Source organism: Staurois parvus, unplaced genomic scaffold (genome assembly GCF_062004578.1).
Source record: "Staurois parvus isolate SC_StPar_1 unplaced genomic scaffold, SC_StPar_1.0 ptg000230l, whole genome shotgun sequence".
Taxonomy (NCBI): Eukaryota; Metazoa; Chordata; class Amphibia; order Anura; family Ranidae; genus Staurois; species Staurois parvus.
In genome coordinates, this window is record NW_028318026.1 from 6,705,419 (window position 1) to 6,849,597 (window position 144,179).

The 144,179-nt window shown below is 42.8% G+C and overlaps 1 protein-coding gene across 2 annotated transcripts; it reads right to left on the minus strand.

The window, feature by feature from the left end:
- Positions 1–29,314: 29,314 nt before the first annotated feature.
- On the minus strand, positions 29,315–111,062 carry LRRCC1 (leucine rich repeat and coiled-coil centrosomal protein 1). 2 transcript variants are annotated; one of them, XM_089679721.1, is made up of 20 exons: positions 110,961–111,061; positions 96,778–96,861; positions 95,415–95,620; positions 92,753–92,818; positions 84,885–85,052; positions 80,185–80,360; positions 79,443–79,658; positions 78,655–78,848; positions 73,453–73,654; positions 71,816–71,964; positions 67,531–67,735; positions 62,889–63,028; positions 60,605–60,806; positions 53,274–53,459; positions 50,912–51,086; positions 47,913–48,076; positions 45,054–45,262; positions 44,814–44,951; positions 37,653–37,788; positions 29,315–30,629 (listed from the first exon to the last, which is right to left on the minus strand). In XM_089679721.1, exons 2-20 carry the CDS (start codon positions 96,834–96,836, stop codon positions 30,507–30,509), a joined length of 3,114 nt encoding a protein of 1,037 aa, XP_089535847.1. In that variant the 5' UTR covers positions 96,837–96,861; positions 110,961–111,061; the 3' UTR covers positions 29,315–30,506. The 2 variants fall into 2 exon arrangements, with proteins under 2 accessions (XP_089535847.1, XP_089535848.1); XM_089679722.1 differs by lacking the exon at positions 37,653–37,788 and having other exon boundaries at positions 110,961–111,062.
- Between the last annotated feature and the right edge of the window lie 33,117 nt (positions 111,063–144,179).

Consider the following 144,179-nt stretch of genomic DNA (forward strand, 5'->3'; position numbering starts at 1 on the left):
GAGAGAACATTAGTGCTTTTATGTAATTCTGATTGAAATTTGGCGGCCAGTTTGGTGTACATGGTTTCCAAGCAAGATTCCAGGTTGCCCTTTGTAAGTTGTTGTGCATCTTCACTGACCAGAGTTAATGAGGGAGCTGTGAGATCCTGCATGGGTGCGGATGGGGATGCTCGTTCCGCGTCACCTGGAGACATGCTACAAATCTCGAATGTGTCTTAAGTAGATATGTCGTGAGGGACTTTTGAGCTTGTCCCTTCTTTTTCTTTGTGGACGGCATACAGGGAGTCTCCTGGGGGTGATCAACTGAAAAATGAATAACAAAAGGAGATATTGACCCCAGGGGACCTATAACGCCCGAATCAGGTCTAGGGTTGTATTTACATAAACGCTATCAAGCTTATCCGAGAAAACTTTATATTGTAAATACAGTTAGCAAGCTGTGAGGATGTAGAGTAGACATAGGCCGTGGTGCACCCCATTAATAGCTCCAGGATCTGGAAGGAACGGGGGAACAAGCACAGATCAGAGGATCCCTCATGATGGCCCAAGAGTCCTCCAGGGTAAATCCAGTCAGCCCATGCACCCCTCCAGGGCAGTATATAGGCCTCAGTGGGCTTCTGGGCCCAGCAAAGGCCGCAAACACAGAGGAAGGGGGTCCCTGGAGTGGTGGGCAGGAGTCCCGTCTCCCGAGTCACCGAAGGGGGACAGGATGGTCAGTATCCACCAGCTTCCTGCACTCACCGTGGCTCGGATGTGAGGGGGAGGAGGTCCGGACCGGGTGCAGTAGGCCGCAGCCACAGGGAACGGCAATATGCTGCGCCGCCTCTCCCCCAGGCCCAGGGGATGCAGAGGGTGTCACCGATGTCCCAGGGAAATCCGCCGCCACCCGGATGGCAGCGGATGCAGACACTAACCTCCGGAGTCCCGAACCATGCGGCCGCACCAGGCCGCGCGCATCCGCCGCCACAGATGTCAGAGATATCCTCCGGGGCCCCCCTCCCAGGCACAGGGGAAGCACCCAAGGCTCCAGCCGCTCCGCCGTAGTCCTCAGCAGCACGGATGGCGGCGGATTGTATAGGTCGGCGGCGGAGCTCCGGATTATGCGGCCGCTCCGGTCGCCATCTTGGACACGCCCCCAGCTAAAGAAGTTTAAAGCCAAACTGGGGTGATTGTTTCCTGTGACACAATACTGTGTACACTGCAGAGGAATGGCATCCATGGGTGTCGTCTACAAAGGAAGCATCTCCTAAAGCCCTTGCACAAAAAAGCCTGCCTAGAATTCTTCAGGGCCCATGCTGAAAAAGAAGACTACTGGGACTCTCTGTGCTCTGGAGTGATGAGAAAAAGAAAAAATGTTTTTTGGAACTAATAGCTTCAAAACTGTATGGTGCTGCAAAGGTGAAGAGTACAAAGAAAAATGTGTGGTGCCTACAGTAAAACATGGTGGTGGCAGTGTCCTTGTGTGGGGCTGCATGGGTTTTGCTGGTGTTGGGGAGCTGTATTTCATTGATGGTATCATGAATTCACAGATGTACTGCTCTATATTGAAAGAGAAGATGCTACAATCACTCCGTGCCCTTGGTCGTCGTGCACTTTTCCAACATGACAATGATCCAAAACACACATCTAAGGCCACTTTTGCATTTCTGAAGAAAAACCGGATGAAAGTGATTCAGTGGCCAAGTATGTCTCCTGATCTGAACCCAATCGAACACCTATGGGGAATTCTGAAGAGATAAGTTGAGTATCACTCTCCATCCAGCATCCAGGCTGTAAAAGAGGTCGTTCTTGAAGAATGAAAAAAGATAGATGTTGCAATGTCGCCAACTAGTTCATTCCATGCCTAGAAGACTTGGTGCTGTCCTTACAAATCATGGAGATCATACAAAATACCTGATGTAGTAGTTTTTGCTGTGGGGTGTATTCATTTTTGCATCAACTAATTTGAGTAAAACCGAAGATTTTGTAATCTAAGTTATAATATTAGCCTTACTTTCATGTAATGAGCTAAACAAATGTGCGGCCTCCCGGCGTCTGGGCCTAGACACCGAGCGGCCGCACATTTGCGTTCTATTAAAAAAAGACATATGTGCAGAGAGCGCGTGCCCTGCACGCTCCCAGCATACATGTCTGGTACTCACGGAAAGGTCCCGATCTCCTCTTTCGATCTTTCCTGGCATTGTGACTGCCGTGACGTCGTGTCATGGCGGTCACATGACCCTAAACCCCGCCCTGCCTCCCAGCGTCAGAAACCCCTTAAAGGGCCAGGAGGCACCGGCGTGAAGGGGTTAAAACTCAGTTTTGTCAAAATTTTGGAAATAGTTTTGTGTTCATTGACATATTGATTAAAATCTTACTTTTCAAATGGGGTGTACTCATTTATGCTGAGCATTGTACAATCTTGTGGTGTATGGGGCAGGAATTATTTCACTGTCTATGATGTTAGAGAAAGATGGATTGAAGATTTTATATGATTTTATTACCTCTGCTGAATAGCATGGTATCACATCATTCTGACTTGTACAATATTTTCAAAGACTGGAAAAACCATTTTTTGGTCTATATCTTGATAATTCATGAACCTGTACAGAGGTAGACACCCCTGTATATTTTTATATGCAACATTGGAACTCAACTTGGCCACTTCTGTCCAATCTAACCTCATGTATTCGATGATATAAATTTTAAAATGAAAGCTGAAGTTTAACCACTTGACCTAACCGCTTGACCTCTGGATGGAAATTGCACGGTCATACAACACTGTACCAAAATTAAATTTATATAATTGTTTCACACAAATAGAGCTTTCTTTTGGTGGTATTTAATCATCATTGTGTTTTTTATTTTTTTGCTATATATATGAGAAAATACTAAATGTTTTTCTTAGTTTCTGTTATAACATTTTTCAAACAAAATAATCCTTCTTCATAAATTTAATACAAAATATAGTCCGGTAAATTTTTTTGGTAGAAATAACCCAAATCAGTGCTTATTATTTAGTCTGTGTGAAAGCTATAGAGTCTACAAACTATAGTATACATAGAGTATTTGAAAATTCATCAGTCCTGATGTACTGATGGCCTATCTAATTTCTTGAGGCCCTAAAATGCCAGAACAGTACAAATAACCCCCCAAATGACCACTTTTTGGAAAGTAGACAGTCCAATGTATTTAGTAAGAGGCATTGCAAGTTTTTTGAAGTTGTAATTTTTTGTAACAATTTTTTTAAAAATGAAGAAATTTAATAACATTTGTTTATTTTAATTTTTTTATATACTGTCACAAGTGTAGTACAGCGTGACTGGTGTGGCAGTGATCAAAGATGATTAAAAAAAATATATATATTTTTTAAACTTTTATTTTAACATTTTTTTGCTTTTTTTTCTACATACTGTCATCAGAGTAGTTCAGTATCACTATAGTGATCCAGTACTATTCTGGATGGTGATCAGGGTTTTTTGTACACTGTTATTGCTTATAACAGTGATGATCACTGTTGTAAGCAATAGTTTTTACTGTCATGAATGGCTTTCCATTCATGACAGCTTGCTTACTATTGTCATGTTGCGATTGGCTACAACTAATCACATGGTACAGGGTGCCAAGTACCATGTGATTAGCTGTGGGCCAATCAAAGCATCACAACAAAAAGCAAGCTGTTCATGAATGAAAGCCATTTATTACAGTTTGCTTACATAATATCATGTGATTGCTATGATTGGTCGTAGCGAACATGATACTCCCAGCTAGGTACTGAGCGACCATGATCTGCTGCATGCCCCAGGGGGCACGCTAGTGCGCATGTGCTAGGCAACATATGGGTATGTTGCCTAGCCTGTAGCTACCTCCTGTCTGCAGTGGCTATACTGTGGGCAGGAGGCAAGCATTTATTCTGCCTATATTTTTCCTTCCCTGGTATATCAATTTTCCCTCAACAACACACCAATACCATTTAAAGGAAAAACCTTTCATTACATACCTTACTTTAGATCCAGTGATATCATCACTGGGTCTCTGTGCTTTTCTAGGCTGGTTGGAGGGGCTGGCAGGGTGATGTACATAGCTGCCTGAAAACACCACAGCACCTTGTCTCAGTACGACTTTGAAGGGCCCATAGCCCTGATGCAAGCAGCTGGCTGGCCCTTACGCGGACTTCTGCAAATATGAAAATGCCCTATTGGGTGGGAGTCATTTTGAAAGAGTGGGTATTCCTAGGCAGGCTGCAATTGTATGCAGACCGCCATAGGCAGCACCCACATGTGATACTGAGCCTACATGATTAAAAGAACTAAAATCCAATAATGAAAAAGGCAGGCCAGGGACAGGATGGGGAGGAAAGTGCTAGGCCATGATGGACATCCTCTCCCCAGGAAATGAGGCCAACATTATGTGACTTCCTGGAGCTTCTAATGCACACTCTGAGAAGTTCTCTGAGGCACCAATATTCAGCACTGCAACTTTTTTTTTTTTTTTAACATACTTTTTGGACTATGAATGAAATTCACAATGCTGAGGAGCGCCTTGTTAGTTCTCCTCCTATAGTAAGCTGCCTAAAGCTCACTGTTCAGTAGTACCACTCTATGTAGGTAGCCATGGGTACCACGGCTGCTGAATACCCTAACGGCCAGTGGGGATTCCTCTGTTTATTTTGGATGGGGGAATTGATTGATTTTCTCTCACTCTGGCCCATGGGCTGATTAATAGAAGGTAAGTTGGGTATGGCCAGCTTAACAACCAGCTTAGTTCACCGCTCCTAACCTGTGAAGGGATGATTACAGTAAGATAACATACAGGCAGTTTGTGCTTATAATAGCTGGTTTTAAATTAAATTCATTCAATAATATATAATTGAACTAAAGTTTTATTTTGCATTTGCCTGCAGTTCACGTTAAATAAATGTAAAAAATTAACATGCCAAACAATAGTCTTGCTTAACTAAAGTGGACGATTGGTAGGAAACAAAACTGCTCCTTCATTAGTGGCTCAGCGGGCTGCGGGAGCCTTTGAAATGAAATCTCTGCAGGTAATAGCAGGCTCTTGTATCATGAAGAACAGGAAATATAGAAAACGCTGGGCTCTGTATATCAGCAGCATGATGTCCACGGGCAGCTTAATCTATTGTGCCACATGAATGGAAAGTTGGCTCTGCGGCTTTAGTACACTTCTTTAGCTACAATGTGGGATCAAGAAGAAAGTTTGACTTTATGGTAATTCTGGATGTCTTTCAGTTCAAACTATGGTATAATTAAGATGTCCACGTTGAGGTTTTGTAACTCCCATATTAGTTATACCGTATTAATATTTGCATTACTACAGCAAATAATACTGTATATATGGAAAGTCTTTTACTTGTACTATATCTTTAAAGGGATCATTATTTGCTATGACATGTATATTCTTGTTTGGAGAGTCTCAGAAAATGGAGCCTAATCTAAGGGTAATTCCATAGAATGTTCTTCTATGGACTTTGCAAATGTATATGATCATTGTTTTTGGCATTCTTATGAGAGGATGCCTGTTATAAGCGACTTGTTTGTTGTTTCTGCAGAGCATAAAAGGTGATACATTCCCAATTATACTAAACTGCCTTAAAGAGATTCTAAAGGATAGTTTTTTTTTGTTTATTTACCTGCTCTGTTTTGCATAGAGCAACCCTGATCCTCCTCTTCTGGGGTTCCCCTGCTGATGCTTCTGGCTCCTCCCCATGCCGAGTACCCCCATAGCAAGCTGTATGCTATGGGGGCACTCGAGCAGGCTCAGTCCCGAGCTGTGCTCTGTTTGCCCATTGACACACAGAGCATAGCTCCGACCCGCCCGGCCCTTCCTCTCTGGCTGTGATTGATAGCAGCAAGAGCCAATGGCCAGTAAGGTTAGAGCCGAAAGCTGCTGCTCTCATGTACATTGCTGGACTGAGATCAGGCTCAGGCAAGAATAAGGGTGGCCTGGGGGGAGGGGAACTGCACAGAGGTTTTATTTTTACCTTATGCATAAAAACAGTTTACCTTTAGACCCACTTTAAAGCCGTAATAAGTCCAAAAACAAAAATGTAATATATTGCTGCTTTACAATCCTTGAAGATCTATCATATATATTTTTTTACTTTTCTGTCCCCTATAGGTCAAAGTACATGTTGTATTTTGTCCTATGTTGCTAGGGGCACCCTAATCCAAACTGCACCCCTCATGCAGCTGCCGATCCATCAACAGCTAGAAAACAGACAGTTGCTTCATAACTGTACCTTGTCTTGGCTCTAAGCACTTTCCCAAGAGGAATGCAGAGGGATGGATGCATCAGCCTCTTTCTTTGTATTGCCATTACTTATCACTGGAAAGTGCTGAGAGCCAAGACAAGCTGCAGTTATGAAGTAGCTGTCTCCTTTCTAGATGTTGTCCGATCGGCTACTGCAGGAGGGGAGGGGGTGAAGTTTGAATCTTGCAAGGGCAGCCCAGTTCACATGTCGGCACAAATCTGGTCGCCATCCAACGCATTCCTATTAAGATGGCCACAGCTCGGGATCCGGAAGAAACCAAGTAGAAGATGGAAGCATTAGCAAGGGATGTCTGACCGTTAAAGGAAGAGTAAGCAACGCAAAGTTTAATTCCACTTTAAGCAGTTACGGCAACAGTTTTTTCTTTTTGGGATAAAGGTTTTACATAAATGAATAAAAGCTGATCATTGTAATTAGAGATGAGCGAAGTATTCAAAAATTCGATTCGACTGATTCGGCGAATTCGTGGAAAAATTTCGATTCGAGTCGAATATATTCGCTGCGAATTTAACTTATAAAAGGGTGTTTCTAGGCTTCAGAGAGCCTTTATATTAGTGCAGAACACTGTACCTTTAATTTAAATGCCCTTGGAGTCTGCAGGGGAAGAGAAATAATACTGACAGTCAGTATGACATGCAGATGAGTGCCGTCGATCTTAGAATCACCGCACACTTCACTCATTTGGGCAGTCACGGGGCCAAAACCAGAGTGTGGAGCCACAGTGTGGCGGTGGAGGCAGCAGCAATGGGAGGCCATACAGCACCCTATGACAAAAATGGAAACCACCAGCAGTGTGAGGAGACCTGAAAGTGGCACATGGCAGAGTGTGGCGATGGAGACAGCAGCAATGGGAGGCCGTACAGGGACCCATGACAAACTCTGGACCTGGCAGCAGCATGAGGAGGCGGTACAGGGGCCCATGACAGATTACGGACCTGGCAGCAGCATGAGGAGTCGGTACGGGGGCCCATGACACACTCTAGACCTGGCAGCAGCATGAGGAGGCGGTACAGGGGCGCATGACAGATTACGAGCCTGGCAGCAGCAACTTGGACAGGGGGACGTTCAGCTTCTGCACCGTCGGGTGCGTGCTCGCAAACTGTTGTCTCTTGGAAACGGATTCCAAGAAAGACTGCTGACGGAATCCGTGAAGAGGAGTAGCAGGAGAAGGAGCATCTGAACGAGCGGAATATGCCAACAAGCGACAACAGGGGCCCATGACAGATTACGGGCCTGGCAGCAGCATGAGGAGTCGGTACGGGGGCCCATGGCAGATTAGGGGCCTGGCAGCAGCTATGGGAGGCCCGTAATCTGCCAGCACCCTATGACAAAAAATGGAACACACCAGCAGTGTGAGGAGACCTGAAAGTGGCACATGGCAGAGTGTGGCGATGGAGACAGCAGCAATGGGAGGCCGTACAGGGACCCATGAGAGACTCTGGACCTGGCAGCAGCATGAGGAGGCGGTATAGGGGCCCATGGCAGATTAGGGGCCTGGCAGCAGCTATAGGAGGCCCGTAATCTGCCAGCACCCTATGACAAAAAATGGAACACACCAGCAGTGTGAGGAGACCTGAAAGTGGCACATGGCATGAGAAACTGTGCACCTGGCAGCAGCATGAGGAGGCGGTACAGGGGCCCATGGCAGATTAAGGGCCTGGCAGCAGCTATGGGAGGCCCGTAATCTGCCAGCACCCTATGTCAAAAAATTGAACACACCAGCAGTGTGTGAGGAGACCTGAAAGTGGCACATGGCAGAGTGTGGCGATGGAGACAGCAGCAATGGGAGGCCGTACAGGGACCCATGAGAGACTCTGGACTTCGCAGCAGCATGAGGAGGCGGTATAGGGGCCCATGGCAGATTAGGGGCCTGGCAGCAGCTATAGGAGGCCCGTAATCTGCCAGCACCCTATGACAAAAAATGGAACACACCAGCAGTGTGAGGAGACCTGAAAGTGGCACATGGCATGAGACACTGTGGACCTGGCAGCAGCATGAGGAGGCGGTACAGGGGCCCATGGCAGATTAGGGGCCTGGCAGCAGCTATGGGAGGCCCGTAATCTGCCAGCACCCTATGTCAAAAAATTGAACACACCAGCAGTGTGTGAGGAGACCTGAAAGTGGCACATGGCAGAGTGTGGCGATGGAGACAGCAGCAATGGGACGCCGTAAAGGGACCCATGAGAGACTCTGGACTTGGCAGCAGCATGAGGAGGCGGTATAGGGGCCCATGGCAGATTAGGGGCCTGGCAGCAGCTATGGGAGGCCCGTAATCTGCCAGCACCCTATGTCAAAAAATTGAACACACCAGCAGTGTGAGGAGACCTGAAAGTGGCACATGGCATGAGACACTGTGGACCTGGCAGCAGCATGAGGAGGCGGTACAGGGGCCCATGGCAGATTAGGGGCCTGGCAGCAGCTATGGGAGGCCCGTAATCTGCCAGCACCCTATGTCAAAAAATTGAACACACCAGCAGTGTGTGAGGAGACCTGAAAGTGGCACATGGCAGAGTGTGGCGATGGAGACAGCAGCAATGGGAGGCCGTACAGGGACCCATGAGAGACTCTGGACTTCGCAGCAGCATGAGGAGGTGGTACAGGGGCCCATGGCAGATTAGGGGCCTGGCAGCAGCTATGGGAGGCCCGTAATCTGCCAGCACCCTATGACAAAAAATTGAACACACCAGCAGTGTGAGGAGACCTGAAAGTGGCACATGGCAGAGTGTGGCGATGGAGACAGCAGCAATGGGACGCCGTACAGGGACCCAAGAGAGACTCTGGACTTGGCAGCAGCATGAGGAGGCGGTATAGGGGCCCATGGCAGATTAGGGGCCTGGCAGCAGCTATGGGAGGTCCGTAATCTGCCAGCACCCTATGTCAAAAAATTGAACACACCAGCAGTGTGAGGAGACCTGAAAGTGGCACATGGCATGAGACACTGTGGACCTGGCAGCAGCATGAGGAGGCGGTACAGGGGCCCATGGCAGATTAGGGGCCTGGCAGCAGCTATGGGAGGTCCGTAATCTGCCAGCACCCTATGTCAAAAAATTGAACACACCAGCAGTGTGAGGAGACCTGAAAGTGGCACATGGCATGAGACACTGTGGACCTGGCAGCAGCATGAGGAGGCGGTACAGGGGCCCATGGCAGATTAGGGGCCTGGCAGCAGCTATGGGAGGCCCGTAATCTGCCAGCACCCTATGTCAAAAAATTGAACACACCAGCAGTGTGTGAGGAGACCTGAAAGTGGCACATGGCAGAGTGTGGCGATGGAGACAGCAGCAATGGGAGGCCGTACAGGGACCCATGAGAGACTCTGGACTTCGCAGCAGCATGAGGAGGTGGTACAGGGGCCCATGGCAGATTAGGGGCCTGGCAGCAGCTATGGGAGGCCCGTAATCTGCCAGCACCCTATGACAAAAAATTGAACACACCAGCAGTGTGAGGAGACCTGAAAGTGGCACATGGCAGAGTGTGGCGATGGAGACAGCAGTATTGGGACGCCGTACAGGGACCCATGAGAGACTCTGGACTTGGCAGCAGCATGAGGAGGCGGTATAGGGGCCCATGGCAGATTAGGGGCCTGGCAGCAGCTATGGGAGGTCCGTAATCTGCCAGCACCCTATGTCAAAAAATTTAACACACCAGCAGTGTGAGGAGACCTGAAAGTGGCACATGGCATGAGACACTGTGGACCTGGCAGCAGCATGAGGAGGGGGTACAGGGGCCCATGGCAGATTAGGGGCCTGGCAGCAGCTATGGGAGGCCCGTAATCTGCCAGCATCCTATGACAAAAAATTGAACACACCAGCAGTGTGTGAGGAGACCTGAAAGTGGCACATGGCAGAGTGTGGCGATGGAGACAGCAGCAATGGGAGGCCGTACAGGGACCCATGAGAGACTCTGGACCTGGCAGCAGCATGAGGAGGCGGTATAGGGGCCCATGGCAGATTATGGTCCTGGCAGCAGCTATGGGAGGCCCGTAATCTGCCAGCACCCTATGACAAAAAATGGAACACACCAGCAGTGTGAGGAGACCTGAAAGTGGCACATGGCAGAGTGTGGCGGTGGAGACAGCAGCAATGGGACGCCGTACAGGGACCCATGAGAGACTCTGGACTTGACAGCAGCATGAGGAGGCGGTATAGGGGCCCATGGCAGATTAGGGGCCTGGCAACAGCTATGGGAGGTCCGTAATCTGCCAGCACCCTATGTCAAAAAATTGAACACACCAGCAGTGTGAGGAGACCTGAAAGTGGCACATGGCATGAGACACTGTGGACCTGGCAGCAGCATGAGGAGGCGGTACAGGGGCCCATGGCAGATTAGGGGCCTGGCAGCAGCTATGGGAGGCCCGTAATCTGCCAGCACCCTATGTCAAAAAATTGAACACACCAGCAGTATGTGAGGAGACCTGAAAGTGGCACATGGCAGAGTGTGGCGATGGAGACAGCAGCAATGGGAGGCCGTACAGGGACCCATGAGAGACTCTGGACCTGGCAGCAGCATGAGGAGACGGTATAGGGGCCCATGGCAGATTATGGTCCTGGCAGCAGCTATGGGAGGCCCGTAATCTGCCAGCACCCTATGACAAAAAATTGAACACACCAGCAGTGTGAGGAGACCTGAAAGTGGCACATGGCAGAGTGTGGCGATGGAGACAGCAGCAATGGGACGCCGTACAGGGACCCATGAGAGACTCTGGACTTGGCAGCAGCATGAGGAGGCGGTATAGGGGCCCATGGCAGATTAGGGGCCTGGCAACAGCTATGAGAGGTCCGTAATCTGCCAGCACCCTATGTCAAAAAATTGAACACACCAGCAGTGTGAGGAGACCTGAAAGTGGCACATGGCATGAGACACTGTGGACCTGGCAGCAGCATGAGGAGGCGGTACAGGGGCCCATGGCAGATTAGGGGCCTGGCAGCAGCTATGGGAGGCCCGTAATCTGCCAGCACCCTATGACAAAAAATTGAACACACCAGCAGTGTGTGAGGAGACCTGAAAGTGGCACATGGCAGAGTGTGGCGATGGAGACAGCAGCAATGGGAGGCCGTACAGGGACCCATGAGAGACTCTGGACCTGGCAGCAGCATGAGGAGGCGGTATAGGGGCCCATGGCAGATTATGGTCCTGGCAGCAGCTATGGGAGGTCCGTAATCTGCCAGCACCCTATGACAAAAAATTGAACACACCAGCAGTGTGTGAGGAGACCTGAAAGTGGCACATGGCAGAGTGTGGCGATGGAGACAGCAGCAATGGCACGCCGTACAGGGACCCATGAGAGACTCTGGACTTGGCAGCAGCATGAGGAGGCGGTATAGGGGCCCATGGCAGATTAGGGGCCTGGCAGCAGCTATGGGAGGCCCGTAATCTGCCAGCACCCTATGACAAAAAATGGAACACACCAGCAGTGTGAGGAGACGTGAAAGTGGCACATGGCAGGGGCATGATTCATGGTGGATTTAGTCAGTTGTGTCAGGAACTGGTGGTTTGAAATCTAGACTAATCCACGCCTGATTCATTTTCACAAACGTGAGTCTCTCCACACTTTGGGTGCACAGTCGTGTCCTCCGCGGAGTTACAATACCTCCTGCCGCACTAAACACGTGCTCCGATGCCACGCTACTGGCCGGGCATGACAGCCTTTCAAGGGCAAATTCAGCTAGTTGGGGCCAAAGGTCAAGTTTCGTTGCCCAGTAGTCAAGGGGATTGTCTACCTCGGTTGGCAGGGTACTGTCCAAGTAGGCCCAAGCCTGTTGTTTGAGGTCCTGCTCCAGGTCCACCTGATGCTGCTGCTGCTGCGGCTGGTTAGTAGTTTCCTCACTGCGCTGGTGAAGAAAGCTACTCATCATCGACTGCAGACTGAGGCAGCCGCTGCTGGTGGAGCTACCACTGCTCCTACCACCCCACCCCTCCCCTGCTGCCATGGCAGCGGAACGCGAGCGCACAGGGCCCACAGTGTCTGAGGATGGACGTTGGCGCACAAAGGCAGAGACCAACTGACTACATAGGTGGTTTTTATAGTACGTTATTTTGGCCTCCCTCTCAGCAGGTGTGAAAAAGGCCACCATTTTTGAACGGTAGCGAGGGTCCAACAAGGTGGACAGCCAAAAGTCATCCCTCTGTCTGATGGTTATTATTCGGCTGTCGCTACGCAAGCAACCGAGCATGCTATGGGCCATTTGTGCCAAGGAATGCGAGGGACTCCCTGCCTCCATCTCCACAGCATACTGCCACGGTGCGTCTGGGTCCTCTGTCTCCTCCTCCCCCTCCTCTACCAGATGCACCTGCTCCTCCACTCCTGTCCGCTGAGTGGAAAAACCACCCATTTCACTCAATAATTCCTGAGCACAAATGTCCTCCTCTACCTCCTCCTCTTCTTCCTGTCCTGCCCCCACAGGGGTCATGTGGCGTTGAGATCTGTGCGCCACGTCTACCGCACCCTGACTAGCCATTGTTAACAGCATTTGTTCCAGGACGTGCAACAGAGGAATGACGTCGTTCATCCCATAGTCCTGCCGACTCACGAATAGCGTGGCCTCCTCAAAGGGCCTGAGCAAGCGGCAGGTGTCACGCATGAGCTGCCAATGGCTGACATCGAAGTTACACAGGGGAGTACCTTTATCCGCTTGTAACATCAGGAAATCGGTGATGGCCTTTCGCTGTTCGTAAAGGCGGTCTAACATCTGTAGGGTTGAATTCCACCTTGTTGCAACGTCGCAGATCAGGCGATGCTGTGGAATTCCGTTCTGCCGCTGCAGCTCAAGGAGGGTGTGCTTTGCGGTGTAGGAATGGCTGAAATGCATGCAAAGTTTACGTGACATTTTAAGGATGTCTTGCAGTAGGATGGTGGATTTTAGGAACCGCTTGACAACCAGATTGAACACGTGAGCCATGCATGGCGCATGGCACAACCTTCCTTGATGCAGAGCAGACACCATGTTCTTTCCGTTGTCGGTCAACATGGTTCCGATTTTCAGTTTGCGCGGAGACAGCCATCTGTCGATTTCTCTGTTCATTACACTGAGAAGTTCCTCCCCTGTGTGACTACGTTCGCCAAGGCATACCAGGTGCAGCACAGCGTGACACCGTTGCGCCCTGCACATGTGATATGCCGGTCGGGTAATGGGACTTGGCACGGGGGTGGCGGCTGAGGACGCGGCGGAAGAAGAGGTGGTAGAGGCGGACATCTTTTGTGGACCAAGGACGTGCAAACGTGGAGGCAAAAGCGGCGTGACCTGTCCAAGTTGCTGGTGCGGCTGTGACGGCACCACGTTCACCCAGTGGGCCGTAAATGACATGTACTGTCCCTGACCGTAGTTACAGCTCCACACGTCGGCGCTGCCGTGCACTTTGGCAGAGACCGACATGCTCAAAGACTGGCCCACCATCTCTTCTACATGTGAATGCAGGGCTGGCACTGCCTAAAATGACGGCTTGGCACTCTCCACCGCGGCGCGGCACAAGCCATCATTTCTCGGAAAGGTGCTGAGTCCACCACTTGGAAAGGGAGGGACTGCAGCACCAGCAACTTGGACAGGAGGACGTTCAGCTTTTGCACCGTCGGGTGCGTGCTCGCAAACTGTTGTCTCTTGGAAACGGATTCCAAGAAAGACTGCTGACGGAATCCGTGAAGAGGAGTAGCAGGAGAAGGAGCATCTGAACGAGCGGAAGATGCCAACGAGCGACAACTCCCCTCAGCAGAGGTGTTGGAGGCTTGACTGGCTGATAGAGGGCGATTGACATCAGGTGACGGAGCAAGTAATGGAGCGGGTGATGGAGCGGGGGCTGGGGCGGGCAGAACCGCCGTATCTTTATCACGGTTTTCACAGGCCACCAAATGGCGACGCTGCATATGCTGCCGCAACGCTGTAGTCCCAACATGGGCCCCCTGGCCACGCTTGACTTTCTGGCCACATAGTCGACATACGGCTACGTCTACTTCCTCGGGCGGCTTGACAAAAAATTGCCACACCGCCGAGTAGGAAACTTTGCCCCCGATACTCCTCACTGGCTGACTGCTGCTTCCTCCGTGCACACCGGCACCACTACTGGCCGTGGTGGTAGGCTGCAGTGGAGCTGGTGCTGTACTCCGTGGCCGTTTGCCTCCACTGACACTGCTGCGACCCTGCTGCCTCCTGGGCAACCCACCGACTGTTTTGCTCGCTGCCAAGCTGCCACCCTCTTCTCCTGATGATGCGGAAGCAATAGCCTGATGACGACGAGGCTGCCAAGTGCGATCAGCCTCATCATCATCAATTAGGGTCTCTGCCTCACTACTAGCCCCCTCGGCTGCGTGTGGGTCAGGAGACAGACCTGTCTCTAGACCGGCTACCGAGCCACTCTCCTCGCCACTACTTCTTCGCCTGGCTGCTGAAGAGGCGGATGTCTCCCCCCGTTCCTGACCGCCCTCTGTTAGCTCTTCCTCACTGTACAGTGGGGCTGAGCCCACAGCATGCGATACTTCGCTTGGTGAGGGAACACCAAAGGACAGGGGCAGGTAGAGGACACGTGATTTCAGTGGGCTTGCTCCCGGGCCATGCCAACTAACGGTTGTGTCTGACGTACCCACCGACCGTTGGCTGTAGGTGTCAGAGGTGACCTGGGAAGAGGAAGACGACCGAGCCAACCAATCGATGACGGCAGGGTTGTCGGTGGAGACACGACCGCTGGATGACACCGGGAGCACTGGCCTCTGGCTGCGAATAGTGCTGCCTCGACCCCTTCCTCTGCTGCCACGTCTGCTCGCTCCTAAAACATTGCCTCCTCTGCCACTCCTCTGCATGTTGTCTGACATACTCTTTAATTAAACGATTCTGTGTCCCTGAGTAACAATTCTGTGTCTGTCCCTGAGTAACAATTCTGTGTCCCTGAGTAACGTTTCTGTGGCCCTAAGTAACAGTTCTGTGGCCCTCAGTAACAATTCTGTGTCCCTCAGTAACAATTCTGTGTCTGTCCCTGAGTAACAATTCTGTGTCCCTGAGTAACAATTCTGTGTCCCTCAGTAACAATTCTGTGTCCCTCAGTAACAATTCTGTGTCCCTCAGTAACAATTCTGTGTCTGTCCCTGAGTAACAATTCTGTGTCTGTCCCTGAGTAACAATTCTGTGTCCCTGAGTAACGTTTCTCTGGCCCTAAGTAACAGTTCTGTGGCCCTCAGTAACAATTCTGTGTCCCTCAGTAACAATTCTGTGTCTGTCCCTGAGTAACAATTCTGTGTCCCTCAGTAACAATTCTGTGTCCCTCAGTAACAATTCTGTGTCCCTGAGTAACAATTCTGTGTCCCTGAGTAACAATTCTGTGTCTGTCCCTGAGTAACAATTCTGTGTCTGTCCCTGAGTAACAATTCTGTGTCCCTAAGTAACATTTCTGTGGCCCTAAGTAACGGTTCTGTGGCCCTCAGTAACAAATCTGTGTCCCTCAGTAACAATTCTGTGTCTGTCCCTGAGTAACAATTCTGTGTCCCTAAGTAACGTTTCTGTGGCCCTAAGTAACGTTTCTGTGGCCCTAAGTAACGATTCTGTGGCCCTAAGTAACGTTTCTGTAGCCCTAAGTAACGTTTCTGTGGCCCTAAGTAACGTTTCTGTGGCCCTAAGTAACAGTTCTGTGGCCCTCAGTTACAATTCTGTGTCCCTCAGTAACAATTCTGTGTCTGTCCCTGAGTAACAATTCTGTGTCCCTAAGTAACGTTTCTGTGTCCCTAAGTAACGTTTCTGTGGCCCTAAGTAACGATTCTGTGGCCCTAAGTAACGATTCTGTGGCCCTAAGTAACGTTTCTGTAGCCCTAAGTAACGTTTCTGTGGCCCTAAGTAACGTTTCTGTAGCCCTAAGTAACGTTTCTGTGGCCCTAAGTAACGTTTCTGTGGCCCTAAGTAACGGTTCTGTGTACCTCAGTAACAATTCTGTATCCCTCAGTAACAATTCTGTGTCTGTCCCTGAGTAACAATTCTGTGTCCCTAAGTAACGTTTCTGTGGCCCTAAGTAACGGTTCTGTGGCCCTCAGTAACAATTCTGTGTCCCTCAGTAACAATTCTGTGTCTGTCCCTAAGTAACAATTCTGTGGCCCTAAGTAACGTTTCTGTGGCCCTAAGTAACGTTTCTGTGGCCCTCAGTAACAATTCTGTATCCCTCAGTAACAATTCTTTGTCTGTCCCTGAGTAACAATTCTGTGTCCCTAAGTAACAATTCTGTGGCCCTAAGTAAAGTTTCTGTGGCCCTAAGTAACGTTTCTGTGGCCCTAAGTAACGATTCTGTGGCCCTAAGTAACGTTTCTGTGTCCCTAAGTAGCGTTTCTGTGGCCCTAAGTAACGGTTCTGTGGCCCTCAGTAACAATTCTGTGTCCCTCAGTAACAATTCTGTGTCTGTCCCTAAGTAACAATTCTGTGGCCCTAAGTAACGTTTCTGTGGCCCTAAGTAACGTTTCTGTGTCCCTCAGTAACAATTCTGTATCCTTCAGTAACAATTCTGTGTCTGTCCCTGAGTAACAATTCTGTGTCCCTAAGTAACGTTTCTGTGGCCCTAAGTAACGGTTCTGTGGCCCTCAGTAACAATTCTGTGTCCCTCAGTAACAATTCTGTGTCTGTCCCTAAGTAACAATTCTGTGGCCCTAAGTAAAGTTTCTGTGGCCCTAAGTAATGTTTCTGTGGCCCTAAGTAACGATTCTGTGGCCCTAAGTAACGTTTCTGTGGCCCTAAGTAACGTTTCTGTGGCCCTCAGTAACAAATCTGTGTCCCTCAGTAACAATTCTGTGTCTGTCCCTGAGTAACAATTCTGTGTCCCTAAGTAACGTTTCTGTGGCCCTAAGTAACGGTTCTGTGGCCCTCAGTAACAATTCTGTGTCCCTCAGTAACAATTCTGTGGCCCTAAGTAACGTTTCTGTGGCCCTAAGTAACGTTTCTGTGGCCCTCAGTAACAAATCTGTGTCCTTCAGTAACAATTCTGTGTCTGTCCCTAAGTAACAATTCTGTGGCCCTAAGTAACGTTTCTGTGGCCCTAAGTAACGGTTCTGTGGCCCTCAGTAACAATTCTGTGTCCCTCAATAACAATTCTGTGTCTGTCCCTAAGTAACGTTTCTGTGGCCCTAAGTAACGTTTCTGTGGCCCTAAGTAACGTTTCTGTGGCCCTAAGTAACGATTCTGTGGCCCTCAGTAACAATTCTGTATCCCTCAGTAACAATTCTGTGTCTGTCCCTGAGTAACAATTCTGTGTCCCTAAGTAACGTTTCTCTGGCCCTAACTAACGATTCTGTGGCCCTAAGTAACGTTTCTGTGGCCCTCAGTAACAATTCTGTGTCTGTCCCTAAGTAACAATTCTGTGGCCCTAAGTAACGTTTCTGTGGCCCTAAGTAACGGTTCTGTGGCCCTCAGTAACAATTCTGTGTCCCTCAATAACAATTCTGTGTCTGTCCCTAAGTAACAATTCTGTGGCTCTAAGTAACGTTTCTGTGGCCCTAAGTAACGTTTCTGTGGCCCTAAGTAACGATTCTGTGGCCCTCAGTAACAAATCTGTGTCCCTCAGTAACAATTCTGTGTCTGTCCCCAAGTAACAATTCTGTGGCCCTAAGTAACGTTTCTGTGGCCCTAAGTAACGATTCTGTGGCCCTCAGTAACAATTCTGTATCCCTCAGTAACAATTCTGTCTGTCCCTGAGTAACAATTCTGTGTCCCTAAGTAACGTTTCTCTGGCCCTAACTAACGATTCTGTGGCCCTAAGTAACGTTTCTGTGGCCCTCAGTAACGTTTCTGTGGCCCTAAGTAACGATTCTGTGGCCCTAACTAACGTTTCTGTGTCCCTAAGTAACGTTTCTCTGTCCCTAACTCTCTCCCTGAATACAGCCAGGTCTGCCTCTGTTGAATGACTGGAGGCAAATGGAGAATTCTAAAATGGCCGCCATTTATAGCTTGACCATTACACTGTGCTGGCTGGCTGGCTGCTGATTGGCTAATGCGATCACATGTCATGAATGAATGCATTATGGGTCAGCGCGCCTTGTCTGCGCGCCTTCCCAGACATCCCCGCTCCGTCGCCGCACATGTCGACGCCATATTAGGAAAAATTTCGATTCGCGCATCCGAAGTCTGCTTATTTTCGGATTCGAAATTTTCCTAATATTTGAAACGAATTCCACTTCGCCTACTTCGATTCGCTCATCTCTAATTGTAATACCACTTTAAACACTATAACTATAACAGGTTCCCGCCCAGCCTACAGCCAGATGGTGGCCTGCAAAACCCCTCGTCCCTCCGGGTGGACGCCATATGGCGTCCTTTCAGGCATGAGCAGTTTGCATGCCCGCAGAGCCACGCAGCGGCGCGACCTGTCACCGGCCGTGTACCTCGGACATGGCCGATGACAGATGTGAGTATTGAACCCGTTGCCGGTACCATGTGACCTGGTGTGACCAATCACAGCAGTTCACATGACAGTTGTATACAATGGATGGCTTCCTTTCATGCCATCCATTGTATACTAGTGTGTCTAGCTGTGAAGGGTCACAGCGATCACAAGCACAAGCTGGGCCAATCACAGCACAGCTGTGTCATGTGATTATCCATGGCCAAATCACAGTTAAACACAAAAAAAACCCTGAATGAATCAATGTCATTCAGGTAAATGCTTGCTTATAGCAAAGTAATACTTTGCTATAAGCAAATTGTGTACAAAAAAAAAAAAATACTGATCACTTCCCCAAAGTAGTACAATGTTACTAACAATGTGGTAACATTGTACTACTTTGGTCATTATGAAATATGAAAAAATAATCTTAAAAAAAGAAAAAAAATTTAATAAAAAATTAAAACTAATAAAAAAATTTAAAATTTTTTTTCATACTGTCACCAGTCAGTGTCCCTGATCACCGCCATGCCAGTTATATGATGACGCTGTACTGCACTGGTGACTATGTAAAAAAAAAAAATAGTGAAAATAATTATTTTCATTTTCCAAAAAATTATGACAAAAAAATTACAACTTCTAAAACCTTGCCATGCCTCTTATGAAGTACGTCAGACTGTCTACTTTGCAAAAAGGGGTCATTTGTGGATATCTGTACTGTTCTGACATTCTTGGACCTCAAGAAATTAGATTGGCTGTCAGTACTTCAGGATTGATCAATATTCAGATCTATACCATAGTTTGTGAACTCTATAACTTTCCTACAAACTAAATAATAAATACTAATTTGGGTTATTTTCACCAAAGACGTAGTAGAATACATTTTGACCTAAATTTATGAAGAACAATTATTTATTTGCAAACTTTTATAACAGAAACAAAGAAAAATGCAGTTTTTTTTCAAAATTTTTGGTCTTTTTTTGTTAATTTAGCAAAAAATAAAAACCCCAGTGTTGATTAAATACCACCAAAATAAAGCTCTAGTTGTGTGAAGAAAATGATAACATTTTAGTTTGGGTACAGTGTTGTATGACCGCGCAATTGTCATTCAAAGTGTGAGATCGCTGAAACCTGAAAAATGGCCTGGGCAGGAAGGGGGTAAAAGTGCCCGGTATGGAAGCGGATAACCACGATACTACTATATCATGATGTATAGTATATAATATTACATAAATAATCCTCTCATAAGATACAAGATTAATTACAGGAGAGGTGGTCAGCTTTAAAGTGTTACTAAACCCACAGCAGTAAAATCAGTCTGTATATGCAGTAAAGCATGCTTATTATACTCACTGTGGAACCTAAGGGGTAAATCCTCTGCATTGTGTGAAAAGGATGTTTGATCCTGACTTCTCTAATCCTCCCCTTCTTCCAGTGTTCCCTTCTCATCTCCTGATAAGACATTTTATGTGGACTCACTCTGCACATGCTCATTTTGGTGTGTATTACTAGGAGGTGTTTTTTTTTTTCTTGGGAGAGTGCATGTGATCAGCACAGGGCCAATCAGCACTGTCCAGACAGTGGTCAGGGGTTCTGCATTCTGCTAGAGCAAAGTTGAAAATACTTTTTCAAGCTTTAACATGTGCTCTGCGGGACACTGATAGAAGTCACAAGACTGCCATATACTGCAGATGAGAAAAGATATTTTACTAAAATAAATGCATTTCCATGTTGTGTGTACTGTGGGAAACCAGATATAGTGGATGCAGGGTCATGGGAGACCAGATATGGTAGATGCAGGGTCCTGGGTTTAGTAACACTTTAAGATTAGTGTCCACAAGCTTGAATGGGCAAAATGCAGCTTGTTTTTATGTTCAAATAATTTTTATCAAACATTTTGCGGTTTTACATAGCATAGATTTGCGGTTCAATCAACATGACAAGTTAACAAGCAAGATAAATACCCCACCATCAGGCCGGGGTATGGTTTCCAATATTGCATTCAAAGCAAACATAATAACACTTTAAGAGCCGCAAACATTAGTGCGTTAGGTTATAAGAGGAAATAGGATATGAGGAAGGGGGGGGGGGAGGGGGGGAATTGGAACCAACCTATCGCTTGGGTGTTACAGGATACAGTTACAATAGTGTAAGTAATCAGCATATTACAGAACATTTCGGGTTTCGTAGCCATCTATCCCATTGAAATAGAAACTTATGGTAGGTGGAGGTATTTAGAGATGATCTCCTCTCCATGTCACATTGGAAGTTTAGGTCTGATATGAGTGAGGTGAGAGAAGGAGGATTAGTGGAGTTCCACAATCTAGTGATATTAGTTTTTGCCGCAGCTAGTATGTGAACAATGATCGTGCGGGTCTCTTTAGGGAACTGGTCAATGTCAATATGTAGAATAGCGAGGGCGTGATTAGGAACGATTGGAGCATCAGTTAATGTTGAAATGAAATTAAAAACATTGTTCCAATATGATCTAATGGATTTGCATGACCAGAGTATATGGAGAATTGATCCTATGTCTTCGCATTGTCTCCAACAAAGAGGAGAATGTAGAGGGTAGTACATGGAGAGTTTAACTGGAGTCAGGTACCATTGGTGTAGTATTTTTAAAAAAGATTCCCAGTGGGAGCTACATCGAGAGGCTTTATAGGTAATATTAAAGGTTTTCTCCCATGAATGGAGTGGGATTCGTTGATCTAAGAGTTTCTCCCAATTGCTAAGGGAAGTCGTTTGTGGAGAGAATTGCGAGTTAATACTGAGTGTGTAAAAAGTAGAGATCCCTTTTCGCGGATATTTTGGTTTGTTTAGGAAATTATATGCTGTAGTAGGGATGTTAATGAGAGTTTGAGTCGATGTGTTGTGCAAAGCATGTGCAATTCTTAAATCCGTAAAATGTTCTGAGTCAGGGAGATGAAAATTACTTTGCAAAGTGGAGAAGGAATCAATGGTATTTCTTGTATACAGCTGTTGTAAGTGTGTAATGCCATGTCGGTGCCATTGTGTTAGAGTCAAGAAAGGTATTATAAGGTGTAGGGTGGTAATTGGGGTGGGTAGCGATATCTTGTCTATCGAGGGGTAATTAATGAGATCATACCATGCCTGTATAGTAGCTTGAATGCAGGGGTGACGAAATATATTATTGGTTAGCTGCGTACGTGGAGTAAATAGGATATCTCTAGGTGAGTTCAAATGCAGTGGAATCGTTTCCATAGTAGACCAAATCTTTTCTTGGGTTGGGTGCCACCAGAAATAAATCTGGTCTAGGAGGATTGCAATGTAATACGATTTGAGGTGTGGAAGACCTGCACCACCTCTGGATACTGGGCGTATTAGGAGATTGGTTGTATATCTCGGTCGTTTTGAGTTCCACATGAATTTGGCGAAAATTGTTTGTAACTTAATTAAGAAGTTGTTTGGGATTGGAACAGGAAGTGTGCGGAATATATATAAAATTTTGGGAAGTATACACATTTTCAGGGTCGCTATTCTCCCGAGTTTGGATAGTGTAGACGTGCGTAAATTGTTAAGTTCCAGTGGGATAGAATCTAGGAGAAGTTTATGATTAGCCCCATAGAGTTTCTCTAACGAGGAGGTGAGGTTAATTCCTAGGTAGGGTATGCTGTGTTGTTCCCATATAAAGGGAAATTGTTTACTTAATGATTGCTGGATTTTAGTAGGTACATGGAGATTTAAGATCAAGGATTTGGTTTCATTAAGTTTATAGTATGAGACTTGCGAGTATGACTGAAGATGGATCCGTATTGCGTGAAGAGATTTTTGTGGGTTTGTGATCATTAATATGATATCGTCTGCAAAAAGGCTGATTTTATGTTCTCTGTCTAGATGGGTGATCCCTGTGAAGGAAGGGTCAGCTCTGAGACGCGCCGCTAAAGGTTCAATGAGTAATGTAAATATTATGGGGGACAAGGGGCATCCTTGTCTCGTACCATTAGATATGTTAAAGGGTGTGGAAAGTGTGCCGTCGGTCAATACTCTGGCCGATGGGTGGGAATAGAGCGAGAGGATTGCGGAGAGCATCCAACCGTCAATTCCAAATTTTTGTAGTGTTGACTTCATAAATTGCCAGTGTATACGATCGAATGCTTTTTCTGCATCCAAGGAAAGGAATATAGAGGGTTGTTTGGTGGAGTCAAGTTTGTGGAGGAGAGATAATAGTCTTCTGGTGGCATCGGGTGCCTGGCGGCCGGGGGTGAATCCTACTTGGTCCGGGTGAATTAATAGGGGGAGAAAAGGTAATAGTCTTTGAGCTATTATTTTGGCGTACAATTTGATGTCTGTGTTTAGCAATGAAATCGGTCTATAGTTATGGGTCAGTTGGGGGTCTTTGCCTGGCTTTGGGATTGTAGTTATTATGGACATTAGCATTTCTTTCGGAAAGGTGCTAGATTCAGCTACATGGTTATAGAGTGTGGAGAGATAGGGAGTTAAATGCGGGGCGAATGTTTTATAAAATTCATTAGTGAAGCCATCCATACCTGGGGATTTGTTGAGAGGCAACGAACGAATGGTTTTTTCTATTTCCATTGGGATTATAGGGGAAGATACGGATTCAAGTTGTGAGGATGTAAGGTGAGGAAGATGTATATTGTTGAGGAATTTTTGTATTAGAGTGGGTGTTGGTTGAGGTGTATTTGGGTCATCTACAAGATTGTATAGTGTCTTGTAGTAATCAGCAAAGGCCTCCGCTATATTTTGTGGGTTCGTAAAACACTCGTGTGTTGTAGGGTGTCGGATAGAGGTAATTTTAGCTTTAAGGCGTTTCTGTTTAATCGTTTTAATTAGGAGTGAGTTTGCCTTATTAGCCAGGGAATAAAATCGTGTTTTTGTTTTCTGTAAGTTTATATCATATTTGTGTAGTAGGAGTATACAGAGTTTGTTTCTATCAGCGGAGAGAGATGTAGATATGGAGGGGGTAGGGTTTTTCTTATTTGCGTCTTCCTTAAGTTTTATGGATGTTAGTAATTGGTCAATTTGTTTAGCTCGGGTCTTATTTATGCATGAGTTAAGTTGAATGAGTATACCTCTCATATATGCTTTGTAAGTAGGCCATAGTGTGGAAATGGATATATCAGGAGTATCATTACATTCAAAAAATACCTTATGTGCATCTAATAAGTATTTCTGGTTTTCAGGCTGTTTCAAGATCATAGAGTTCAGTCTCCATATTCGGGGGATTGAAGAGTGGTGAGTGTCGTCTAGAGTTATGGTGACTGGAGCATGGTCCGACCAGGTTATATTACCGATACTGGATGACGTTGCATGTTGAAGAGTCCATTTGTCCGTAATGAGAAAGTCTATTCTGGAATATGATAGGTGAGCTGGGGAAAAATATGTGTAGTCTCTTTCCGATCCGTGTTGGCAACGCCAGATATCATATAGGTCATGAGTGTGTAGAAAGTTGTTGAAACTCAAATTGGGGGTTCGTTTAGTAGAAGATGAGTCCAGAAGTGTATCTCCAATGATATTGAAGTCCCCTCCAATAATAAGCCTACCCTGTGATATAGGAGAGACTGTAGAGTAGAGTTTTTTGTAGAATTTCATCTGTTGGTGGTTAGGGCCGTATACATTGACCAGAGTGTATGGGATATTGTTGATTTTGCCGATTAGAATATGAAAGCGACCTTGGGGGTCTGCCAACTCAGAAATAAATTGAAATCGTATAGAATCCTTAATGGCTGTGATGACACCATTTTTTTTCTTCTGGTTATTAGCCATGTAGATGTGGGAGAAGCCGTGCATATTTAGCTTTGGGAGTTTAGAAGACATTAAGTGTGTTTCCTGTAGGAACAAGACATCAGCATGGAGTTTGCGGGTTTCTTTGTACAGCATAGATCTTTTAAAGGGAGAGTTCAAGCCTCGTACATTCAGAGATGTGAGGTTAATCATTTGTAGTGTTGGTGGACTGTTTGGTAAAGTATGTTAGTTGTTTTCAAAATATTGATATAGTGACTGCTGAAAAAAGGTTGCAGAGGATATGTTCCATCATGTGTTTGGTTATGAGGAGGAACAGACGAGCTGGTGGTTCCGGGGATTGGATAGGTAGGAAGGGGTAAAAAAATCTTGCAAAAACGCAAGAAACATGAGTAGCAATAATCGCTACTGTCAAACAAGGGGGTGCAGGTTGGCGTTGACCATAGCAAAGGTCATGCCAGACTTTCAAACGAGTCATTAGTGAACTTATTAAGGCCGTAAGTCAGTGTTTCAGATAATAGTTTTCATTCGGCTGAGGGGTCACAATAGGACCTGATAAAGGTACCCAGAGATTTGGTTATTCTGCTTCCATTTGTTGGTGGTTGTAGTGGGCAGAGCGTGGCGGATCCACTGGTATTATGTTCCAAGATTGCAGTAAGTCAATGCCGGTTTCCAGTTTAATGGTGAAAATTCTACAGTGGTGTTTAACCACTAGCTTAGTAGGGAATCCCCACTGATAGCTGATGCCGTGGTTACGGAGCGCCTTGGTAACAGACACTAATTTTTTACGGTTGAGTAGTGTATCCTTTGACAGATCAGCATACAATTTGATGTTCGTGTGGGATGGCGAGAGAGGTGGCGGGTTTCTGGCAGCGGCCATCATACGTTCTTTCACATGATAGAAATGAATGCGGGCTAGAACATCTCTCGGAATAGAGGCTGAGAGGAAAGATGGTTTGGGTATCCGGTGTGCCCGATCTATGGCCATCTCTTGCTCCGAGATGGATGGGAGCAGGTGCTTCATAAATTGTTGAATGTACGGGAGCAGAGCATCAGTAGTAATGGTTTCTGGTATGCCTCTGAGTTTGACATTATTCCGTCTCGAGCGATCTTCAAGATCTGCTATTTTTAACTTAATTTGCTCAAGATCTTTCGAGTGATCTGTGTGTGCGTCAATCATATCATTATGAGCTGTTATCATATCTTCCATTTTTGTTTCAATATGGCGTATTCTCGAGTCTTGTCGTTGCATTGTATGCGAAATTTGGGTTAAGGAAGCCGTGATATCATTATGTAGTGTCTGACGCAAGGAAAGTAGCATATTTTTCATACTAATCTCCGTGATCGGTTGATCAGATACAGGGAATGATTCTATCAGTGAGGGTGTACTATTTTCCTGTAATGTAGGTAATACACTTGGTAGAATTACAATGTTAGGATCCATATCCAGCCTTGGCTTAGATTTCACAGGGCTGCAGGCAGTAGGGGATAGTGGAGGTGATAGAGGTGGAGATGACTCACCCGGGTCCCCGGGGTATAGAGGAGCTCTCAGGCGTGGATCTGTGTGCAGGGCTGCATTATCTCCCCTCGTGCTGCTGCGCCTGTCTGACGAGCCGGCGCCATCTTGGATTTCAGAGGAGACGGCCGGGAAGAAACTCGTCAGTTTCCCTGGTGATCCAGGGGTTTTGCGGCGGCGAGGCATGGCTGTGAAGGGTTGCACACCCTTCATGAGTGATCCGGTGATGCTCAGTATCCTCAGCTTTGGTGAGTGCCGCTATTTCACTGACGGCGGGATGGAGCGGGTCTCAGACCTTGACCATCCGCTTCGCCGGCCGCGCATGCGCCTCCGCAGCTTGTTTTTTTACATCAGTTTGAGATCATTCACTGAGAGGTGCTCATATGTCCTACAGATGACCTCCTCCTGACCAGCATTTGACCATCTTTAAGCTGCTGCTGTTGAATTCAATGACTTGTAAGAGGAGATAAGCCGTTCTTAAGCAAGCAAAAGCCCTTCCATACTGACCCTTAGGTTGGGTAAACCTTGATGCTGGCAACAAATTGCTGGTGATAAGATCGCTATAAGACTCCCTGCAATTCTCTATGGAATCCCCCCCCCCCCCCCTCTCTAGCAAAACCAGCGAGATGATGCTTCCTTGCTGCCCAGTCACTTGCGAGTGAAATTCAGCAACGTTAGAGGCTAGTGAGGGAGCGATTCCACAGGGGTATGTGATGTATTGATAGCAGCAGGAATTGTCCATGTGACCTCAGCATTACTAATAACTAGAGACTGAAAATGCTCATAGTTATGGATTACATTTTTTTTGGATAAGAAAATGATTTATAGCTGCACTCCAGGAGCTCATTAAAAAAAAAAATGATTTCTTTTGCAATGGGTCCCTCTCCCTACTACAAGGGTCAACTACTTGTTTCAACTAGGGCCGGATGCTTAAGGTGATATACTTTGTTCTTCGCTCCCACATCAGGCAGCGCTCTCCTCCACTGTCCAGTCTGATGGATTGCAGGCAGGCCCTCGGCAAACTCCCATACAATGCAGGACTGCTGTTCCTGCATTTTATGAGATGATGCCAGAGAGCTGTGACCAATCTGGCTTTAGTGGACCAATTGCATGAAGAGGAAGAAGCCTCCTGTTGCATGAATTAAGGAAAGTATATCACTTTCTTCATCATTCCCTCCAGGCAAAATTTGCAGTTAACCCTTGCAGTGGGGAGCAGGACCTACAGCAAGGGTAAAGATTTGTTTGTCCCCAAAGCTGAGCTTTAATATTTACAAAAATGTCAAGAAGTGGCGAGTGACAGGATATATAAATCACACCACATCCCTGGAATTTAAAAATGTTGAACTACACAGTGTGGGATTTTCGGGGTGCAAAATTACAATGATTAAATAAAATTTATTGTGGTTTTTAAATCTGTTTATCATTGTAATTTTGCACCCTGAAAATCCCACACTATCTAGTTCAACACTTGAAATGAGCATTCTCAGGGCATTAAAAAAAGCCAAGGAGATTAGGAAACCTCGTCATATCTCTATTGTTTTCCTCAGTTCCAGAGCTGTCTGCTTTCCCTCTTTCCTACCCCATTGCCCTCATCAGGAACACTTTTATTTAGGTGAGAAGTTGATCAAGAGGCATCATGAGATACTCATATTATGAATGCCCATCCAACTGTTCACCAACTTCTGTGGCCTTCTTTAGAACCATCCTTAGCTGTTAGCATCTAGAATCTCTAGATCATACGTGTCAAACACAAGGCCCACGGGCCGACTTCGGCCCGCCTGGCCATTTCATGTGGCCCTTGCGCTTCTTCAGCAGCTGTGGTACCCTCCCTTATCTCAACAGTCAGCAGCAGAGAGGACAGGACTCCTACACATCTTGCGCCTCTCCGTGCAGCCTCAGTACCCCCTCATCTCTCCTTCCCCTTGTCCCAGCATTTAGCAGACAACAGCAGCTGACTCCAGTCCTCCTCTAGACCCTGCACTTTCTTGGTCCCAGTTCCACCCCTAGCTTCTTTCCAGCAGCAGCATAAGGCAAAGGGAGACACTGTGATGTAAGGGAGGGAGGGTGGGAAGCCTCTTGACATCTGATGTAAGGGGGGATGTAGGGTGCTCTGGGCATCTAGTCTTACAGATACATCTGGCCCTTTGAGGTCAACCATAATACTGATGTGGACTGCAATGAAATTGAGATTGACACCCCTGCTCATATGGCAGCATAAGATGTTCTGAAATTGATGGTCCCATGGGTATGGTCATTTTGATAAATTTGTATTTTCTGATTCAACACACAAAGCAGCAATAATAGTATTAAAGCTATGCCTTCTAGAAGCTCTAATAAAGCAGGAAATGGAGATCTCTGAACAAGCACCAACGGCAGGGAGAACAAAAATGTGCTAGGCATTTGACTAGTCAGATTTGCTAGCCACTTCAGAGGCATGTCACAAGTTAAGAAATTGGTAATGGAAAGGAACAAATCGCTGCAAATAAAAATTTAAAATGCTTGTTTTTTTTCTGTTCTCTACCTGAAATTTTTTTTCTGTTGGTCTCTTTAAAGTGTCAGCATAGTTTTGTATTAAAAACCCAAATATAGGTGAGCAGAAGAGAAGGATCAGGGTTGCTCTGTGCAAAACCATTGCACAGAGCAGACAAGTATAACATGTTTATTATTTAAAAAGAAAACACAAAGATTTAAAATCACTTTAATACTTGTTGATTAGAGGATTTCAAACAACTAAAATTTCAGTAGTTTAGGGCCCATTCATACTAATGTGATTTCTTCTGTGTCTTCTGTCAAGCTGCAATGCACAGTATGAAAATGCAATTATACTCTATGGCGCCTGTTCACATAAATGACACATGGTGCAGCGTGATTTTGGAAAAGGTGCAGGTGCTTCTTTTGGTGCTGTGATGTAGTTAGTTTTCAGCCTCATAGACTGCAATGAAAACACATAAAATACACATGTACATGCATTTTTGGTAAGGTTGTGTGTTTAACAACCAGTCATCTCTTCCTACAAAAAAACATAAAGCATGAAAACACATCAAAAACACACTGAGACATGCATGATTATGTAGCAGCATTAGTGTGAACCCAGACTAAGGGTCAGCTTGTCTGTTTTCCTAAACATTTAAGACACAAGTAATTTTCATGCATTCACCCAATCACATGCAGCCCTAACTGTAACTGGAGGTACAGTTAACATATAGTAGTGAAAATAAAAGACTTTAGACAGGAAATATGAATATCTTTAATTTAAACAATGGATGTTTTGAGGACAGATTTTTCGTTCTAGAGGCAGTGTGCAATATTGTGCGTGCAATATTGTGTGTGACCCTGTGTGTGCAATATTGTGCTTAAGTGTAATATGTTTTGCATTATTGGCATTTTTTTACATGTTGTGATGTTCTTGGGTTGTTTCTTTCTCTTATTTTCTTTAAAAACATGGCAAATTAAAAAGCTTCAAACCCTTTTAGTGAAAAATATTTATTAAAACAAATACATATTACAACTGTATGTATACACAAAATAGGATTTTTTTTACTCATCAAAAAATATTTTCTTGGAGTCCACTGAGGGTGTTTGACAAAATCCCCCCAAAAAACAAAACTGAAGCCCAGCCTAGGACAACCCTTCCCTCCTCATGCCTCAATTCTGTAGCAAAGCAGTACAGACAGCATGCTCATAAGAGGTGGGGCCTGTGTCCCCCAAAGAACTGCAAGATGAAGATTTTAATGTGAGTATGAAAATCCTCTTATTTGCAATATTTGTACTTCAAGGAAGTCCAAAAGCAATCCAACTGAGGGTGGGCAACACAGCAAACAAATGCTAATAGGCCCAGAAAAACAGAGAACTGCCTGTAGTTCAAAGAGTCTCCTAGAGGAATTTATGTCTGAGGTTGGCATCAGATGAGGCTGCAAAGTCCACCTGGTAGAACTTAGAGAACACATGAGCAGCAGACCTAGTAGAGTGAGCCTTGACAGGAAAGTGTGGAACCCAATCCTTGAGGCAATAAGCTTAGAAGATGGTCTGAGCCCAGCGATGGTGGAATGAGAAGCTGGTATCCCTTTTCAGGGACCATCCAGGATGACTTAGGACACTGAGGCATACGGGGGGTGGGGTCATCCTGGGCTGGCCAACAGTTTGCCAGAGCCCAATCCTCCTGTAGGCTGCAGTATAATTTGAGGTGAAAGACTTGACTTACTAAAACTGGAGAGTGCAAAATCTGGTGCAGCTGTGCATGGTAGCCAACCAGCTTCTAACTTTAGCTTGTTCAATTAAGCTTTGACAAGAAAAACATGGAAGCTGATTGGTTTCCAATAAGAGCTGCATCAGGTTTTTCACACTACAGTTCCATTTTAGTATGAGATTTAAAAAAATACAAAACAAAAAAACCCCACATGCACAGGTATAACTATGTATACTGTCATTGCTGACCGAATAAAAAAGCTAATTGTATGGCTGAGGTCTGAGGTTGAAGGACTTTGTCATGCTAACTGGCTTTCAGACAGGCAAATAACATTTTCAGAAGGAAATCACAGCAACGTAAGCCTGCATATTTCCCTTAATACAGATTCCCTTTAAACTACTGACACACCTATAAAACAGATGCAACTTTAGCCTGTTTAACAACATAACATCTCCTGTCACTCTATTGAAATGTTAAAAATGTTGCTGAATGTCACTCAGTGCACTAGTGAGCCGCTTTATCTTTTCCTCCATGGCTTTCTTACTGTTAACTGTTTCCTGCAAGAGCTGCCGCATTTCCTCTTCTACTTGGTAAACCTGCAAAAAAAAAAAGTGGGCACCAGTGAGGCTTTTTTGGCTTCTGGCCATATTATAGCAACACTTTTGTTTTGTAGTTACCTGTATTTACAGCATATAATGTAGCAAATTATAGAACGTTTTGAAGAGAACACAGAATCATTCATCTCAGTCCCTTCCACAAAGGGTTTTACGATCTAATATGTTTACCATGCTCTTGTTTATGGGTGACATGTCATGGGATGACATACAGCATGGGGGTTATTTACTAAAGCTGGAGAGAGCAAAATCTGGTGCAACTCTGCACAGAAACCAATCAGCTTCCAGGTTTTATTGCCAAAGCTTAATTGAACAAGCTTAAATTAGAATCTGATGAAGCTGTGCATGGTAGCCAATCAGCGTCTAAGTGCACCAGCTTTAGTAAATCTCCCCCTACAGTGGATATAAAAAGTCTACACACTCCCATTAAAACGTTAGGTTTCTGTGATGTAAAAAAATGAGACAAAGATAAATCATTTCAGAACTTTTTCCACCTTTAATGTGACCTATAAACTGTACAATTGAAAAACAAACTCAAATCTTTGGGGGGGTTGGAGTAAACGTAAGGGATCAGAGAAAAACACCAATACGACTGGTACAAGACTTTGTGACCAAGGACCGTTGTTCTTTGCCTCTCATAAACCTTTTTGTTATTTACTTCCAAAACAAATGAAATTCAGCCATACAACAGTTACGTATAACAGTAATTCAGTGAATTTTTTGGTGATTTATTTAAGCAGGTTATACTGAAAGAGAAATGCAGAACTGAAAGTCCGTAGTTTGGGCAAAAGGTGAGAACTATATGAGAGGGGACTCCTCTGTGCTAGAGAATGGTGTGGTCATACAAAAACCCACAATTTTACATTTGTGAAAGAAGCAGGAGGGTGATGACAAATGTTTGAGAGGGGTTTCCCCTCATTTGGGGGAAATTTCCAGTTCCCATTATGACTGTTTTAACTACTAAACTAAAAGTTTTGGACAGAAATACTTTAAAGTGTATGTTACCCCAAAATTATGCTTTTTTATCTATTAGTCTAATTCAAGTTATACAGGAGAATTACCTGGTTGATCCTGCCACTCCTTTTCCCCTTGTTTTAAAATGACCACATAAAGCACAGAAGCAGATTTGTGCTCGCCTGGTCAGTATGCACCCCTAGACTTGCAATCAATTACCCATATCTTCCATAGTCTATTTACTGGGCAGGCCCCTCACCCTGCCCTGGCTAGTTGTCTGAGTGTTTGCTGTCCCTAGCCTCCATTCTGGATCACACAGACCTAATTCAAGTGATATCGCACTTAACTGAAGTCAGGCTGTAAAGCATTAGCAAATCACAGCCTGCAGTATAGAGGTACAGTCCGTGGAGTATAAAGAGCAGAAAGCACAGACAGCCACATACACAGATGGGGAACACAGTGATGTAATGAAATGCCTGCCCCCTGCTAGACAGAAGAGGATGGGATAAGATGCTATGCAGTCATGTAACTGAAAAATAAAACCTGCAAAAAAAAAAAAAGTAAACCAAAAGAAGTCTGCTTTTTAAAAGGTAATTGAATATGGTCACAATATATTATCTTTAAAGTGACATTAAAAGTTCATTTTTTTTTTCTTTTAAAATAACATTATTATCATTATACAGGATTTATATAGCACCAATAGTTTGCTCAGCACTTTACAATATAAATGGAGACAATACAGCAACAATACAGTTCAATAAAAGAGGGATAGGAGGGCCCTGCTCCTTGGAGCTTACAATCTAGGAGACATGTCATACTTACCTGCTCTGTGCAGTGATTTTACATGGAGCAGCCTCAATCCTCCTCTTCTTAGGTCTCCCGCCGGCATTCTTGGTTCCTCTTCAACCAGTGCCCCCTTAGCAAGCCACTTGCTCTGGGGGCACTGGTGCGTGCTCGCTCCTGAGCCACTGTGCTCTATGCGTCCATAAGACACAGAGCCACGACTCGCCTCATTGGCTCATTGGTGTGATGGACAGCGACAGGAGCCAAAAGAATGCATGAAGGTAAAAAAAAATTGAGCCTTTACAACCATTTTAACTATGTGTCAGTATGGGTGTGTATTCACATATACTGTAAAGAGAACTTGGTCCGAGAGGCTTCCATTGCTGATCTTTAGTGTGACATTCTTTTCCAGTAAAATTTTAAAAAGACTGTTTTTCCTATTACTTTATGTCTCAATGATCAGGGTGGACAGGGTGAATGTCCCCAGCAGAGACACCAATAAAATCCTGGCAGAGGTTTTAACACTTCCCTACTCTTATAAAAGGTTTTGGCTAATCAGGACTATAATATAATATAATATAACCTTCAGAGGCTTATAAACAGTATTTATATCTGTTACATATTCCAGTCTATCTTCCTCTAGACCAGGGGGTTTCCAAACTTTCCATACAAAGGGTTAGTTTACTGTCATTTATGCTTTAGGGGGGCTGGACTGTGGTCACTGGAAGTAGAAAATGCGCCATAGTTTGTGGGAGTAAACAATGCCTCAGACTTGTTAATCAGTGGGAGTAAAAAAAATGGGCAGTAGCAGGAGGAATGGTGACCCACTGTTGGAATTAATGGGAAGAATGGTGTCCCGTCATTGGTGTCAGTGGGAGGAATAGAGTTCCATCATTTATATCAGTGGGAAGAACAGTGCCTCATTATTGAGGTCAGTGGGAGAAATAGTGCCTCAAGGGCCAGATAAAGGCAAGCAAAAAACCTCAGTTTGGAGCCAACTGATCTAGACCATTCAGTGGTAAACTGAGGGAGCCGGAATAATGAAATTTGCATGGGAAAGAGCTCTCTACTTGTTACTCCTGTGACAAACCATCAGGCTGCATTATACGGCATTCACTGCTTGCTATTCTTGTGAAATAAATATGAAGAAAAACTAGTCAGGGATGTATTAAAGAGCAGAAAATCTGTCTCATAGGACCTTCAAACAAGGCAATTAACTAAATTATACTCACCTTGGGAACTTTACTCTATAGATCCAGGGTCACAAACCACGCCATCACTAAAGTCAATCAGGTTAACATCCAATGCTGACCAGCAAGTATGAGTAATCATGTACAACTTACTTCAAGCTATAAGGATATTAGGATTCACTCAGTAGTTCTGTAAACAATTTATAAAAAGGTCTTTATTCCAAGGTGAATCATTATATCTTATAATTCACTGCAAGGTATATGGTTTCTATATTTTGATGAGTCACCGGACAAGATAAAGCAATGGCACAAGCACACGCCTTACTCAAAGGAATACATTTGATATATTTGTGCTGGGTTAAAGTTGTCCTTTAATTATTCATTCCAACATGATTTCATATCATTTTAATGTTCAAACTTTGCAAGTCCAAATACAGTATCTAACAGTGTGAATCTTCTTTTGAAATCATGAGTCCAAGTTAGTGATTTTAACAAGCTTACTTTTGAAGCAAAAGATTCATGTCCATTAAACAGTTTTAATCTGCTTTCAGAGTCCTCCCTTTGAAACACGAGGACGATCTGCTCTCAGCGGGGGAGAAGTGGTGCAATTACAGAAGATATTTGTGTACAAAATAAATAACGGCAGTATGAGGGGCTAAGCAGCTTGCTACATCTGTAGAAATATATATCAAAATCAGCTGAAATAAAAACTCGGGGACAGAAAAATAATGTAAAGGATGCTATATATTATTATTATTTCAAAAAACAAAACAAAAAAAAAAGGAAATCTACAACGTCTTGCTAAAACTCAGTAAAGAATATCCATGGCAGGGCCACACATTATCAGCACATCTTTTAACAAGTCCTATTCACACAGTAAAGTTATAAAATAGTCCATTTACAACAGAGTACAGCAAGAGTGGTTCTTTGAAGATGTGACAGAACACGTGAATTCTACCATTACAGAACACGTGAATTCTACCATTACCATCACATTATTTTACTTTTGACAAAATGTAAAACTCTTTTCTTTGGTTCACACGTGCTCTTTCTGATGAGAACTGAGAGTCTGAATTTGCAAGGCAAATGAAAATGAAGGTCTTCCTTTGAGTATGTTCACACAGATACGTTGGAGTCGTAGTGCATTTTTTGAAAAATGCGACTGTGAAAGTGTAATTTGAAATCTCACTTCATACAGTTGAATGTGAAGTTTCATAAATTTTTTTCTGTAATCTGCTGTAAACCATATTAAAAATGCATTGCTGTTCAAAGCAAACCGCATCTGATTTGCACTCAAAAACCTAAGGAATTATGTGAACCTGAGGAAGTATGAAAGCTGTAGGATGAAAACTAAAAAACTGACAATTTATACAGTTTTTTATAAATTTATACATATTTATAAAGACAGATCAATGTACAAATTTCAGCAAACAATCCATCACAATGAACCTTTTGTTGATTTAAAACAGAAATCTGATTTTTCAATAAGCATGATAAAGTTTTTAGTGATTTAGGTCTTTCCCAAATCCGATCTTTAGTCCCCAGGTGATCATTTCCTAAAATTCAAACTGAGCATTGTGACAGATCGTATGGCGCTTAGTTTTAACTGGCTGACATCACTACAATGTAAACAGCTGTACATATTACAAAGCACCTCTTTGAGATGCAAGCTTCTCCAGGCATGGTGTCATGGTTCACTTCTATACCCATCAGTACAATGGAAATCAAAGAATATAAGTTAATGAAACCACAGCAAACAAGGGTAAATTAAATGGGAAAACAAAATCATGGATTTGTAGGGCAAGGACATTTTTTTTGCAAAATGAGTCCAGGCAAGAAATACATCTTTGCTTAATTTCTGGACTCATTTACATAAAAACTTCCTTGCCCAACTGATCTGTAATTTTGTCTGCATTTAGCATACCCTGTTTGCTGTTGGTTTAATTGACTTGTTTTCTTTGATATCCACTGTCGTATTTGTTTTTAGTTATTTATAATATTTGAAGAGGGGAAAAATGTTTTTTAAAAGCTTGCTCTTCAACTTATTTACATTTCATCCTTAGAAATGCAATTTTGCTACTCATTCAGGGATCATTTACATTTATTTCACAGATACATTTTAACATGCATTAACACATGTGAAGGTTTGCCATTGTTTTTTATTGGTACTACTTTAAATACAGTCAAAGTATTCAGGCCCTCTTCACTTTTTCATGTTTGTTATGTTGCAGCCTGATACTACAGTTTTTTTTTCTCATTCATCTACTTGGTACCTCATAATGACAAAGTGAAAACAGAATTTTAAAAATCTTTGCAAATGTATAAAAAAGGAAAAACTGAAATATCACATTGGCATAAGACAACACTTTGCAACAACACTTAGAATTTAGCTCAGGCGTCTTCCATTTCTTTTGATCGTTGCCAAGGTGTTTCTGCACCTTAATTGGAGTACACCTATGGTAAATTCAATTGAGTGGACATGTCTTTGAAAGGAGTGCCAATATTTAATTTAATTGACACTTTCCTAAATAAGGCTTAGGAGTAGTCAGTGCTGAAGCAACATCCAGTTGGAACTGAAGACATCACAGATCATATGTACAGTACATATTCGCCAGCACACCACAGATCATCAAATAGCACCCAAAATTGTTATTGAAGAATGATCAATAAAGATTGTGAAAATTTTTTTTTATTTAAACAGCTGTAATATCAATATAACAAAATTGAAAAAAGCAAAGAGGGTATGAATACTTTATGAATGCACTATATATGGGGTGAGTTGACATGAACATGCAAACATTAAAAAAAAAAAAAGTATATTTTTTCATCTACTGATGTTTCTTCTAAGTGTTTCGATAGAAATGGCAATGTATATCAATGCATTATAAAACATGTTTAAAAAAAAAATGCACAAGCGCTGCCACTCATTTCAAATAATTGTGAATCCAGCCATAAAGCTGAACATCAGGAATTCAGCCGCTCTGGAAAATGTTCTGGATTAATCATAGTTAAAGTGGTTCTAAAGCCAAAACGATACCTTGATTAAGGGTAAAAACAGTTTTCCAGCTTTCTGTCCTCCCCCACCTCTCTAATTACTTACCTGAACCCTCAATCAATCTAGTGCTGTGCATGGCTGCATCACTTCTCATCCCTCTCTTCCTCTTCACACAGGAACAAAGGCAGTAGCAAGAACTATTGGCTCCTGCTGCTGTCAATCAAATGCTGTAAGGAGGAAGCGGGCTGAGCCATGCTGTGTGTATCTATGAAGTGCGAGGAGGAGCAAAGATTGCTGGCAGGGAACCCCAGAAGAGGAGGTTTGGGGCTATTCTGTGCAAAACAATAGCACAGAGCAGATGAGTATAACATGTTTATCATTTGTCCGATCGGGTGCATCATGGACGTATCTCTTTTTTTAGTTTTCATTTTTGCAGAGCACCAGTAGAATAACTCTGGCTATACTTCCGGTGCTCTGATGTTGGACTTTCTGGTCTCACCGCCAGCAGCTGGAGAGTAGCATGCAGCCCCTGTGCCTGCCCCTCCCCTCCTTCTGCCCAACCTCAGAGTTCTTTGTGTTATGTAAACTCATTCACAAAATACAAAGGCTCCTTTGAATAGGCAGTAGAGGGAAGGGGGTAGGCAGAGATGCTGTGAGTGAGAAGACAGTGTTTCTCCAGTCAGAATTTCAGGGGTGTAGTGATGACTGTATTCCTGGAGCTCTGTAAAACCATCAGATGTAAATGACATGCACCTCATTTCACTTATCTGAGAGTGCACTAGCATATTTTACAGACTGGATGAATTTCTAGAGCTCAGCTTTAAAGGTTGTAGGTAGAACAACAAGGGTTAATCTTTTATTTACCAGTAAACACATGTGCATCCAGAAACACAGCTTTATAAAAGAATAGGGTAAAACAGTTCATCTGCATAAAACTATTTTAAGCAGGTTAGCTTTAATCAGTAAAAACAATCCACTGAAGTGACGTGGCAATCAATGATTCTGAATATATTTATTTACTTCTGTATGGAGTGGGTTTAAGAACCGTAATTTACTATCAAACAAAGGTGTTTAGATGCTTACTCTTTCATTTGCTGTTTCGACTTCCTTTTGCTTATCACTGGCTACTTTAATAATTTCAGCTTGATGAGCGGCTAGAATGGACTCCAGTTGCCTTCGAAATGAATCATCCACAGAATGAAGTTTTTCCATCACAGCCCTATGCAGACAAAAATTTACTACATAGATGAATTCAGGAAACACAAAAGTTCTTTCAGCACTTACAGATAGGACATGCTCTTATATACCTGAAGTATTGTTTTACTGAACCTATGTATTCATGTTGATGAATAACAAAAATGGTGCTGTGCTATCCAATAACTAAAGAACAAGCAATACAATTATTAATATTGAGTGAAAAAAAATATAAAGTAAAATAGATGAAATATAAATGCGATCATATATATCAAACATAAAAGAATAAATCACATAACATAGACATATAATCATGACACAATAGGTGATCAATAAATTTGGTGATCAATAAAAATACATGACCAAAAAATGGATAATGACAACCAAATAGATCTCATACACGTGCTTAAAATATGTGAAAACAAAATGAGCAAAAACAATGTTGCCGTGCACAGTCCCAATAATGTGTATCTTCAAAACGTTGTGACACATCCAGTGGCCACTGCAACAAGTACTCCACCACCAGCTAGCCTGCGTGTCACCTCCAAGCTGCGACCCACAAGGGGTCATATGGCATCAACATACACTCAAAAACAATGCTATTCCTGTATATCCCTTTGGCTTAGATCAGGGCAATCCTCTTGGCGAAAAAACTCATGAGCGTACCAGCAGTGGTGATGTCCCCTCACGGAGATGGCCAAAACAATCGTCTCACAAGTGGCCCCCACATGGAAAATTAAATCAGAGAACTTCCTATTGTGTAGTAAAATAAAGGCATTTATTGGATAAGAAACAGCAAAGTGCCTACTCACATAAAAAACACAGGGTCCACAGAGCCAAAGGCATAAAAACCGCAATAGCAAACAGGTGTATACACGGAGGTGTACCAAGATGGTGGCTGCTGTCTGCGCTGTAAATGACGTCACCATGCTTCTGTCCACGCATGAGTTTTTCCGGCAAGAGGATTGCCCTTATCTAAGCCAAAAGGGATATACAGGAATAGCATTGTTTTTGAGTGTATGTTGCAGTCATATGACCCCTTGTGGGTCGCAGCTTGGAGGTGAGTGTGCACGCTAGCTGCTGGTGGATTACTTGTTGCAGTGGTCACTGGATGTGTCACAACGTTTTGAAGATACACAGATTATTAGGACTGTGCATGGTAACATTGTTTTTGCTCACTTTGTTTTCACATAGTTTATGCACATGTTATGAGATCTATTTGATTGTCATTATCCATTTTTTGGCCACGTATTTTTATTGATCACCAAATTTATTCATCACTTATTGTGTCACAATTATATATCTATGTTATGTGATTTATTCTTTTATGTTTGATATATATGATCGCATTTATATTTCATCGATTTTATATATATATACAGTCAGGTCCATAAATTTTGGGACATCGACACAATTCTAAAATTTTTGGCTCTATACACCACCACAATGGATTTGAAATGAAACAAACCAGATGTGCTTTAACTGCAGACTGTCAGCTTTAATTTGAGGGTATTTACATCCAAATCAGGTGAACGGTGTAGGAATTACAACAGTTTGCATATGTGCCTCCCACTTGTTAAGGGACCAAAAGTAATGGGACAATTGGCTTCTCAGCTGTTCCATGGCCAGGTGTGTGTTATTCCCTCATTATCCCAATTACAAGCAGATAAAAGGTCCAGAGTTCATTTCAAGTGTGCTATTTGCATTTGGAATCTGTTGCTGTCAACTCTCCAATCCAAGAATCCAATCCAAAAATGACCCTGAATCCTCCCTCCCCTCCTGAAGACTCCTGGGATATATTACATCATTTGCCTTGGTATGGAAACCAGGAAGTAACTGAAGACATGCAAAAACAATTTAAAACATATCATATACTTTTCTATCCATTTACTAACGCTATCAGCATAGGGATTAAAAATAGTCCATGTTGATTGAGAGAGTGAAGTTCCGCTTTAATAATGGCAAAATAAAAGCTTGAATACTTCAAATGTTTCAGTCATACAATGTAACACAGGCAAGGATAACAAATTGGAATCTTTAAAGCAGATATTCATACAGTGGGGAAAATAATTATTTGATCCCCTGCAGATTTTCTAAGTTTTTGAAGGATTTATAATTTTTTATTATAGGTGTAAGTTAAATGATATAGACAGAATATCAACCAAAAATCCAGAAAAAACACGATACAAATCTTAAAAGTTGAGTTGCAGTTCAGTGAGTAAAATAATTATTTGATCCCAAAGCAAAACCTGACTTAGTACTTGGTGGAGAAAACCTTGTTGGCAAGCTCAAAGGTAAAAGAGGTTTCTTGTAGTTGATTACCAGGTTTGCACACATCTCAGGAGGGATTTTGGTCCATTCTACTTTACAGATCTTCACAGCACATTTAAAGCACTGCAAGACTGGATACAAGGATCATTGTTGAGTGGTTGTCAGTTATCTCTACCTGTGACTCGATCCTGCATTTACTCCTGTGTTCTGACTTGGCTTCTTTGACTCTATATACTCCTCAAACTGTGTTGCTGGCTCCAGCTTGTGACTCCACCTTGCCTCCTGCCTGCTGCTACCTTCTCTGCTCACCTGACACTGACTTTGGCCTGGCTCTGACTCTGCTCCCATTTCCTGATTCTGCACCTCTGCCGCCCAGCTTCTGCCCATCTAACCACACATCTGATATCCTTCATTTGCCAGCTTGCCTTCTTCAGTTTTGCATCAACTACATGATCTCCCGGGCCCAGATCTCCTACAGGCACCTATGCCACCCTGTGCCCTGTTATATCCTGCCATCAACCCCAGGGGCACAGGAAAAGAGATGTAAGGGAAACCCTCTTGTTAACGCGACTAGGTATGTGACAGTACATCCAAAGGACTTGACCTGTTTACCTGGAAATTGGTTCTTCTGTGGTTGATCCAAAGCCCTTTTATGGAGGTATCCTCCAGTTGCCTTCTTTGTTATCCCCTTAATTGGGTGAATATTCTTAGTGATTCTGCTAAGATGCCTATTTCTTGCTCCACAGCTGTTGACATTGCGTTGGGGAGACCAGGAGTTTTTTAGACCATGGCTTGAAAGTTGTCTGTGTAGAGTATGGCTGGTAAATTTTGCATGCTCCTGCCAATTTTTTTCCCTCACTTGGTACTTCCAAGTTCAGGGTTACAGAAGAGATTTTCAGTTAGGACGTGGCAGATGTACCTGTAAATAACATACCAAGTAGGGTCCTGCACAACATGAGATCTCCATCCCATCCCGCATGAGGACAAAATGGGTCTAAACAGTTGCATAAAAGCTTTTTGCACTCCACTCCAACTTGCATACTCCAAAACCTGGTTCAATACTGTGGATCCAAAGATGTCTGCCATATGTAGATACTAGAACATGACTCCAAACACAAGTTCATAACACTTCTTGAGCATAATCACTGCATATATTCAGATTACATAAAGAGACGCCATGCATGCCTAAACATCCATCACTGTTTCCTTTGAACAATAATAGTTATCGTGTCCTGGGAGTCGATTCAAGCTGATGTATGCTAGTTTGGGGAGTATAGTTTTGGCACTGCTTTACCCTAAAACTGAGGCATGCTCAGTAGAGGAGGGTTATGTGAGGACTGGCTCATTTTTCTGTTTGCTGGTGTCAAATCCTCCTGTAGGTGGCAGTATAACCATGACTGTAACTGAATCATGGCCCACAATAGACTACAAGAAACAGATATTACAGTAAGTACAAAAGTTCTATTTTTATTTTTGTCCACATACATTTTAGTTTCTACCAAATAAACTCATACACTATAAAATATATGTAAAGTGCACATTATTAAAAACAACATGCATAAATAATGAGAGAAACCTCCTGCGCTGCCAATACCCTCAAGAAACCTGAGTGGCTGCTAGCACCTCTCTCTACTATCAGTAGTGTCAAAAAGATGAATAACAAAAATGTGCCGCACTACCCAATAACTAAAGAACAAGCAGTACCATTATTAATATTGAGTGAAAAAAATACCGCAGACTCTCAACTCAGCCAATGCCTGAGCTAAGGGTAGATGGATTCCAGGAAGAAAATGCTACATGAATCATCTACCCTTATTCAAGATGACCACTGCCATAAATGCCAGGGGGTGTTTTTCAAAATGATTTTTCAGCAAAATAAATGGAGACACGGATGGATGGATGGGTTTTGAATATTAAAAATGAATTAAATAGCTTTTTTGGTATGTTGTGCTCAGATGCAGTGCAGTTGCACTATAAGCAATCTGTTAACTAGAGTGGACTGGGGCTTCATGATGGACAACTTACAAGTGTTGGGGATTGGAGAGAGAATGCTTGAGTGGATAGGTAAATTATATAGGGAGCCCACCACAATTATCACGGTAAATGGGGAGAGGTCGGAATCCATTGGAATGTCCAATGGAACAAGACAGGGCTGCCCACTGTCCCCCTTGCTGTTTGTTCTGTCATTGGAACCCCTGTTGTCTACGATAAGGAATAGTGGAGCGGTAAAGGGAATCCAGATAGAAAATACAGAGCATAAAGTAGCAGCCTTTGCGGACGACTTATTGTTTTATGTAGACAACCCTCGAATAACATTACCAAATATAATGAAGATCTTGAAGGAATATGGCGATCTATCAAATTTAAAAATTAATCCAACAAAAACAGAGATCTTGAACATCAACATACCAAAGAGTGAAAAGGAAAAGCTACAAAAAGAGTTCCCCTTTACATGGAGAGAAAAAGATTTAAAATATCTAGGAATAAAACTTGCTATCTCATATAAACAACTGTATAGATTAAACTATATTTCTTTGATAAATGAGATTAAGGAAGAATTAAAAATATTAGAAGGTGGAAACCCATCATGGATAGGACGTATAAACCTAGTTAAAATGGTAATCATACCTAAAATACTGTATAGATTCCAAATGGTCCCAATTAAACTGCCAGAGGTGTTTAAGATAATGAAAAAAATGTTAATAAGATATATCTGGAGGAACAAAAAATCAAGAATATCTTATGAAATATTGAGTAGAACTAAAGAGAAAGGGGGAATGGGACTACCTGATGTCAAGAGATACTATAAAGCAGTAATTTTAGCAAGAATTTATGATTGGACATTCAACCACAAGGGGAAGAGTTGGGTAAAAATTGAAAACGAATTTAGTGGGATTAGTTTGAGTAAGATGATATGGGTTCCAGCACATCTTAGAAGAGTTAAAGAAAGCACAAGTATTTACACTTTAAATGTTTTAAGGATATGGGATAATTTACACAAAAGTAGGAAATGGGAATTCAATTCTATATTAATGCCTCTTGTAAATTCTGATTATTTCCCCCCAGGAAAGGATGAGATATCTGGTAGATGGTTTAAAAGGGAAGATATCCAACTGAGAGATGTACTGGTAGAGGGGGAATTGAGACCATTTAAAGAATTAAAAGAGAAGGGAGAAAGTTTTATTGGAATAGACGAGTGGAAATATCATCAGTTAAAATGCTTTATTGGAAAACTACCAAAACCCCTGAGATTAAAAAAGGATTGGAATATGTTTGAAAGGTTGTTGGAAACACGTAGAGATGGGAAACACGGAATTGCCAAAGTTTATAGAATACTCACAGAATTAGACACAGACACAAAGTTAATTTTTATAACGAAATGGGAAAGAGATATGGAGGTGGTGTTAGACGAGGACCAACAGAACAAGATATATAGATTGATACACGAGAATGTTAGTATGAGAGATGTGAAGATTAACTATAAATGTTTGACACGATGGCATATCACACCGAGTATTGAGCACAAGATGAGGGGGGAGAATTCTAAAATGTGTTGGAGAGGCTGTGGGGAGGAGGGCACGGTGTTTCACATTTGGTGGCAATGTCCGAAAATTCAGGCTTTCTGGAAGATAATAGTTAACTCAATAGAAATGACATAGGATTAGACCCAACGATATGTCTCCTACATAGTGTTGGGATCACAGTAAATAAATATAAAGAATCAGGCGTATGGTACTATTTAAATGCTGCAAAGGGGTTGATACCCAAGTTCTGGCAAAAATCAGAGGTGCCGAAGGAGGAAGACTGGATCAACAGAGTAAATCAGATAAGTAGAATGGAAAAATCTTACTATATGCAGGAAGATAGGATGGAAATATACTATACAAGATGGGAAAAATGGGAAAAATCAGGACTGAAAGAAGTATAGAAAACTATAAATTAAGAAACTATTGGGCCTCGAGAGAGTATAGAACGTGCAAAGGGGAGGGAGGGGGAAGGGGGGTGGGAAAGGGTTGGGAGGGGAGGGAAAGAAAAGATTTATTAGAAGGGGCAAGGTAGAAATGTATGGAATATTTATATGTATTGTTATCTCTTCTTATGGAATTTTTTTTGTAAAAAATGAAAAACTAATAAATATTTAAATTAAAAAAAAAAAAAAAAAAAAAAAAAAGCAATCTGTTAACAGTTTCATCTTCTGTCTGCAACACAGCTTTTATTACACTAATTTACATAATGTGCTATATATAAGTGCCCCAACCAGGACTGATACTCAAATGATCCCAGTTTCTTGAACCTGGTACATACAGGTGCATCAAAGCAAGTTGTCCAGTGCTCTTCCTGCGACATAGAGGGCCCACTGCATTCTGCACTTTTAAGTGTTTGTTTAGACTGAACAATATTGCTTTCTTCCTGGGACTCAGAAAGTACTCACAAGTGTCAAGAATGTGCACAAAACACCCTATTGGAATGCCTGTGTGCACACGGCCTGCGTGAACTGTCCTCAGTCAATAATTCATATATAAGAGGCTAAGTGTGTGTTAACTGAAAAACACACATTATGCCAATAGTATTGAGCTTGACTAGGGAATGTACAACGCCTCAGGACACTCTACAAAAGTATTAAGCAGTGACAGTTTGTTGAAGTAATTGTACGGGGAAGCAGAGAGGAGTACATAATAGACAGAAATTACACATAAAACAGGCTACTAACCATTTCGATATAAAGTGGGATTCACCAAACCTTTACAAAGTTTAAATCCAGCATAGCTTTATACTCACTTCTGGTTTTGAAGGCTTTTGTCTCTCTCTTCAATCAGCCGCTTCTCCTTGGCATCAAAATTCTCTTTCATCTGCCTGACTTGTGTTTCAAGCTGGCTTAATAATTCTGCTTTATTCTGCCACTTCTTATTCATTGCACTATGAATAGAAAGAGCAAATGCCTCAAATGAGCACAGATTTCACATCAAACAGCACATGCTACATTTACTAAAACCTCTGCTCCAGAGGCTGCTTAATCACCTATAAGCTTTCTTCACATCTTCCAGCTCAGCCTCCTTCTCTTCTAGCTGCAGCTTTATTTCCTCCTTTCTTTCTGTTTGCCTTTCCAGCTTTTCTTTCAGTTCATGTAATTGTATTGCTCTTTCATCATTCTGTTCTCTTAATGCTTTCTCCATCTCAAGATTTTCGGCATGCAGCTTTCTGATGCGTTCATCCCTCTCTTGCAGCCCCTGACAATCAGAGTACAAATGATACTCCACATACCAAAGTTACTGGTTAATAATATTATATACTAATATGAGTAGGGAAAGCATACACCCCCTTATAAACTGTATATTCAATATACAGTTACAATTAACCAGGCTAGCAAGCTTACGGACTGTATGGAGAGCTCCTGCCCTCTGTGGGAAATCTCACTAAAGTAACATTGATGGGTTGCCACGCCCCAAGAAAATAATATACAAATCCTTGCATAGTGTAATAGCAGCACACTAAAATGTCAGAATACTAAACAAATACACATACACAAAAAAAGTGCCGTTATCACTTTAAATAAGTATAAACAAAATGTACCTCACTACTAACAAAAATGCATCTACATATAATATCGTTAAAAAGTCAGGTGATTATATTGACGATTCACATGCTTTATCCACCGTCAAAGTATAAGCATCAACAGTGTGCAACTGCATCCCTGACGATGCCATTTGAGGAGAAACGCATTGGGCGGAACTTCGGATTCGTGACGTCATCACGCACGCCACCCAGTCCCATGTGCTTTTGATCAATGCTGTGTTTGTTTTCCAATCTACTGATCATATTAACACAAGTTTCTTTTTGTTTATTAAATTCTGATTATTTTTATACGACATCATGAGTTTTGCCCTGTGTTCTTCTGCTTTATTTATATCAGATGAGCGCTGCTGAGCTGAAGCATGGGAAATGAAATGTAGCTGTATGACAACTAAGTGCATGTAGATCTCATTACATCGATATCATCTCATCTGGTAAGGAGCTGTGTAGCGCAGGGATCTGCACTTAAGCACTGATTTGAGGTTGCAGTGGCACACCATTGCTGCTTCATACTCTCATGGTGGATAACGCATGTGAATTGTTGATATAATCACCTGACTTGATTTTTTATGGACACTTTAGTTACACATGCAGATACGTTTTTTTTCACTGAACTTCCTCAATAATCCCTTTAACCAGTTCCCAACCGCACTATAGCCGAAGGACGGCTACAGTGCGGTTGTCTGGTACTGAAACGACCTCCATGGAAGTCATTTCAGAACACGCCCCGTGCGCTCCCCGCACCTGGCTCCGCCGGTGATTGCTATGTCCTACGGACACAGCTGATCACGTGATATGTAAACGGCCAATCACAGCGGCCTTTTACCACGTGATCAGCTGTGTCCAATGACACAGCAGATCACTGGTAAATGCAGTTGCCGGTTATCGGCTGCACTTTCCACACGCTGTCACAGCATGAGGAAAGTACTGAGGAGAATCGGCAATTGTAAGCGAAGGGATCGGCACTGATCATCAGGGCATTGACGATCAGTTCCCAGCAGTGCCGCAGACCTGTGCCACCCTATTGTACCCATCAGTGCCGCCCACCTGTACCCATCAGTGCCGTCCATCAGTGCCGCCTATCAATGCAGCATCATTAGTGCCAGCTCATCAGTGCCGCCTAGCAATGCCACCTATCAGTACCCATCAGTGCTGCCTATCCGTGCCACCTCATCAGTGCTGCCTATCAGTGCCCATCAGTGTTGCCTATCAGTGCCCATCAGTGCTGCCTATCAGTGCCCATCAGTGCTGCCTATCAATGCAGCCTCATCAACTCACATTAGTGAAGGAGAAAAATTACCTTTTTGCAAAATTTTATAATAGAAACAAAAGGAAAACTTTTTGTTTTCAAATTTTTTGCTCTTTTTTTGTTTATAGCGCAAAAAATAAAAAACACCCAGTGGCAATTAAATACCACCAAAAGAAAGCTCTATTTGTGTGAAAAAAATTATACAAATTTCATATGGGTACAGTGTTGCATGACCGCGCAATTGTCATTCAAAGTGTGACAGCGCTGAAAGCTAAAAATTGGCCTGGGCAGGAAGGGGGTATAAGTGCCCTGTAGGCAAGTGGTTAAACAACAAGGTCACCCCGATTACTGTTTTCCTAGTGTTTGGCAGACTTAATTCCAGCCCTTCAGCTACAATAGCTCTAAGAAAAGGATAGCTTGAGCAAGACTAGTTTACACCTATAGGTGGCAACTCCTCAAAAATTGGATTTATAAAGTCGACCATAGCCGGTTCAAATCTCGACTGGTACAGCATGGACCGGCTGAGATTCGAACCATGTATAGGCAATCTACGGGAGGGATTCCCCTAGCCCGTGGTTCAGGAAAGTATATCGCTCTGTCAATGGCCTGCTTTGCTCATCATCCTGATAAGACGCACATGCTGTGTGAGATGCAGGGCCCTCCATGATATTTCACTAAAGGGTCCCAGTTTTCTGTGTTAAAAATCTTCTGCTGTAGAAGGTCTTGCAATGCAGATTGAAATGGAGAAGCCTAGACATCATTCGTTACATAACAGAACCACAACAAATGGCAGGGGTGACAACTCTTGCTCCTGCTATCTTGCTACCACTGTCCACAAGGTCCATCAGCAAGGGGCATGGGGGTCCCATTTACAATAAATGTCAATGCATGGCACAAACACCGGTAACGTGCGTTGCTGAGAGTTACTGCAATGCAATAGGAGGGAATAGGCTCTAAAAGTTTTACCTTTCCTATATAGCTGCATTAGCTGCTGTGGAATGTTTATTTCTGATTTAAAGGTTTACTGTACAGAAGCAGGCTTTGGAAACATTACTCACTTCTTTTAACTTCCTAATGGTCTCCGTTTGATCCTCAACCATTTTCATTTTAATCCTTAATGCGTCATTGTCACGCTCATTTTGCTTTTTCAGGGCTTCCATCTCTGTTGAAAGAACTTCAATTTTAGCTTCAAGCCTTCCTCTATCCTGAGCCAGTGAGACACCTATATCACAGCACAAATGGCAGAGGGGATACACAATCAGATTAATTAATAAAAGCAATAAGTTACAATATTTACAATATGAGCCATGAAAAGATCATGTTATATCAATTCTTTAGGGCCCTTTCACACGGGCATTCTGTTTTTTTTTCATCAGTTCAGTTACATTTGTTTTCAAAGAAAAAAAAAAAAACGGATCATTTTACATCAGTTTTAACAGTCCCAGAGCTATTTTTTCAAATTTTTAACATTTTTGGTTTACATGATTAAAAAATAATTTTAGGCCTGATTACTTAAACCCCCAAACATTATAAAATTTCAGAAAGCAGACACCGTAGAGAACAAATCTTTGGCAGTTCCAATTTTTTATGTTACATGATGTTAGCACAACGGTTTAGAAAATGCAAAATTTTTGTAAAAAATACATTAAATTTACCTTTAGGGCATACAAACACAATTATTTACACATTTTGTTTTTAAATATAAAAGATAAAGTTGCACTGAATAAACAGATACCCAACAAGTCAAGCATTAAAATTGCGTGCACCCCTTAAAACAGCAAAATAATTCAATACCCTATATTTTCCATAGGTGACGCTTTAAAAGTCCCTACAGGTCATCAGTTTAGTATTACCCATGAGCTCTGGTGCTAGAATTATTGATCTCACACTGGCGTGCACGGTGCTATGCAACATGTTTAGCAGAAATTGTCATTTTTTTTACATGCTCATCTGATGATTGTATGTCTGTGTATGTGGGGGTGGGGAGGCTGAAATCTTTTTTACTTTTGTAAAATGTGTTGTGTGTCTTTTTAAGTATTTATTTTCTTACTTATGATTTTATTGCTATCACATAGGGGACCATAGGGAGGGGGTAAGGGGGGGGCTGTCAGTGTGTGCAAGAAGGGGTTAGGAGAGGAGAAGAACAATGTATACAGTGAGGAAGCATATACAGACAAGCTTCCTCACTTGCTGGCACTACCCGTCATTACATTAAATGTAACTGCTGCCTTTTTTTTTTCTTTACTCTATACTGCAGGGAAGGAGCTGTCATTCACCCCACCGCTAAATAAACAAAGGGGTGGGTTCACCCAGTGACATCAATGGCGGGGCTGAATGACAGATCCTTCTTGGAGATATGCAGAAAAAAAATCCGGCAATTACGGTTAGTGCCAGAAAGCGAGGGAGCCTGTCTTTTTGTATACACTGTTCCCTCACTGTACATACTGCGCCTGTCCTCTTCTGTCTTTCTTCCCCACCTTGCTCTATCTGCAGTACACACATCCACCCAACCCCCCCGCCCCCCACGCATTCTTTTTTTTTTCTTTTGCTTACTTTCTGTTGTCAGCAGGAATACCCGCTGACAGCAGAGATGAGTCACTAGTTGTTAGGACACCAGTGGGTGCCAGGTCCTAACAACCAATACAAAAACGGATCGTTTGTATGTTTACATCCATTTGTTCTCTGTTCCATTTTTTAACCACATCCTGACTGCCCTATAGCAGATAAACTGCTACAGGGCAGCAGGGGTGTGCAAGATAACATATATATGTGATTTTGTACTTCCGGGTAGGGGGCGCGCGCGAAATAAGCGCAGCGCCATTTGCGGCCGCGGCTGTCAATCACCGGGTCCTGGCCGGTGATTTCCCACCAGCGCCTGGTGATTACCAAGCATCTCCGACGGGGAGGAGGACTGCTTTGTTTACTAACAGTCCTCCTCTCTGTCGGATCGGGCACACTGCTCTGGATGGCTGTGCTGTGCAATGCCATCCAGAGCAGTGTGCTTACAGTGAAGCTCCAACACACCACCCCCCAGTAAAACACTCCCAGCACACAGTTAACCCTTTGATCACCCCTCATGTTAACTCCTTCCTGCCCAGTGTCATTAGTACAGTGTAGGGGTTTTTTGCACTGATCACTGTACTGGTGACACCAAGTCAGTTCCCCCCAGTGTCAGGATGCCCATTGCAGTCCTACTATAAGTCGCTGATCGCCACCATTACTAGTGACAAAAAAAAAAAATTCCAGTATCTACACTGTCATTAAACGCTATAACTTTCACGTAAACCAATTAATTTACACGTATTAGGATTTTTTTTTTTTAACAAAGACATGTAGCAGAATACATTTTGGCCTAAATTTATGCCGAAATTTGATTTTTTTAATTTTTTTTTTACTGGACATGTTTAATAGCAAAAAGTCAAAAATACTGTTTTTTTCCTCAAAATTGTCGGTCTTTCTTTTATAGCACAAAAAATAAAGAAAACACACAGGCGATCAAATACCACCCAAAGAAAGCTCAATCTGTGGGGAAAAAAAGGACGTAAATTTCATTAGCGTGCAGCGTTGCAAAACCACGTAATTGTTAGTTAAAAGTAACGCAGCGCCGTAACGCAAAAAATGGCCTGGTCAGGAAGGGGTGTAAATCCTAAGGCAGGCAACAAAAAAAGGGTTTCGATCAATTAAAAAAAAAAAAAAACCGAATGTGGACGGATGCGGATGTAAATGGATGATCATCTGTTTACATCAGTTTTTCCATAGACATGCATTGATGTCCGTTTTTCATCCATCAATGGATGGATGAAAAATGGACAAACGGGACACCCGTGTGCAAATAAATATGACAGGTCAATTTCAATCACAACATCATTCAGAGCACACAACACAGCTGCAGTGCCTGATCACGTTATTGGTCGTAGTATCAATTATTTTCAGCCAAAAATCCCAGTAGAGAGACAAGCAAAGCACAAGAGAGATCTGAAGGAATTAGGAGAAACAGACTGTAGCCAACCCACTGAAATAGCGAGTTCTGTTCTACACATCAATGTAATGATCTTACCTTGTTGAGTGAGCTCTTGTCCCCATATTTTCCTTTCAGCTTTTAATCCATCGATCAGTGACTCCTGGGCAGTGAGCTGTGAAATGAGCTTAGATTTTTCTTGTTTTAGAAGCTGAATTTGGACAGTTTTTTGCTTTTCTTCTTCTGCCACCATCTCCAGGCTGCGTAGTTTACTCTGCAGATACAGTAAAACAGTGTTATTGCCAAAATGAGAAAATACACAGCATATAATTAAAGCTGAACTACAAGCAGATATAAAAAACACAAAATAATGCAGCCCTCTATCCATTAATGATATTCAAAGTTAAAAGTATATTTTTAATATAAACTAGTGTAAGTACTTGAATTTTTCTTCCAGTCCTGAGTTTTGGCTTTAGATATACTTTAAAATACAAATCTGTCTCTATTTCAATATGCAACAGTACTCAAACTGGGAGAGGGAGGGGCAACACTAGCGTGATGCATGCAAATAGGCGGATATGAGGGAAACAGCAGAAAGATAACCATTAGTCTGATGTTACCATTTCACTATCCAATCAGCAGACTGGGGGTGTAGAGAGGCCACCACTGTATTCCTAGACAGTTAGGGCTTGTTCACATTAGTGGTGTGGTGATAGTGGGGCTTGCCATATAACTCAGCAGCTTTGTTTTTAACACCCCACCACCACTTTAGCTGCCGGTGTCAGTGTCTGGGGGTGTAGACATGCCACGGCCATGATGCTTTTCTTCTGTGGCAGGAATTACACCCCCTGCTCCCCATAGAGATGAATACTGCATTGCAACCACGCTAGTGAGGGCTTCAAGGGGTTAAAACCAGGTGGTGATGAGGCAAAACAATGCATCCACATTGCTTGTCATGTCAAATGCTGTGTGATAGGGCTGTGTGAATATTAGGACTAGATGGAGAAATATAAACCAATTGGCAGGTAAAGCAGCTTCCTTATACTGTATGAATTTCATCTGTTTGTTTAGAGGTTTGCCTGGAGTTCAGCTTCAAAGGTGGATTTTCACTTTAGATTTTTAACTGGTGGATTCTTCCGGTCTGCAATTTTACTCCAACATGCATGCTCCCACCTAGGTGTTCCTTCCGCACCCCACAGATACTTCTATCTATGGAATCCTTGCTCTCCGTTCTCCTTCGTGATCCACCACACGAATTCTATCAAACAGCCTGGTCTGCTACTCTGCAACCTATTATCCTCTCTCTCGCAAGATCTCTCAGCTCCTGCTCATTTGCTTTCTGTCTGGTCTTCTGGCAACTCTACCATAATCCTTAGTTCCACAATCTGTATCCATTCCTTTGTAGCCTGTCGTCCTTCTAGCCAGAGTACTGTATCTTTAAACACCTCATATCCTTACTGTCCTTTCTCCCAGGACACCAACTATACAATTCCTCACCTCCCCAAATTCGTTCTGCTCCATTACAACATATCCTCGCTCCCCCCCTTTACTGTACTTTCCTCATGGCTAAAGTACTACTCTCCTCACCTACTGCAAACTGAGTCAACTTCAACCCTCAACACCCAATCCAAAAATGACCCGGTATCTAAACCTCCGTTTTTCAGTTTTGAATAGTGTAGGGAAGGACTCAAGCCCTTGTCAGATTTTTATTGCTGTCTGTGTCCCCATTAGGGAGATTCACTCTCTCTATTTGTCCTGTGCCCAATGACCAAAACAGGAATAAAGTGGAAATATTTCCAAGGGAACATGCGTTCTAATGACAACTGTCAGAGAAAATATTCCTCATTTTGGAGAGATCCTCTCTCACTTCCTGTTGTGTTGATAGGACAGGAAGTGAAAAAGTTAAAACCTTTAGTTATGGGACACACGAAGGAAAACCAAAAATATTATTATTATTATACAGTATTTATATAGCGCCAAAAGGTTTGCTCAGCAGCTGTACATTATAGAATATGACAGGGGTTTCAATCATTCCCTATTCCAATTTTCTTTTTTAAAGTTCTGGCTATAGATCTACTTTAAACACGAGCATATCTCCAATATTGCCCTTAAAAAAAAAAAAAGTTTGTTTTCCAAGCTTATTTAACAAGTTTTCCTTTGGGGGGCCCTGCTCTGATCAGAGGATATAGGGCAGATTTTGTGAAATGGCAAAGAAGTCTAAAGGATCCCTTCACCATTTCACTGATGGGGAAGAGATGAAAGAATGCCCCCACTGGATGCAGCTCCTGGGGCACCCTGCTTACATCCCTCAAAGTACTCCCCTGGACCATTCTGTGCAGCAAATAAGATTTTGGAATGCCAGTAAACTTACTAAAAGGCAATGCTAATTATCAGACAATCTAAAACATTACATGCTCTGGAATCTAGTTAACTATTAGTTTACAGTACAACACAAACATACTTTCAGATCTTTAATGATTTCTAGTTTTGTTTTGGTGATGTCTGCAATCCTGGTCTTCTGTTCCTTCACCATAGTGGTAAGCTCATGGATTAAACTTGCTGACTGCTTCTCTTTCAGACGGATCCGGGACAGCGCTTCCTTATGCTCTGCTAGCTCTGCTGTGACATTGTCAAAGCCATCTTTCACCTGATACAACAAAAATACACATTATTCACAATATACTTTTATTATGGCGAATCTGTTTATAGCACATTGAATGTTTACAGTTTGAAAGCAGTGTCAGCAAGTGCTAAAACCTTGTGTCTACTAGAGGTCTATAGTCTTTGATCCGTACATTAAAAAATAGTATATAGCAGGGGTGTCAAACTTGTCTTCCCTGGGCCACATTGGAAGAAGAGGAATTGTCTTGGGCCACACATAAAATACACTAACAATAAGGATAGCTGATGAGCAGAAAAGGTTAGACAGAGCACAAGGTAACGATCACTGATACAGATAATGCACCTGAGTAATAAAAATGAATTTTTTGCAATATTTTTTATTATAAAAGTAAAAAGTGTTTACCGCGTGTAAAGGCATTTTACAAAAGACACCCCCCTCCCCCCAAAAAAAACCTGCAATTGTAAGTATTTTTCAGTTTACGATTTGGGTCACATTCATAGCCGTTGTGGGTTGCAGGTTGGACATCCCTGATATACAAGAAGGCACAGTAGGCCAATCACACTGTAAGTAGATACCCTAATACTGCTTATTTGTCCATTGATTTCTTGGCTAATATGGAGAAAATGAGCATGACTACCAGCAGGAACTTATTGAAAAACAAAAAAGATCACTTAATTCTTCGTATAATAACCTGCCCTTGAAATCATTGTTGGTCAAATTATATTTATCTGGGATTGTACATCAAAAATACATGGTAATCTGTTCCTTTTTGTGGACAGCTACTTTTTAAAAAGTTGTTCCACTTACCAAAAAATAAATAAAAACACAACAGCATGCTGGAAAACATAGCTTAACTAACCTTTTATTTGCTTGCTGTCAGTATACTAAAAACTGGCACTCAGGTCATACTGTTCAAATAAAAAAAAAAAAAAAAAAAAAAAAGTAACATCATTGCCATGTGTAGGCACAAGGGAAAAATGATGGGGCAACCTCTAGGTATGCTTGCTTTTAATTCATTTAATGCCATGATGTATGTCCCAGTATCAAATGTAAAAGTCAGACTGCCTAAAGCTGGCCATAGATGGGTAGAAAAATTGCACGAAAATTTGTTCACATTTGCTAAAGATCTGTTGAATCAGCATGTGATTATGCCATCAATGATACACGTTTTTTCTCCCACTTGATGACATTGTCATTAATTTATACCATAAAAGGTAAATTTTTTGTCGATCGATTTCACATGCTCATATATGTTATGATTTTCCAAGTTATTCCCAATCAATTCCACTACTCACGTTTCGAAAATCGTTCGCTGACACTACAAAATTCCGACAGAATCAAAATGAGCCCACTAACAGTTAGAAAGTCGAATGATTGAACGTTTTTTTCGAATGATCTTCTATCCATCTATGGCCAGCCTAACAAAGGCACCAGGAGCTTTCAGTGTCCCACATATATTTTCAATTGTGTGCAACTGAAACCTCTATTTGTATTTTAAATTACAATCAGATTAGATAGTTCCACTATATTGTCTAGTACTGAATGTTGGGGTATTTATGTTATTGTACACCTGGTGGTTTACATTTCTGCTTGCTGGTTGCAGCTACTGCCCATGCTAGTCTTAATGCTCATACATACAGGATTAAAAAAAAGGATGTGGGGGGGGGGGGGTGACACTGGCCACCCATTCACCCAAAAGACTTGAAACATTTGGTGGTGGCATGGTTTACTGTGGGGAACAGATCCAAATTGAAGGTAAGCATTGCAGCAAAATCAGCTTGAGTCACTGAGCAGAAAAAAAAGCAGATGAAGAGCTCTGACTGGCTGCATGAGTGTTCAAGGTCAGTCACTGAAAGCACTGAGGCAAGAGGCAGCCAGATAACTAGGATTTTCAGGTGGAGGTCGACAACAGCAGCTATATTTCTCACAGCAAGTTTCCTCTAAACAGATTGAGCATCTGTCATCTTTCCGTTAGGTGTAGCCACAAGGATGTGTTCTTAGGGTTTTTATTATGTATTTTGCCTCTATATATTCTCTGAGTTTTCCAATTACTAGTAAAGAATTGCAATTAAAACCATAATCTCCCCTTAAATCTTTCAATATCAATAAAGCTACAGAATGCCCCAGAGAATTTCCATCCAGAGAAAGTGATTTCCGCTGCTGATGCTTAACTGCATTTTATGATCTATACACACATTTCTGTGAAGAATGTTTTTGAGGGACTGACATAATGTTGAAGTTAATGGAAAAGCTGAATGGTTATTACCAAAGACAGACACTTGCATGAATTATACTTGCTTTGTGATATAATTTCCCAGTCTGTCCACATCCCCCTTTTCTATCTCTGAGTAAATCACAGTGTTCATTCCAAAGTCTGCTTCATCCTTTGATGTGAGATGCTGTGTATCCAACTAGCATTGACTGCTGTTATCTATTACTTACAGGGGGCAAATTGCATTCTCCAAGTTTAAAGCAATTCCAATAAGAAATTGTATTGCCATCAACAAATTATAGAAGTTTTCATATCATGAATGTATCTCTAGGACTACAGCAAAAAAAAAAAACCCCCAAAAAACAGCAATAACAACATTTTCAAACAAACCTAAATAATATTAATGCTCTCCTTTTGACGGAATATAGCAATAGACAAAAATATGTACAAAGCACAAAACAAAGCCCCTCTTGACACCTGTCCTGCTGCAAGTAGTTGGAGAGAAAACTGTTAAAGGTGCATCTATTACTTTGCTGGTATGGGCAACATACAGGTTCACTTAAAAGGTACAGAGCCATCACAAGTCCAGAAATAACCTACAAGTGGACACGGCTGATTTGGCTTCTGGGCATCATCAGCAAAATGACAGCTGACCATAAGTCCTTTTTTTGGAAGGGGTTATTTGCCAGCCAAATCCTATTTCTAGTGACATCCCAAGTCACAAATTCTTGACAACTAAAGCTGCCACAGACACTACTGAATGGTCACATGTTTGCATGATCTAACCATCTCAAACCAAAAAATGGGCACACTGGTCATGTGTCACTGGTTAAATAAGAAGTGTCGCCAGAGTCTAAAAGTCATTCTTGAATCTGCCAGGGGAGAAAGTGCAAGTGGAACTCGGTCCCTTTCTGATCCGTGGTCATATTGTGCAATAATAGCATGTCTTTGTTGGTTTGTGTTGACTGCAAGCTGCACCTAGGTTGAAGCCCAACTTGTAGGTTTTCCTATGGGGAACTAAAAGACATTAGTGTTGCCACCACCTCCTCCTCCTCATTTTCATAGAGCTGTTGTGTGCCCCTCTCCTGCTAGCCATTCAGCAGGGAAGGAAGGCAGGCGGGGGGGATTTGTCAAACACACCACCATGCTTCATGCATTTTGCTCCCTGGGGGACAGGAGATGTTTCTGATGAGAAACAAAGCAAATTAAAGCAAGACACATGACTTATCAAGTAAAATATAATAGCAATCAATTTAGGTTTTTTAAAGTGTCCAGGCAAACATTTACCCCTGAGAACACCTGTTTAGGACTGTAGTGGTCTGTTCCATAGACAATAGAGGATTAGCTCTTCCTAACCAATGACACCACAGAGCTTCTAATCTACTCTCTGGTCATCTCCTGCCTCAACTACTGCAACTCCCTCCTCATTGGATTACCTTTACATAGGCTTATCCCCCCTTCAGTCCATCATGAATGCTGCTGCCCAACTAGTCTACCTTACCAACCATTCAGTGTCTGCTAACCCCCTCTGCCAATCCCTTCATTGGCTGCCACTCACCCAACAAAATAAGTTCAAAATACGAACAATAAATTACAAAGCCATCCACAACTCGGCTCCCAGCTACATCACTAACCTTGTCTCAAAATACCAACCAAACAGTTCTCTTTGTTCCTCCCAAGATCTCCTGCTCTATAGTTCCCTTGGTACCTCTTCTCACAAGCTCCATAATGCCTCTTATCAGTTTAGTTGCCCTTCTCTGTACTTTCTTCAGTTCCCCAATGTTCGTTTTGTGAATTGTTGCCCAAAACTGAACTGCATATTCCAGATGAGGTATTACTAATGATTTGTACAGAGGTAATATGATATCTCTCTCACTGGAGTCTATACCTCTTAATACAAGAGAGGATTTTGCTCTCTTTAGCAACCTCAGCTTGTGATTTACCAGAACTCAAAGATCCTTTTCCACCATTGATTCCCCCAGTTGTACTCCCCCCTAGTATGTATGATGCATGCATATTCTTAGCCCCCAAGTGCATAACCTTACATTTATCAACATTAAACGTCATTTGCCACATAGTTGTCCAGTTAAACAGCGCATTGAGGTCGGCTTGAAAGTTGGAGACATCCTGTAAGGACGTTATTCCACTGCACAGCTTGGTGTCATCTGCAAAGACTGAAATGGGATTTTTAATCCCAGACCCTATATCGTTTATAAATATATTAACAAGTAAGGGTCCCAACACTGAACCTTGGGGTACACCACTGACAACCCTAGACCATTCAGAGTATGAATCATTAACCACTACTCTCAGAACACGATCTTTAGCCAGTTTTCTATCCATTTACATACAGATTTTTCCAAGCCTGTAGACTTTACCTTACACATTAGCCGTGTGTGGGGAACTGTATCAAATGCTTTTGCAAAATGCAAGTATACCACGTCCACTGCCACCCCTCTGTCCAAGGTTTTGCTCACCTCCTCATAAAAATAAATCAGATTTGTTTGACAACTTCTGTCTTTCATGAATCCATGCTGTCTGTTGCTTAAAATATTTTTTTCCAGCAAGAACTCATCTATGTGGTCTTTTATTAAATTCTACAGGATCTTCCCAACTATAGTTTAACTTCTAACAGGTCTATAATTACTTGGTAAAGATTTTGACCCCTTTTTAAATACTGGCACCACATTGGCCTTACGCTAATCCAGTAGTACTATGCCAGTCATTAAAGAGTCCCTAAAAATTAGAAACAATGGCTTTGAAATGACAGAGCTCAATTCTTTAAGGACCTGTGGGTGTATGCCATCCAGTCCAGGTGCTTTATTCACCTTTATTCTGTCTAAATATTTTTGGATCATATCAATTGTGAGCCAATGTGGATCATCTGGAGCTGTGTCAATACCATGCCCATTATGGACAAGAGCTCCCCCATGCTCCTTTGTATATACAGAGCTGAAAAAGGTATTTAATAAATTTGCCTTCTCTTTGTCCCCAGTCACCCACTCTAGATTATTTTGTAAAGGGCCTTAATGATCAGACTGAACCTTTTTACTATTAATATATTTGAAGAATTTTTTGGGGTTGGTCCTGCTATCTTTTGCAATCTGTCATTCGTTTTCATGTTTTGCGGCCATTATTACCTTTTTGCATATTCTGTTATATTCTTTGTAATGTTTAAAATGATGATAGCATTCCTTCATTTTTATATTTAATAATAGTCTTTTCTTATTATCTATATCTTTTTTAACTTTGGCCGTAAGCCACATAGGTTTGATTTTTAGCCTTTTAAACTTGTTGACCATGGGAATATATTTTGCAGTGTGTTCACATACAGTCTTTTTGAAGAACTCCCATTTCTGCGTTGTGTTCAATGATGTCAATATTCCCTCTCAGTCTAAGTCTTGGAGAGCAGCTCTCAGCCTTGGAAAATTAGCTCTCTTAAAATTGAGCGTTTTTATTTTCTTATATGTGCTTGCTGTTTACAGCTAACAATAAATGAAATCATGTTATGGTCACTGCTACCCAGATGTTCTTTTATATAGACATTCGTAATAAGCTTTGCATGGTTTGAGATTACCAAGTCCAGCAGAGCATCATTCCTAGCTAGGGCCTCTATGAACTGTACCATAAAATTGTACCATAAGTTTCCGTCTGTACTGAACTGTACTGTAACTGTACTGCCTGCCCTCATGTTGTAAAGCGCTGCGCAAACTGTTGGAGCTATATAAATAAAGAAAAATTATAATAATAATAATTGTCTCATCTACCCATTCAAAGATTGACAGCATATCATCTGTCAACTGACACCTTTAGCACCACATCTTTTATGCTTCCATCACTATAAGTGATCTATATATTCTGATACCACACAGTCTGACAGAAATGGATATTATTGGTGGCAAGGCGCAACATAGATGTGTCTTATTTAACACTGATAAATGAAATTAAGCATGTACACCCCGAGTGCTGCCCAATGCCTCCCACTTCACTCACTGCATAAAATCAGACCTTAGAAATACAAGTGGCTCTGGTAGGATATAGGCAGACAGAGGAAGAAGACGCTCACTCCAGCTTGGCTCCTCTTATTTCAGCAGCCACAGCATATACTCCAACTGTGAGTCGCAATTGTTACTTGAGTCGATTTGAAGGGAAGTATGGGAACATAACATGCCACATAAAAATTCAATAATTCAGAACAAGGTAATAGAATTACCTAGCCTGACATAAATCATTTTTCTTTTCTAGAACAGTGCTCCAGGCTCAAAACAGTGGATGTGTAGAATAGCACAGTACCATCTATATCAAACCGCCCTGCGCAGACAGCACTCTGGAGATTTGTACCACTGCTCTCAAATAGAGTACCTTGGTTCAGTTCTCCAGCAGTTTGACACCCCTACTGTACCCAGTGCTCCAATCAACAACAAACACGTTCGCTGAGCAGGATTGATGAATGGAGCACTGTGCAGGGGGCAGGTCAGATTGCTGGAGATGCAAGCAGTGCTAACACATAAAAAAAAAATCTACACATACCTTAATGTTTAGACCAGCCATACATAGGTCAAAAGTAGCTGCTGAATCGGCCGAGATTCAACTCATGTATGGGCGGGCTGATAGTAGCCAAGTTGATCCATCCAACCAGCCTATCGGATTTTTTACAATCGATTACTACTGGTGGCTATACCCCCAAGCAGCCCCCCCAACACAATAGTGCTGCAGGAGGCATTCTCCCATCAACACAGTCAGAGTGATTTTCTTTACTTCTACTCATGGTGGAAGGAAAGAAAATTGAGTTATCTATGAGCAGCTTTATACAGACAGATTGCATGAAAGAAATAAAAGATAAAAGGGTTAAAACTAGGAGTTTAAGTTCACATGGTTGTGACTATGCTGATGAACTAATCAAGACAGAAATGTTTACATTTTTACAGTCAGGTGCTTATTTCACACAACACAGTACCTCTTTAAATCTTGCTGCTTCAATAACCAGAGCAGCACGGAATTCATCTTCTAAATCGACATACTGCTGTGTCAGCACACTGATCTTCTCTTGGAACTCTTTTATCTGCTGGTTATGACGTTGTTCTTCTCTAGACAGTTCCTTGGCTACAGCTTCCTGGAATTCAGGTCCATTTAATGGCAGCCTTGCCTCCAGCTCCATTCTGACAATGACAGACATACGTTGTAAAAATGCACTACAGCTTATGCATACAATGCAAGGCTTAAAAACAGAAAAAGCCCCGGGTGAATTTAGTATCGCATAGGAAAGAAAGTTATGCAGTCAGCCATGTCACACTTTTTCAGCTTTATGGCCTTTTCATGTTACAGGTTATGATAGAACAGCTAAGCAAGGAAGCCAAATTTCCTTTTAAAATTATTCGACAGAAAATATTGTAACATTGTAAGCTGATCATGCAGTATCCCATGTTTACAATTTGCACATTCATGGATCACCAGTAATAACCAATGAGTGCAGTGCAAATGTTTATAGGTGGTTAAAATAAACCTACAACTTCAGATATTTATATGAAAATCGGTCAAGATATAAATAAAAATGGGAGCTTCCATTCAAGTACTTTCCCTAGCAAATAGTGAGGCCCAGAGAGTGAGAGGAGTGGGGGCCTAGTCATTTAACCTATGGAGCTGGTTGATATTTGTATCCTGAGTTTTTTGGGTACCCAGGATATTCAGCAGGGCTGCTGGACTGACATAGGGATGCCAGCATGCTATCACACACCAATTTAAAACATGTTCTAAAACAGAAATGGAATATAGCCACCTATACATTTAGCGTCATGTGTCTTGTCAAGTACCCCAAAGCCTGAGGGCTCAAATATGTACAAGACTACAAAATCAACAACTTAGATCAACAATAGATCTGTTATGTTAAGCATTTCTTATCTTTAAAAGTTAACTATGTTACATAGTCTTTTTTTTTTTTACTGCCTAAAAATTGTATATACCAACATGCACTGATCATATCACAAGAACCTTGCATTAGCATAGTCCTTAGACTTCTACAATAAGGAAAGCTTATTAAAAGCACCCCCTCCCCTCACCCAAAGTGCTTAACTTTGAAATAAACTTGTCCCCTTAAGGCTGAACTCCGGGACGAAAAATCTTAATCTTGAAGTGGAACCCCCTTCCCACTGAAAGGTTTAACTGCTTATTTCACCTAGAGGATGATAAATAAGGTGATATACTTACCTTCTTCATACCTCCCCCAGCTGCCAGTGCTGTCTGATATCCTAGGTTGTGGGTAGGCCCTCAGCACCCTCCTGTACAATGCAGGACTATTGGTCTTTTTGGAGGACCGGTTGCACAAAGAGGATTAAGCCTGTGTAAGCAAGGTATAAGGTAGACATATAACCTTAGTCAAACTCCCCAAGGCAAAACAAGCAGTCAAGCCTTGCAGTGGGGAGGGAGGACCAATGAAGGCTAAAGCTTTATCCCTGGAGTTCAGCTTTAAAGTGGCATTTGAGATGCAACTTTTTTGTTTTTTTTAGTTTTGGATACAGCTGGGAAGTATTAGAATCCCTGTCATAGAGATCATTGGAGACATCTCTTCTTAGTTCTTGTTCTGTGGCAATGATAACATAAAGTTGGGAAGTAAAGGAAAATCTGTAATTGAAACAGACAGCAATAAAAAGCTGACAAGGGTTCCAGCCTCCCCTTTTTCTACCTAGCAAGTGTTTTTATTGCTCTCTGTGTCCCTGTTGCATATTTCCTCAGCAACCTTGGGCAAGACATGAGTCGAAATCTCCCCACTGGAGTCCCACTAAGGTCCCAGATGGCAGTAAAAACCAGACAAAGTTTTCACTGGTACACTTTAATCTCTCTAAATGGAAAATGGTACTACAATCATGACCAAAAAGCACAAATGTCAGATCAGTTACTGTGGAAATATAAGAAAAACATTGTTTTTGGAACATTTAATTCAGCCCTAGAAAAACAATTGCAAAGGGGCCTATGATCTCCCAATCCCTCCAAATCTGAAGTAAAATACATTAGTTAAAAACCTGGTTATTTATATTCATGCTTCAGAATGTCTATTTCACTTGGAAATAAATTTAAATTAAATGATAATATTCAGGCAGATTTTCAAAGTTTACATCCAGCATCTAAACAAGGCCCTCTCAGCAAGAGATTAAACTGATGAGAACGACCATTGCTAGCGCTGTATTTCATGTCTGAGTATTTATAAGCTTCTGGGAAGCTGTCATGCTGGTGACAATCAGCAGTACCTGTGTGCCTGCTCCCTTGATGTAAGCAGTTCATGGAGCTGTTGGACTTTGTCTTTGTGCTGACGCACAGATCCTCGAAGCAACTCCATTTCTCTCTGGGAGGCAGTTACTTTGCGTTCAGCTTCCTGCATGTGTTTCATCTGCATTCAAAGGAAAACATTTTTTTTTAGATTTAGATACAGTGCAAAATAACACCAACATTACCCATTTTGTATATGTCTGCTCACAAGGCCAATCAATAGGACAGGAAAATATAAAGAGATGACTAGGCTTTTTAAAGTCAAAAAGGTCTTTATCTGTTAAAAAGTCAATTAGCATATCTTACAACTTGGTTTATATACAACAGCTGTTGAACTAAAGTAATGTGGGGAAGGGTTAGTGCTTCTGTCTGTTATCTGCACTGCGATCACTACCCACATCCTGTGTGGTCATATGGAAGTGAGCTGAATGTTTGGCTGTCATGCTGATCCAATGCAGCAGTTTTTAGGTCATGGCCCTTGAACATGGATGCAACTCAGAAGATCTGCCTTATTATTATTATAATACAAAATTTATATAGCGCCAACAGTTTGCTCAGCGCTTTACAATATAACGGGAGACAATACAGTAACAATACAGTTCAATACAAGAGGGATTCGAGGGCCCTGCTCCTTGGAGCTTACAATCTAGGAGGGAGGGGCTAGTGGTACAAAAGGTAACTGTGGGGGATGGACTGGTTGGAAGAGTAGAAGATTCCAGTATTAGCTGATGGCAGGATAGGCTTCCCTTAAGAGATAGGTTTTCAGAGATCGCTTAAAAGTGAGCAGAGTAGGCGATAGTCTGATAAATTGGGGTAGAGAGTTCCAGAGGATGGGGGAAGCTCTGGAGAAGTCCTGGAGACGAGCATGGGAGGAGGAGACAAGGGAGCTAGAGAGTAGGAGGTCTTGTGAGGAGCGGAGAGTACGGTTTGGGTGATATTTAGAGACAAGATCGGTGATGTAATTTGGGGCAGAGTTGTAAATGGCTTTATACGTTATTGTTAGTGTTTTGAATTTTATCTGTTGGGCAATGGGAAGCCAGTGGAGGGATTGGCAGAGAGGGGTGGCTGATACAGAACGGTTAGTAAGGTGGATGAGTCTGGCAGCAGCATTCATGATAGACTGAAGAGGGGATAGCCTGCGATTACATAGGCCAATGAGGAGGGAGTTACAATAGTTAAGGCAAGATATAACAAGGGAGTGAATAAGTTGCTTAGTAGTTTTCGAGGTTAGGAACGGTCGTATCTTGGAGATGTTGCAGAGGTGAAGTCTAACAGTGTATGCATACTCCAACAACAAACATTTTATTTTTTCCCACTGTTCTGTTAAAAATACCATTGAAAACATTGTTATATCTATTAGATAAGTGCAAAAAAATCCCTGATGATCATGACAGACATTTAGAGCCGTCCTGCACAAACTTCCTGTGCTATCTCAAGGAGTCCTCACAGCTCCTATCTGGGAATACAGACCAATTAGCCCCCATGCTGTGGAGATGAAGAGAATGGTTGGGGTTCAGTAGTTTAACAACAGACAACTGGGCAGGGTCAACATCAAGTCTTTCACAAATAGCATGTGGTAATCATAATCCATAAGAGAACAAACAGCAGTAAAGTGCATTTTTATCAAAGCAACAGGTATATTTCTGTATTTGCAGAGTACTTGCCTACTGGGCCAATTCTGACACTTCTCACATACATGTAAAAAAAATTAAATTTTTTTTGCTAGAAAATGAATTAGAACCCCCAAACATCATAAATATTTTTTAGAGGAGGCCCTAGAGAATAAAATGATAGGTGTTGCAATTTTTTGGGTCACACCATATTTGTGCAGCAATTATTCTGGAAAAAATACACTTAAATGAATTTTATTGCACACAAACAATACCAAATTTTTTCGCAAAATACAAAAGATGAGGTTATGCAGAGTAAATAGAAACCCACCATGTCACGCTTTCAAATTGCGTACAGCCGTGAAACGGCGCCAAACTACCCTACTTAAAAATCTCAATAGGCGACACTTTAAATGCCTCTACAGGTTACCAGTTTACACAGGAGGTCAGGCTCTAAAATTATTGCTCTCACTTTGACGTTCACAATGATACCTCAGAAGTGTGGTGTGATCACCAGTGACTGGTCCTCTATATGGAGAGATCTGGAGTCTCGTGTGCAGAACTGATCGAGCAGCTGGTCAGCCACGTGAATCACTTCTGCTAAAAAGCCCATTGCCAGCTGCTGTTAATTCTGATACCAGGATGACGCCTGTAAGCAAGTGCAGGCATCATTCCGGTATAACCAGTTCCCTCCCAGGATGTCATATGATGTCCACCCGAGGGAAGTGGTTAAAGGGATACAACAGGAGAAGCTATACAAGCAATGCAAAGATGATGTATTGTATAGGATTTTTTTTTTTTTTTTTTTGACCTGACATATGCTTTAACTTTCACATTCCTAATATACTTTTGTGCTTTAGGTCAGTGACTGAAAAAAAAAAAGCCTAAAACAAGAGACAGTAGGGAAACTTTAGATGTTGGACAACAATGACAAAATCATACATCTCTCTAAACTCGTTTCCTTTAAGCATATCTATAACCAAGAACAAAAATTTCATATATTGCAGCTTACCAGTCCTGAGTTGTAGTGACTGCATTTGCTTTCCTTTTTTTCACCAGATGATATGATCCAGTATGATTAGTAACACATTTCCTGCACTACGGTGCCAACATTCAATCACTGTAGTTTATCTCTTGGACAGCAATGTTGTCACCCTATGCATAGTTATGATTTGGACTACAGAACCTCCTCTCTGATCGCTATAACATAAGAGGAGGTGGTCTGTAGTGGCTTAACAATCCAGTACTGCAGAGACAAACAGCACAAAATGTTAACTCTGCTCACTAGACTTTAGGCAGCATCAACAGTTTACTAACACTACAACTCACAAATCTTTACAGAGACTTTATTGTGAAAACTGTTCAACATTTCAATCAATGCCAACATAACTTATCAGCAGTGACTGGCAAAAATCAGGCTACTTATACATAAAAACATAACATAAGGGTTGGTCGACACTGCAATTTCAACATTCCGAATTTATTTTTGCATACACATTTAGATGCATTTTTGACGTGTTTTTAATGCGTTCCAGTGCATTCTTTCCCTCTTTTTACACGGTGTGCACAATTAGGCAAGTGAGTTTTTTGACCAACTCATCATTTTTATGCATATTGTCCAACTCCAAGCTGTATAAACTTGAATGCTTATTGGATTTATGCATATCAGGTGATGTGTATTTGTGTAATGAGGGAGGGTGTGGCCTAAGGAGACTCATGATGGACCACATGGATTGGCCCACGGCTGGATCAGTAACGGGCACAGAGCTCCACTTCGACTCAGATGCCAGCAAGATGGAGGTGGGATACTAGTATTACCGTAATAACACCAGCCCATACCACAACCCCACCTCTACCTTACTGTCATCTGAGACGAAGTGGAGCTCTGTGCCCATTACTGATCCAGCCACAGGCCCAGTCATCTGGTCCATCAAGAGTCACTCTCATCTCATCAGTCCATGAAACCTTTGAAAAATCTGTCTTCAGATATTTATTGGCCCAGTCTTAATGTTTCAACTTATGTGTCTTGTTCAGTGGTGGTCGGGTTTGAGCCTTTTTTACCTTGACCATATCTCAGCACTGAACAACATGTACTTCTGGGTACTCTAGGTAGGTTGCAGTTCTGTAATATGACAGCACTAGAGGATAATGGATTCCTGATAGCTTCAGGTTTGATTCTTCTCAAATCTTTGGCAGTTAATTTGCGGCTCTTTTTTCTCAACACATTTCTTGCGACCCTGTTGACTATTTGCAACAAAACATTTGTTGGATCTGTGACCACACCAAAATATCTTAGCAATTTCCAAAGTGCTGCATCCCTCTGAAAGACTTTTTACAATTTTTGACTTTCAAGAGTCACGTAAAGCTCTTTTTTGGCCCATTTTGCCTGAGGAAAAGAAGCTAATAATTATGCACACCTTGATATAGGGTGTTTATCTTCTTAGGCCACACCCTCCCTTATTACACAAATACACAACACCTGATTTGCTTACATCCAATAATCATTTGAGTTTTTACAGCTTGGAGTTGGACAATATGGATAAAGAAAAGATGATTTGGTTAAAAAACTCACTTGACCAATAATTGTGCACACAGTGTATTGTGATGCTAGAAAAAGCTTAGAAAAACCGTTTCTTACGTTCATTCTGGTGCATTCACACGAGTTTTGATGTGTTCCAGATGAAAAAAATGCAGCAGGTTGTACTTTTGTTGAAAGCACTGGAACTGACTGCACTGGGGTGAACTAGGGCTATTGGAATGCATGACAATGACTGTATCTTGCATTCCAGATGCATTTTAAAAAATGCAATGGAAAGCATCTAATGCCAACCAACAATCAGTTATACATTCTGGAAAATTACCTATATTATGTAGGCAGACGCAGTTACATTTAAAAAAAAAAAAAACTCTATAGGCAGAGGACATTGAAAGCGGTGATTCTTGTTTAATGTTAAGCCTATACAAGAAAAATGATGTTAAAAACTCATTTTGAAAAGCTATGAATATCCTGTACCTCCAATGCTTCCTGCTGGATTCTTTGTGATTCTAATTTAGACACTGCATCTTCCATCTTTCTAAATGTTTGCCGATATTCTTCTTCTTTACTAGCTGACTGCTTTATTTTATTGATAAGCCTCTCATTTTCTTCTTTTAACTGGTGCACAAGTGCTTGCAATGTACATTTCGCATTTTTTTCCTTCAGAAGTAATTCTTTAATCCTACAAAAATAAAAAAGACATAAAGCACAAACCATTTGCAAGGGCTTTGCAATATTCCTCTAATATTAGAAATTACTTAAAGCGATTCTAAAAATAGCAAACATGTTCAGCTTACCTGCTCTGTGCAATAATTTGCACAGAGCAACCCCAATCCTCTTCTTTTCCGGTTCCATGCCAATGGTCCTGGCTCCTGCCCCCTGCTGCGTGCTCCCAAGCCATGCTCCTGTGAATGGACATTGTCCCCGCTTCCTCATTAGCTCACTGACTGTGATTGACAGCACCAGGAGCCAATGAAGAGAGAGAGACCAGGGAAAGGTGAAGTTCTCATACACATCACTGTATTGAGATGGGGCTCAGGTATGTATAAGGGGGGAGCTACACCCAGAAGATTATTTTTACCTCAATGCATACAGAATGCATTAAAAGGTGAAAAAAAAAAACTACCTTTAGATCCACTTTAACAGTAAAAGATATACCACCATGTAAAGGTTATCCGCTTGCAGACCACCTACCACAGTTTCACTGTGGCAGAGTAGCCCCACTGTGCAAGATCATGTAGTTGTATGTGATCTGGCATTTCTGGGTAGGGGGTGTGAGCACCCACTGCTCCTTTCTGTGCTGCTGGTTGCTATAGCAGAAGCTAATCAGCAGGCCCTGGCCATAACTCATTGGCCGAGACCTGCTGATCTGCTTAGCAAATGACAGTTCAGAGCCCTGTGTTTGCCAAGAAAACAGGGCTCTGAACAGAGAGCAGCGATGTGGCTGTTTTTTCTCTCCCTGCAAAGCAAGGAAATAAAGCAGTGACATCTAGTAGTAAAAGCAGCATACATTACACATTGTTACCCTTTGTTTGCCCCTAGATGTTAACCCTTTCCCAGCCAGTGTCATTAGTACAGTGACAGTGTATAGTATCAGCACTGATCACTGTATTAATGTCACTGGAGATGTTAAGGTCATTTAGTCAGATCCCACCCAGCATCAGTTAGTGTCAGATTGCCCGATGCACTATCACAGTCCCACTATAAGTCGCTGATCACAGCCATTACCATCATTTGTAGACGCTATAACTCTCACACAAACCAATAATATACACTTATTGGGATTGTTTACTAAAGACATGGAGCAGAATATGTGGTTGTTTTTTTTTTTTTTTTGTTTATTTAATAAAAAACCCAGTGGTGATCAAACACCACCAAAAGAAAGTTTTTTGTGTAAAAAAAAAAATAAATTATATAAACTTCACTCAGCTAATGTGTTGCATAACTGTGTCATTGCCAGTTAAAGTAGCTCAGTCCTGAATAGCAAAAAAAGCCCCGGTCATGAAGGGGGTAAAATCTTCCGGAGCTCAAGTGGTTAAAGGTGTAAGAGGGTGTGGGTGAAATAAACATTCACTAAGAGGCCTAGAATAGCTGCAGATATCCATTTTTAAATATAATTCACCAAAAATTAACCACACTAGCCATCCTTTTAATATTTAATAATTAGCAGAATGGTATTTATGTTTCCATGAAATACCGCAAAGCAGATAAAACCATTACTGCCTAAAACCAGGCCAGATGCAGAAGCACCAGAAGAGTTTGTATTTTAGAGGTTGACTGTAAACACTGATGGGCCCTGGGTAAGCTGGACACTGAATGTACACCTGAGGTCTAGGTTTTCTATGTCTAACTTTGATGGCCAGGGTGTAAGGAAGTAAAACTGGCCACACACTGTTATTTTTTTTTTTTTTGCTATTCAACTGAGGTGGATGAAGGAATCCCCCCCTTCTGGGACATTTTGTTTTGCAGGAGGCACCAGCAGTAGCCAGAATACACTGATCAGCAGCTTAGTTGCAGCTGCTGATCAAGGAACATTTTCCAACATGTGCCTTTGACAGAAGTCAATTAAACAACAGACTTCTGTTGAGCAGGGAATGCCACACAGAGATCGAAATTTGGCCAGTCCCTGCTGAACTTTAATAAATATATGACCCACTTTAGAGATGGGGGATATTTCAAAATGAAAGCACATAATAAAAGAATCCTCCAGCTTTAAAAGAACAAAAAAAAAAAAACAGAAAAAATGTTTTAGATCCTTCTGATCCCTATACAGTGGGGATCGAAAGTTTGGGCACCCCAGCTAAAACTTTGTACTAATGTGCATAAAGAAGCCAAGGAAAGATGGAAAAATCTCCAAGAGGCATCAAATTACAGATTAGACATTCTTATAATATGTCAACAAAAGTTAGATTTTATTTCCATCATTTACACTTTCAAAATAACAGAAAACAAAAAAATGGCGTCTGCAAAAGTTTGGGCACCCTGCAGAATTTATAGCATGCACTGCCCCCTTTGCAAAGCTGAGTCCTGCCAGTGTCATGGATTGTTCTCAATTGTTCTCAAGAAGGCTATAAGAAGATAGCAAAGCGTTTTCAGATGTCAATATCCTCTGTTCGGAATGTAATTAAGAAATGGCAGTCATCAGGGACAGTGGAAGTTAAAGCAAGATCTGGAAGACCAAGAAAAATATCAGACAGAACAGCTCGCAGGATTGTGAGAAAAACAATTCAAAACCCACGTTTGACTGCACGATCCCTCCAGAAAGATCTGGCAGACACTGGAGTTGTGGTACACTATTCCACTATAAAGAGATACTTGTACAAATATGGTCTTCATAGAAGAGTCATCAGAAGAAAACCTCTTCTACGTCCTCACCACAAAAATCATCGTTTGAACTTTGCAAATGAACATATAGACAAGCCTGATGAATTTTGGAAACAAGTTCTGTGGACCGATGAGGTTAAAATTGAACTTTTTGGCCGGAATGAGCAAAGGTACGTTTGGAGAAGAAGGGGCACAGAATTTAATGAAAAGAACCTCTGTCCAACTGTTAAGCATGGGGTTGGATCAATCATGCTTTGGGGTTGTGTTGCAGCCAGTGGCACAGGGAACATCTCACGAGTAGAAGAAAAAATGGATTCAATAAAATTTCAGCAAATTTTGGATGGTAACTTGATGCCATCTGTGAAAAAGCTGAAGTTAAAGAGAGGATGGCTTCTACAAATGGATAATGATCCTAAACACACCTCGAAATCCATGGGGGATTACATCAAGAGGCGTAAACTGAAGGTTTTGCCATGGCCTTCACAATCTCCTGACCTCAACATAATTGAAAATCTATGGATAGACCTTAAAAGAGCAGTGCGTGACAGACAGCCCAGAAATCTCAAAGAACTGGAAGACCTTTGTAAGGAAGAATGGGCAAAGATACCTCAAACAAGAATTGAAAGACTCTTGGCTGGCTACAAAAAGCGTTTACAAGCTGTGATACTTGCCAAAGGGGGCAGTACAAGATATTAACTCTGCAGGGTGCCCAAACTTTTGCAGACGCCATTTTTTCGTTTTCGGTTATTGTATGAGTGTAAATGATGGAAATAAAATCTAACTTTTGTTGACATATTATAAGAATGTCTAATCTGTAATTTGATGCCTTTTGGAGATTTTTCCATCTTTCCTTGGCTTCTTTATGCACATTAATACAATTTTTTAGCTGGGGTGCCCAAACTTTCGATCCCCACTGTATGTGACATTTACATGTTTCTCACCTCCTACAGCTTTCCATCTGAACTGAGAACTGAAATGTTATAGGTGATATCTGGTATTGCATCACATCATATTTCTTCTTCTAATACTAGTTGCCCACTGTATCTAGTTTCAGTATTTTGAGCTAGGGTCTTGAAAACGCATGCAGATTAGAAAGTCAGAATCTACATACTTGTTACAGGTCAGAGGCTACAAAAATAATGAATCCAATGGATCAGAACAACCAGAAAACAACTAGTATTTTCAGAATAACAATGTTTTTCAGCACATGTTTATTATCCTACCATCAAACAATGTCTAAATAGTTAACATTACCATGCTCTTTATGCACTAAAATATGTTTTATCTATAGAGAAAAAGATGCGTGTAAAAACCAAATCCCATGTTTTACAAAACACAAACAAAACTAAAGAAGGGCTATAACGCTCTGTTCTTTTAGGATTATGTATCCCAATAAGCCAAGGGGCCAATTATTGTAGACGAATGCAAGGCTTCTCACCGATCTGTGGCATGTACAGCCATGCTGTTTATGTCTTTCTCCTCTTTAGCCTGACTTTGCAACTCTTTGATATTTTCTGTTAGCTTTACAACAAGCTGTTCAGCTTTCCATCGCCGTTCTCTTTCCTGATCTAGTTCTTGAACAAGTGCCTGCAAAGTAAACACAACTCAATCAGATTTAAATCCTAACATCTTCAAAGCACTGCCTCATAAAAACATATATCTAGTACTTTCCAAGTACCTGGAAATGATTAGTCTACAAGAACTGTAATAAAAGACGGTCCTGTTACTTATATACTGCCTGTAAGCTCCAGTCCTTAGTGGCTTCTAGAAAAGAGAAAACATAATTTGATTGCTAGTTGGACACTTGACCTCAGCTGAAGGGGCCAGGGAGTCAGTTATTCTTACACAACTGGTCATTCAGCTACTCCACAATGGTCCCTTACCTCAACAAAGATCACATGACCAAAATGCCTTGACACTTTGCTCTGGTGACTGGCAGCTTTGAAAGCCCGAAGCAGTATTTCATGATAGGACAGGTAACCAACAGAAAGTTTTTTTACATTTTGTTTTATGTCCTGTATATCATCACCTCAATAGGTTCTTTAAAGGCAGTATAAAGCTGGTTATAAACATACTGAATTTCAATAGAAAATTGTCAATAACAATGTAGAAGAACCATTGGGAGGAAGGAAAGAACACTATCACTGTATAATTGAAAGTGCCTGCCAATGACAGGATCACCAAGGACTATTTAAATGAAAGATGTATTTTTAGAAATACTTGAAATTACTTCTGAAATGATATCAACATGCAAATACTAGACAAAGCTCAAAAACCTAAAAAGGTAAATCCAAGCATCTGATTTGTTTTTTCCTTGATTGTAGCAAATCCTTCTCTTCAACATGTCAAAGTTGAGCAGAACTGAGCTAGAATGATGTGCAGCAAAGTTTGTGACAAACTTATCGCTAAATTCTAGAGAATGCAAAACCCACATATTTCAATGCCCTCCTTCCACTGTAGATAACTTTTTTCTTAATAAGACACCTAGTAATTGGTCTCTTAAAACAATTTTCTTCTTTGTTATACTAAAGTTTTATTTCATCTTCCGGAAACCTTTAAAGGCGTCTATGATGCCTTAAAAATTAGAAGAAAATAATAAATATACAATATCTTCCAACATACTTCCTTGAACTTAATAGAGTTATGGCATGCAAGCAGTAAAGCATTGTACATTGTAAAGCAAAACAACTTTTTTTTTTTAAACATTAACAAATTTTGCTTCCGGATTCCTTAAAGAGGAACTTCAACAGGAACCACAAATACTGTAGCTGCTGACTTTTAAAAATCGGGTACCTGCTAGTGCCTGGGGTTCAGCACTGCCCTCCCACAGTCAGTTCTTACCGCTTTGGGTCCCTGGCGCCGCCATCCTGGATATGGAAGCCAGCTGCGACTTCCTGAGCAAGCACAGCCAGCTTCCCACTGCACATGTGTGAAATTGTGTGATGTTGTTGGACTGTTCCTGCAGCCTCCTGGGATGTGTATTGTGTGCCAGGAGGCTGCAGTTGGGGATGGGAATGAGTAGCAGCACTTTCGCTTTTGAGTACTTATCCACTTTCATGGCTTATAACTCCATACCCTGTATGTAGATTCCTCCACCGAATTGGACACCGATGGTTCTAGTCTTCTTTGCGGAGATCTCAAAGGTCCAACAAGTCTTGCCGAGACCTGTTTTGTACTGTCTGTATTTGCTCTTTCTGACGATCCACTACTGGGTCTCTGTGCTTTCCTGTGAGGGCTGGGGTTCTTCTGCTTTCTAGTTGCGTTCTGCTTAGACACACTGGAAAATGTAAGATGACAGCAGACAATAACTATACTAGTCATAGCATATGGAACCCACAGCTCTACAGAATGGAAATGCTGATTCTGTTCAGTTAACTCTGACATGATTATGTGGGATAAAAGTAACTGAACACCGTATTATAATATTTAAAAACAGTGCAAGGACCCCCATAGCTAAATACTGCTCCTCCACAGAATGGATTTCTCATTTGCTTACTTCAAGCAGATAGGTGTACGATTCTGAAACACTTAGAATAAAAAAAAAAGTTTTTTTTTTAAAGTTTTTATAATCAGATTTCACAATATGACTATCATTAATCACATAAAATATAGGTTGTGCTTTTTAACAATTACAGACTTGTCATAGCATAGGATAGTCCCAAGCATCACACAGTATGTAAAACAGCAGTACAGTGCAGGCCTGGTGCTGGGGTCTCAGAAGCTGGGTGTCAGATTGTCTGCGGGCACCATCATTTCTTCTCCACTTGCTGCAGCACAGAGACTCCCTAGGCTGTCACCTAACAGTGATCACACAGATTACATGAACTGCTCAAAGACCAGGGGAGGCAGCAATTGCATAGGTGAGTGGAGGAGACCCGTTGTACACTAAATGACATACACCTAGCACTTTTAAGTGCTCTGCAGCTGGACAGTAGTGTCCCCTGCCTAGTGCCTGATACTGTATGTGCAGTGCATCGAGAAAATATTCACAGCACTTAACTTTTGGCAGATTTTGTTATGTTACAGCCTTATTCCAAAACGGATTAATTTTTCCTCAATATTCTACAAACAATACCCCATAATGACAACGTGAAAGAAGTTCGTTTTGAAATCTCTGCAATTTAGTAAAAATAAAAATTGAAAAAAAAAAACAAAACAAAAAAACACATGTACATAAGTAATCACAGCCTTTGCCACGACACTCAAAATTGAGCTCTGGTGCATCCTGTTCCCACTGATCGTCCTTGAAATGTTTCCAAAACTTGACTGGAGTCCACCTGTGGGAAATTCAGTTGATTGTATATGATTAGGAAAGGCATAAACCTGTCTATATAAGGTCCCACAGTTAACAGTGCATGTCAGAGCACAAACCAAGCCATGATGTCCAAGGAATTGTCCGTAGACCTCCGAGACAAGATTGTATCAAGGCACAGATCTGGGAAAGAGTACAGAAACATTTCTTCAGCATTGAAGGTCCCAATGAGCACAGCGGCCTCCATCATCCGTAAATGGAAGAAGTTTGGAACCACCAGGAATCTTCCTAGAGAGGGCCACCTGGCCAAAATGAGCGATCGAGGGAGAAGGGTCTTAATCAGGAAGTTAACCAAGCACCTGATGGTCACTCTGAAAGAGCTCCAGCGTTTCTCTGTGAGGAGAAGAAAACCTTCCAGAAGAACAACGATCTCTGCAGCACCCCACCAATCAAGCCTGTATGGTAGAATGGCCATACAGAAGCCACTCCTCAGTAAAAGGCAAATGGCAGCCCGCCTGGAGTTTGCCAAAAGGCACCTGAGGGACTCTCAGACCATGAGAAAACAAAACTCTCTGGTCTGATAAAATGAAGATTGAACTCTTTGGCCTGAATGCCAAGCGTCATGTCTGGAGGAAACCAGGCACCGATCACCACCTGGCCAATATGATCCCTACAGTGAAGCATGGTGGTGGCAGCATCATGCTGTGGGAATGTTTTTCAGTGGCAGGAACTGGGAGATTAGTCAGGATCGAAGGAAAGATTAATGCAGCAATGTACAGAGTCATCCTTGATGAAAACCTGTTCCAGAGCACTCTGGACCTTAGACTGGAGCAACAGTTCATCTTTCAACAGGACAACGACCCTAAGCACACAGCCCACATAACAAAGGAGTGGTTATGGGCCAACTCTGTGAATGTCCTGGAGTGGCCCAGCCAGAGCCCAGACTTGAATCCGACTGAACATCTCTGGAGAGATTTGAAAATGGCTGTGCACCAGCGCTCTCCATCCAACCTGATGGAGCTTGAGAGGTACTGCAAAGAAGAATGGGAGAAATTGTGCCAAGCTTGTAGCATCATACTCAAAATGACTTGAGGCTGTTCTTGGTGCTAAAGGTGCTTCAACAAAGTATTGAGCAAAGGCTGTGAATACTTATGTACATGTGGTTTTTTTGTTTTTTATTTTTAATAAATTGCAAAAATTTCAAAACGAACTTCTTTCACATTGTCATTATGGGGTATTGTAGAATGTTGAGGACAAAAATGAATTTAAACCATTTTGGAATAAGGCTGTAGCATAACAAAATGTGGCAAAACTTAAGCGCTGTGAATACTTTCTGGATGCACTGTATGTCTGTTGACCTGTATTTCAATCATACAATGATTACAGGACTATGAGGTAGACCAACAGACATACATAGTCGAAGAAAAAAAGTTTATACTCCTACAATAAAAGAATGGCAATACATATTTTGCATTCACGGTTTATACTACACAAAACTTCTTTTTTTTAAGGTGATGCAGTAACGCATGTAACACGTACATTAATCAGACAAAATGTGTGTCACACTGCAAAGACTTAAATGAGTTCTTAAAAAAAGTATGGCCAAATTTTTTTGGGTCATACTTCTCCTGTGGGTCACAGGAGTGCACTTACTTGTGTTCTCCTGTGACTCAGAATCAAGTGACAGCGTGTCACAATCACTGCTCTCAGCTCCGAGAGGACCAAAAACTGAGTGAGAAACGGTCGCATGATCTCTTGGTTCTGTGGCCTAGAGCTGGCAGGGGACAGCTGCAGCATCAGAATATGCTGCAGCAGGGAGGCAAATAGGTGTTTGTTTTTTTATATTTCCACGCTTCCCCTTTAATGTTATGGCATGGAAAAAAAGAAACAAAAAAAACTAAACCTGCCCTGGTCTCACTAAGTTTGAAAATCAATGTCTTAAAACATTAGTTAAGCTGCTACACAGTAGGAGAACCACATCTGCAACCCTTTAAATTAGATGTTTGTAGTCTACTATAATTGATAAATATTACAGTACTGTGCAAAAGATTTAGACAAGGTGTGAAAAAATGATGTAAATTAAGAATGCTTTCAGAAATAGAAGTGTCAATAGTTTATTTTTATTAACGAACAAAATGGAAAGTAAATGAACTGAAGAGAAATCCAAACCAATTCAATATTTGGTGTGACCACTCTTTGTCAAGGAGCATACCTTTTTCTAGGTACACTTACACACAGTTTATGAGGGAATTAATCACAGACCTTCTGTGGATGTAGGCTGCCTCAAATCCTTCTGTCTCTGAGTAATCCCAGACAGACTTCATGATGTTGAGATGTGGGAGCCATCACTTCCAGGGTTCCTTGTTCTACTTACACCAAAGATGGTTCTTAGCGACATCGGCTGTACATTTGGGGTTACTGTCCTGATGCAGAACAAATTTGGGGTCAATCACATGCCTCCCTGATGGTATGGCAGGATGCATAAGTATCTGCCTGTATTTCTCAACATTAGGGACACCACTGATCCTGACCAAATCTCCAACTTCATTTGCAGAAATACAGCCCCGAACTTGCAGAAATCCTCCACCATGCTTCACTGTTACCTGCATACACTCATTATTGTACCGCTCTCCTGCCCTTCGGAAAACAAACTGCCCCCCTACTGCAGCCAAATTTTAAAATTTTGACTTATCAGTCCAGAGCACTTGCTGCCATTTTTCTGCACCACAGTCCATGTTTTTGTGCATCGTTGAGTTGCTTAGCCTTGTTTCCACGTCTGAGGTATGGCTTTTTGGTTGCAATTCTTCCATGAAGACCACTTCTGGCCAGACTTCTCCGGACAGTAGATGAGTGTACCTGGGCCTCACTGTTTTCATCCAGTTCTGTGCTGATGGCACTGCTGGAGATCTTCCAATGTTGAAGGGAAGTAAGCATGGTGCGTCTTTCATCTGCTGCAATAAATTTCCTTGGTCTACCTATGGTCCTCACCAATGTCCGATCAATGGTGTCCTCAATGTGAGAAATACAGGCAGATACTTAGCCATTATGCCATACTATAAGGGAGATGTGCGATTGTCCTCAAAATTTATTCTGCAGCAAGACAATGACCCCAAACATAAAGCCAATGTCATGAAGAACTACAGCGAAGAAAAGAGAAAAAAAAAAACAAAAAACAAGGAGCCCTGAAAGTGATGGTATGGCCTCCACAAAGCCCTAATCGCAACATCATTGAGTCTGTCTGGGATTACATGAAAATACAGAAGGATTTGAGGCAGCCTACATCCACAGAAAACCTGTGGATGTAGTTCTCCAAGATGTTTGTAATACCTTTCAGGCCCACAACTAATCCCTGTCTAAATCATGCTGCTTCAACCTCCGCAACATCTCCAGAATATGCCCCTTGTTAACCATTTATACCACAAAACTCCTAATTCACTCCCTGGTTATCTCTCACCTATACTACTGCAACCCCATCCTCATTGGCTTACCTTTGCATAGGCTATCCCCCCTCCAGTACATCATGAATACTGCTGCCAGGCTCATCCACCTTACCAAACGTTCAGTGTCTGCTACTCCTCTCTGCCAATCCCTCCACTGGCTTCCACTCGCCCAATGAATAAAATTCAAAATACCAACTACTTACAACGCTATCCACAAGACCTCTTCGATCCTCCCAAGACCTACAAGGTCTTGTCTAAAATGCACAGTACTATTATATATGAATAATTGGTTACTAGCAGCATTTTCTTTCATGACCTGAGTTTTTTTAAATTTAGATGCCCAGACCAAAGTTTAACAGCATCAGTATGTGCCAGTTAACTTGACACTAACTGTTTGGCAATCATTTTTCAAATTGACATTGGTTCTGAGAGCTAGGAGCATATACTCTTGGACTACTAGTTCTTTTCTACAAGACTTATTAATGTTCTCACAGCAATTGCCATTTTTCATGTGGATTTAAAAAACGCATAACGTGGTCACAAAATGGTTTGTAAATAAGAATGAGAGATCAGCCACAGTGATACCTAGTTAAAGGTAGGGTCTTTGGTTGTTGATGACAGTTTTGTTTCTGTGTCTGTCTGTTCTTATACGCAGGAATTTTGCTCCTTTTAATTACAGAGGTCTTTTTATTTTCCTTCTCACTTTCAGAGTCACTCTCAGTTGTGGGGTCAGTGTCTCTCTTGGGTTTCAAAGCTGCTTCTAGCTTGGGTTGTGGAGCCTGTAAAGAAATAAATACCTTAAAAACTGCTATTTTAAAGCTAAACTCCAGAAATGTAGTCACTTTAAAAAAATGTGCTGGGCTAAGTCCAATGAGGAGCATGCTGCCTTCTGGACTTACCTCTTATTTACCACTGACATTTTTACTGAGCACTAGGAGCATACTGATTGCTATAATTCTGGTGTCCTGACGCTGAACCTAGGTTTTAGCTCCTGCCGCTGCAGTGTCGCACACCATTACTGTACCAACCCACTTCCTCCTTCCTGCCCAATCACAGAACGCATTGTATTATGTGAACTCACAAAAAATAAAACCTTCTGTGAATGGACAGGGGAGGGGAGGGGCGGGCATGGCTATTGCTGTGTAAGAAAGTAGCAACTCTCCTATCAGAGCACCTTGGAGTGTTGTGAAAGTTGTACTCTGTAAAACTATCAGCTGTAATTAATAAAAGAGAAGTCCACAAGGTGTCATGTACCTCATTCGAATTAACTCATAATATGCCAGCACATTCTAGAAAGTGGCTGAATTCCTGGAGGTCAGCTTTAAGTACATTATAAAATGAGCTGCAACCAAGGTAGGAAGTCAAAGACAAACCTTTAGAAGTTCCGATATCTGCTCCTCCAACCTCTTAATCCTCATTTCACACAGGATGCTGGTGGAATCTTGATGTATGGTGGACTCTTGGTCTGAGGAAGTCGTAGAATCTATACATCTACTTAAGTGCCCTGAACCTAGGACAACAGGCCTCTTTCGATACTGTGATAAAACCTGGTCAATTCGAGGCGTTATGACAGGACCACTTGTTGATTTCTAGTGATAAATACAAATGTGCAGTGGTCAAAACATTCAGCAATCAAATATTTAAAATTGTATTTTTAGCCCTGAACGTATAATAAAATATACAGTGCTTTGAAAAAGTATTCATACCCCTTGAAAATTTCGACATTTTGTCAGGTTACAACCACAAACGTAAATGTATTTTATTGGGATTTTATGTGATAGACCAACACTGAGTAGCAGATAATTGTGAAGTGGAAGGAAAATGATAAATGGTTTTCAAAATGTTTTACAAATAAATAGAAAGTGTGGCGTGCATTTATATTCAGCCCCCCTCAATACTTTGTAGAACCATCTTTCGCTGCAATTACAGCTGCAGGTCTTTTTGGGTCAGTCTGAGTCTGCATCATCAACAAAGAGTGTAAGCCTCATATCCAAAAACAAGAAAAAAAAAAAATCTAAGATAATGCTCTGAACAACTATTTTAATGCCTAATAACATTTGCTAATCTCCTGTATAATAATAATCTCCAGTAGACAAACAATGGCAAAAGTGGTACCTTTAATTCTTTGCTGCCAGGATCATCGTCACAAGTAGTGATCAAATATTTCAGAAAGTCAAGAATGGGAACATCTGAAGGATCAACATCATACATAGGAACAGGTTCGCCTGACCTACTAACACTATCCAGAGCTTTTAATTGTGGCAGGTTTCCAAGAACCACATCTCTGTATCCTAAAGACAAAATAACAGTTTTTGCAATGGAAGCTTTAGCAATTTAGGACAATCTCTAAAATGACATATGACAACAACACAGTGCTAAAATCCAATGGATTTACAAGCAAAAAATAGTAGCAGGAAAATGATAGATTTTCTACAAATTTGGGAATTTAAAGAACTCCAGGCAAAAACTCACCCATTAGTATACCCCTACACAAAAACTAAACAGTTAATACAATTTTGAAAATCCTTACTATTTAGGAGGAAAATCTAACTGAATTATCATGACATCTCTGTATTTCAATAGATGCCAGCATCTGCTCTGCCAAGGAGCAGGTATAATAGCAGCACATCCTATCCTTTCTCTCTGCAATAAAAGGCAACTATAGTTCCCATCAACCACAGGGAATTGTAGTGGGCAGGTACACTAAGCCTGTACATGTCGAATGTGTCTGAGAGTCTCAGTCCACCCACCACTGCAAGTGGGGCTGAATTACATCACTGCTTCCTGGAGAAAGAACTATAGAAGGGATGTGCCAAGACCTGTGGCTATGGGAATGGGAGGCATAGAAGCCACTGGTCTTACAAACAGGAAACCAAAGAGAATTAACTGTTTGATCTGAAAATGAATAGGCTATTTCAGAGAAACTACTAAGTGAACCAGCAGATAGATAACATACCGTATTTTTCGCTCCATAAGACACACTTTTTTCCCCCAAAAAAAGGCAGGAAAATGTCAGTGTGTCTTATAAAGCCAATATGGAGCGACCGGTCCGGTATTTCCGCCACCGTGTCAGAATACCGGGCCGGCCGCTCAGCTCTTCTCTGCAGCCGGACCATACCTGTTCCTTGGTCCAGAGCAGTACAGTCTTCCCGCGCCGGCATCTTTAGTGTCACAGCCGGGTGCCCACTGCACATGCACGAGAAGCGCTGCGGTTTGTGAATGATCCGGCGTCTTCTGGGACTCATGACAGGTCCCAGAAGACGCCGGGCCATTCACAAAGCGCAGTGTTTCTCGCGCATGCGCAGTGGGCACCCGGCTGTTACAGCAGGGTGCCCACACTAAAGGGAGGACAACTCCGCGGAAGTGGGAGCGGGCATCTGTCAGTCAAATTCAGGTACCCGCTCCTCCTCCCTCCCCAATGGTCCGCAGTCTCTTGGTCATCCCCTGTACTCTCTGCAGTTTCTTGGTCATCCCTCGTACTGTCTGCAGTCTCTTGGTCATCCCTCGTAATGTCTGCAGTCTCTGGTCATCGCCTGTACTGTGTCCGCAGTCTCTGGTCATCGCCTGTACTGTGTCCGCAGTCTCTGGTCATCGCCTGTACTGTGTCCGCAGTCTCTGGTCATCGCCTGTACTGTGTCCGCAGTCTCTGGTCATCGCCTGTACTGTGTCCGCAGTCTCTGGTCATCGCCTGTACTGTGTCCGCAGTCTCTGGTCATCCCCTGTACTGTGTCCGCAGTCTCTGGTCATCCCCTGTACTGTGTCCGCAGTCTCTGGTCATCCCCTGTACTGTGTCCGCAGTCTCTGGTCATCCCCTGTACTGTGTCCGCAGTCTCTGGTCATCCCCTGTACTGTGTCCGCAGTCTCTGGTCATCCCCTGTACTGTGTCCGCAGTCTCTGGTCATCCCCTGTACTGTGTCCGCAGTCTCTGGTCATCGCCTGTACTGTGTCCGCAGTCTCTGGTCATCGCCTGTACTGTGTCCGCAGTCTCTGGTCATCGCCTGTACTGTGTCCGCAGTCTCTGGTCATCGCCTGTACTGTGTCCGCAGTCTCTGGTCATCCCCTGTACTGTGTCCGCAGTCTCTGGTCATCCCCTGTACTGTGTCCGCAGTCTCTGGTCATCCCCTGTACTGTGTCCGCAGTCTCTGGTCATCCCCTGTACTGTGTCCGCAGTCTCTGGTCATCCCCTGTACTGTGTCCGCAGTCTCTGGTCATCCCCTGTACTGTGTCCGCAGTCTCTGGTCATCCCCTGTACTGTGTCCGCAGTCTCTGGTCATCCCCTGTACTGTGTCCGCAGTCTCTGGTCATCCCCTGTACTGTGTCCGCAGTCTCTGGTCATCCCCTGTACTGTGTCCGCAGTCTCTGGTCATCCCCTGTACTGTGTCCGCAGTCACTGGTCATCCCCTGTACTGTGTCCGCAGTCACTGGTCATCCCCTGTACTGTGTCCGCAGTCTCTGGTCATCCCCTGTACTGTGTCCGCAGTCTCTGGTCATCCCCTGTACTGTGTCCGCAGTCTCTGGTCATCCCCTGTACTGTGTCCGCAGTCTCTGGTCATCCCCTGTACTGTGTCCGCAGTCTCTGGTCATCCCCTGTACTGTGTCCGCAGTCTCTGGTCATCCCCTGTACTGTGTCCGCAGTCTCTGGTCATCCCCTGTACTGTGTCCGCAGTCTCTGGTCATCGCCTGTACTGTGTCCGCAGTCTCTGGTCATCGCCTGTACTGTGTCCGCAGTCTCTGGTCATCCCCTGTACTGTGTCCGCAGTCTCTGGTCATCCCCTGTACTGTGTCCGCAGTCTCTGGTCATCCCCTGTACTGTGTCTGCAGTCTCTGGTCATCCCCTGTACTGTGTCCGCAGTCTCTGGTCATCCCCTGTACTGTGTCCGCAGTCTCTGGTCATCCCCTGTACTGTGTCCGCAGTCTCTGGTCATCCCCTGTACTGTGTCCGCAGTCTCTGGTCATCCCCTGTACTGTGTCCGCAGTCTCTGGTCATCCCCTGTACTGTGTCCGCAGTCTCTGGTCATCCCCTGTACTGTGTCCGCAGTCTCTGGTCATCCCCTGTACTGTGTCCGCAGTCTCTGGTCATCCCCTGTACTGTGTCCGCAGTCACTGGTCATCCCCTGTACTGTGTCCGCAGTCACTGGTCATCCCCTGTACTGTGTCCGCAGTCACTGGTCATCCCCTGTACTGTGTCCGCAGTCTCTGGTCATCCCCTGTACTGTGTCCGCAGTCTCTGGTCATCCCCTGTACTGTGTCCGCAGTCTCTGGTCATCCCCTGTACTGTGTCCGCAGTCTCTGGTCATCCCCTGTACTGTGTCCGCAGTCTCTGGTCATCCCCTGTACTGTGTCCGCAGTCTCTGGTCATCCCCTGTACTGTGTCCGCAGTCTCTGGTCATCCCCTGTACTGTGTCCGCAGTCTCTGGTCATCCCCTGTACTGTGTCCGCAGTCTCTGGTCATCCCCTGTACTGTGTCCGCAGTCTCTGGTCATCTCCTGTACTGTGTCCGCAGTCTCTGGTCATCTCCTGTACTGTGTCTGCAGTCCATTGGTTCAGAATATTTTTTTTCTGGTCTTTCTCCTCTAAAATCTAGGCGTGTCTTATGGTCAGGTGCATCTTATGGAGCAAAAAATACTTTATTCAGTGAAGGGAGGAAATCAGCAACAAGGACATGTAAAGAAGTTTTTGAGTTCTGCTTTAAAGGAACCGTTGCCGTTTTCAGCATCTCAGCCAACATCCTTTTTTTGCTCTTGGCTAATGAGGCTAAACAACTAGAATTCTTTTACATTAAGGTGCCAGTGGAAAAATCGCTGTTTAGCGGTTTTCAGCCAGATCAGGCAACAATTTAAATGTCTATGGGGTAGCTGAAAACACTGTTGCACATTAAAAGCATAGCTAGCAATGAACCCAGATGCTGAAGTAATCCTTGCAGTTATCAAAAATAGGTAAAACGAAATTAACCAAATAGCAGATTATGTTCTTTTGAATTTAACAGCAAAGTGACCTTTGTCTTCCAAATAGACTTTATTACACAGGGCTCCAGCAAGCTTATAAAATGAACAAAGTGTCGGATAGGACCTCATTTATATCTATTTTTGCAGTGGAACTGTGGGGGTGGATTGCACCTATCTACACATCTAAAAAAATGACAAAATATGTTTCAATCCCCATTCTTTTCTGTCATCTGTCTTTTTTTTTTGCTAAAAGTGATTTTCAAATTGTTTTGGTAGAGTTCGTAACGTTTATTTTTTCCTCGTGTACTGTAAAACACTAACGCTCCTAAACGCTACTAAAACCCGAAAACAAAAGCGCTACTATCAGCGTTTTTCTGTAGTGTTTTTTGCATTTATAAAGAAAAGCCAGTGTGCATGCAGCAATAAGAGGTTTTGTATCTACCTTTAGTAAGCCAGAATGCCAGTATATTCAAGTACTGAGTTTAAAGGCAAACTGAAGACTGAAATTTTTACAGCTGTGTTTTAACCCTACAGATCTTTTTTTCATATCTTTATAATGTGCTGCAGAGACAGTAAAGGAACTTGATTCTTCTGCTTACTACTAAATATACAAAATGGGCAACATGACAAAGTACGGGAATAAAGTAAAAAAAAAAAACCTGTCTATGTTGTCCAAACAACCAATTAGCTTTATCCTTCAAGATCTAATCTGTCCTACAAATATAAAACTAGAAGCAGACTTATTGCTGTGACCATTTCAAGTACCTCATCATCCACCTTCAACCACTAATCCCATTGTCTGTTAACGTGTAGCAACGTGTTTTTGTTGTAATAATGTAGTTTACAAAATAGAAAAGATCGTATTATTACCTGCTACAAAACAAACAGGGTTGCCTTCGTCAGCATGCTGCAATGTAAGGTGAGCTAAAGACTGTAATCCCACCATACATTGCAGTACATGGTCCATGCTATTAATGCAGTTGCCATGGAGATAAAGGTGGGTAAGCTTGTAATTCCATCCATGTAGCGGAATTAAACCTGAAAAACAGTGACAAGACAACAAATACACATGAAATCTGACTAGCAATGCAAGACAAGATTTATATTCAGCAACAGCTGCAATTTATTATTGCAATGACATCACTGAAAATTTAGTGACACAAAGAAAAAAGCAAGGCTGTTCTGTAATTTATACCTACCTACCAAAAAAAAAAAAAAAAAAAAAAGAAATCAGTTTTATTAATCAAGTCTAATTGGTGCATTAATGATGATACACAATTAGTTCTTTACAGTCATCAGTGTTCTCTGTGCCATTTTATAAATAAATGTCTGTTTCTATGTATATTGTTTCTATGTGCTTAGAATTACAGGGAGGTGACACTTCCATCAATCAACATGCAATATCCCACCCCAATTTTGTTTAGCGGTTTTATGGCCATACAGGATGGTGGGAGTGGGCTGTCTGTTACTCAGGAGGGTATATGCTCACATGTGTGACTCTATAGTCCGGTGGGCTGCACAGATATGAAAAAAAGAAGAAATGAACAGCTTAAAGGAGAACTGAAACTACAGCATGCTCAGTAGATGTGGCAACAGCTGGTCTACACAATCTCAGGCTTTAGTGGGGACACAGACAAGGAAGGAGGGACAGTAAACAGCAGGATCAACCAGGTTTTTGCAGAATACAGAAAACAAATCTCACAGTGACTGAGTGGGTATAAACAGCATGTATTGACAGTTTTTAATGATGTGGCAGCATGACAGTTTAAATAGGCTGAGCGGCTGCTGCTTTTTGCATGTTCTGGTCATTCCAGCTACAAGAATCCGCTGATTCTTGCCGCTGGATTACGATGGCAGCATGTAAACGGCCATATGAAGTAGACATAAAATTACCAATATTTAGTTGTATATTATTTGCTGTGCTTTATGGGATGTGGTGGTGGCTGATAGCCATTCAGTCCAGGGGTGTGTATAAATATATATATATTTATTTTTCCTTTCTCAAGCCTGAAATGTCAGGGGCAAGGGTCCTCCTTTCTCAGGTAAGGCCGAATACACCAGGAGTGTCAGTGCTTCCTGGGCTATTATGCATCAAGCATCGGTTGTTCAAGTTTGTAAGGCTGCGGTCTGGTTCTCTCTCCATGCACTTACCAAGTTCTACCAGGAAGGTGGAAGGTAATGCAGATGGCATGGTAGTGGGGTTCCCTCTCTGCTCTTTTGGGGCTTTGGCTATGTTCGCCTTGTTGCCGTTATGCCTTACCTACATTATAGTGCTTTGGGTCATCCCAATTAGTCATGAATATTACCTCCTCTGTGTCATGTGATGCAAGATTAGGATATTACGACTTTTGATTTACCTGTAAAATCCTTTTTTTTTTTTGGGGACTACATCACAGGACACAGAAATCCCTCTTTGTTTTGTGTCCCTCATTACATGTTACAAAGACTTAGCCGAGCTGGGAGGGGTTATGCCTGAGAGGAGATCCAGCCTTTTTGTGTCCATTCACCTAAAGGTGGCAGCATAACGCGAGTAGTCATGAATATTGAGATGGTATTAAAGGTTTGGCTTTTTTAAAAATAACAAACATGTTATACTTACCCACTCTATGCAGTTGTTTTACACAGAACAGCCCTGATCCTCCTCTTCTCAGGTCCCGTGCCGCTACTCCTGGCTATTTCCCCTTAACCACTGCCCCCGAAAACAAGCCGCTTGCTATGGGGGCACTGGTGCGTGCCCGCTCCTGAGCCCTGCTTTGGGTGTCCATAAGACACAGAGATGCAGCTTGGCCCCGTCCCCCACTCTCTCCTCATTGGCTCACTGGCTATGATTTTTATGTAATAAAACCTTTTCGTTTTCATTAAGTACTTAGTATAGCCCCAGTGACTCAATTTCTGTACTTTTCTATGCAATGTGGGCAGATTTTGGTTAGTGGGAGAGGCCATCAGGGCGCATTTACATGCAGAGTGCCCTAGATAATCTCACACGTGATGCTCAGCCTCTACATTTGAAAGAACTAAAATCCAATGATTTTAAATCATTTAAAAGGGCAGGGATAGCCAGGCTGATATGGAAAAGACTAAATTATACTGAATGTCCTCCGGCCAAGAAATGAAGCAGGCTCCATCTGATTTGCTTCATCTTCTAATGTATATTGTGAGAAGCTCACAGTGTGCAGTGAAAATTAGAGTTTTCAGTACAGGAGAGGAGCCTATACAACTGTGTAAGACTTTAAAGCCCATCTAAGGAGAAAAAAAATTGATTACCTGTAATGTGGTTGCTCCCATACTGCAAGGGTTAAATGTTTGTTTAAGTCTAGGGAGTTGCTAAAAGAACTACCTGATTCTCCACTACCTCAACCCTTGCAGTGCAGGAGCAGCCCTACTTCAAAGAAGCAATTTTTTTTTCTTTCCCCAGAGCTCAGCTTTCTTTTGGTGGTATTTGATCACCAATGGGTTTTTTATTTGTTGTGATATAAATGAAAAAACGAACGAAAATTGTGAAATAAAAAAATCCCACTATATTTTTTTTCTTTCAGTTATAAAAATATCCAGTAAATGTAAGGTTAGTCATTAATTTAGGCCAAAACGTAATAAGGTACATGTAAAAAAAAAAAAAAAATCTGAATACATGTTTATTGGTTTGTGTGATAGAGTCTACAAAATATAGTATATTTATTGGAATTTACGCAGCTTTTACTTTCTGACTGCCTATCACATTTATTGAGGTGCTAAAATGCCAGGGCAGTACAACCCCCCTCCCCAAAAAAAAGACCCCACTGTAGAAAGTAGATACCGCAAGGATTTTGTTGAGATTCATGCTGAGTCCATTGAAAATTTTATTTTTTGCCACAAATTTTTGCAAAATTAAATTTTATTTTAAACACAAAATTGTCAATGAAATGATATATTGCGCACACATGCATTGGGTATAACACACCAAAACACATTCTGCTACTTCTCTGGAGTATGGGGATACCACATTTGAGGCTTTTTGGCAGCCTAGCTACATACAGGCCTTCATACAGGCTTTCAAAGGGCATATTTCCTAATATCACTTCCTTACTACCTAGCACAGTTTCAGAAGCCCTAAAATGCCAAGATAGTACAAGCACCCCCCCCAAATTACCCCTTTTTGGAAAGTCGACACCCCAAGGAATTTGATAAGAGGCATGGTGAGTATTTTGCTGATATAATTTTTTGTCACATCTCCAGTGACACCAATACAGTGATCAGTGCTAAAAAATAAAAAATATAAGAAGCACTGACACTGTACCTGCTATAGGGCGATCCTTAAGCGGTTAAATTTTACACTGTCCCTTTCATTTTTTTCCCTGTGATAGCAATAGGCATTAACAGGTACTCTTTTCTGAGAAATCTGGGGTCTCTTAAGACTCTAGATCTCTCCTCTGCCCTTAAAGCATTTGATCACACAAAGATCGGTGTGATCAGATGCTTTCTCAATTTTAAAATGGCACAGTTTATATCTGGTGAGACGGAAATGATGAAATATTAATAGCTGCCGGTTTCTCAGACCACAGAGATGATTGGAGGAATTCCAGTCTGCTATCTGCATTTTTGAGTTCTCCGGAGGGATGGGAGAGCCCAAGAAAACCTTGGAAGGCGGAAGTAGCATGGGGGGGGGTCCTTTCCTGCTGCTTGAAAAAGCGAAATGGAACTGATGAAATGAAAAAAACAATACCAGGATGATGCCTGTAGCTATAACCACTCAAAGTTCATTGACGTTGCTGGTCTATGTTGGGCATATATGTAACAGTAGAGAACACGGGCATATGATGAATCGGGTCTGTGAACCAATATGACCACAATTCATTCTTTTTTGTAATGTCCATGTTGAGGGTTAGGCCCTAAAAAGTTTTACATTTGGAAGCCGTGAGAGGTTTCCATGCAAATTGTCTGACAAGAGCTGAAAATGGGTGGGCAGCCATGTATTGTTGTGCATATAAAATGCTTCGGCCCACAATCAATTGATACAAATCTACTGTGAAAAACAGCAGAGGGGCTAAACTCTAGTGCTGGCAGTGAACGGGGACGTTCCTGCCAACACTGCGTTTTTGGGGTTGTTATAAAAGGGAGGCACTAGTATAGTTCTGTTCTTGATCAATATATTGATCAGCGACCTATAGTGTGCAGGCAATCTAAAACTAGCTGACCCTGGCTGAGAGGGGTGCTAACTTACCCTATCTGATGTTGCTAGTGGCAGTAATACAGTGATCAGTGAAAAATATGTACTGACACTACTAATGACGCTGGCTGGGTGACGAGGTGATCGAAGGGTTAATAAGGGCAATCAAAGGGTTAACTGTACTAATCTAACGTGTGTGTAAAGTGTAGTGCTTTTACTCGTGCCGTGCTCCCTCTTCTCTCCCTGGACAGCGTAAGGGGCAGTGGGGGGGGCGCACACACACCCGGAAATAGAAAATTACGTAAGATTATGTTGCTTTGCCCAGAGCAGCCGCTTGCCCGCACATTGTTGGCAGACGGGCAGCAAGTAGTTTTAAAAAAAAGTTTTAATTTTTTCAATTATTTTTTAAAACATTATTTTTCTTTTTTTTACTATTTTTTTTTCTTTTTAAATACTTATAGTACCATAGTAACATTGTACTACTCTGGGGGGTGATCAGGGATTTTTTATTTTTACACTTTGCATTGCAGGAGCAATAAAGATTATTGTTTTGAAATGCAAAGCTTGCTTTGAACTGGCATGAATGTCTTACGTTCATGACAGTTCAAAATACAGTGCTGGTCACATGGTACAGGGTTGCTGCAATTGGCCCCATGTGCCATGTGAGAGCTGTGGACCAATCACAGCTCTCCAGGAACAGAAGGAAAGCGATTATGAATCAGACCGACTCATAAAAGCTTTGCTGTCATTGCGAGCGCACAGCAATCACATGATCATCGGGTCCTGATTACTGGGATTCTGATTCCGCTGCGCTCTGTGGACGTGGGGGGGAGGGTTGTGCGTTTTCCCACCCCCTGTGTTGGTAAAGCACCAGCAATATACGGGTATGTCACTGATCCTGTAGCTGACACCCATTCGCAGTACCTTGCGACAAGCGGCCTGAAAGTGGCTAATCTTAGCTTACTAAAGTCTGAGGGGAATCAGAATCAACAAACATTTACAAAGCAGTTGCAAAGCATTTGAAAAGACTCAAGTAACTTTCTTAAAGCCTTAAAAGCACCATTCAGCTCTAATCTGGGAATGGTGAAAACAGGTATTAATGTGGATCCTGACCATAGTTTTAAAACATATTAAGCTGGTTTTAGAGAACACAACAACAGCACTGCTGCCAGCAATCAAATTAAAGAGAAACTATCCTATTTTTTTTTTTATATAAATGTAGAAAGTTTGACATTTAAATGATACCTTTAGCTGACTAACCTACAGTGGACCTGAACTCAAAAGAGATTTGTTTTGTTCTAGTTTACATCTAGAAATGTTAAGTGTGCCATAGCGTACTCTGAAAAATGTACCTTTGGTAGTCCTCCTGAAAAATAGCAGTGCACTTCCCGGTATGCGAGAGTCAGGACCTGGATCCTACAATGTTGAAATCTGGTGTGCACCAGCGAGTGTCTCCCAGTAGCCAGCAGATCCCAGTGATCAGTTTCCACCTGATGCTGGCTGCTGGGACGGTACATAACTCCTCCTGGAGTTCCCCTTAGTGCCCCAGTGTTTTGCACTTGTGCCACATACCGTTCTTTGTATATATTGTAATATAGTTAGGCGGTGAATTAGGTATACTGTCACTTGGCACACTGTTCACTTTTTTTTTTCTTATATCTTCACTTTTGCTTTGTATTCTGTTTCTGTGTTGGATGGGTTTTTGCTTTTTCATTAATAAATATTACTTACTTAACCATACACAGTCTAGTATCAGTTTCATTAAAGAGCAAGTTCACCTTTTCAGAAAAAATGGTGAACATTGTACCCACTTCTACTTAGCTCTGTGGGTGATGAACTGTCAGTGCCCATACGAACTGATGCAGCAGTCTGGGGATTTGAAACCCCATCTCTTCTTCCCCTTCTTTCTGCAGCACTCCCGGAACAGATTAGAGCGGTTCTGATTGGTCAGTGCCAGCAAAGAGCATCGCTCTGATTTGTCCTGGAAACTGCAGGAACAAGATGGAGAAAAGCAGGGATTTTAAATCTTTGGACCACTGCACCGGCTGCATGGGTACAGTGTTAGTTCACTTTTTTTTTTAAGGTTAACATTGTAAGTGCAGCATTTGGTATCCTAACAGAAGGGTGCCTAGGCACTCCTATGTCTACAGCCCCTTAACTTTATATCTGTAGTGTGAGATCTAAGACACCACTGCTTCTGACTGTTGGTCTCAGAAGATTTGCCGATGTCACCACTATGCTGTTCACGGTTCTCCTTGCTGGCGGCTCACACATGAAAAGCAAAGCCCTATCTCTGCCAAGATCCCCACCTCCAAACAGACACAGTGAAGGACAAGCCACGGGAAGTCAGTTATGGGTTAAGATCAGTTGCAGGGATACCACAGGCAGCAATGACGACTAGTCATAGCCCCTTAGGCCTTGTTCACATGGGGCATGTCAATCGTGCAAGGGCTGTGTTTAACCATATGGTGATGCGCAGGTGTTCTGTGCATCCCCTTGCAGGCAGTCCCGTTGATGTCGATTGTGCCTGCATAGATACATCCACTGCTCCCAATATGACATCTGTGTGGGTGCAGGTGCATGGAACCAAACACAGACAGTGTGAGTTCAGGGACCTACACCCACACCCACACTATATTGAGAGCAGCGGCTGTATATGTTCAGCTGCTGCATTCCAATTGATATCAATGGAACGATCTGCATGGGGATGCGCAGAACACCTTGCGAGTAAACACAGCCCTTGCATGGAGTACACATTAATACGCTGTGTGTGAATGAGGCCCTAAACATTATACAATAAACACAATACAAAAGTAAAAGCAATCAGCATTTGAATTCTTAAATTCTTCAACACCTCAAACGGTTAGTGATTTTGGCACAGTAAGGTCTGTTTCTCTAAAATTGCCTGGCAGCTATCTGAAGAGTTTAGATGCAAAGAGTGCTCAGCAGAGTTCATTAATACTTTTGTATGGAGACATTCATTTTCAAGATAGCATAGCAAGCTTCATTGAGCAGGTTCAGGAACACAGAACAAGCAAAGACAGTAAGGGGAGTCGGACACAGAACTTAATAATGGAAAGTAAATTCATGAGAACAATCAAGAGGACAGTCCTCCGAATAAACAGCTGGAAGGCATAACAAAAAACTTCTATGGACTTTGAGAGGGGAAGCCAGAATAAAAAAAAAAACAGAGGAAAGGAAGGGGTTCTATGAGCTGGATTTAAAAGATACTCCATATTGGAGGGCTTTGCCCTAAATGACCTTATATGCTGCAAAGTAAGAAAAAAAAAAAAGATTAAAATAGATTGATGCATCTACGCCTTGTTTTTGACTGTGTCTGGATTGAACAATAATACGTTCATACACTAATATGTTAAAAGGCTTGAAAATACAAATCATTTCTGGAACGTGCGAGATGTGATATTATCATAAAGATGTTACTGTCACAACCCATTACACAAACAGAGATGATGAAGCGTTCTATTGCATTAAAATGTCTCGCCTTAAATGTCTGGTCATTTATAAAAGCTCTTCACTGGCAATTCACAATCTAACAAAAAAAAACTGAGGAAACAGAGGTTGAAGATCCACTTACCACTAAGGTCATGTATGCGATTATAAGATAAATTCAGCTTCCTGAGATTTAATAACTTATTCAGGCCTGAGGTAAATTAGAAGAAAACATTTAAGAGATACTACAAAAAGACTACAAAAACAAATCAACAGCAAAAGCTGAAATTAAGAAGCACATAGAACAGGAAAAAACTTTTGACGATTGTATGTTTATGTAATTAAGCCTCGTGCACACGGCCAGAAAAAAAAACAAAAAAAAAAAAACAAAACACGCTTTTAGAAGCATTTTTCGTTTATATTTATTCATTTATTGTATGAAAAAAAAGAGAGGGCCGAAAGTACCAACCCAGTCCCCAATGTAAACATACAACATCTTAGAATGTGAACCGTTCTACCATCCTCTCCTTTCAGTAAAAAAGCACAGTGGCTAAATGGTTAGCACTTCTGCCTGGCAGTACTTGGGTCGTTGGTTTGAATCCCAACCACAGCACCACCTGCCTGGAGTTTGCATGTTCTCCGTGTGCCTGCGTGGGTTTCCTCGGGGTTCTCGGGTTTCCTCCCGCACTCCAAAGACATGCTGGTTAATTGGCTCCGGTCTAAACTGGTCCTAGTATGTGTATGCATGAATGTAAGTTAGGGGCTTTAGATTGTACACTCCTTGAGAGTTAGGGACTGATGTTAATGAACAATATATATATATATATGTAAAGCGCTGCATAATTTGACGGCGCTATACAAGTACCTGTAAGAAATAAATGCATTTATTTCTTTTTTATGCCTTTTAATACAGCTCTATTCAGCCGATGTGTCCATGCCCACTGTGGTGTTTAGGTTTGTATTTTAGAAAGGTGAAAAGAAAAAAAAAATGCCTTAAACCTGCAGTCAGAGAGGAGTACTTTACACCAGTGTTTTTCACCTGGGGTATCACCAGGAGTCCTCAGGGATGCAGTGGCAACAGCCCAAAGTGAGTGATCCTCTGTTAACGCCTGTGTACAGAGGAGGCAGAGAGCTCGGCCCATACCTCCTACTGGCGCTCTCTTCTCTCTGTACTATTGTTGTCAAAACAGACAGCTGTAACTTCATCAGTTGCTAAGGACATGTCGGGCGGCCAGAAGTTAAAGTATTTATTCCAAAAAATACCACTCCTAATATTGGTGATAATTAGCGGAGCAGGCCATTTTTTTGCTATTTGGGACTGCACGATTTTAACTGGTAATTGCGTGGTCATGAAACTCTACTTTTAATTAAATTTATAACATTTTCTTCCCCACAAATAGAGCTTTATTTTGGTCACATTTGATCACAGCTGGTTTTTTTTTTGCTTTTTTTTATTATTATATAAATGACAAACCATAAAAAGAAAAAACAATATTTTTTACTTTCTGCTATAAAAGATATCCAATAAAATTAAAAAAAAAAAAATCTAAATTCTTCATAAATTTAGGCCAAAATGTATACATATTTTTGATAAAGAAAAATCCCAAGAAGCGTATATTAATTTGCATGAAAGTTATAGTGTCTACAAACTATGGGATATTTATTGGAATTTGTAGTGATTTATTTTTATATTAGTAATGGCGATGATCAGCTACTTATAGCAGGACTGTGATAGTACAACGGGCAGTCTGACACTGGGGGGAACTGAGAAACATCATCTGTGACACTAATATAGTGATCAGTGCTAATAATTTACACTGACACTGTACTAATGACACTGGTTGGGAAGGGGTTAACATCTGGGGCAAAGGATTAACTTCATGCCTAGTGTGTAAAGTGTTTACTGTGTGGTGCTTTTACTAGGGGATGTACCGGTTTTTATTCCCTGAGTTGCAGGGAAACAAAAACTGGTTCATCACCACTGTCAGTAGAGAGTTCTGTGTTGTTTACCTACACAGAGCTCGCTCCTGTCACTCACTCCACCAATCGGTGGGTCCCGGCAATAAATCAGTGGCCGGGACCTGGCGATCGGCATGTGCTGGAGCCAGTGACAGAACAGTCAGGTGGGCGCGCACCCTACCCGGAAATGCAAAATCACATATAAAATGTGCATGATTCTGCGCAACCGCCCAGCACTGTAGCAGTAAAACTACAGTGTGCAGTTGGCAAGAGGTTAAAAACCCCCCTTTATTTAGATGTAATACAGACATATTAAAGTTCAACTGCCGGCTGCATGATGCGAAGCAGTGGACTGCCGGCTGCACGATGCGAGGCACTGGACTGCCTCGCACTGCACTGTGCTGAGAAAAAGTACTGCACACAGAACTTTTTCTCAGTACAAGGTGCCCACACACCTCCGCAACACAGTGGTGTGAATCAGGTACAAAGGAGACAAGGCATTTTGCCTGGGCCATGCGGCGGGACTGCGCTGGAATAGCTGGCCATTTGGTGTGAATATACCATTAAAAGTAATAATTTCAATTGGCTATTCTGGGGTACCAAATTAAACCCTGTTTTACAGAATATGTCTATGTACCTGCTATCTTAGAAGGATCACTCATACTGGAAGCTAAAAGTAAAGGGATGTTATGTGAACAACAACAACAGATCACATTGGCTGTCTGCGCTTTCCCACAATGCTCTTCTTCCTAGTACTAATGATAAAATCCTGGGCTATATATTTTGAAATGTTACATGCATCATGTAGACAGAATACAATATGAATAGAATTTACATAAAATACACACCTTCTATTCTGGTGAGTTTGTTGCAGGACAAGCTTAGGGTTTGAAGATGTATCAGAGTATCAAGTCCATCAATCCTGCTTATTAGGTTGGATGACAGTTCCAAATGCTGTAAATTGCGCAAGTGAACAAGGCCTTCAATCTCAGAAATCTGATTACAGTGCAAATTGATTGAATGGAGGAATGGGTTCAAATTAAGGTCCAACAGGCTGGTAAAAGAAAAGAAGTTGTACAAATACAGGGCATACAGATTCAAGTTTTCAAAATGTAAACTTAACTTGTCATAAATGTAGGCAATTCAAACTAAACATATGCTGAAAAGATACATGAAGAGAGATCGCCTTTATGAAAACGACATGCCAAGCAACGAGCAGAACTATGGGTTGTTGACGTTACATACAAATTTCAACTATTGCTGTAAAGGATAACCCTGGCCACATGACTACCATCTTACTACTGGTTTATTGTGATGGGTTACCTCACTGAGCAGTAGGTAGGCTAAGGGGGTTGGAGAGACTTTTACAACAAAGGTGCTAGGGAGCTGGGAACGGTTAGAACCTCTTCTAGGTTTCTACTGCTGTCTGTTTTGGGAAAATTACTTTTTATTCTGTTTCCTAGTAGTGGGAACCTGTGAGAAGTAAACTCGGAATCTGTTCAATATGAATACAGTTAACAATAAAACCCTGAAGGAGGTTCTAACCTTTCTCTGAGTTATCTAACATTAAAAAAAAAAAAAAAAAACAATAAAAAATGTTTTTATTGGAGTTCCACATCATAGTTTTTCTTATTTTTTTTAGATTATTATGTAGAATTTTAATGCTTTCATATCCCAAGATGCATTTAGAAAGCCCAGCAAATTTTAAATATTTCCGTAGAACATGATAAATACAATTTTAACACACCAGAGAGCCGCACTGATTGCACAGCTGCTGGTGTGTGCTAAGAGATACATTGCCAATGTGCCAGTCGTGGTGCATCACTACGTTTACTTTTTTTTCCCCACAGAACTTTTCTGAAATATCACTAGTGACATTTTGTTTGATTTACTGTAGTTCTTTGTCATCATAGCAGCACTGTAATGCAGTGTGCTGAGAAAAAGTGCTCATGCAGTACTTTGATTCAATGCACATCACAGTAACGCTGTGAACTGACATCATTGGAAACAAGAAGCCAGTCAGAAATTCTCTCTTGGAAAAATGTTTCTATGAACTGATTGGTTACCATTTGTTACTGTAGTTTGCACTATTATTGTGTAAGCTGGATAGAAAGAGATGCATTGCTGTCAAAAACCACTGCATTTAACAGTTTTTTGTTGTTGCTGCTGTTTTTTTTATTCATGTCCAACAGATACAGTTATACAGCTTACCTTGTGATTTTCTTATCCATCAAGCTTAGGTCCTGGTTACTGGGATCTTGATCTGCCATCTTTCTTCTGAACGATCAGCAGTTCCTAATAGTGAGGCAAGTTTAATGTCAATGTACATTTGTAAAAAAAACAGTTTTATTAGATTTGGAACTGCCTGTACCGTACACCAGGGCTTGACAAATTTGCTTAGAATCTAGGAGCCAGCTAGAAAAGTTAAGTTTTTTTTTCAGTGTAGCATGAGTTGTCAGTGCCCAGGACTTCACGAGATGCGATTTGCCACGTGACAATCACGCCAAAACCGCACCACGTTTTCCACGCCATTGAAAATAATGGCACCTGAACCTGCGTTTGGTGATCACAGTGATTCTGCTGTGATCCCAAAATGCTGAGGTGTGAATGGAGCTGCCCTGGTTCACACATATGCGATTCTGTATTTGTTTTGAAACTCACAAATTCACATGACAGGCTAGCTATTTTGTGTTCCTATTCAGGTGGTTCACACAGATGCGATCCATGCACATTGTGTTTTGAGTGCCATTATGAAAAGGATTCTGTTTGAGTTTGTAGTAGTACATTCCAGATTTGCAAGGGATAGAGTAGAGTTGCATGCGGAGATAAGTGTTCACTTAGGATTGTTATTGACAGATGGTTTTCCAATCAAAGTCTATGGGACACGGTTTCCCATGGGAGGCAGTGTTTGAACCCAGGCGCCAGGATGCAATTTCTAGTAGCCATGGCAACCTGGTGCCTGGGATTTGTCGAGACCTGACCTTGCTTCATAGGTATCACTGTGTCTTGTATATGCTGTGAATCATGCTATGCAGACGAAAATGTACGTTGAAGAAGATGCAACCCCCAACTGAAGATCATCTACTTTTTCTAAAACAAGGCGATTCATACATACACACAAGTACGCTTTTAAATTAAAAAAAAAAAACCCCACAAACAACTGGGCCAAATACAAGATGAAGACTATCTGCCAAGTAGTGATTATTGGTACCCTAAAATCCCTTGCCCAACTTCTCCATGACTTTAATGTGCCCTCCACATTTTATTATCAAAGAATGAAGCTCTCCCATGCTCAGTTTTCCAGAGCTTCACCCACCCTCTTCCAGTCTGACTTAGAACAGGTGCTTAGATCAGATTGCACCCACCTCCCATTTATATGCCCATCTTGTGTCAGTGTCCCTGCCTGCGCTGGAGGGCCTCTGAGATAGGTGGCTGAGGGACATCACAGACATGGATAATGACTCGAATGAAATTTGGGACCTTCCCTTCCGATCGCTAGTCTCATTACGAAATCGGCTTATACAATTTAAGATTCCTGACAGGTCCTACTACACTCCATATAGACTCCACAAAATGAATCCATCCCATCCTCAGGCATGTTGGAGGTGTGGTCATTCCCTAGGAGACTTCTCCCACATCTTCTGGTATTGTCCCTCAGTCTCCGGATTCTGGGAGGAGGTAATGGCTCTAATTAACAAACTGATGTTCATCCCTTTAAGACCCACCATGTCGACCTTGTTTGTTGAGCCTATTTGAAAACCTAATTCCCACAATAGCTGACCAAGCCCTAGCTAGTTGTTTACTTTTCTGCACAAGAAAGGTCTTCACCTTACACTGGAAGAAATCCACTCCCCAACCATCTCCTTTTGCAAGCAACTAGTAAATGCTAGATTACCTCTATATAAAAGACACTTATATACACAGAGGCTGTCCTAAGAAATATGACAGGGTTTGGCCCAAGTGGCTTGCAGAGCCTTCAGTGGCCATTACTAAATCCTAAAAGTGCTTCTTTACTGTATGTATGGCTATCTGGGTATTTTGACATCCAATTTACTTTGTGCTTCGCACTATATGCACTCACTTCCTGGCAGGAGACCTTAGGCCACGCCTTTAGAGCTCATGTGTTCAAGTGTACATCCCATGTGTTGACTGTCTGGATAATCATTATCCCATGATGCCCCTGTGTGGGTCTACACTTGTCTGTTTGTCAATGTTACTAAAACCAATAAACAGATCTTTAAAAAAATAAAACCACAAAAAGGGGTTACAACACAGTAAGCATAACTTACTGCATAATCAAAGAATAATCCAGCAACTTCCAGCATCCCCGCCCTTTAAAATTACTGACCTGCACTGTGCAGTATAAAATAGGGGGTATGAGTGTTCAGTTCCTAAATAGTTTCCATATATACAGCACACAAAATGCTAAAGAAGGATATTGACCCTAAAATGGGAATTCTTAGTTCACATATGTTGCAATACATGTTCAAGCTGGCCAACTGCATTAAAGTGATCTCTTTCTGGCCAAGTGCTATTCTATCTTGCAGACTGTCAACCTCTTACCAGCAGAAATATTCTACTGTTAGGACCACGGTCATAGGGCTCCTTCACATGTGTGGCTAGTTGCAGTGGATCACTTTTCAGAGGTTGCTTGACAGGCAGTGAGGGGGTGATATGTTGCCTCCTCACTGCCTGCTTTGCTGCAACTTTGCACATGGCTGCAGGGCAGTTGCAGTGTTGCCCTATTCACTTGAAAGGGTCACACCAGCATCGATACTATCCAATTGCCAACCACCTAACTGGAAAAATACGTCAATACTTTACTGATTAATACCAGGGTTATGGCTGCAGCTAGGTGCCATAACCCCGGTAAATTTTCTGCAGCCACCGACCTTTCCAAACAGCTAATTAAACACCCCCCCTCCAGCTGCTTTCTAGTGGTTCTCGGGCTTACCTGGCTCATTGGGAAGCCCAGAGCCCAGAAACCGATCCGGCAATGGTGGTGGCTGGCCATAGAGATGAGCAGAAGCCATCTTTCCTCTGCTCATGGACATTCCTGAATGTCCCTCATGTGATGACTTTTGGACTATTTATTAAGAAAAATGATATTACCCAAAAGAACATCCTAAAAGCTGACTGTCATGGGTTAAATGGTTGATTTCAGGTGACCTTCCAGGAAGCTACCATAAACAATGAGTGGAAGAGACTTAAGATACAATAAGGTTAAAACACGACTATCTGAATTTCTGCAGATGATCAAACACAGTACCAACGTTTGGCAATCGTGGGACTAAGTCCTTATTGCCTGTAATTCTCCCAAAACCTTGGAAGATGTGTGATCACCAAACAAAACCTCTGAGCTATCACAATCAGCTATTGAATACTGAGGTTACACTCCAGTCCAATCTGTTCACCCCAATTACCCAACAATGGATGAAGCTTCCTATGTCACATCTCCTTGAACTGCGCATTCAGCATAAGGTGAAACTTGATTCATTTAAAATTACAAAACAAAAAAAAAAAAAGAAGCTTGGTATATATCAACTGAAATATTATCAAAGGTATATACCCACACACCAAAATCTATTCAACAAAGTTGGGTACTGCATTCCACTCAACTGAAGATTGAAGTTATAAAATATAAGATGGTTTGTGAGTTGGGTAAGTTCTATATTTCCAAAGGAAATCAGCCATCCCAATACAGTTCATATATCAGAAAAATGAGAAACCAAATATATGCACATATGTCTATGGTCCTTATTCGAGAGTTAGTAGGGAAATCATTTATACTTGAATAGGACCCATTTATTTTATCCATAAAGACATGCTGTTTATATCAAAGGGTGAGTCATCATTAAGATCACCAGTTCATTTGTAATACCTGACTGTCCCTGGTGGACAGGTAAGGAACTTCTATAGGTACGCAAACTTTTCAACTGTCCAATCAACAAGCCCGTTGGGAGGTCCTTCGGAACAAAGGACTTGTATGGTATAAAATGCCACACACCTCAAATTGAAGACAACTTAAAAAAAAACAAAAAAAAACTTCTGAATCATCACTTCTGAAATCATCGCTAAATCACTTCATCACTTCTTACTACTTCTGAAACTACTTCTTAATTACTCTACTACTGCTATATACTGCACTATACTCACTTGCTACCTGCGGCCATTTTGCTGAGAACTTCCAGCTGCCATTTTGTTTTGAAGGCCGTTTTGAAGGAAAAGGTTTTCACCAGAGACGCTGATGCTCATTTTAATTCTGGTGCCTGACTGACCAGAAACATTTCTTTTCCCAACTGCATCCCACTGGGAGGCCTCAAAAATAGAGATTCTGGGAGTGGTGAGACTGTGCCAAATATTGTAATTTTCTTTTATATTTCAAACTTACTAAGATTTACAACATTTGTATTGTATGGTTAGGAATGTATTAAGGTTATTTGAATAATTATTACTATAGATAATGAATATAGCGAGCGCTCAGAAAAACCAGCTGCTAGAACACTTCAAGGGATCACTAAACCTCATAGTAGAGACATTATATATATATAGTGCAGCGCTGAAAATGTAATGAAATAAGGTATAAAATAAGGTATAAAATATATAAAAGTCTTTCTCATGACAATAAAGTCAATAAAATCAAATATGTGCAGGTCTTCTCCTCATTAGGTGACTGGAAAATAACAGGATTGCGCACTCACCGACCGCACATTTAAAATGCGCCTGTGTATGATATACTCCAAAAGACCAGCCAGGTATACAGCTCCAGAGACCACACGAATCCTCCCTCCTCCACACTCTCATGCGCCTTGGGTGTAGCAATATCTCCAGATCCAAAGGTAGAAAGACAGAGATCCCCCTTTTTTGGCTCCAGACACCCCAAGAATGGAAGATGTGTATCTGCACTCTCCAACAGGAGAGTCAAAGAAAAAGGGAACGCCAATAGTGTGGTACTATCAAAACTTTATTGGAGCAATAATGCCTGGGTCATATGCACACACATATCCATACACCATAAGCCAATAACGGACAGGTAAGTATGATAAGAAAATGGTACTAACCCGGCAATGGCATAAAAACAAAGACCACTAGACCTCCTCTTGGTCTCAGTGGTCTGGAAGTCACACTTGCTACTTGGCTCCAAGTAGCAAGTGGAGCCAAGTAGCAAGTGTGACTTCCAGACCACTGAGACCAAGAGGAGGTCTAGTGGTCTTTGTTTTTATGCCATTGCCGGGTTAGTACCATTTTCTTATCATACTTACCTGTCCGTTATTGGCTTATGGTGTATGGATATGTGTGTGCATATGACCCAGGCATTATTGCTCCAATAAAGTTTTGATAGTACCACACTATTGGCGTTCCCTTTTTCTTTGACTCTCCTGTTGGAGAGTGCAGATACACATCTTCCATTCTTGGGGTGTCTGGAGCCAAAAAAGGGGGATCTCTGTCTTTCTACCTTTGGATCTGGAGATATTGCTACACCCAAGGCGCATGAGAGTGTGGAGGAGGGAGGATTCGTGTGGTCTCTGGAGCTGTATACCTGGCTGGTCTTTTGGAGTATATCATACACAGGCGCATTTTAAATGTGCGGTCGGTGAGTGCGCAATCCTGTTATTTTCCAGTCACCTAATGAGGAGAAGACCTGCACATATTTGATTTTATTGACTTTATTGTCATGAGAAAGACTTTTATATATTTTATACCTTATTTTATACCTTATTTCATTACATTTTCAGCGCTGCACTATATATATATAATTATTACTATACCTTTTCGAGTATTGGTACTGAGGTCAGTTTTTGTGGTGCTAATTATCAGAGATACTTTCTTATTTCTCTACGGCCGCGGGAAATTGGAAATAATATCTGAAGCACTATAGGTTGCAACTAACCCCTTTAAAATTTGTTTTAAGTCATCTGATAACCATATATTGTATTATCCCATAGAGACTAGCATACTATATCTTTGATTGTGTGTACGAATATATTCATCACCAATATTTTGCGTTTGTATTAATATATACAAATATTTGTACATAAATTTATTTATTTATGAGAAAAAAGGCACATTTTGTGTATATGGTAACAAAATCATATTAGGGAAAAGAACTAAAGGAATATTATTAAGTGGTGATCAAATTATTAAGGTGTCCAAATTATTGTTTTTTTAAATATTTGTCGTATTTTAACGGCTGGAGGCACTGCAATATTTTGTTTAAGGGAGCTGACACTGCCCTGCTTATTTAGAAGAAATTTTATCATAAACCACCACACTCAGAACATGGCCGCGCAGCTGTGTGCTCTCGGTGTGCCTGTGTCCCCTGGACTGTGCACAACGCCGCTCGGCAGAAGGGCTGATTGGCCCTTCTGATCAAATGTTGGCTGTGATCTCAACACAACGCCATTCAGTAGATCGGCTCTGCCTCTTCTCACACAGAGCTAGCTAGTGAGGAGAAGAAGAGTCCATCTGTGAAAAACAGTGCGTTACTACACACATACCACCCCATAGTGTCCCCTACACAGCTGTCACGGTGTACCAGTGATCCACATCTGTCACGGTGTACCAGTGATCCACATCTGTCACGGTGTACCAGTGATCCACATCTGTCACGGTGTACCAGTGATCCACATCTGTCACGGTGTACCAGTGATCCACATCTGTCACGGTGTACCAGTGATCCACATCTGTCACGGTGTACCAGTGATCCACATCTGTCACGGTGTACCAGTGATCCACATCTGTCACGGTGTACCAGTGATCCACATCTGTCACGGTGTACCAGTGATCCACATCTGTCACGGTGTACCAGTGATCCACATCTGTCACGGTGTACCAGTGATCCACATCTGTCACGGTGTACTAGTGATCCACATCTGTCACGGTGTACCAGTGATCCACATCTGTCACGGTGTACTAGTGATCCACATCTGTCACGGCATACCAGTGTAAAAATTCCACATCTGTGCCAGTGATCCACATCTTTTAAAACAGAATAAAGTGAGCGCTCTTGTGTCAATGCAGCGGCTAGAACACTTAAGGTAACCAAAATACCTTTAAAATAAAACGAAAGGCCTAAGGAGGAGCTGTGCAGAGCGTGACGTCATTCCACCTCCGGAGCCACGAGGAGGCCCGGTGGACATCTTTACTAGGGTCAGTACTGCCTTTTTTTCCATTTAAAACCTTTATATGGGTCTGGATCTGCATGCTGCCCTATACTTTTATTGAAGCAATAAATTTTGTTTAAAACATACTCACTATCTCTGGCACCTGTTTTCTGGGGCTCCTGTGTGGAGCTGTTACCCCCACAGAGAAGGTGCCTGTACCATTCAGAGGAGAGAGTTTCACCATCAGTGTGGAGTGCCTGACTGACCTTAAGGGGACCTCAGGATCCAATTTGGAGTCTTCGGCAATCCACCGTGAGAGGGATGCCCGCCATCTGATCTTTGAGGGATCTGACATCTGGAATGATTATTCCTACATGCGCATAACCCATGCGTTTCTGGTGAGTGCGCATTGCTATTATTTGAGGCCGCAAGAGCTTTGGAAGTTTGCATCTTTTTAAAGAAAACCACGCATATTATTACACTGACTTTTCACTGGTTTCAGTTCAATTTCTTTAGTGCTGCACTTTTGCTATTTACAGTGATCCACATCTGTCAAGGTGTACCAGTGTAAAATTCCACAACTGTCATGGTGTACCAGTGATCCACATCTGTCACAGTGTACCAGTGTAAATTCCACATCTGTACCAGTGATCCACATCTGTCGCGGTGTACCAGTGGTCATCCATATCTGTACCAGTGATCCACATCTGTCATGGTGTACCAGTGTAAAATTAACATCTGTACCAGTGATCCACATCTCTCAGAGTAAAATTCACAACTGTACCAGTGATCCACATCCGTCATGTTGTATCACACCTGTACCAATAAACAATATCTGTCACAGAGTACCAGTGTCAAATCCACATCTGTACCAGTGATCAAGATCTGTCACAGAGTACCAGTCTGAAATCTACATCAAAACCAGTGATCAATATCTGTTACAGAGTATCAGTGTCTAATCCACATCTGTACCAGTCATAAACATCTGTACCAATGAACACCAAAATGCCTAAAAAAGTATACACTAGAGAGGAGGCTTTCCAGATACTGAGTATGACAGAGGAGAGTAGCGGGAACTCTCTTTGTCAGACTCAGATTCTGAGTATGAGCCAGTTGAAAGCAGTGGTCAGCAATGGATTCTGAGAAGGAGAGAGTCCAAACAAAGAGGTTCAGGAGATCTGAGGAGGAGCAGGCATCCACCAGTAGTGCAGTGGCGAGTACAAGTAGCGCAGCACTCCCAGAAGATAGGCAGGCATCCACCAGTAGCGCTACAAGTCCTGGTGCCATGGCGAGTACAAGCAGGGCCGCATTCCCAGATGATAGGCCAGGCACTAGCAGCAGGGTTTCCAGTCCAAAACGAGGGAGAGCCCATACTAGCCTCCCAGATGTACTTTTATATCCCACGTGGCTGTCTGCTAATTTGGCAGAACGTACAATTCCCCCTTTTACAGCACAGCCAGGCCCTCAGCTACAAGCAGAAAATCATACCTCAATTTGTTTTTTTCATTTATTTTTTACTAATGATCTGCTGAATTACATTGTGGAGCAGTGTAACCTGTATGGCAGCCAATATATAGCCATAACTCTCAATTCGTCATATGCCCTCCCATTTGTGTGGAAACCACTCACCATGGAGGAATTTAAAACTTTTCTAGGGCCTACTTTGAACATGGGACTGACAAAAAAAAAAAAATGAAGTCCATGCATACTGGTCTATCCAACCTATACATCATATGCCAGTCTATTCATCTTGTATGCCCAGAACACGCTATGAGATGATACTGAGGTTTTTGCATTTCAATAATAATACCCAGTGCCCTCCTCAAAATCATCCTGATTATGATAAGCTATTCAAAATTGGCCACTAATCACCTTTTTTTGATGTTCCTTCAAGGAAATGTTTACCCCCGACAAAAATATTTGTGTGGATGATTCCCTAGTCCCCTTTACTGGAAGGCTTGGCATCAAACAGTACATCCCCAGTAAACGGGACAAATATGGAGTCAAATTCTACAAGGCATGTGACAGGGCCATGGGATATACCTACAACTTCAAGATTTATGAGGGAAAGGACAGCCAGCTAGACTCCCCTGGATGCCCTACCTATATGGTGACAAGTGGCAAAATTGTTTGGCAGCTTATAGAACTGCTGTTCGAGTTACCATTTGTATGTCGATAATTTTTACACAAGTCTCTCATTTTTCCGCCATCTCTATTTGAAGAAAACTGTGGCCTGTGGGACAGCGTGGGCGAACCGCAAGGGCTTCCCACAACGATTGGTCACTACAAAATTAAAACAGGGTGAAACAGCCAGTTTGCAAAATGAAGAGATGCTAGCCTTAAGTGGAAAGATAAAAAAGATGTCCATATCCTTTCCTAAATTCATGATGCACCTCAGTGAAACTTCAAATAAAACAAGGTCTCGTTCAGAAACCAAGATGCATACACGACTATAACCAGTTCATGGGGGGGGGGCTGTTAATTGACCATGCTTTTTGCCTGCCTCCTGAACTGATCTTATGCCCTGCCACTCTGTTAGTTGGATTGAAGACAATACAGGGGTCTCATGTATGTGAGGGGCTCCAGAATAGATTTTCAGAGTGGAGAAAACCAAGTTTTTGGTTTTCTCCGGGTTTAGTAATTCCCAGAAAAAAAGATTGGGTGGGATGAACCCTCTACCCCTGTGCCCAGGGGTCTTACCTACCCAAGGCCCTAAGCCTGATATTTCTGCCTGCTGCTGACTTACTGCCATCATGCCTCTGCCTGCCGCATGAACTCTGTCTGCAGGGACTATCTCTGTCTGCAGGGACTATGTACAGTATTCCTTCCTGCTGCCTGGGCAATTCCTTTCGCTGTCGTGGACCACATCCCTGCTTGTTGCCTGGACCAATGCTCTCCTCTGTGGACAACTGCACTACTAAAATCACAGGTAATTTTTTTGTTTACCCTTTGCTCAGCAGAATTTATTTTTGGGGTGTAATTCTTGGTATGTACATGCTATGTGTTAGAAGCCTGAAGGTGCTACTTGGATGTTGGGCCTCTGGATGTGGCCAGACTGTGGAAAAGTCTTACGCATGTGGCATCTCCATACTCAGGAGGAGCAGCAGAATGTGTTTTGGGGTGAAGCTGCAAGTATGCATATGCCGTGTGAGAGGAATAACTTGTTAATATAACATATGTGTGAAAAAAAACTAATTTTATTTACTTTAATTTTCCAAAGAATTGTGGGAAAACTACAGGTTAAAAAAACTCACCATGCATCTTACTAAATACCTTGAAATGTCTACTTTGCAAAAAGGGGTCAATTGGGGGGTATTTGTACTGACCTGGCATGTTAGTGTCTCAAGAAATTAGATAGGCCATCAGTACATCAGGTGTGATCAATTTTCAATGATTGGTACCTTAGCTTGTAGACTCCATAACGTTCACACAGACCAAATAATACACACCGATTGGAATCATTTTTACCAAAGCAATGTAGCAGTATGCATTTTGGCCCAAATTTATGAAGAAAAATTACTTATTTACAAAACTTTATAACAGAAACGAAGAAAACTGTGGGGGTGATTTTTATTTTTCAAATTTTTCGGTCTTTTTTAATTTATAGCGCCAAAAATAAAAAATCCAGTACTAATTAAATACCACCAAAAGAAAGCTCTATTCGTGTACAAAAAAAAAAAAGACATTTCATTTGGGTACAGTGTTGCAAGACTGAGTAATTATCATTCACATTGTGAGAGCGCTGAAAGCTGAAAATTGGTCTGGGCAGGAAGGGGGTATAAGTGCCCTGTATTGAGGTGGTTAAACATCAGAGGAAGCTGGTGGGGTTTGTGTTCCTAGAGGCCTGGAAGTCCTTAGCTAGAGCTTGGAGAAGCCTAACAAATTTTGGGGAGGTCAAACAAAGGTTGTTGGGGACCATGATACGCAAAAAGCAAACCCGTATATTTAATGATAGCCAAGCAATGTGTCTGAAGGTCTGGGGCCCATGGTTGAATTACATGTACAGACTGATCCAAACACAGCCCATCTGTATCATGTGATCAGCTGTGGCCAATCACAGCTGACCACAACAAAGACTACTGAATTAATCAGTTTCATTCAGTAAAAATGCCAAATGAAATGAAATTCGTTGGTATAAGGAACCATAATGTGAAGAAAAAAAAAAATATCCTAAGGGCTCGTTCACACTTGGCTGTTTTACCAACGCTTGCCAAACGCCCCTATAGCGTTTGGCAAGCGTTGGTCCGGCGTTTGCGCAGCGGTTTTTTTAACGCTCGGCAAACGCCGCATGCGCGGTTTAGCGGAGGTTGCTAGGCGTTTGCCGAGCGTTAATAACGCCCCACAAATGCCTATAATGCAGTTTGAGTGGTGTTACCGCTCCGCAAACGCCCCGCAACCGCGTCGCAAACGCCGGCCGGGCGTTTGTGGAGCGGCACCATAGACGAGAATAGGAGGCTTCAAAGCCTGCTGACTCGACCAGAGGTGTCTGTTTTGCCGCGACGCAAACGCTCCCGTTAGAACAGCACCATGTGCTGTAATGTGCAGAATTGGCAGAGGCGTTTGGGAAGCGGTAAAAACGCTTCCCAAAAGCCTCTCTGCCGCCTGCACACAACGCTAGTGTGAACGTAGCCTAAAATCCTGATCACTTGCCCAGAGTATTACAGTGTTACTAAGGTAACATTGCATTGCTCTGGATGCAAGAGTAGAAAAAGTTTAAAAAATGTAATAAAACTCTTTTTTACATACTGTCGTCAGTGTCCCGGAACACCGCTGCACCAGTTATATGACGACGCTGTACTGCGTTGGTGACAGAATGTTAAAAAAAAAACAAAATTGTGCAATTTTTTTTTTCATTTCTTCATTTTCCACAAAATTCTAACAAAAAAAATGACAACTTCAAGAAACTCGCCATGCCTGTTACTAAATACCTCAGATGGTTTACTTTCTGGAAAGCAGTCATTTTGGGGGTATTTGTACTGTCCTGGCATTTTTGGTCCTCAAGAAATAATATCGGCCGTTGGGACACCAGGATTTATTGATTTTTAGATATATACCATAGTTTGTGGACTTTCGTGCAGACTAAATTATAAACACTGATTTAAGTTATTTTCACCAAATCGGTCTTATTTCATTCATAGCGAAAAAAATTTAAAAAACCCCAGTGGTGATTAAATACCACCAAAATAAAATTCTATTTTTGTGAAAACAAATGATAAAAATGTCATATGGGTACAGCGTTGCATGACTGCGCAATTATCATACAAAGTGCGCCAGCGCTGAAAGGTGAAAATTGGCCTGGGCAGGAAGGGGGTGAAAGTGCCCGTTAGGGAAGTGGTTAAGTAGCGCTGTGCGGTACAGCAAAAACTATCCTGGTCAGGAAGGAGTAAAACCGTCTAGAAGGCAGGTGATCAACCACTTGGTAACCGCGCTATAGCTGAATGACGTCTACAGCGCCGTTACCCAGTTCTGAGAGGGCATCATATAACAACCTCCCAGAACGCGCCCTCCCGTGCGCCACAACGGGCACGTACCCAACGATCTCCGTGATTGCTGTGTCCTACGGACACAGCTGATCACATGATGAGGTAAAAGGCCAATCACAGCGGCCTTTAACCACATGATCAGCTATGTCCCATGACACAGCAAATCACCTGGTAAATACAGTTGCCAGTTATCACCTGCACTTTCCTCAAGCTGTCACAGCATGAGGAAAGTACTGCCGATAACCAGCAGCTGTCACAGAGGAGATCGGCACTGATGATCAGTGCCCTGCATTGCTGCCCATCAGTGCTTCCAGTCAGTGCCATCAGTTAGGGCTAGTCAGTCCGCGTCGCCTGTCTGTGTACTGTGTCGCTAATCAGTACCACCTATCAGTGCCTCATCAATGCCACCTCATCAGTGCAGCCTATCAGTGCCCATCAATGCCACCTCATCAGTGCAGCCTATCAGTGCCCATCAATGCCACCTCATCAGTGCCGCCTATCAGTGCAGCATCATCAGTGCCTCATCAATGCCACCTCATCAGTGCAGCCTATGAGTGCCCATCAATGCTACCTATCAGTGCAGCATGATCAATGCCTCATCAATGCCACCCCATCAGTGCCGCCTATCAGTGCAGCATCATCAGTGCCTCATCAATGCCACCTCATCAGTGCAGCCTATGAGTGCCCATCAATGCTACCTATCAGTGCAGCATGATCAATGCCTCATCAATGCCACCCCATCAGTGCCGCCTATCAGTGCAGCATAATCAGTGCCTCATCAATGCCACCTCATCAGTGCAGCATCATCAGTGCCTCATCAATGCCACCTCATCAGTGCAGCCTATCAGTGCAGCATCATCAGTGCCTCATCAATGCCACCTCATCAGTGCAGCCTATCAGTGCAGCATCATCAGTGCCTCATCAATGCCACCTCATCAGTGCCGCCTATCAGTGCAGCATCATCAGTGCCTCATCAATGCCACCTCATCAGTGCAGCATCATCAGTGCCTCATCAATGCCACCTCATCAGTGCAGCCTATCAGTGCAGCATCATCAGTGCCTCATCAATGCCACCTCATCAGTGCCGCCTATCAGTGCAGCATCATCAGTGCCTCATCAATGCCACCTCATCAGTGCAGCATCATCAGTGCCTCATCAATGCCACCTCATCAGTGCAGCATCATCAGTGCCTCATCAATGCCACCTCATCAGCGCAGCCTATCAGTGCCTCATCAATGCCGCCTATCAGTGCAGCCTCCTCAACACACATCAGTGAAGGTGAAAAATTACCTGTTTGCAAACTTTTATAATAGAAACAAAAGAAAAACTTTTTTTTTCAAATGTTTTGCTCCTTTTTTGTTTATAGCGCAAAACATAAAACACCCAGCAGCGATTCTATACCACCAAAAGAAAGTTCTGTTTGTGTGAAAAAAATATCATATGGGTACAGTGTTGCATGACCGCGCAATTGTCATTCAAAGTGCGACAGCGCTGAAAGCTGAAAATTGGCCTGGGCAGGAAGGGGGTATAAGTGCCCGGTAGGCAAGTGGTTAAACCAGCTGTTGAGGAACTAGAAGTCCCAGCAGTAGCAGAGTCAGCCATCGTGGGCTGTGTAGGTCCTGAGCAGCAGGGAGGTGTCTGTCTGCCCTGACACAGCTCCTCACACCTCATAGAGCTGACAGAATAGACACCCCTCAGTCTTCCTCTACCTGTACACCACCTACAGGTCCCACCATACAACTAGAACACAGACTGCCGGTTCTGGACATCACACTGCACACAACTGACGTCCTATTACATCACCAACCTGCACGGGGCACTGTCAGCCGCCCGCCCGTACCCCCATCTGTGTAACGGCTGGATAGTCTATACAGGAAGTTCACGGCGTCATGGCAACTATACACTTCCCGGGGAACCCAGCTCCGCCCAACTGTTCTCCTGCGTCCCAATTAGCGGCTGCTGTTGCGAGCCACCAATAGGAAAGCGCTGCTCATTGCCGAAGCCCGGCAGCGTGTAAGATAAAAGCAGAGCGGCGATTGGAAGGCGGCCCAGGCGTAGCTAGACTGCTGTACAGGGCAGAGTGGAAATGGCTGGGGGCGGGGTCAGTGCAGCTTGGAACGTTGTACAGTTTTGATGTGAATTGTCATCGGTATGCTATGGCCATAGAGGGGATGTAACAGGCTGTGTGCATCCCAGGAGGTATACTGACTGCCCTCTTCTTCCCTACCACTGTGATCGGCCCTATAGCCAGAGAATCTCCTGTGATGGCCATAGAATATCAAATGACAAGGCTGGATTTGCATTTGAGGATAGCAAGAACTTGTGTTCCAGCTCGCTGGAGGTTTTTGCACACTTTGGAGCATTTCTGCTTCTCATGTGTAGGGCAGCCCATTCACTTGTATGCGCAAGCAAACCCCTCTGCAAAAGCTTTTTTAGAACAGAACGTGGCACTTTTTTTCCACTGCATTTTGTAACATGACAAAATGCATGGACAACACACATCTGCTACCTGCTCTCGGGTGCCATTAGCAAATAATAGCACCGCAAGCAAGACATGCGTTTCCGGAATGTGCGGCAAAACAAATGTTTTCTGTTCCACGTTCCAGAAATGCCAAATGAATAGAGCCAAAAATACACGTGGGGTTCAAATTTTGGACAAAATGTTTGTTATTCGGAGATTCAGATGTATCCAAATTACAATAGTAAAGAATTTAAAGGAATCCGAAATAACGAAAATTTCAACCAAATTTGAATAAAAAAAATTGATTTCAAAAACAAATTTGAAATACAAACACATTGCGAATTCTTGCTTATTTCCTTCAAAGACTATATGTACTAGTGTTAGAATAAAACTGTCTTCTGAAATTCGAGTTTTGAATGGAATAGAATATAGCCGTCTTCCAAAATCTGAATTTCAAAAAGAATACAATAGAGTACAACAGAACAGAATAGAAAATAAAGGAATAGAAAAGATCAGAATAGAATAAAATAGAAAGAATATAGTCATCTTCCAAAATCTGAACTTTGAAAAGAATAGGATAGGAAAAAATAGAGTAAAACAGAATATAATAGAATAGAAACTAAAGGAATTTAATATAAAAGAACAGAATAGAAAACAATAGAATAGAATAAAACAAAGAATAAAGCTGTCCTCCAAAATCCGAATTTTCGAAAATAATAGAGTAAATCAGAATAGAATTGAAACTAATAGAATAAAATATAGCTGTCTTATGAAATTTGAGTTTCAAACAGAATAGAACAGAACAAAATAGAATAGCAAAAAAAAATAGAGTAGATAATAAAATAGAATATAAACGTCTTCCGAAATTCGAATTTCAACTAGAATAGAGCCAGTTATTCTTCACAATGAATTTGAATAGATTCAATATTTTCAATTTGAATCTACTGGAAAAATTAGAATCCAGTCAAAAACAAACAAAACTAATCAAAACGAATTACAAATGCAATGAAATTAGTAACTTAACAAATCGAAACAAAACAATATTTTTTGTTCTGCACATGTCAAGAGCCAAAGTCTTAAGCCTAGTACACACGATCAGAAAATTGTATGAAAAATACCGCTTTGGAAGCGATCGTACGATAATCTGTTAGTACACAGCTTTCGTCTGAAATTATTTGAAGGGACAAGTACGAAAATGTTTCTCGTAAGATACCAGATCGTCCAATTGTTTAATCAGCACAGTTTTTGTTTGAAAATACAATACAAATACATTACATCACTTCGGAATTTTCTTTCTGTTGCACAATAATTTTTGTATCTTTAGTAACCTCTTCACTTTTGATATGAGACTAGCATGCAAAAAAAAAACACGGATGAGCATTTATCCAATATTCTCTTTGTGTGTATGGGGCTTTAGGAAAATTCCCAGAACATTCACAAGATTTTGTTTGCTTTTAACATTTGATTTTGGAATGAATGGACTTCACTGAATAAAAACCACATATACTGTTAGAAATTTTTTTTTCCATCCTGCTCCTTCGATTTTTCTTGCTACTGAGGTCGAAAACAATCATCGATTTGACCCCACAATGATTAGAAAAATAAACCTAAATAGAACATTATTTTCCTAAGAATTTCCATTTGAAATTCTACCCATCTATGGCCAGCCTTATGTAGCCAATACTTTAAAGTGGAACTAATCCCATCAATTTAAAAGTGTCTAAAAACAGTTATATTTCAGGCATGCTGGGAATTCTAACTGTCACATTTTCTTGACAGTTCTCAACCAAACTGTCAAACCATCACATGCGTGGTGTCATAACGGATCACATGTGCAGTATCATGCCAGCTGAAGATCAAACAGAGGCTAAGATGGCAGCTACCTTGGCTGAAAAGGATAGGAGGGTTTAGTTCCACTTTTTCTTTTCATCCAGTAGGTTGAATGAAAAAAAAAAAAATCACCTGATTCGAGTGTGTGGATGGGGGAATCATATCTGCTGAGCTATTGTGTTCTGACGGCGTAGACACTTCCCCATGATCTGAATACAATTATCAGTGCTGCTAGGTATAGCCAGTGGCACAGAAAGCTCAGGAAAAACCTGGCAGGGTCGGTTGGTAGGTCAACTTCTGTACAACCACTCTCCCCATACATGGATCGAAATTAGGCTTGTCCCTGCTGAACTGACCAAATTTCAAACCCAGATATGGCTACCTTTAGGCTCCATTCACACCTGAGAATTTGGTAAATGCACACAAACATCTTAAAATGAACCAACTCTTCAAATAACCTTTGGGTCCGTGGAAACCCCTGCTAAAAATAATATTTACAGCTCAGGGTATCTTACAGTTGATATATATGAATAAATAAAAGAATAATAAATGTGACTATTTTGTGTATTTGACACCCAAGGCTGCAATATACAAAAACATTATTTTCAGTACTAAGTGAAACAAATCAAGGATTCTCCTAAAATAGCGGTCAGTGGGAGGAGGACCCCCTTACATTTATGGTCAGTATAAGAAGGATTCCCTTACATTGGTGGCCAGAAGGAGAAGGACCTCCTTACAGTGGTAATCAGTAGAAGGACTCCTTTACATTGGTGATCAGTGAGACAAGGAACCCCTTACATTGGTGGCTCAAAAGTGAAGGACCCCCTTACACTGGTGATCAGTGAGACAAGGAACCCCTAACATTGGTGGTTTAAAAGTGAAGGACCCCCTTATTATTATTATTATACAGGACTTGTATAGCGCTGACAGTTTGCTCAGCGCTTTACATTATGGAGGTAGTACAGTAACAATACAGTTCCATACAAGAGGGATTAGATGGCCCTGCTCCGTGGAGCTTACAATCTAGGAGGGAGGGGATAGTGGTACAAAAGGTAATTAGCTGTGGGGGATGGAGTGGTTGGAAGCGTAGAGGATTCCAGTATTAGCTGGGGTCGGGGTAGGCTTCCCTGAAGAGATGGGTTTTCAGAGTGCGCCTAAAAGTGAGCAGGTGAGCAGAGTAGGCGATAGTCTGATAGATTGGGGTAGAGAGTTCCAGAGGATGAGAGAAGCCCTGGAGAAATCCTGGAGACGAGCATGGGAGGAGGAGTAGGGTTTGGGTGGTATTTAGAGACAAGATCGGTGATGTAATTTGGGACAGTGTTATGAACAGCTTTATACATCAGTGTTAGTGTTTTGAATTTTATTCATTGGGCAATTGGAAGCCAGTGGAGGGATTGGCAGAGAGGGGTGGCAGATACAGAGAATACTAGGAGCTCAGTTTTGGAAAGGTTGAGTTTGAGGAAGTGGAGTGACATCCAGTCCGATATGTCACTTAGTAGGCTAGCGATACGATTGGAGACTGAGGGGGTGAGGTGAGGGGTAGAGAGATAGATTTGTGTGTCGTTGGCATAGAGATGGTAGTTGAAGCCATGGGAGTTTATCAATTGGCCAAGGGAGGAGGTGTAGATGGAGAAGAGAAGGGGTCCGAGGACAGAACCTTGAGGGACCCCAACAGAGAGAGGGAGTGAAGAGGAGGTGGCAGCGTTATACGTAACACTGAAGGAGCGCTGCGATAGATAGGAGGAGAACCAGGAGAGAGCAGAGTCTCTGAGGCCAAGAGAGTGTAGTTTTTTGAGGAGGAGGGGGTGGTTAACCATGTCAAAAGCCACAGAGAGGGGGGCGCTCGTGAGCAGCTGCCAGGATGGCTGCTTTTTGAATCTCCTCCTCGGCCGCTGGACACATCGGCCGATTTCTGACCCTCAGGGGGGTCTCCCTGCTTTCTCGCTGGCCCCTTGCGCTCCAGGTACCCCAATGGGCAAGAAAACACCAGCCTCCCGTTCCTCCAGCTTCCACACTTTTTGATTTTTCGGTCCTCTCCCACCTGGAATTCTCTTCGGGAGTCCCGGGATGTCCCCCCGGCTGAATTTTTTCGATACCTTCAATTGCGGCACTGGCTGCGGGGCACTTCTGCTTTCCCGTACCAGAAATCTGCCTTTGAACAGCCTTGCCAGCAGCGTCCGGGCGTCCAGGGCCTTATGTCCCTTCTTTATGCAGCTCTGAACAGACACTCATCGCATATTTCTCTTTCATATGTTGTTCAGTGGGAGCACGACCTGGGAGTGGCTGTGGAACCCGGAGGACTGGAATAAGGCCTGGTCACTCATAGCTAAATGCTCATTTAATATGACCACACTGGAGGCAGCCTATAAGGTAATGTTTCGTTGGTATTGGGTTCTGGCTCATTTGGCCCAGGCTAACCCTGCCTGTAGTGATCGATGCTTTCGAAGTTGTGGCCATCATGGAGATGTATTGCATATCTGGTGGTCATGCCCGAGACTGTTTCGCTTTTGGTCTTGTGTGTTTGGCCTCCTTTTCACCTTGTTCCATCTCTCCATACGCCAGGATGCTCGTTATGCCTTGCTTCATTGCCCTATACCGGGCCTGTTGGCTCACCAGCAGAAGTTGGCTTCCTATTTGTTTTTATCGGCCACTAGAACAATTGCTCAGGCCTGGAAGAGTCCGTTTGTCCCTCTTCAGGGGGTGCGGGATCGTATGACCACTATGATGCTCAACGAACAGATGTTGAGTATCTGCAACAACTCCCAACATAAATTTTTGAAAATATGGGAGCCGTGGTTGCAATATGCCTTTCCCACGCTCCTCCCGGCTAGTCTGGGGATTTAATGGCATTCGGTATTGGTGCTCTTGGACCCCTGTTCCTTTTTTTTTTCTTTTTCCTTTTTCTTCTTTTCTCTCTTTCTCTGTTTGTTTTTGGTATGACAGTGGACAGCTGCCTTTAGTTGCTATAGTCAGAGTTACATTAATGGTATTGTAACTTATGTGCCATTGATAGCCCCTGCGTGGGGGTACCTTTTGCCCTGTTGGCGTTAGAGCACTGTTTTTTCTATTTTGCGTTTTTTTTATCTGTGCAATTGATAGCCCCTGCGTGGGCGTGTTTTGTTGCTTCTGTTTTATACTGTTTAAAAATTAATAAAAACCATTGAAATATAAAAAGCTGCAAAGAGGTCAAGTAGTAGGAGTACAGTATAGTGGCCATTGGTTTACACTTACACTGGTGATCAGTGAGACAAGGAACCACTTACATTGTTGGTTCAAAAGTGAAGGTCCCCCTTACACTGGTGATCAGTGAGACAAGGAACCCCTTACATTGGTGGTTCAAAAGTGAAGGACCCCCTTACATTGGCAGCCATTGGGAGAACTCCCTTCCACTGGTAAGTGGAAGAAGGACCCCTTAGCTTTTGTGGTCATTGGATGAAGGACTCCCCTACACTGGTAGTCAGTGGAAGAAGGACTCCCTTACATTGGTGGTCAGTGGAAGAAACAATCATGCTCCACTGATTAAAGCGTGAACCAAAAGTGGAAGCTCCACTTATCTGCCTCCTTCCCCCACTCCACTGCCACATTTGGCACCTTTTGGTGGGGGGAGTGGGTACCTGGTTTTGACAGGTTCCCGTGCTCACTTCCGGCTCAGTTTGCCACGGCGAACCAAGATGGAAGTTCGCCCCCACAGCCCTTTGGGACATTTCACAGGTCCCAGAGGACTGTGGCCCATTCACAACTTACAGCTCACTTTGTACATACACAGTAGGAAATCGGCTGTGAAGCCACAAGGCTTCACTGTCGGTTTCCCTTAGTCAAGATGACAGCGCCAGCACCCAACAGCTGACTGAATGGAGTGAGGACACCGCTGGATCCCTGGATAGGTAAGTGCCCTAATATTAAAAGTGAGCAGCTACAGCATTTGTAGCTGCTGACTTTTTAAAATTTTCTTTGGGGCAGGGGCCGGAACTTTAATACAGCATGCTACTTGTGTATATTACTACATAGGGAGCCATTTGTTCCATCTACTTAGCTATCCATCACTACTCCTATTAGGGCTACATTGCAGATTAAATTGCTTTGCAAGAAAAAAAATTTAACTGCTTGTTGGTAGTCATCTCATTTGTAGTACACTTTAATCAAAGTGAAACTTATTAGATAATGATCAACAAGCAGACATTTAATTAAATACCTCATTAGCAAAAAGACTTAATCATTGGGCAAGGCCTCGCCTTACGATTTGTTCTGAAAAACAGAAGCTGAAGCCCAGCACTCCTTCCTGTGTAGCTCCCATTCCTCCCTGAAGCTTTATGCTCAATTTCTTTCCCCACAAATTCCTCTATATGCATTTTTTTCCGGCAGTCTCTAGGCTGGTCTGGTGATGTGTCGGTCCTTCCTCTTCTGGGTTTCAACCACTGAATCTTTTGAATAGTGTTTGACTTAAAGCGGTTGTAAACCCTTACATATACCCAGTGAAATGACTGGCCCAGGGATGTTGAATTCATATCGCCCGACGCCCAGGACATGTAGTTTCGGGCACGGGGCAGGTAGTTTTTTTACGTTTAGCCCTGATGCGGGCAAGCAGCAAGGCTCACCTGTCAGATGGAAGCATTCAGGCAGCAGCGCTGCCGCCTTTTGCTTCCACATAGTGCCAGCCTCTCCCCACCCCGTGAGGTCTCCCAGGCTCCGCTTGCCCATCTGCAGATCCGGGACCAGCTCACCACCGCTCCCCTCCCCTTCTTGTCCTGACATTATGATGTCACTTCCGGGTCCCCATTGGGAGATTCCTGGCCATGGAGGCCAGGAAAGAATGTAATGCAGTGCAATGTGCACTGCATTACATTCAGGGGAGCACAGGGGAGACATCCAGGATCTTTTAGACCTTGGATGTCTCAGTAAAGAGAACCTGTCACCAAAAATCATCACATAGGGGACTTTATCTCCTATGTGAGTGAAAAGTAAAAGGGGGGGGGGGATTTATTGTAAAAAATGAAAGTTACACCCAAGCACATACCGTCCCCCCCAAAAAAAATGGAGACTCCCCACCCCCACATATACGCACGTACGCATAAAAGCACATGCTGGGGCGCCTACCCATGAAAACGTCGATTGTGATACACATGTTACATATTGCCGCACACGCCAAAATGAGAGCAATAATTCTAGCACCAGACATCCTCCGTAACACTAAACTGATGACCTATAAGGAGCTTTAAAAGTGTCGCCTATAGAAAATATAGGGTACTAAAATTTGTCGCCATTTCACAAGCACGCACAATATAAGGTTTGACAAGTTAGATATCTATTTACTCAGTGCAATCTCATCTTTTATATTTTACACAAAAATAGGGTAAAATATTGCTTTTTTGTGCCCTAAAATGATCTTACTTGTATTTTTTACAGAAATTTTGCGGTAACATCATGCGACATAACAAATTGGAACTATCACTATTTTATTCTCTAGGGTCTCTGCTGTCAGAAAATATATAATGTTTGGGGGTTTTATGTAATCATCAGGCCCAAAATGATTTTTTAAACTTGTACAAAAAACGCTCTAGCAGCGAAAGAGATAAATGATAAGCCCCGACCAACCCTTTTCTGAGGAGTACCCAATCAGTGCTGATTACACTGCAAGGCCTCTCCCCTCCCTGCTAGTCCTTGGGTTCGGTGCTGGAGACAGGCAGGGAGGGGAGGAGGAGATAAACAGCGCAATGTTAAAAATATTACGTTTAAGTCACCGTAAAACCCCTTTTGTTTTTAAAAGCACCAGACATTCCTAAAATCACCTCCGATTTAAACACGTTTTTGGTTAAAAAAAAAAAAATTTATCTGGACAAGTAGATTGGGCACCAATTTAGTACTTAGACAAGTAGTTTTTTAAAAAATGTCCACACCCCTGCTGGCCTCAGGTGATACACAGAGATGAAAAAATCCTCCTACATAAGTTGTTACACACTATAGAGGGATATGCTTTGTTCATATTTCATGTCCGAGGTTTACAACCACTTTAAAATAATGTCATGTGGGGGGGGCATGGCCGAGATGTGAAGCAGCACAGAAATGTTTGGCAGAGGTTCCCGCTATTCTGTTCCTGGGGAACTTACGTTCATCCTGCTCAGTAAACTTACTCCCACCCTCCCCATGGCATTGAGAAAGTACTCTGGGCAGTGGCGGGTCTCTAGTGGGCCCCGGAGTTCTCAACCGGCTACGCGTAGCGTGGCCATCTTGTCTGCACACGTACCCTCCAGAACATCTGTAGCGGTGCAGACAGTGGAGCAGCTTGGGCCCACCATGGCTGCAACAGTGGAGGAAGGATTCGAGTTGCCATCCACAGCAGTCTCATCTGGGGACTCGGCCACCTTTACTATCCTGTTGGCCATAGAGGCAAGTAAAATTTTCTCATGTCTAAGATAGATTCTTTGGCCCTGGAATGTGGCCTTATCTGGCAAGATCTGGATAAAATCTGGGGGCGCCTGGGGTCTGCGGAGTCCCACATTTCTGAAGTGGAGGATAGTACATGAAACCACGCTAGAACCCTATCTGAGCTCCAGCACCAGGTGAACCTCCTGATGTCACGCTCAGAGGATGCGAGGAAAAGGCTGCGCTGCAACAATGTGCGGGTGGTCGGCCTACCTGAAGAGTATGACCCCTGCAGTGTTCACTGAGCCCTGAATCTTCACAGTCTCACCAGCCTATCAAGTTGAGCGAGGACACAGAGTCCCCACACAGGTGCTCCTCCACGTTACTTTTTGGTTTGCCTCCTGAATTTCCGTGACTGAGACCTAATTTTAGCTGAGGCGTAGAGGTAACAAGACCTGCGTTATGAAAATGTCATTCTGCATTTCTTTCCAGACTTCTCACCAGAACTATAAAAAACACAGGAGATCCTTTGTGGAGGTGAGAAAGAGGCTCCATGAAAAGGTTTCCAATACAGCATGCTATACCCTAGCAAATTGAGGGTTCAACATAATGGATCCACTCAATACTTTGACACCCCGGTCTTGGCATCAGACTGGCTGGACTCCCTGCCTCGATCCAGAGGATGGACTCTCTGTCATATACACTGGTTTATTGCCTTCCCTGGGTTTGGTGTGTTATTCTGCTGTATTTTCCCCATGCTTATGGAGTTATGACTCTTACATGTCACCCAATAATGTTTGAGCGCTCTGCGCTCCTGTTTTTTTCTAGTTTTGTGCTATAAAGTTTCCCTGAACATGTTTGTCTGTTGTTTGATCAGGGAAACAGATGTTTTTTGTGGGGCCTTTTTCCCTTATTTTCCCTCCCCACCCCTTTTTTTTCTTTTAGTTTTTCATGGGATGGTATTTTATCCCCTTTTTGTCTGCCTGTAATGTCCACGATGGGACCTGTGGAACTGTCTTCACGCTCCATGCTTCTCTGCCTCCCTATCGCTATCTACTGGTATGGTGTCTACATTAAGAATAGTCTCCTGGAATGCCAGAGGCCTGAACTCTAAGATCAAGAGGTCCTTGGTTCTGAAATACCTGAATACATACAATCCACACCCGATGCTCCTGCAGGAAACCCATTTGATGGGCAATGGGATTCTCTCCCTGAGGAGGAACTGGATTCAACGCTCCTTTCATGCAACCTTTTCTACATATGCTCCAGGGGTTATTCTTTATTATTTATTTATTACAGGTACTTATATAGCACCATCAATTTACGCAGCGCTTTACACATATATATTGTACATTCACATCAGTCCCTAACCCTCAAGGGGCGTACAGTCTAAGGTCCCTAACTCACATTCATACATACACATACTAGGGCCAATTTAGACAGGATCCAATTATCCTATCAACATGTCTTTGGAGTGTGGGAGGAAACCGGAATACCTGGAGGAAACCCACGTAGGCACAGGGAGAACATGCAAACTCCAGGCAGGTGGTGCCGTGGTTGGGATTCGAACCGGCGACCCTAGTACTGCCAGGCAGAAGTGCTAACCACTTAGCCACTGTGCTGCCCATTTTCCATATTGTTGCATAAACATCTTAGTTGCATTGTGCATCGTGTGTTTTCTGACCCTGATGGGAGCTATGTGGCTGTTGTCCTAGAAATCAATTCCCTCAAATTAGTTTTGATAAATGTTTATGTCCCCCCTCCATTTAATGGCTCAATCTTATACACTGTTATAGACAAATTAGCCTCTCTTATGCTCCTGAAAATTGTAATTATGGGTAACTTTAACAATGTGTTGAACTACTTTCTGGATACCTCCAACCTGTCCAGAGCACCTAACCTAGATCTTTTGGCTTGGGCTTAGTGAAATATGGAGGTGGAAATATCCTGGAACTAAACAATTCTCCTACCTTCAGATGTGTTTGGTACCTCCTCCAGAATGGACATGGCCTTTACATACCTGGCAGGGGGAGTATCAGATCACACACCTCTACAAATTGTTCTGCAGCTGCCTACCACTCTGGGCTCTCGTGCTTAGCATTTTCACCTTGGCTGGGTGGCGGAGTCCTCGGTTGAACCCCTATTGGCGGCATATTTGGTCGCCTTCTGGCCGATTATTGTAGACTCCGCCACCCCTCAAATGGTTTGGGATTCTTTTAAGGCCTCTACACGGGGAGAATACATCTCAGCTATTAAGGCTGTGTCAGGGATCCCCTCGATCCCCGCCGCGATGGTCCCGGCGCAGGCGCAGTATGCCGCCCTGTGCAGGGACGCGGGCTCTAGGTCCGGGCCGACCGCGGCGCGTGAGTTCGCGCATGCGCAATAGGAGCCGCGGCCGCCCGCTGGGCAGCAATGGCAGCGCAGGGCGCGATATTTAAACGGCCCTGAGCTGTCATTCAGTGCCTTCTGGTCTTGTCCTTGCCCTGTATCCTGTATCTGAACCTGAACCTGTAAGTTGCTGACCCGGATTGTACCTGACCACTGCTGAATTCTCCTGCCCAGACCCTTGCTTTGCCTGACCTCTCTTCCGTATGTCCCCTATTGGATCTGACCTACTGTTGATGACCTGGCGTGTGACCCGACTATTCTCTGCCCGCTGCCTTGTACCATGCTGTTCTCCCCGTTACCGACCCGGCTTGCCTGACTCTGCACTTGCTCCGCCATCCATCCATCCATCCATCCATTCCTCTCAGCGGGGTTCCCAGACCTCCTCATATCAGGCTCTCTCCCGTGGGAGCCCCTGGCGACCACCCCTACCACTGACGGGTGTCCTCAGTAAGCACGACCTGGTCCCGGGGTACTCCAAGTCCATCCCCACCATCAGGGGCTCTGGTGAACAAGTACTCTGGGACTTAGACTCCGTGCGCTGGGGACGCCTGATTAGTGGAGTGCTAGTGGTGTCGCCAGGCGGTCCCTTACAGTACCAGAAGGCCATGACTGAGCCTAGAGGAGGGCCCTCCCCGCTGGAAGAAATTTGCAGGCATCTATCTAACCTGACGCAGGCCGTAGCAGCCCTGCAGGATAAATGCATGCAGCTGGAGCACCGCTTCCAGACCTGCTCCCTATCTGACCCAGCCCCACAGGCCCCAGTTTCTGCACCCCCGGCTGCTCTTGAGCCAGCATCAGGGGCCTCCGCCCCGCTACCTATGGCGGAACCCCGGGTACCCCTACCGGAGCGTTTTCACGGGGACCGCACTCGCTTCAGGTCATTCCGTGAGTCCTGCCTCCTATTTTTTGAACTTCAACCCCGTACCTTTTGACCGAATCAGTGAAGGTGGGATTTATAATCTCACTGTTGCAGGGCGAACCCCAAGATTGGGCCCATCGGTTAAGGGGAAACAATGACCCACACCTAGGAACAGTCAAGGACTTCTTTGAGGCGATGGCCATCCTATATGATGACCCGCAGCGGGCTGCTTCTGCCGAAGCAATCTTATACACACTCCGACAGGGCCGTCGGGCGGCCGAGGAATACGCCTCAGATTTTAGGCGCTGGATGGGGGACACTCGCTGGAACGAGTTTGCTTTGTTGCACCAGTTCCGCATGGGGCTATCAGAACCCCTAAAGGATGAGCTGGCCTGGGTAGAGGTTCCTGAGTCATTAGAGGACCTAATTGCCCTGACGATAAAGATTGACCGACGACTGCGGGAACGCAGGTTTGAGAGGTCCGGCCAGGGTCGTGGAAACAACTGGGGTCCATTCCTAGGCCCCAGCCAACCACCCAGACCAAGTATCCAGAATCCACTCCCAGGAGATGTTCCAGAACCCATGCAACTAGGCCTGGCTCAGCCCAAATTATCGCCAGAAGAACACCAGCGGAGACGCTCGCAGAACCTCTGCCTCTACTGCGGGGAAGCCGGTCATATGGTACGATCCTGCCCTCAGAAAATGAGTAAGTGTACCTCTTTTTCTTCCTTGTCTATTGGCAATGTCAGTCCTTCCCAATACTTAGTTGTACCCCTCTCCTTTCAGCTCCCCGAAAGGACCGTGGAAGTGACAGCCATAATTGATTCGGGGGCATGCAGTTGTTTTCTGGATTTAGACTTTGCTCGTCAGCAGAAAATTCCCCTCCAACCCAGAAAGAGGGGTTTTAACATATTTTTGGCCGATGGTTCCCAGATAAAATCAGGAGTGGTTAATCAGGAAACTCCCCCCATTGCCACTACCATTGCCAACCAACACCGGGAATTCCTCCGCCTGGATGCCATTGCGTCACCTCTGTTCCCAGTCATTTTGGGGCTCCCTTGGTTACGGGCCCATAACCCCCAAATTGACTGGGAAACCGGGTCAATCTTGTTCCCTTCCCCATACTGTCAGGAACACTGCCGCACTTCAGGCCCGGCAGGCCCCCAGGTCCTCCTATGCTCCGAGGGGGATTCTGATCTGAAACAGGTTATTCCCACAGAATATCATGAATTCCGGGACGTGTTCAGTAAACGGGGAGCAGATGCCCTGCCCCCCCACCGCCCGTATGACTGTCCCATTGACCTGTTACCCGGCTCTGAGATTCCTTTTGGGCGAATTTTTCCCCTATCGGAACTCGAATTGGGGGCCCTGAAGGAATACATAGAGGACAGTCTCCAGAAGGGGTTCATCCGTCCCTCCACTTTGCCAGCGGGGGCGGGGATCTTCTTCGTGGAAAAAAAAGACAAATCTCTGAGACCATGTATAGACTACCGGGAGCTGAACAGGGTCACGATTAAAAATCGTTACCCATTACCGTTAGTGCCAGAGTTATTTCAGAGCCTGAAGACTGCGGTCATATTTACTAAACTTGATCTAAGGGGGGCGTACAACCTAGTTCGCATAAGGGAGGGGGACGAGTGGAAAACCGCGTTCCGTACACGGTTTGGGCACTTTGAATACCTGGTCATGCCATTTGGTCTGTGCAATGCACCAGCCACATTTCAGCATTTCGTAAACGATATTTTTAGGGATTACCTGGACATTTTCGTTATCGTTTACATGGACGATATACTGATTTTCTCATCCTCCCTGAAGGATCACAGGATACATGTGGCAAGGGTGTTGGGGCGGTTACGTCAGCATGGGTTATACGCCAAGGCAGATAAGTGTTGCTTTGAGCAACCTAGCATTACGTTCCTGGGGTTGATTATCTCCACCGCGGGGGTCGCAATGGACCCTCAGAAAGTCTCGGCGATTTTGGAGTGGCCGGTACCCGCGGACAAGAAGGGCGTCCAGCGGTTTATCGGTTTTGCGAATTTCTACCGGAAGTTCATTAAGAACTTCTCGGGTCTGGTCTCCCCCATAACTCAGTTGACCAAGCTTGGAACCCGGTTCAGATGGACGCCGGAGGCTCAGGAAGCCTTCGAGGCCTTGATGAAACTCTTTACCTCGGCACCCATTCTGGGCCACCCGGACGCTGCCCTGCCATACATCTTGGAAGTAGACGCTTCAGAGAATGCGGTGGGGTCCATCCTGTCCCAGCGAAAGGGCACCAAAGGGTTGCTCCATCCTGTAGCGTTCTTCTCAAGGAAACTTACCCCAGCAGAAAAGAACTACGATATCGGCGATCGAGAGTTGTTGGCCATCAAAACAGCTCTCGAAGAATGGAGGTACCTGCTGGAAGGTGCCTCGCACCCCATCTTGATCTTCACTGATCACAAGAATCTCGAGTACCTAAGGACCGCCAAACGCTTACGCCCACGGCAGGCAAGATGGGCATTGTTCTTCTCCAGGTTCATTTTTCACATCACGTATAGGCCCGGATCTAAGAATACGAAACCTGATGCACTATCTCGCATGTTTGAAGACTCCAAAGAAGATCCGGTACCTGATACGATTCTGTCTGCAGGAAATTTCTTGGCGCTCCAGACGGACCTTCGGTCCAAACTATTGGAGGCATCCACGGCCGCGTCAGTCCCAGTTGGTGTGTCCCTCCAGAACAAGGAGGGACTCCTATGGAAGGATGGGTTGGTCATGGTCCCTGAAGAGGTCCGGACCCTTGTCCTGGGACATTGCCATGACCACCCGATGGCGGGACACTTTGGCCCAGCCAAGACCCTGGAGCTTCTCCAACGCTCTTTTTGGTGGCCAAGTATGGCCAAGGATTGTAAACTCTATGTAAGATCCTGTACCGTCTGCCAGAAAAACAAGCCATCGAGGAACAAGGCTTGGGGACTGCTGCGTCCCTTGCCGATTCCTGAACGACCGTGGCAAGGGATCGCAATGGACTTTATAGTCGAGCTCCCACCGTCCCAAGAACACACCGCGATCTTCGTGGTCATCGATCGATTATCGAAAATGGCTCACTTTGTACCATTGAGGAAGACTCCGTCTGCATCCGAGACTGCGCGAATATTCATCCAGGAAATCGTAAGGTTACATGGAATCCCGGAGGACATCGTCTCGGATCGTGGGGTCCAATTTACATCTAGATTTTGGAGGGCCCTGTGCAAGGCCCTGGATATCAAGTTGTCCCTCTCCTCTGCTTTCCACCCTCAGACCAACGGACAGACCGAGAGGACCAACCAGACCCTAGAACAATACTTGCGTTGCTACACATCCTTCCTTCAAGATAATTGGTTACCACTGTTACCTTTAGCGGAATTTGCATATAACAACGCAAGCCATTCAGCGACAGGGCAATCTCCGTTCTTCTCTAATTACGGATTTCACCCTGTCTTTCTTCCTGATTTGGTCTCTGAATGCCCAGTTCCGGCAACGCAAGACGCATTAAACTTCTTCTCCTCGAACAACAAAGTACTACAGGAAGCCATCGCTCGGGCCCAGGAGGATAACAAGAATGCATATAACAAGAAACGAAGAGGGAATCTGGTGCTGAAGCCTGGGGATAAGGTCTGGTTGGCAACAACCAACTTGAGAATGCTTTGTCCCTCAAAGAAATTGGGACCTAAATTCGTGGGGCCTTTTTGTGTGAAGCGAATGGTCAACGAGGTGACATATGAACTTACCCTCCCTGAAACATTCAGAATTCATCCTGTTTTCCACGTGTCCTTACTTAAACCTGTGATCCCGGATGCCTTCCCAGAATGTGAATCCAGACCTCCGGAGGCCATAACGGTGGAGGGACAAGAAGAATATGAGGTGGAAACGATCCTGAAGTGCCGAAGAAGGGGGGGCCAGACCCAATTTCTTATAAAATGGAAGGGCTATGGCCCCGAGGACAATTCTTGGGAACCAGCCCATAATGTCCATGCACCCAGACTTGTCCGGCGGTTTCTTCGTGACCACCCGTGGTGGAGAGATCGGGTGGGCATCCGGAGGTTGCCCGTAGGGGGGGGGGCAATGTCAGGGATCCCCTCGATCCCCGCCGTGATGGTCCCGGCGCAGGCGCAGTATGCCGCCCTGTGCAGGGACGCGGGCTCTAGGTCCGGGCCGGCCGCGGCGCGTGAGTTCGCGCATGCGCAATAGGAGCCGCGGCCGCCCGCTGGGCACCAATGGCAGCGCAGGGCGCGATATTTAAACGGCCCTGAGCTGTCATTCAGTGCCTTCTGGTCTTGTCCTTGCCCTGTATCCTGTATTCTGTATCTGAACCTGAACCTGTAAGTTGCTGACCCGGATTGTACCTGACCACTGCTGAATTCTCCTGCCCAGACCCTTGCTTTGCCTGACCTCTCTTCCGTATGTCCCCTATTGGATCTGACCTACTGTTGATGACCTGGCGTGTGACCCGACTATTCTCTGCCTGCTGCCTTGTACCGTGCTGTTCTCCCCGTTACCGACCCGGCTTGCCTGACTCTGCACTTGCTCCGCCATCCATCCATCCATCCATCCATTCTTCTCAGCGGGGTTCCCAGACCTCCTCATATCAGACTCTCTCCCGTGGGAGCCCCTGGCGACCACCCCTACCACTGACGGGTGTCCTCAGTAAGCACGACCTGGTCCCGGGGTACTCCAAGTCCATCCCCACCATCAGGGGCTCTGGTGAACAAGTACTCTGGGACTTAGACTCCGTGCGCTGGGGACGCCTGATTAGTGGAGTGCTAGTGGTGTCGCCAGGCGGTCCCTTACAGGCTGCTTGTGTGAGTCAGAATGCGGATACCATTGCGCTACATGAAGCAGCATTAGCTTGTGCCCAAGAGCATGCATTTAATCCCTCTTCCGACTCCCTCATAGCTCTACAGCAGGCGAGGAGGACGTTATTACTACATTATTGTAATCTAACTCAGTGCTCAGTGCGCAGGAGTGCTGAAGATATTTTTGAGATGGGGGATAAAAACGGAAAATTGCTTGCTCTGCAGACAGCTGATTCTTGCATGCCTACAGTAATAGCCGTGTGTTTACACCCATGACGGGTCCCTTCAGACCTCGGGAGAGGGAATCCTCCAGGCATTTGTAGATTTTTATAAATCCTTATACTCTTCCATTCCACCCTATGAGGCCTCCCAGCTCGAGACCTTTCTAGAGAGTTTACCCTTACATATACTATTAGATGAGACTAGGGTAATGCTGGATGCTCTGTTCACCGAACAGGAGGTGGCCAGTGCCATTTGCTCTTTCCCTAACTGTAAGTCCCCTGGCCCAGATGGGCTTCCTGTGCAGTAGTACTGTATAAGCAATACTCTGAAGAGCTGGCTCCTAGGCTTCTTTACCTTTATGGGGAATGCATTTGGACTAACACCTTGCCCCAGTCCTTTTATGAAGGGCGTGTAATCTTGTTAGCCAAGCCTGATAAGGACTCTTACATTGTGCCTCTTATAGACTTATTGCTCTCTTAAATATGGATCTCAAGATCCTTACTAAGATACTTGCAACTAGACTCACTAGAATCCTTGATCTTTTAGTGTTCCCAGATCAAACAGGCTTTATGCCCAGTAAGGCCACAGACATTAATCTTAGAAGGGTATTTACACATATTGGATTGCACACAGAGGGTCCGGACAACCGGGTATTGGTCTTCTTAGACCTTGAAAAAGCATTTGATTTTGTTGACTGGGGTTATATGCGGGCAGTCCTGACAGCTCCCACTACAGCTATACGCACACTACTTAGCCTACTCTTCTTCTTTTACAAGGTTTGGGGTGGGTGGGTAGCATCTTCCCTTACGGTTTCTGATTGAGTGATATTCCAACAAGATTTTCTCCTATTGGGGTCTCTCTGCAATCATACTTGCTGTGAATTGGAATTGGTTGTTACATTACTAGCCTAAAGTTTACCTCTGTGCTTTGTATTTGAGCATGAATTGCTCTCTTGATGTAACTCTGTATGGTGGAATATGGCATGGTGCTCTTATATTGTATTTTGTATGCCCATCCTACTACGGGTACATCTTGGACATCTGCAGGCATAGTTACTAATTTTTGTTTTTGTATTTTATTTTTGCTCTTTATTTTCTCTTTTCTTCTTTATGTGTTTATGTTACTAGCCGCTCTTGGTGACTAGCGGCTCAATTCCAATGTTTTGTATGATGCATACTATGTTAAACCTTTCAATAAAAAGAATTAATAAATCAATAAATAATATCATGTGAAAAACACAAAGGCTCTTGTTCTGAAAATGGTAGTTGCCAGACCATGTTGATGTTCTTGCTTCAATACCACGTGGTACTTGCACAGAACACATATGAAGATAAGAACTTCTGACTTTTGCCCAACTTTCTTGTTCTGAATACTTATTCCAATGATGCCAAGCAACAGTTAGTCATTTGGCTTTTTCAGAAGCAAGTCAGCAATTGTAAACTAAAGTAACCCTATAACCACAATACATAGAGCTGACTAATAGACAATGGACACTTACTAAATCTCCCTGTGTTGTTGAAATCTTTTGTTCCCTTTTGTTTCACGGATCACCTTTGATGTTTTGGGCCACCTCTGACACTTCCAGGAGTGTCAGAGGCACCCTTCCTCTCCACAGCTAGCAACTTGCTTATCACCAGTGCTAACATCATTAGTGCTCAATTACAAATAGTGGCTGCAGCTGAGAAAGAGCAGCACACTTTGTTGCGTCTGCATCTACCAACCATACTCTTCTCCAGACTGAAGGTGATGCTCTGCACCCTGAATATCACTGCATGCAATGACCTGAGCCCCACCATGTGCCAGGGACAGGATCTCTTCCAGTTAGGAGCTGCTTGCTCCTCTTTTTCTGTGCAGACCTGTTCACACTCACAGGATTGTTTATAACCAGGTGTTTTAACCATTCCCTACTCTATCTAAAACTAATTTAAAAAAAAGCTTCAGATATACTTTAAAGATTACACAATGTTTTACTGATTGCTTCTTATTCCTATATTTCAAAAAAGGTAAACAACCAAAATGAGAATACTCATTGCTGTGCAGTGACAAACATGAATGTCAGCTCCATTGACTTTTGTTTTTTTTTTTTGCGAGAATCTTATGCATCAATTTTCTAACATCCAAGGATACTATAACAGATAAGGTGATTTCGATTTTTGCTAATTAAAATTATGCTTTTATAGGTTAAGTCATTTGTCAGGAGTAAATGAGAAACTATGGTTGACTTTTAATTTAATGGGTTTCCTTTTTTTAATGTTTTAGAAGCAGTTATAAATGATTATATACACCAATATTAAAGTGATACTAAACCTAGGACTTTGCATTCACTATATTTGGTCTCCCACAGTACACACAACATGGAATTGCAATTATTTTAGTAAATATGAAGTGCCAAATACATTTTCTCATCAGCAGTTGATGCACTGGTTAAAGCTTGTAGGAGGAGTTTTCATTCTCCTTTATGCAGGACGCCTGACCCTCTGTCCGGACATTGCTGATTGGCCCTCTGCTGATCACACCCTTCCAAAGAACAAAAAAAACTCTCTAGCAATACAAATTAAACTGAGCATGTCCAGCTTGCCTACAAGGCTCTATTCTGTCAGCAGATGGACTGGGGACAGTAGAAGAAGGGGAGGGTCAGAGAAGTCAGGATCAAACATCCTTTTTACACAATGCAGAAAATTAACCCCTCAGGTTCCACGGTGAGTAGCACAAGCATGCTTTACTGTATATACTGACTGATTTTACTGTTGTAGGTTTAGTAACACTTCAGACCTAAACTAGACATCAGTCACACTCTACTTCAATTGTATCAACTGTTTTTAAATAAGTATTAAACCAAAAAATAAACATATTTCCGCTTACAAACCTTAAAGTGATTGTAAAGTTAGTTCTTTTTCTCAAAATAACAAACATGTTATACTTACCTGCTCTGTGCAATAGTATTGCACAGAGCAGCTCCAAACCTCCAATTCTGAGATCTCTCACTGGTGCTCTAGGGTTTCTCCTCTTTTTTGTGTGCCACCATAGAAAGCTGCTGGCGGCACACGTGTTGGTGGGCTCCTGAGCTGGGTTCTGTGTGTCCATTGACACACACAGTATGGCTTGGCTCCCTATCCCACTCCCTCTTCACAGGATCTGACTGACAGAAGCAGGAGCCAATGCAGCAACTACAATGTTTGTAGTTATGGGTGTAGATTGTTTCAGATAGATGGTGATGAGTTAAACGTGTATATTTTACGCATGATTCTATGTTTTGACATATACAATACACGCATGTCGACTGAACATACTTTATTATAAGATTTAGGTTGAGTATTGTTCCAGATATATTGTGATGACATAAACGCATACTTTCTACGCATGTTCTATGTTCGGACATAAACGCATAAGATACATGTGTTGCACATACGGTAAATAATTCCACTGTGTAAAGGATGGGTCGGGTGAAACCAGAAGTGCTTTATTAGGAACGGCTGTAATAAACACAGAAAACTCTTAATGGCACGAGACCGGATGTTCATTGTAATCACGGTCCTCTATACATTACTAAGCATTTACATATACATTAATAAGTATTTCAAACATCTTTAATTGCAATACTGAATATCTAGACCTCTGCAGATATGCTTTTAACCTATTCTGCATAGCAATAGCGTATTACAATAGAGAAATCACATGCCCTGTATCTTAGCGCCAAATCGCATACCTGCAATATATATTCACATTCATGCTGTGAGTAGTCTGATAGCATTTACTGACCATCAGGGCACATGTTAAGTCATTTTGTCCTATTTATCACGTTAAACAGCCTCCTGCTTACCTGTAATAAACACAGAAAACTCTTAATGGCATGAGACCGGATGTTCATTGTAATCACAGTCCTGCCGGAAACAAAGTGTTAGACTTTCAGTCCCCCCCCCCCCCTATTATAAACAGAATGTAGTTCTGCCATCTTGTGGTGATACAATAAAAATGCAATCACTAGTATCTTCTATTGACAAAGATAGATTACTTTTATATTAGGCTTGGGATTTTAATTTTATGGGGCTGCCTATTTTCTACACCTCTTACACATGCATGTCCACCTAATACACTTTAATATATGATTTCATGTGATATTGCACAGCACATGAGAATTTATCACTAGGAAGATTTGGTACTGCACGACACTAAGTCACTTATACTTTTTTTTTGTGGGAACACAAAGTGTGAGCAGCAGTACTAACATTATTTATACATAGCTTTTAGATATTTTTGTGTATACAGAATTTTTTTCTTTCATTAGTTTGCACTGTTTTAGGGTGATTGTGCTGAGGTTTTTTCACTATTGTAGCCAATGGCCCCTGCTGCTTTCAGCCAGGACTGTGAGAGAGAGGAGAGAAGTCCTCCAGCAGAGGAGCACAGGACTGGATTGATAGAGAACTCAGGTAAATATATAGGTATGAGAAGGTGCAAGAAACAGACACTAAAGGGTTTTTTACCTTAATGCATAGAATGCATTATGGTAAAATAAAATATTACTTTAGAACCACTAAAGCAGAACTAAACCCTCCTGTCCTTTTCAAGGAGCCTGCTATGATAGTCTCTGTTTGATCTGCAACTGCCATGGTGCTGCACAAGTGATCAGTTATGACACCAGCCATTTGATGGTTTGACAGATTGGTTGAGAGCACAAACAACAGCATGTCTTGAATGTAATTGTTTTTTTAAATCATTACATCGATGGATTTAATTCCGATTTAAGATGGCAGCTTCATTGGTTGTACAGAAGAGGAAGGTTTAGTTTTACATCAAATGATGTGGCTGCATTCATTTTCTTTTAGTAGATTTAGATGGACTTGACTAACAAATTAAAGCCAAACTTTAGCCAGACTTTTTAAGCAGTTACAGCTAGATTTTTTTTGTTCCGTTTTATGTAAAGGTTTGTATAAATTAATAAAAGCTGACCATTGTAAGCACCCATGTCAGTGTTAAATGGTTTGCCTCAATCTTCTAAATGACACTTTTGCTGGACACCTTGGTCTGATAAAGGAAGTTGAAAAATAAACAATTTTTTTGGCTGGATAACAAGGTGAAAATAAAGGGAAAAAAACTGAAAGAAAAATAATGCAACAACCACATCTAAGAACTAGCAAGCTGCAATAAATTATATATTTTTGTTTCTAGGTTTAATACCCCTTTAAGGAATTCAACAGGAAGATATTTTCAGTGCCATGTTGAGTCTTAATACTAGCTTTCCACAGTCATCTTCCAAAACTTCAGCACACTGGTTCTTGCCTTCAGTTGCTCTATACCTAGGACAGCAACTCTTGTCAGATTGCAAATTTAAATGGCTTCCGACCTGGACAGAAGTCACACGGGGACAAGCAACAAACACGAGGTGTCAACAGCTTTTCACTTGAGCACATGCTCCTAGCCCTTTGTACATTTGACACATTGAGCAATGGCTTGGCTCAGTATTAACTATACTAAGTATAGTAAAGGTGAGCATGGTGCTTTAGGACTTTAATATATGTAAATAGTGCTTAAACCTTTAATATGACTGACACCTGAATAGTGGCTTACTGTTTATCTGGCCAGACTGCAGCAAGGGCTTCTACCTTTGGTATGTTGACCTTTTGAACACTGTCTCAACAAATGTCTGTATCATGCCTTTGAGATCATTGACACATAAGTAAAAATCCAATGTCTGTCTGGAAAAGATTTTGGTATAATCAGTAACAGAAAGAAAGCTTTATCATCCTACTAAGAGCCTTGTACAGCATCCCACATGCACTGTGTATACAGATCAACTTTCTAGACTACTGTCCATCCAGAAAAAAAGAGGACATTTAGGCTTCAAGCACACTATGGTTTTTTTTAGCTAAAAAAATTACTGCATAAAAAATCGCTGGTAATAGCGGTTTTTAGTAACATTTTAGTAGCATATTTGTAGAATTCAGAAGCATTAAGGAGAGTTTGCATTTTACTTTTTCAGTACATGTTGCGAGAAAAAAGCTTTTAGGAGCGTTCTACTAACGTTTTGCAACATCTGCCATCGCTGGAAAACTGTTTGTATATATTACCTATTAAGTCTGTCAGTTAATCTGTAGCGCCCTAAAGGGCCGCTTGATTCTGGGTCCCCCTTTGTCTGCACAGGCAACACACTTTTTCAGCTGGCACATGCAATCAGGAAACCAGTCCTTGGGCTAGGTTTTGTTTTATTGGGGGAATATAAACTTGGATAGGGATAAGGGATTATGGGATGCCCAGACTCGGTCAATATAGAAACTTGGAGGACAACTTGCAGCAAAAATGGATCCTAGGCTGTACTTCCTCCAGAATAATGTCAGTCCTTAATGGATCAGTAGTGAATATCCTCTTAGTTTTTAGAAACTATATCCCTTTAATAGAAATAGCAAAGCCCCAACTGTATGCATGAGCTCTATGTCCCCTTAGCAGGAAATACCAGCACCTCTGGCTTCAACTGAGAATTCCCCAAGCAAGATTGAAGAATAAAAATATGCTGTCCCTCTTAAAGCTAGCTGAATATTGCACTCAGCTGCAATCTCCTTTATAGGCTTTGGGGGATGAAAAGTATAGAAGAACTTTAAGGACCACAAAACTCTAGACTGTTTTGGAGCAAAATTACTTTCAACAGACTGGCAAAGCACTTCCAGTACTGATCCCAGCACTGGCATATTAGCACAAGAATATCCCCTAGTATGGGGTGAAGGTTGGCAGAAGCTGTTCCTCCCAGATGGCTAGCTGGGTATTGCACCAGGCTGCCTTTCCCCCATAGGCTTTGGGTAATGAAAGTAGAGGTAGTCACACTTTCCCTTTAAATCCTGCTGCTTGTTAAAGACTGCTGTTCAGGCCTCCTGCTGTATAAGTCTTCCCTTGCAGTACAGGGTGTCTCCTAGATGAGACCAAAAGGTGGTGAAGATCCTTCTGATAAAACAGCTCCTTTCCTGCCTTCCTCAGCTCCTGCCTGGAGGAAGAGCCCCCAGGTCTGGGTCCCTTCCAGGCCTCATGATCCTCGACTCAGCACTCCATACTCCAGCCAGCAGCAACTCCTCCTGGCCAGGCTCTTCATATTTATGGGCACATCTTACCACCATGCCAGGCTTCCTGCCTGGGAATTGGTCAAACTCCCAGAACCTTGGAAACTTCTTGTGAGTCAAATTAAATTTACCTAGCTATGCGCACTAGAGGGTGCTACATATCAATATGCAATAATCAAAGTAATGATGATAATAATGAAGTAATTGTAAATCTGTAAAGAAAAGTTTAACCGCTTCCCACCCACACCCACCCACTTGCAATGTACTGCAGATGGGCGGCAGCTACAGACAAAGCAATGTACGGGTACGTAGCTCTGGCTGTACTAACACAGGGGGGTGCTGCATGCCCGTGTGGGTGCGCAGCTGTCCCTGCCCGCAACTGCTGTGTCCAGCGGATACAACGGAATGAAGATTCCGTTAAACGGGACTTGGTGATCATGTGATCGTTATATGATCACCTGATCATAATGTGAGCAAAGCTGTTATAAATCAGTCTGATTCATAACAGCTCTGCTTCTCTTCTGAGCTGTGATTGGCCCACAGCTGACACATGATACATGGGGCCAATCACAGCACCCTGTATCATGTGACCAGCTTCAGCCAATCACAAATCATTATCTTGAGCTGTCAAAAAGTTAACTCTTTCATGACAGTTTATGAATGAGTTAAGTTCATGACAGCAATCTTTGCATGATCTTTATTTCTCCTGCAAAGCAAAGTGTAAAAAGAAAAAAAAAATCCCTAAGTTACCCCCCCCCCCCCGGTAGTACAATGTTACTATGGTAACATTGTACTATTCTGATGAAACTATTTAAAAAAACTTTTTAAAAAAGTAACATAAAAAATATCACATTGAGAATTAATAAAAAAAAAATTTTAAGGTTTTTTTTTTAACTACTTGCCGACCGCTTACCCACATTTTGCTTGCAAGCAGAGGCTCTGAGCCTGCGCCCCCCCGCTGCCCCCAGTCAGTCCAGGGAGAGAAGAGAGAACACTGCACCAAGTAAAAGTACTACATTTTGCACACACACACATTAGATTAGCACATTTAACCTTTTGATCACCCTTATTAACCCTTTGATCGCCCCGTCACCCACCCAGTGCCATTAGTACAGTGTCAGTATATACAATTTTTCACTGATCACTGTATTACTGCCATTAGTGACATCAGATAGCATCAGGGTCAATTAGCACCCCTCCCAGCCGGGGTTAGCTAGCATTGCCACACACTATCGCATTCATGCTATAGGTGTCTGATCACCACCATTGCTAGTATAGTTTTTGTACAGATCAATATATTGATCATGAACAGAACTATACTAGTGCCTCCCCAAAAAAGCAGAGTTAGCAGGATCGTTCCTGTTTGCTGCCAGCACTAGCATTTAGCCCCTCCACTGTTTTTCACAGAAGATTTGTACCAATTGATTGTGGGCCAAGGCAATTTATACGAACAACAATACATCGCCGCCCATCCAAATTCAGCTCTTGCCAGACAATTCACCGGGAAACCTATCACGGTTGCTAAATTTAAAACTTAATTTAAAACTTTTTGGGCCTAACCTTCTACATGGGCATCACAAAAAAGAATGAATTGCGGTCATATTGGTCCACAGACCCGATTCATCATATGTCCATGTTCTCTGCTGTTACATATATACCCAACATGGACCAGCAATGTACTGGTACGTCACTGGACTTTGAGTAGTTATACCAGCATGATGCCTGCAGCTACAGGCATCATCCTGGTATAGTCTTTTTCAGCTGGCAGTCGGCTTTCTTGTAAAAGCAATCCCAGTGACCCCATTAGCAGCTGGATGACTTTTACAAGCAGCGGAAAGGAACATACCCCCCCTTCCTGCCGCCTTCCACAGTTTTCTTGGGCTCTCCTGTCCCACAGGGGAATCTGATAATGCAGCCGGCAGTCCTATTGGCTGACCATAGAGCTGGTCAGAGACCAAAATGGCTCCAATCATCTCTATGGTCTAAGAGACTGGAAGCTACAAGCATTTCATCATTTCCGTTTCTCTTTAACAGCACCATTTTTAAATCGGGAAAGCATCTGATCACACTGATCTTGGTGTGATCAGATGCTTTAAGGGGAGAGGAGATATCTAGTGTCTAATAGACCCCAGATTCCTCAGAAAAGAGTACCTGCCACTGCCTATTTCTGTCAAAGGGGATATTTACATTCCATGTGATAACAATAAAAGTGATAAAAAAAAAGAACACATTGTAAAAATAAACAAAAACAAAATAACCCCTGACCCTCCCTCCTTCTCCTCCTTGTGCACAAAGGCGAACGCAAACATTGGTCTTTATGTAAACAGAGATTGCACAATGCATGTGAGGTATTACTGCAAATGTCAGATCGAGGGCAGTAATTATAGCACTAGACCTCCTGTGTAAGTATAAATTGGTGACCTGTAAAGGCTTTTAAAGTTTTGCCTATCGATATTAAAAATGTATGTATTTTATCGTCATTGCACGGGCATGCTCAGTTTTAAAGCATGTCATGTTTGGTATCCATTTACTCGGCGTAACATCATCTTTTATATTTTATCAAACATTTTGGCAATATAATGTGTTTTTGTACATTCAAATTCTAAAAAGTGTATACGCAAATACTGTGTGACGAAAAACATTTCAACATCCACCATTTTATTCTGTAGGGTCTCTGCTTTAAAAAAATATATGTAATGTTTGGGGGTTCAAAGTAATTTCTGCAAACAAAAAATTGTTTTTTCAAGTGAACAAAAAGTGTCAGAAAAGGCTTGGTCTTCAAGAGTGGGTGATGTGTGACAGAAGCTTCTAATGTTGGCCCTGAAATGCCAGGTTAATAGAAGCAACCCCTCCAAATGACCCCTTTTTGGAAAGTAGAAACTCCAAGGTATTTGCTAAGAGGCACTGTGAGTATTTTGCAGATCTTGATTGTTGCCACATGTTTATGGAAAACAAAGGAAAAAAAATAAATATATATTATATAATTAAATATATTATAAATATATTTATAGAAATATATCTGTAAAATACTCACCATGCCTCTTATCAAATTCCCTGGGTTGTCTGCTTTCCAAAAATTGGTAATTTGGGGGGTGTTTGTACTATCCTGGCATTTTAGGGCCTCCGAAACTGTGGTAGGTAGTGAGGAAGTGATATGAAGAAATATGCCCTTTGAAAGCCTGGAGGTGGTCCTTGGATTTTGGGGGCTTGTATGTAGCTAGGCTGCCAAAAAGTCTCTCACATGTGGTATCCCCATACTTGGGAGAAGTAGACGAATGTGTTTTGGGGTGTTATTCCACATTTACCCATGGCATGCATGAGCAATATATCACTTAAGTGACAACTTTGTTTAAAAAAGCAACAAAAAAACCTGTAATTTTCCATGCGGTGATTGTAGTCATATTAGTGCATTTGCGGCAGGAACAATTGAGTACTGTCTGTGATACTTTTTTTATTTGCACTAACATACAATTTTGAGGACAAGCTTTCGGGGAATGTCCCCTTCTTCAGGTCTAAGCAGTACTGAAACAAAGATTTAGCAGAATGTTAGAAGAGATGGGGAAAAAAAAAACAAAAACAAAAAAAAAACTGAGATAAGACACAACAAAAAAAAAGTCTGCGGGTGGGGGGGGACAACACTAGCAGAGGCAATCATGCTTGAGCTGATAGTCATAAAACTGTTGGATAATGATTGAGGAATCCCATGTCCAAATTCAGGCCGTTATCTCTTGTGTCAAATAGAATTATCATTCTTAGTTCAAAAGTTTTTCTTTCCTGAATGGATTTGAAATTTCCTTTAAGAAATAAAATATTGAGGTCTCCCAAAGTGTGGTCCTGTTGTGCGAAATGGTGTGCAAAGGTCATCTTCTTTATGTTCCTTGATGGTATGTCTGTGCAGATTCATCCTTGTTTGTAACTTCTGTCCTGTTTCGCCAACATAAGATCCTTTGCTGCATTTTCTGCACTGGATAAGGTACACAACATTACTGGAGGTGCAGCTGTATGAGCCGGAGATATTGAAGATCCCTTTTGAGTGTCTGACACTTTTTGATGGCTTGATTTGGTTGCACAGTTTTCTTATTGCAGGGTTTGCTTCCATTATTTGGGACATCATCATCAGAAGGAAGTTTCCTACTGATTAGTTTATTTCTGAGGTTGGGGGGTTGTCTGAAAGACAGTATTGTTGGTTGCTGGAATAGACACCCCCCTCCCTCCTCACAGAGTTTGATTGACAGCAGCTGAAGCCAATGGCTCCCGCTGCTATGGATCTACCCTATGAGGAGGGACATAGCTTAGAGAGCCACTGCTCTCATGCACAGTGCTGGATTGCAATAGGTCTCAGGTAAGTATAAGGGGGGCTTTGTGGGGAAGCTGGATACAGAAGTTTTTTTTATCTTCATGCATAGAATGCATGAAGGTAAAAAAAAACGCCAGCCTTTATAATCCCTCTAATTTGAAACTACTACACTTTGATAAATGAATCCACTAACACCAACCAACATATGTATGAGCCCTCAAAAACTGAATACAAATGAAAATGCCTAACATACAAAATAAGTCATGCGAACAATTGTGGTTTGAAAAAGACTCCTATCCAAATCAATTTTTCATACAGTATGTCCAGCCAACTCCATGATATTGGTAATATACATATGTTTATGAATATGCTACCTCACCAATTAAGTTGATGGACTCAAAACAAGGGAGGGATGGTAAGCTGCCATGTACAGAGGCACCAGAATAGGAATATCTATGCATTACAATACTCCATTTTCATGATGTCGTCATAGCACCATACATATGGTGAATAACTCTCTACATGAGATGGAGATAATACAGAAAACATTTATCAAATTCCAAATTCAAGTTACATGAAGTCAGACTGATGGGTCACAAAAGTTGAATAGGACAACCAGCTGGCTGCTTTGCATGCTATCTATGGAGAGCCCTTGCCAAAGATGCCCAAGAGTAGTGAGTACCTCTTGTAGAGTGTGTTGACACTATTTATGGATGAGGAAGGCTGCTAGTTCTATGAGATCTGTGAATGACTCTCATTGTCCATCTGGCGATAGTACGAGAAGAGGTTTCCTGGTCCTTTTTAATATGACCATTTTCTGTTTAATAGTCCCTTGGTTTACTTACTTGGTGTGAGTAGGTCTGCGTTTACAAAAAAGTTAGCATTAGAGCTGCAAGGCATGCAATTATTGCTATTACATACAATAATTTGTCAAACTTAGCCTTTCAGAGTTTTAGACTTCTTTATTATCGTATAATTCACATACACAGCAAGTAACTTCAGCCATTATCAAGTCTAAATTCTGACAACCAAAGAAAGTGAAGCTATACAAGAACATCAACAAATTTAGTGCAAGGTATTTCTTACTTTAAATTACAGGGCAGGTCATGCTGGGAAAAAACTACATATTTCATGGCAGTATCATGGTGAATAGAAAATGTAAATCGTTTACCCTGATAGCTCTTTGTTTAATGTATGAGAGCCAGAAGCTATAATTACTTCAATTTTAGATTCAGCTGTAGAGCACTTTTCATCTCTAATGTATGAATGGCAATTATTTATTTGGTACTGTTTAAACAAATGAGATTCCCTGGTGGAGAGGCACTTTCGTCTGCACATTTTCATATTAAGTGATAAATGTGTTTTGTGGTTAATTTATCAAAATATGTGTAAATATTGATACACTGAATTCACATTAATCACTGGACTTGAGTACCATACCATGTTAGTGGTTATTCTTGTAATCATACCTAACTAGTACTTCCGAGTGCATTATTATTATTTACCATATATTTCTAGATACAAATTAGCTGCATATTTTAATTCATTATTTACATGTATCAGTTAAAAATGCTTGCATTTTTGTCCTACCTCTACACTTTCTTCTTATAAGCATGATCAGAACTACTGGCATGCTTTGGCTTAAACTGCTAGGCTGAAGTCCAGCTGCTGAGATATCATGGTGGGTTATTAATACCATCCAATAGACTTTAAGGCTGATTGACATTGAAGAAGCTGAGAATATTTGGTCAATAAACTGTTTAACTAATCCCTTGAGTTATCCAATCAAAGACTAGTAGACTGCAGTGAGAAAAAGTGAGACTACTCTACTTTTCAAATTTGACCTAAGATGGTGTTCTCAGAATATTGCTACTTAGGTATAGGAAGAGACCCCATTACTGCTTCACGTAGCCATACTTTGCAGCTATGGCCCTACCAGAAAGGCAATAAAGGACGTATTCTGTTTATTGTAACCACCCAACTCCACACAGACCTGCTTGTCTGCAACACATGCTTGGATGCTGGTTTGAGACATGCTCACCCCATCCCTAAATCCAACTCCATAACAACCTCCATATATGCCATGGTTCAGATTAAGGCTCCAGTGGCAAATGGTGCATGTTCCATGAGGGGGTGTTAGGACCTGGGTCAGAATCTGCGAACTCTGTGGTGTCTGACTGTGGCTCTTCTCACTGTGCCACTAGGGACTGATCCCTGCCTGATTCCTTGTACAACCGAACTTTGGGTCTTGTCTCTAGTGAACCTTGAACCCTTTGCGCCTTCCCTGAACTTCTTGATTTAAGCCATGTCTCTGCATTTCCTGTTTGCCAGATTATTGTGCTTTCTGCAGCCGATATTTTGCTCTGTGCATACCTGCTGCTGTCCTTACCTTTAGGCTAAGTTCACACTAGCTTTATTAGCAGGCGTTAGACAGGTGTTTTGGAAGCGTTTTTAAAGCTGCTTAAACGCCTATGAAAATTCTACACATGACAGCACACAGTGCTGTTCACACTGAAGCATTAGTGTTGCGTCATGGCAAAATTGTTGCTTCATGTCGAGTCAGGAGGAGTTGAAGCCTCCCATTCAAGTCTATGGTGACACTCCTCAAATTCCTGTCAGGCATTTGAGGGGTGTTTTCGAGGTGTTTGCGGAGCGTTAATACCATTAAACTTCATTGTAGGCGTTTGTGTTGCGTTTGTGGTGTGGTTTCATAGAGCGTTTGAGGAGTGTTTAGGGAGCGTTAAAAATGCTTCCCAAATGCCTGTCTAATGCCTGTCAAATGCTATAGGGGCGTTTGGCAAGAGTTAGAAATGAGTCAAGTGTGAACGAGCCCTCACTACCACTTGTTACTGACCTTTGGCTAGTTCATCGACTGAACCCATCCAGCTACTACTTGTTACCGACCTTTGGCGTGTTTACTGATCATTCTTCTGCTTGATCCCTAGCTGCTACATCTGCTACCAGACTGGTTTGCTCACCTCCTAGTGGGGCAATCCTGCGGACCTCTACCTCATACTAGCACGCAGCAAAACCCATCTCCACCATTAAGAGTTCTGACGAATATGGTTAGTACTCGGTCACTGGACCCTGCACCTTGGCACCTTGGGTAAACACACATCATCTGCTTTGGGTGGGGGGCTCATGGAACACAGCTCACTTTGGAGAGGTGGGGAGGCCCCTGTCTCAGCTCGCCATATCCCTCTTATGTGTAAGTCACACTGTGCCTGTTAGGGGTACAGGGTGATCTGTCCTAATATTGGGGTGGGGGGTTATGGATTGTTTAATGCAATGTGGTTTCATCCCATTGTTCTATTGTGTGTCTTGCTTGGGAGCAAACTATTTTGGGATGTATGTGTTTATGTGTATCGGCTTGGTGGGGGGTGTTTCCAGCAGCCCTCCCTCCTGATGGGACTGTCTGCTGGTGTGTCTCTTGTTACTAAAGGTAGATTTTCCCACCCTGTGGCATTATGCAGGGAAGGGGGGTGTTCCCTTGAATGTATATATCTTGTATCTGTGTTAAAATAAAGTAGTCTATTTCCAGGTTTTCTTCAGGACTGGTGTTCTCTAGTCTTGTATGGTCTGCTGTGGTGTCTGTGGTCGGTGTTCAGACAGGGAAGCGGTATTCTAATGGAAGTACCCAAGTGCAGTCAGGGTCTGGTTCCATTACACAGGTGTCATCTGCTAGGAGGATTTGCTGGTATATTTCCTGCCGTTACATAGGTGGCAAGCGGTGGGATTGTGCTTCCTGGCTGTGAACATGTCCAAACCACCATCAGGATTCAAGATCAGGAAAGCAGACATCGGTCACTCCAGTGGAGATATGGACCTGGCATCAGAGTTCCCGGGGCTGCTGCGGATCATTCTTGCAACATACCCCAGGACTGTGTCTGCGGATGAGTACCTGGAGTTCAGGCAGTGGATTTGGGAGGTGCTTTGAAGTGGAGCCCTCCAGGTTGCTGGTATGCACAAGGGCAAGTGCTATCCAACCCCTGGGGAACGGGTCAGGGACCAACGGAAGTTACAGATGCCATTCCTGGGAGAGTGACCCCAGGAGCAATGGGTGACTGAGTTAGACAGGCTGGTCCAGCAGGAGATAAAGCTGGACAACCGATATTGGGCTCTGCAATGGTACGCAGAGCAGAAATATTTAGGGGTGACAACAGAATGCTCTCTGGAGGGATATGACTTTGGTGGCCCTGGATTGCTGTGGGAGAGCCTTACAGATCATTTTGTGTTTGGCAATGAAGGAAGAGCCTACTCTTGAGGACCTGCAAGAAGACAGAGAGGCTATGTTCGGTCTCTTAGGGGTCTCAGAGCTTGATCCAGATCTGGAATACATGCTGATGAAAGAACAGCATCCGGAAAGGGCATATAAGCAACTGCTAAAACATGTTCATCAGCATGCCCAAGAATCGGCAGTGGAAATTCCAGAGCTTGCCGTCCCCAAACCTGAAATTCTGACAATAGGGCAGAGCTCTGATAGCCTCTGCCCAGCACTGGTAACATCTTCTGTGTTCCACGGACAGGAGATGGTGAACCCCTATCCCCAGACACCAGTTCCAGAGATTCGGGATTTGATAGACTTCTCTGCTGAGGAAAAACAACCCGGTGAGCCTCCAGAAGAAGCGCTGGCAACAGGGCCAAACATTACTGAGCTCTGCCCAGCACTGGTAACATCTTCTGGGTTCCACGGACAGGAGATGGGGAACCCCTATCCCCAGGCACCAGTTCCAGAGACTGGGGATTTGATTG

Coding starts and splice junctions, on each gene's coding strand:
- LRRCC1 (XM_089679721.1), bottom strand. CDS start 96,836: ATGGCAGATCAAGATCCCAGTAACCAGGACCTAAGCTTGATGGATAAG. Junction 71,965..73,452: donor TGGAGGAATCTACATACAGG/GTATGGAGTTAT, acceptor TTTACTTTGCAG/GCACTTGTTCAAGAACTAGA. Junction 30,630..37,652: donor TCGAAACAGCAAATGAAAGA/GTAAGCATCTAA, acceptor TTTTTTTTGCAG/GTTTACCAAGTAGAAGAGGA.